This window comes from Sorex araneus, chromosome 1 (genome assembly GCF_027595985.1).
Source record: "Sorex araneus isolate mSorAra2 chromosome 1, mSorAra2.pri, whole genome shotgun sequence".
NCBI classification, from domain to species: Eukaryota; Metazoa; Chordata; class Mammalia; order Eulipotyphla; family Soricidae; genus Sorex; species Sorex araneus.
This window is the reverse complement of record NC_073302.1, coordinates 83,940,483-84,084,661: the sequence shown is the minus strand read 5'-3', so window position 1 is coordinate 84,084,661 and position 144,179 is coordinate 83,940,483. Positions and strand designations below refer to the sequence as shown.

Here is a 144,179-nt window from a genome sequence, read left to right as displayed (position 1 = left end):
TGCTGGGGCTAGGAAGACTAACCTGGCCTGAAAACTGTGGTTTGGAATATGTAATGAGATGTCCTCAGGAAGAACCAAACTTTAAGTTTGATATATCTCTTACTGTGCTCATACAGAATGACATTGTTAGAAATAATGGAAGTAAATTTACTATAACTATTTAAGTGTATTACTAGCTGAGGGAAGAAGAAAGAGACACACCCTGGATGGAATCCCACCCTTAAGCAGATGTTCTAATAATCTGGGGTAATCTCTTTAGATGAGATTTTATCCTTGAGTTAATTGCCTGGAGAAGTGGCTTTACCTCTCTTTGTTGACTTGTTAATGTTCAATCCCATCTTTGTATCACCACCCTATGTGATTGCTATATAGGGTGAGAGAGATCAGAGATTGGTAGAGAGATCAGAAGAGACCAGAGGATATACAACAGAGACCAAGAGAGGTCAGAAGAGACCAGAGGAGAGACTACAGAGACAGAGTCAGAGATAGAGAGACAGAGAGAGAAGAGAGCACGGCAGCACACACAGAAGTAGAACACAAAGGTAGGGAGAGAAGGAGAGCCAGCCAGAGGAAGCAGAAAAAGAGAGTTGTCAGAGCGAAAAACAGTCAGAATCAGAATCCAGGGGGTCAGAGTCAGGATCCAGGGAAGAGGAAGCAGAGAATGGAAGAAGAAGCAGAGAACAGGAAGAAGAAGAGTCAGAATCCAGAATCAGGATCCAGGAAGTCAGAGAGAGAGTCAGAGTCAGAATCCGAGGATCTGGAATCTAGAAATGAGGGGCTAGGAAGGAAGAGTATGTGTGATGGGAAAGACAAGAGATTGAATAAATGGCAATTAATCAGCAACCAGCTTGGCCCTCATTCTTCCTTCACCTGCCCACCTCCAACATCCATCCTAATCCGGTCCATACACAGCGATTTGAGAGCACCGAATGCGAGTGGTGAGAGAGAGAGAGAGAGAGAGAGAGAGAGAGAGAGCCGTCCCAAGAGCCTACGAACACACATCACCCTTCCGCGTGGTGCTTGCTTATATTTTTACAGATAGATGTACTTGAAAGGTAGAAGCAGCTATAAGAAAGAGTCCAGTAATGCGGTGAAACATCCTATACTGCACAGAAATGTTCCCACAACAAATAATTGCCAAGTCCAAATGTCAATAGCATATGTTTCTGCAAAGACACAGAAAGCTAACTATTGTCAATGTTTTTTATTGTACATATATGACAATGAATTCAATAAGAATTATTTTTTGCTTTTTGGGTCACACCCAGTGATGCACAGGGGTTACTCCTGACTTTACACTCAGGAGTTACTCCTGGTGGTGCTCAGGGGACCATATGGGATGCTGAGAATCAAACCCTGGTCGGCCGCGTGCAAGGCAAACACCCTACCTGCTGTACTATTGCTCTGGCCCCTAATTTTGAACCAACAAAATAATTTAATGTGAAGTTTTAGAGAACTTACAGGTGTAAAAGTCTTAACTTTATAGGCTGATGTACTTCAATTACATGAGGGAAAATTAACTTGGGGATGGAAAGATGGTTTAGGAGTTAGGAAACATGACTTTCATAGGTCTAACCAGAGTTTTGTCCCTATGCCACATTACTCCCTAAGTACTACTGGAGTGGCACCCATGATCCCTGACACACAGGACCTGAGCAATACTATGTCCTCAGACCCTTGGTGCTCAACCCAAAGGTCCAGCTGGCAGGTAATCACCAGGAATGGCCACCTGAAAATCGCCCTAGCACAGAAAGAAAGAAAGAAAGAAAGAAAGAAAGAAAGAAAGAAAGAAAGAAAGGAAGGAAGGAAGGAAGGAAGGAAGGAAGGAAGGAAGGAAGGAAGGAAGGAAGGAAGGAAGGAAGGAAGGAAGGAAGGAAGGAAGGAAGGAAGGAAGGAAGGAAGGAAGGAAGGAAGGAAGGAAGGCAAGTTGGGGGAAAATTCCTATTGGCTGAACAGTAGAGGTGCTGGTGTCACACATCTGTTTCATAAGGACCAGTGGAAAGTCCCACTCCTCCTCTAATCAATGCAGACTTTTTTCAATTGTGTTCAAAGCATTGCCACAAACTAGCTCGTTTTGCCACCTGCCTCTCACTTAGCCAACAGTATGTTGACTGGAACTCTGGTCCTGCTTTCCAAAACACATCCAGTTCTCTCCACTTTCACAGAAGAAAGCATCTCACTTGACCTTTATGTTTTCCCTGGTTGGGTTGTATCTATGGTTCCCACAGGCAAGCACAATTACTTGTGCTGCCTAGTGCCGAGGGAGAAATGCTAAGCGAGAGAGGAAATAAGTCAAAATGAATTGAAATTACCTGAAGAGAGCTGACGAAGATGATTCAAGCTGCAGCAAAAATCAATGAGTGAAAAAAATGGTCTGCTCAAGAAAAATCAATGAAACCAAAATGGTCTGACCATAGAGAAGAATTCTTTTTTACACAGGCCAGCTCTAAACTCCTCTGCGTTCAGCAGATGCAGCCTTTGTCCAGCTTGCTGGACGATGCATGAATTGTTTTGCATCTGCAGCAGCCCTTCTCAAACCTTCAAGTCTGTGTAAGTTCTCTGGGGATCTTGCTAGCAAGAAGATTGTGTTTCAGTAGATCTGGGATGGAACATGAGAGTCTTCACATCTAACATGTTTCCAGGAACTCCAGATGCCTCTGTTGTGTGAGGCACCTTTGAACAGCAGAAATTTAGAGGAGCATGACTTCTCAAAGTGTGCTCTGAGATACAATAACACCAGCAACACCTGAGAACCTGTTGCAAATTCAGATTGTCAAACTTACCCAGAACTAACTGGACTGAACTCTCTGTCTCTCTGTCTCTCCGTCTGTGTCTGTCTCTGTCTGTATCTGTCTCTGTCTCTCTCTCTCTCCCTCCTTCCCTTCCTCCCTCCTTGCCTCTCAGAATCCCGCAAAGCAGAGCTGTCAAGATCTCTCCAGCCTTGCACTTGCCATACTTCCAAACTACTAAACTATCCTCCTGAACCTCTATAAATTTGGGTATTAGCAAGCTATTTAGATTATGCTATTAATATTCTAGCTTGAGAGCACAAATATCCTAGGTCTAGAACCTGAACCTGTTTCCATAAAGCTTCATGACAAGCTCTACCATTAAAAGTTTTTCATGATAAGTAAAAAATGCAATCTCTTTTTCTCTTCCTCTATAATCCTACCCCCTTGTATTTCCATTGTGTTAACTCTTCATATGTTCTAACTTGTCTCCTAAATTGCAGCAAGAGCTATTATCTTTTCTTTCAAATTACATCAAGAATGCCTTGGCTGGGGCTGGAACTACAATATAGCGGGGAAGGTGTTTGCCTTGCTCACAGACAACATGGGTTTGATCCCAGCATCCCATCTGGTACCCCAAGCACCACCAGGAGTAACTGGTAAGTGCAGAGCAGCCAGAAATAACCCTTGGGCATCGTTGGGTGTTCCTACCCTTTCCCTCACCAAAAGAGAGAGAGAGAGAGAGAGAGAGAGAGAATGCCTTGAAAGTAAAACTCAGCTCTGTATCTTCAGCTTATTTGGCAGTGTTTTCCATATAGCATGTGATTCATAAATTTATCAATAGGCTAGCAATATAATATGACTTCACACTGAAGCCAAATACAGTTTCAGTTGTTAGTGTGAGCAACCTCTTCAAGTGAACAAAATATAGGCAATTGCATTAATTCTCTAACTGCACAAAACCACCAAAACACCTAATGGTCTAAAACAGCACCCATTTCATCACTATGGTTTCTGTGGATTCAAGTTTGGGTTCATTTAGCTGTGCTGTTCTGGTTTGACTGGGAGTTTCTGATGAAGTTGCATTCAGACATTGGCAGGTTGAAGTCAACTAACAGCTCAAACAGGCCTGAAGGGCCTGCCTCTAAGATGGCCTTTGCCCAGGTCTGGTGAACTGGTGCTGATTTTTACCAGAGGCCTCAGTTTCCCTTCTTTAAGACTACTTAAGAGACTTAATTATATTGACAGCATAGCAACTGGATTCCCTCAGAGAAAGAAACCAGGGACAACAAGGCAGATAACCCCATGAGCTCACCCTCATAGCATTGTGTTGGTCACACAGGTTAGACCTGTTTCTGTAGGAAAAGAACACAAAACGACCTGAATTAACAGGAAACAGAGGATAACTGATGGCCAAGTTGTAAGCAGCCAACAGCCACATACCCTCAGTTTGATGCCAATACTGAGTTTGCTCTCAAGGATTTCAGTCTTGAAGAAAAAGAAATATAGTACAGATTCACAGAGAAAATTTTAAGATAGCAATGCAGTTAGTGGAAAATGTAGCAATAGAAGGGGGACACCATGGGGTGATTACATAAAGAGGTCAGAGACTTGGAGTTAACGCTGGTTGGACATAGACAGAAGGAACCTTTGTGTGACAACCAGCAGAGAGAATGCCACAAGGGTGCTGCTGCAAAGACCTTAGACAAAATGGAAGAAGCATGGCGGACTTCACAGACAGGAAGAAGGCCGACGTGACTAGAGGATGGCAAAGAAAGAGTGAGGAGTGGCCAGCATCCAGAGAGGCAGGAAGCAAACTGGAAGCGTATAGGGTCTTTAAAGCCAAGAAATGAGTGTTTCTAGAAAAAGTAATCAACTGTTTGAAAAGATGCTGAGAGTTTGAACAAGAAAAACATAAAGAATTGGCCAGTGGATTTGGCACTGAGTCCTGGAAACCTTACCAAGAGCAGTTCCCATGGTGTGGTGGGGATTTCAAGCTGATAAGTGTGTTGAATTGTGGTAGAAGGAGAATTGCTCTAAAAAGAACTCATCAGAGAGGAAAAACGGCCAGTACCTTGAGGGCATAGAATCAAGACAACATTTTTGTTTCAATTTTGGCCTTTGGGTTTTGGGTCTAAGATAGGAGATCAGAAATCCTACATGGGCAGAAGTATGCTGAGGTAAGAAACAGAAATCTCTGGAACATAGCAATCACTCAATATATATATGCATTTCTCATCCTGACACTTTTTTTTAAATTTTATTAGTGAATCACCATGAGACAAAGTTACAGACTTACAGGTTTTCATGCTTACGTTTCAGTCATACAATAATCGAGTGCCCATCCCTCAACCAGTGCCCGTTTTCTAGCACCAATGGTCCCAGCATCCCTCTCACCACCCCCACCCTGTCCCCTTCACCCCACCCTGCCTCTGTGGCAGGGCATTCCCATTTGCTCACTCTCTCTTTTGGGGTGTTGTAGTTTGCTACAGAAATAATAAGTAGGCATCTTGTTTAGTCCATAGTCTATTTTCAGCCCATATCTCCCATCCCTAGTGGGCCCCCCTGGCACCCTTTGCTTGGTGATCCCTTCTTTATCAGAGCTGCTTCTTCACCTAGCCTGTGAGGTCAGCTTCCAAGCTGTGGAGTACTCCTCTTGATACTTATCTCTACTATTCCTGGGTATTAGTCTCCCATTCTGTTACTTTATAATCCACAAATGAGTGCAATCTTTGTCTGTTCTTCTCTTTCTGACTCATTTCACTTAACATGATACTTTCCATGTTGATCCATCTATATGCAAATTTCATGACTTCATCTTTTCTAACAGCTGCATAGTATTCCATTGTGTAGATGTACCAAAGTTTCTTTAGCCAGTCATCTGTTCTCGCGCACTCGGGTTTTTTCCAGATTCTGGCTATTGTAAACAGTGCTGCAATGAACGTACAGGTGCAGATGTTACTTTTACTATACTTTTTTGCATCTCTGGGTTATATTCCCAGAAGTGCTATTGCTGGGTAAAATGGGAGCTCAATTTCTAATTTTTTGAGAAGTGACCATACTGTTTTCCAAAAGGGCTGAACCAGTGGGCATTCCCACCATCAGTGAAGGAGAGTTCCTTTCTCCCCATATCCGCGCCAACACCGGTCACTTTAGTTCTTTTGGATGTGGGGCAGCTTCTGTGGTGTGAGATGGTATCTCATTGTTGTTTTGATCTGCATCTCTGATGATTAGTGATGAGGAGCATTTTTTCATGTGTCTTTTAGCCATTCGGATTTCTTCGTGAGAAAGTTTCTGTTCATTTCATTGCCTCATTTTCTGATGGGGTTGGATGTTTTCTTCTTGTGAAGTTTAACCAGTGTCTTGTAAATCCTTGGTATCGACCCCTTATCTGGTGGGTATTGGGTGAATATCCTTTCCCATTCTGTAGATTGTCTTTGTATTCTGGTTGCTGTATCTTTTGAGGTACAGAAGTTTCTCAGTTTAAGATAGTCCCATTTGTTTATCTCTGTTTCCACTTGCCTGGTCAGTGGCAAGTCCTCTTTGAAGATACCCATAGATTCAATGTCGTGGAGGGTTTTACCGACTTTGTTTTCAATGTACCTTATGGATTCTGGTCTAATGTTGGGGTCTTTAATCCATTTTGAACTGACTTTTGTGCATGGTGTTTGGTATAAGTCTGAACCCATTTTTTTGCATGTAGCTGTCCAGTGTTGCCAGGACCATTTGTTAAAGAGGTTTTCTTTGCTCCACTTTACATTTCTTGCTCCCTTATCAAAGATTAGATGATCATATATTTGAGGTTTTGTGTAAGGTTATTCTAACCTGTTCCATTGGTCTACTGCTCTGCCTTTGTTCCAGTACCATGCAGTTTTAATTATTACCACTTTGTAGTAGAGCTTGAGATTGGGGAAGGTGATGCCTCCCATCTTCTTTTTCCCCAAAATTGCTTTTGTTATTCGTGGGCGTTTGTTGTTCCATATGAATTTTAGGAGTGTTTGGTCCACTTCCTTGAAAATGTCATGGGTATCCTTATAGGGATCACACTGAATCTGTATAATGCTTTGGGAAGTATTGCCATTTTGACAATGTTAATTCTCTCAATCCATGAACAGGGGATGTGCTTCCATTTCCTCATGTCCTCTTTTATTTCGTGAAGTAACGTTTTGAAATTTTCTCTGTACAGGTCCTTCACCTCCTTAGTTGATTCCGAGGTACTTGATTTTCTGAGGCATGATTGTGAATGGGGTTGCTTTTTTCATATCAGTTTCTTCTCTCATTATTGCATATAGGAAAGCCATGGACTTTGGGGTATTGAGTTTATAGCTTGCAATTTTACTATACAAGTGTATTTTTTCTAGGAGTTTCTTGGTAGAGGCTTTGGGGTTCTCTAAATATAATATCATATAATCTGCTAATAGTGAGAGCTTGATTTCTTCCTTTCCTATATGGATGCCCTTAATGTCTTTTTCTTGCCTAATCGCTATTGCAAGTATCTATAGCTATATTGAACAGAAGTGGTGAGAGTGGTCATCCTTGCCTTCTCCCTGATCTTAGAGGGAAGGCTCTTAGTTTTTCCCCATTGAGGATAATGCTTGCTATAGGCTTGTGGTCGATGGCTTTGACTATATTGAGGAAGTTCCCTTCTATGCCCATTTTGGTGAGCGTTTTCATCATGAACGGGTGCTGGATCTTGTCAAATGCTTTCTTTGAATCTATTGATATGACCATATGGTTTTTATCTTTTCTTTTGTTGATATGGTGGATTATGTTGATTGACTTCCAAATGTTGAACCATCCTTGTATCCCCGGGACAAATCCCACTTGGTCGTGGTTTATGATATTTTTGATGAGTTGCTGGATTCCATTCGCTAATATTTTGTTGAGGATCTTCACATCCATGTTCATCAGAGATATCGGTCTGTAGTTTTCTTTTTTTGTTGTGTCTCTGTTTGGTTTTTGTATTAGGGTGATATGTGCCTCATAGAAACTGTCTGGGAGTGTTTCTGTTTCCTCGATTTCCTGGAAGAGCTTAAGAAGAATTGGCAATAGGTCCCCTTTAAATGTTTGGAAGAATACTAATTAGTGAATCCATCTGGACCTGGACTTTTGTTTCTGGAAAGACTTTCGATTAGTTTCGATTTCCTTGATAGTAATGGGTCTATTCAGGTATTCCAAATCATCTTGGTTCAGCCTTGGGAGGCTATAAGAATCCAGGAATTTATCCATTTCTTCTAGATTCTCTTGTTTCGTAGCGTACAGACTTTCGAAGTAGTCTCTGATGATCATTTAAATTTCTTTGGTTTCTGTTGTGATGTCCCCCTTTCATTTTTGATTCGGTTTATTAGAGTTCTCTCTCTCTTTCTTTGTGTGTCTTGCTAGTGGGTTATCAATCCTATTTATTTTCTCAAAGAACCAGCTCTTAGACTCATTGATCTTTTGGATTGTTTTTTTGGGTTTCCATATCATTGAATTCTGCTCTAAGTTTTATTATTTCTTTCCTTCTGCCTGGTTTGGGCTCTCTCTGTTGGTCCTTTTCTAAGGTCTTGAGCTGTGAGGTCAGGTTATTTAGGTGGGCTCTTTCTTCCTTCCTGAGGAATGCTTGCAGAGGTATAAATTTTCCACTTAACACAGCTTTAGCAGTGTCCCACAGGTTCTGGTAGCTCGTGTCTTCATTCTCATTTGTTTCCAGGTACCTTTTGATTTCTTCCTTGATTTCCTCTCTGACCCACTCATATTTCAACATAGAGTTGTTTAATTTCAAGGTGTATGGTTTGGTCCTCAGCGTCTGTGCATAATTAATTTCTATCTTCAGTGCATCATGGTCTGAGAATATAGTTGATACAATTTCTATCTTCCTGATTCTATGGAGGTATGCTTTGTGGCCCAATTCATGATCTATTTTGGAGAATGTTCTGTGTGCACTTGAAAAGAATGTGTATTCTTTTTTATGGGGATGCAAAGCCCTGTATAGATCTATTAGCTCTCTCTTCTATTTCTTCCTTCAAGGCCATTGTTTCCTTGATGAGTTTTGATTATGTTGATCTATCCCGAGGTGATAAGGCGGTGTTGAAGTCTCCAACTACTATTGTGTTATTAGCGATGTCCTCTCTAAAATCTGTTAGCCGTTGTTTTAAGTATTTCGTTGGTCCCTCATTAGGTGTATATACGTTTAGGAGTGTGAGTTCTTCCTGCTGTATGTATCCCTTGATTAATAAGAAATGGCCTTTGCTGTCCCTTCTAATCTTTTTTAACCTGAAATCTATATTGTCCAATACTAGTATGGCCACCCCGGCTTTTTTGAGGGAGTTGTTTGCTTGAAGGATTGTTTTCCATCCTTTGACTTTGAATCTGTGTTTGCTCTGACCATTCAGCTGTGTTTCTTGTAGGCAGCAGAATTCTGGGTTCAGTTTCTGAATCCATTTATTGTTGTGGAGTTTTGTGCCATCTTTCTGTAGGAGTTTGTTGTGCTTGTAGGGGTTTTTCTTTTCTTATAGGAGCCCCTTTAGTCCTTCTTTTAAGTTTGGTTTTGAGTCTATGAAGTTCCTTAGTTGTTATCCATGAAATTGTGTATGGTTCCTTCGAGTTTGAGTGAGAGCTTAGTCGGATAAAGTATTCGTGGTGAGGTATTCATTTCATTGAGTTTTTTCACTATATCCCATCATTGTCTTCTGGCTTGGAGGGTTTCCTCTGATAAGTCTGCTGTGAATCTAAGGGGTGCTCCTTTGTATGTGATTTTTTTTTGACCTTGCTGCTTGCTGTATTGTGTCCCTATCCGTGGCATCCATCATTCTGACTATGATATGTCTTGGGGTCTTTTTATTAGGGTCTCTTCTAGCTGGCAACCTTCGGGCTCCTAGGATCTGAACATCTGCATTATCCAGCTCTGGGAACTTTTCAGCAATGATTTCTTTAACTGTGGCTTTCTCATTAGGGTTGACTCCCTGTCCTTCTGGAACTCCAATGATTCTTATGTTATTCCTCTTGGCATCATCCCCTAGGTGTCTGATTTGCCCTAGAGCTATTTTAAGGTCTTTTCCAATTGTTTGTTGTAGCCTGTGGGCTTTCTGTTGCTCATCTTCAAGCTCACTAATTCTATCTTCAGTTGTAGCCATTCTACTATTGAGGGCTCCCACTGTGTTTTTTATTTCGTCTACAGTGTCTTTTATTCGTGACGTTTCTGAATGTAGCTTTCCTATTTCTGCTCTCATTTCTTCCTGTAATTTCTTCACTGACTGCTCCACCATTTCTTTAAGTTCGATGAAGATTCTCAGAATCTCTTCTCTGAATTCTTTATCAGAGAGATCACATTTGTGGGAAACCTCTGCCGAGGCTTCTGGACTCTTTTCTTCGTCCTCTCCTTGCTGTGCGTATTTGCGCTGTTTCTTCATGCTGTCATGGTTGTATGGAGGTGGGACCTTTCAGTTCACTAGAGCTAATCTCTCTTTTTGTGAGTTTTCGATATTTTGGTGCAATTGGAGTAGGCTAGTGGTTAATTTAGCCTTTTGTGTTTGAGGTAGGTGGGGAGATCCCCACAAAGTTAGTTAATGGGGATTGAGACGTCTGTCAAATACACTAGAACAGGGGAAAATAACTGTGGCCAGGGCCCCCAGAGACCATGCCCACTGCAACAGGGCCATGCCTACTGCCAAAGAGGTCACACCCCTTCTGGCCACTGACATTGGGTTGAGATTGGTCCAGGGGGCCATGAGCAGAGCGCGTGGGCACTGAGGGCTGGGATGCTCAGTGAGGGGATCAGGCGGACCTGGATGAGGAAGCAGGAAGCGCAGGGTCAGCAGCGGTGAGGGACGGGGGTCCCTGCCTGCTGGACGCTGGCTGGAGATTGGGTCTGGGGGCCGCATGCAGAGCGCATGGGCACTGAGGGCTGGGATCTCATCCTGACACTTTAAACTAAACTTTTAGATGCAACTAATTCCAGGCAGTTAATTTGGTGACTTGGAACACTTTTATTCATAATTTATTATTTTTATTTTTTTATAATTCTTTTATTGATTCACCATGTGGAAAGTTACAAAGCTTTCAGGTTTAAGTCTCAGTTATACAATGCTTTTATTCATAATTTAATTGAAAATTCTTAGCTCTTACCATTCATTTAACCCATGAGTGTATTTAGACTATTTAGACTTTACTGTCTAGTTTGTAGACATTACTGAGTAAAAGTGTGTGGGACCTGGACTGAGATCTCCTAGTCTGCTCAGATCAGGACTGGGACTCCTATAAAGCAAAGCTCCCCAGAAGCACGTGGCCGTATTTGCGGCTGTGCGACATCTTATAGCCTAGTTCTCCCTCTCAGAGAACCTGGCAAACTACTGAGAGCATCCTGCCCACACAGCGGAGCCTGGCAAGCTCTCTGTGGCGTATTTGATATGCCAAATATAGTATCAATGATGGGTCTCATTATTCCTCTTACCCTGAAAGAGCCTCCAATGCGGCACCACTGGGAAGAACGATTAAAGAGAGGCTGCTAAAATCTCAGGGCTAGGACGAATGGAGATGTTACTGGCACCCGCTCAAGAAAATCAATGATCAATGGGATGACACTGATACAGTGATTCAGTGATGGAGGAGTAAGGTGGACTTTTTGATCTACGCTGCAATTTAAAAATTCCCATTTAGACTTGTTCATCCTCCTACTCCATCTCCTCCTCCACTCCTCCTCCTCTTGTTTGCTTTGTTTTAGGGCAGTTACAGGCAGTGCTCAGAGGTTACTCTAAGTTCAGTGTTCCCATGTAGTGCCAGGGATCTAAACTGTGCCCCTGAATGCAAAGCGTGTACTCCATCTTGTTGAACTCTCTCTCTGATCCCTACATTATTCTCCTTTCTTCACAATCCTCCGCTTACTCTCAGTGCAACTTTTTAAGTATGGCTGAATTCCTAGAATCTGTATATCTTTCTGAAAGGTGATGTTCTTTTCTCACTGGATACCCCTGACAAACTTTGTAGGTTACTTGAATCTGTGAGAAACTCAGGAGCCTGGACTCATCATCTGAAGAAATGTCGTTTAGTTTTCTGAGGGTTAAGTACAGTTGTTGGTAGCTAGCATCAACAACCGGACATTTGATTGAAGACAGTCTCACCAACATCATCAGCTGACCGAACTTTTGAGCAGAACAATGATCTAGACTGCCAAGCAACGGATCCATGAAAATTAACAAATTAATGACTGGAGTCACTAACTTTGGGGGCATTTTGTTACAAGAAACAGGTAACTGAAACTGGTATTTGTGTATTCATAAAATGAATGAGAAGCCTGTGGCTCTCTCTCGCTGCCTGCAATTGGTGGTCTCAGGCCACTCCCCTCTCCCCAGGATGGCCGATGCCATGGGCAGATGAAGGAAGAAATGAGAACCAAGCCAGTTGGTGATCAGTTGCCGTTTATTCCGTTCTCCCCACACACCTGTTCCAGTCTCACTAAACTCCCCATTCCAGTCTCACACTGCCCCTCATTCCTGTCTCCTCCTGTCCTGAGGAGGAAATAGTCTCTCCAAGTCCGACTCGCCCTCCTCCTCTCTCTAGTCTCTCTCACCCTCCAAACCTTGGCGGCAGCAAGGTCCAGTAGCACACTCAACATATTAAAGCCTTTCCTGATTTCCTGCAGCAAGGAGATCCACTCAAGAGCAAAATACCACATAGGGTGCGTTTCTCCTTTCCTTAGTCCAAAAATCATTTAAACATTCATCTAAATTTTACTTCTCAATAATATTAATCATTTTGTATGGACACAGTAAGAGATACATTAAGCTTATAGGATGGCTCTCCTGGTGGCATCTCGCTATAGATCCCAGACTACAGTGCTCAGGCCAGATTAGTCTTTCCTAACCCTAGTAGGGTCCTAATCCAGTTGTTACTTTTTGGATCATGACAGACTTTGTACATGACCATGCTTTTAACTTATAGTTAAGTATTATGGAGCTTTGATCTGGCCCTTTTTGATGCCAAGGCAGCTCACACCTTGCCCTGGGTCCATCCAGTCCCTCATCAGGACCCTGATTTTGGGATTTTAGGAAGTAAGAGCAACTGAGGCTTACGTCAAGAAAACAGATTCCCAGGGGTGAATATTATTCAGAGTCATTTAACTTCCAAGTTATAAAAGCAAAGCATTAACTGTTGTCTTGTGCCCATACAAAAAGGACACTGCTCTAAATTAACTATGAAGAGGACTTAAGGAGCAGAGAAAAGCAATATTTACAAGTTAGCAGAGTCTGATTAGGAGACAAATGTGATTGCCCAGTGTGGAGGCAGAGCACAAGAAAGAGGTTACAGATACGAATGAAAATGAGAACACGAGTTACCAGAATTTATGGGACACGGCAAAAGCTGTGTTAAGAGGAAAGCTTATAGCTCTATAAGCATTCCTCAGGAAGGAAGAGCCCACATAAGTAACCTAATCTCACAGTTTAAGTGTTTGGAGAATGACCAGCAAAAGGAGCCCAATCCAGGCAGGAGGAAGGAAATAATGAAACTTAGAGCAGAAATTAATGGGATGGAAGCCTGTAGGATAACATTGGTTTGTCCTTTCTGCCTTGCCGCAGGGAATTTAGTTTTACTGAATTGCTCCCATCACAGTGCTCCCATTCCTCTGTGTTTATTTGTAATTTCTTTTTTTGTGCTCTTCTTACAAAATATTCTTACAAAATAATATTTGTAAATACTATTTTTCTCTTCTTCTTAAATTCTTTGCATAGTTAATTCAGAGCAAAGTCCTTTTTGTATGGACACAGGACGACAGTTAATGCTATGCTTTTGTAACTTGGGCGTTAATTGACTCTGAATGATATTTTCCTCCTGGACATCTGTTCTCTCAACTTAAGCCTCAGTTGCCCTTACTTCCTAGCACCCAAAAGCAGGGTCCTGACGAGGGACTGGTGGACCCAGGGCAAGTGGTGAGCTATGTACTGCCCTGGCATCAAAATGGGTCTGGCCAAAGTGCCATAATGCTTAACTATAAGTTAAGAGCATGGTCATGGACAAATTCTGTCATGATCCAAAAAGTAACAACTAGATTCAAACCCTGTTAGGACTAGGAAAGATTAATCTGGCCTAAGCACTGTAGTCTGAGTTTGTGGCAAGATGTTCCCAGGAGAGCAGCCCTACAAGTCTCAAAGTATCTCTTACTGTGTCCATACAAAAATAACTAATATTAAGAAGCAGAATTAAGATGTAAATTAAGATGTTAATTAAGTTATTGGACTAAGGAGAAGAGGAACACCACTAAGTGGTTTTTCTACCCTTGAGCCCAATGGGCAGTCAGGAAAAGCTTTCTTATGTTGACCTTGCTAACGGACTGGGGGTAGCATCAGCCCAGAGTGCTGGGGAAGAGAGAGAGAGCAGGGCAGCAAGATGGAGCACGGAGAGATGAGCAGGAGAGACAGGAGGAGATGGGAATGAGGAGCAGTGTGAGACTAGAATAGGGGGCTCAGAGAGACTGAACAGGCACGTGGGGAGAACGGAATAAATGGTACCTGATCAATCAACTGGTTTGGCCCTCATTTCCTCCTTCGTCTGCCTCATGGCACAGGCCTTCTGGTGGGGCGAGTGGCCTGAGACCATCCAACCCGGGCAGCAAGGGAGAGAGCTGCCGGGGCCTCCCCTGGCCATCGGGAGATTAAACAGAAGCCCAAAAAACAATATGAAAATATCAATGAAACCAAGAGCTGGTTCTTTGAGAAAATAAACAAGATAAACCTCTAGCAAGACTCACAAAGAAAGGGAAAGAGAAACCCTAATACACTGAATTAGAAACAAAAAGGTGGACATCAAAACAGAAACTAAAGAACTTCAACGGATCCTTAGAAATTACTTTGAGAATCTTTTTGGCACAAAACAAGAAAACCTCCAGGAAATGAATAAATTCCTGGAGTCCTATAGTCTCCGAAGGCTGAACCAAGAAAACCTGGAATACCTGAACAGACCTTCACCATCAAGAGCATTGAAACGGTAGTAAAAAGCCTCCCAAAACACAAAAGTTCTGGCCCGGATGGATTCACTAGTAAATTCTTCCAAGCCTTTAAAGAGGGTATACTCCCAATCCTCTTTAAGCTCTTCCAGGAAATTGAAGGATCAGAAACACTTCCAAGCAGTTTCTATGAAGCAAATATCACCTTGATACCAAAAGCAGACAGAGATACCACAAAGAAAGAGAATTATAGGCCAATATCCCTAATGAACTCAGATGCAAAGATCTTCAACAAAATCCTAGAAAACAGAATTCAAAACTCATCAAAAAGATCATACACCATGACCAAGTAGTATTATCCTGAGGATGCAAGGAATGTTTAACACTTGCAAGTCAATCAACATAATCCATCATATCAATAAAAGAAATGGTAAAAACCATAGGATCATAACAGTAGATGCAGAGGAAGCATTTGAAAAGATCCAGCATCCGTTTATGATGAAAACTCTCAGCAAAATGGGTGTCAGTCAAAGGAATTTTCCACAAATGCGGTTCATATCAGGATACCCATGACAGTTTTCAAAGAAATAGACAAAACACTCCGGAAATTCATATGGAACAATAAACCCCCACAAATGGCTAAAGTAATCCTTGGGAAAAAGAAGATGGGTGGCATCACCTTCCCCAATTTCAAACTGTATTACAAAGCAGTGGTAATTAAAACAGCATGGTATTGGGTTAGAAACAGACATGCAGACCAATGGAACAGAGTTGAATATTTTGTCATAGACTCTCAAATATATGATCACTTAATCTTAAATAAAGGAGCAAGAAATGTGAAGTGGAACAAGGAAAGCCTCTTCACAAGTGGTGCTGGGAAACTGGATAGCTACCTGCAAAAAAATGAACTCTGACCTCTGCCTAATGTCAGGCACAAAAGTCAAATCAAAGTGGATTAAAGACCTCAATATCAGACCAGGTACATGGAGGAAAATGTAGACAGACCCTCCATGATATTAAAGCTAAAAGCATCTTAAAGAATGAAACACCACTGACCAAGCAAGTGGAAACAAACATAAACAAATGGGTCTACATCAAACTAAGAAGCTTCTGCACCTCAAAAGAAACAGTGACCAAATACAGAGAGAGCACACAGAATGAGAAAAAAATATTTACCCAATACCTGTCTAATAAGGGATTAATATCCAGGATATATTAGACACTAGAATTGTGCAAGAAAAAACCCCCAACCCCATCAAAAAATGGGGAGAAGAAATGGACAAAAAGTCCTCAAAAAAAGAAATGCAAATAGCCAAAAGGCACATGGAAAAATGCTCCATGTCATTAATCATCAGGGAGATGTAAATCAAAACAACAATGAAATATCATCTCACACCACAGAGACTGGCACACATTCAAAAGAACAAAAGCAACCAGTGCTGGCATGGATGTGGGGAAAAAGCGATGCTCTTTCACTGTTGGTGGGAATGCCTGCTGGTCCAGTCTTTCTGGAAAACAATTTGGACATTCCTTCAAAAACTAGAAATTGAGCTTCCAGATGACCCAGCAATACCACTTCTAGGAATATATCCCGAGAATGCAATAAAGCACAGTAGAAATGACAACTGCACCTATATATTCATTGCAGCACTGTTCACAATAGCCAGAATCTGGAAACAACCCAAGTGCCTGAGAACAGACAAATGGTTAAAGAAACTTTAGTACATCTGTACAATGGAATACTATGCAGCTGTTAGGATAGATGATGTCATGAAATCTGCTTATTAGTGGATGGACACGGAGAGTATCATGCTAAGTGAAATGAGTCAGAACAAAAATAGACATAGAAGAACTGCATTCATTTATGGAATATAAAATAATATGAGATGAACACCCAAGGACAGTAGACACAGAACCAGGAATATTGCCCAATAGTTGGAAGCCTGCCTTGTGAGCTGGGGGAAAAGGCAGGTGGAATAGAGAAGAGATCACTAAGACAGTGATGGTTGGAGGGATCGTTCAGGATGGGAGATGTGTACTGAAAGTAGATAAAGGACCAAATGTGATAACCTCTCAGTATCTGTAGCACTGTCATCCATTGTTCATTGATTTACTCGAGTGGGCACCAGTAATGTCTCCATTGTGAGACTCGTTATTACTGTTTTTGGCATATCAAATATGCCACGGGTAGCTTTCCAGGCTCAGCTGTGAGGGCACTATCTGTATTGCAAACCATAATGCCCCAAAGTAGAGAGAGTCTGGGGGGAATTGTCTGCCATGGAGGCAGGGGGAGGGCTTGAAAGGGGGGTTATACTGGGGATACTGGTTGTGGACAATGTGCACTGGTGTAGGGGTGGGTGTTTTGTCATTGTATGATTGAAACTCAAACATGAAAACTTGTAACTGTATCTCATGGTGATTCAAATAAAAGAAAGGAAGAAGGAAAGAAAGGAAAGAAAGGAAGAAGGAAAGAAGGAAAGAAAGAAAGAAAGAAAGAAAGAAAGAAAGAAAGAAAGAAAGAAAGAAAGAAAGAAAAAGAAAGAGAAAAAGAAAGAAGGAAAGAAGGGAAAAGAGGTTACAGATAAATGTAGAGGAATGGGAGTGCCTCAGGAGCATTGTGATGGGTGTAACCCAATAAACCTAAGCTCCCTATGGCAAAGCAGAAAGGACAAACCAATGTTATCCTACGGGCATTGTCTTAAAAATTGGAAACTGCTCTCAGAATTTTTCTTTCGTAAGAAAACTGGTTCAGGGGCTGGAGCGATAAGACAGTGGGTAGGGCGTTTGCCTTGCACACGGCTGACCCGGATTCGATTTCCAGCATCCAATATGGTCCCCCGAGCACCGCCAGGAGTGATTCCTGACTGCAGAGCCAGGAGTCAGCCCTGAACATTGCCGGATGTGACCCCAAAAGCAAAAAAAAGAAAAGAAAAAAAGAAAACTGGTTCAGAAGCATCACACGCTTCGTGTCTTCTTGGGCATTCCAGTGGCAGCTGACGGGAAAGGAGTATCGAGACTTCTGGTTGGATCAGACAACAGGTCCATTTGGGCGCACATGGTGTTCTGCAACCAGAGAATGTGCTGAAAAACTTCCTGGGTGCTTATTTTTCCATTCTTGCAGGATCGTGGAACCTGTGTAATCATCTTCCCCAAACACACAGCTTTAAAACGAATTTTCCCAATGAACATTTAAGTCTCCTGCCTACTCTGTGTTCACTAAAGAACCTGGTGCCAATTTAGATCATACTTGAAGAATTTGCAGAATCTGGATTATAAACTCTTAGCTAAGTTTTTTCACTTCCTAATAAAGTGCCCCCAGTGTGGGGATTCCTGAGAGAGACGCTGGCTCACAGCCCTCGGAGCGCTGAACAGCCTACACACACACTTGGAACATGGCTTTGATGGAAGTCTCCTGCCTTGCCCCTGTCGCCAACAGTGACCTCAGATCCAAGCAGACATCTTCTTGATACAAGCCTGAGGAGTTGCAGGGGGACAGGCATTCTCCAGAGGAGAACAGGAGAACTGGCAATGGATGTTGGGAGGAAGCCCCAGGGCCTGTCTTAGAGGAGTCAGTGAAAAACATGGAAACCAAGTCTGACTTTTGACTCTTCATCCACTGTTTTAAATCAGCATTTCCCAGCCCTCTTCAGCTAATGGCACAGGCAGAAAAGGAGAATATTCATAAGAAAAAAAGGAGGAAATGTAGATGCTGCTGGTACTGAGTACCCCATCACCCCATCACTTGTGGTTCCCTCAGTGGCTAAGGGGCAACAATGGGTTATTGGTCTTTGTTTGGGGCCAGCCACACATCTGGCTGCTCAGGGATCAACTCCTGGCAATCCTCAGGGGGCCCTCTGTGGTACCAGAGTTTGAACTGGAGTCATCCATGTGCAAGGCAAGTGCCTTATCGCTGTGCCATCTCTCTAGCCCCAGTTTGGGCTTTTTTTTTTTTTCAAATGCCCTTCCTTGAGAAGGAGGTGAGTCAAGCCCTGGGGGAAGGGAGATGAGCACACTGGTGATGGGGGTGGTATCAGAATTATGTGCAGGGGAAACCATTATTAATAATAGTATAATACACAGAATCTCCAAAGAAAGTCCTTCCTTTATGGCATATATATGTTTATAGAAAGAAAATTATTATTCTAATCGTCTGTAGAAAACTTTCTCGTGAAACTGAGATTAATAAAAACACCCCAAGTCAGACAAATACTTCTTTAAGTCAAACGTAATTTAGAAAGGGGTACTTCTGGAAAGTTTTAATACAGAAATGCACTTCATCTGCTCACTGAGTCTGTTGCACATCACAATTTTCTACTAGGACATCAATGCCCACCTCCTTTGTTGCCCTCAGTGTCCTTTGAGAACTGAATGAAACTTGTTCAGAAAAAAGATGTTTCACTGGAGGTTCTAGAAGAAAACACACACGTTTATTCACTTTTTTTTTTGTTCGTTTGTTTTGTCACACCCAGTGATGCTCAGGGGTTACTCCTGGCTCTGCACTCAGGAATTACTCCTGGCGGTGCTCGGGGGACCATATGGGATGCTGGGAGTCAAACCTGGGTTGGCCGTGTGCAAGGCAAATGCCCTACCCGCTGTGCTATCTCTCTAGCCCCTGTTTATTTATTTTTAATCTAAGATAATAAGGTCTACTAATATTTAAAAGCAAGTTTAACAATATAATGGTGGGGCTAGAGTGATAGGGTAGAAGGTAGGGCTCTTGTGTTGCATGCAGCCAAACCAGGTTCAATCCTGGCACCCCAAATGGCTTTGTGAGCATCACAGGAAGCATTGCACACAAACAGGAGTAAGCCCTGAGCATTGGTGGATGTGACCCCCAAACCAAAATAGTGTTAAAAACAACACAGTGGAAATCATACAATAGGTAGTCCTTTGTGATTAACTTTTTTCACTTAGCAATATTGTGTTGTGCATATGCATGTGCATGTGCATGCGTGTGTGTGTGTGTGTGTGTATGTGTGCACACATGAGTGCATGTGTGTGTATATGTGTGGTCCTGGGACTGAACCAGAACATCACACATGCAAGGCACACTCTCTACTGCTTTCCATGATTTGACAGCTCATTCCTTATTAGTTCTGTGAAATATTCCTTTGTCTAAACATGTCACAGTTTACTTATCCAGTGTTGGGATTAGTGTGGATTCTCCAATAAAACAGAGCCAAGTTCTCTACCTAACTAGTTGGGGAATTTAATATAAAACTTGGCCCATGTAATTATGAAAGCAGAATAGTTCCAAGGTCTATAGTCAGAAACTGAAGGCTCAGGGAAGCCTTCAGTTCCAGTAGAAAGAAGTTCCAGTACAATCTGAGTTCAAAGGCCGACAAGCAGTCCCATTTGAAAGCAGGCACAAAGAGTTAGTTTGTGCCTACTTGGTCTTTATGTTATAGTCCATCCTTTGATGACTGAAAGAAGCTCACCACATTGACAAGGGCAATCTGTTTTACAAAGGCTAAGTACTCAAATATTAATCTCATCCAGAAAATTCCTCAAAGACACATCAAAATTAACCAAGTATCTGGGCATCCTGAATGAGGTCCACTCAAGATGGTTACAAAATTAACCATCACAGTTAATCACCTACTAAAGAATATCTTGGCTGTTTCAACTTCAGTGATGAATAAAGTTGCTATAAGCACTCATGTGTAGGTTTTGATGTCAATGAAACCTTTTGGGTAAACCTAAAAACTATTCCTTGACAGTTTGATGAATATGTTTGACTTTAAAAGAACTTCCCAGGCCAGAACGGTAGTACAGTGTGTAGGGTGTTTGTATTACATATAGCCAACATAGATTTGATCGCTAAAACCCCAAAGGGTCCCCTGAGCCCTGCCAGGAGTGTTCCCTGAGTGCAAAGCAGGAGTAAGCCCTGAACACTGTTATGTGTGGCCCAAGAAAAAAAAAAAAGAATTTGCCAACTTGTCTTCCAATGTTCTTATACTATTCTCCATTCCCACCAGCAATGAATTAGTCCTCCCTTTCCACATCATGACAGCTACTTATATTAATTTTGATATTTTAAATATTGCAGTAAAACATGTATCTTAATCACTGATACTTTTTTAAAAATCACCTTAAACTTTAGTACCTTCCTCACCTTATCCATATCCTGTCTTTGGACTCAGATTCTTAGGGCAAAAACTAGATGTTATTATTTTAAATGTGTTTTGATTAGAAGTACACTTAGTAGGGCTGTTATAAGCCTAATATATACTAAGTGCTCTCTAAATATTAACTATAGTAATTATATTCAGTTTTCTCAAATAGCACCTACAAGTTATCTGCACATAGTAAATATTTATTGAATGAAGTAATAGCTTTTAATACAACAGAAGTACCCTCTGACCTTTCACCTATTTTGAAAGCATATTTATTGCCTGCTTTGTTCTACTGAGTACATTTGCTATTTGGACCTATCCATTTCTTTATATTCACCTCAAATATTTTTAAATTTGTATTTTAAAAGTCAAATCTATGTTTTCAGGTAGCAGATGCTTCTACATTGAGTCTTGAGTGGAGAAAAAAAAAGTTATTCAGGCTAAAAAAAAATGCTTTCCTTTACCTTTTGTGTTATGAGTCAAAGTATGCATTTGCTCTTTGATTCTACGTGTGATTAAGATAACTTTATAATTCCATAAAAAGCACAACAGGGAGTGTTGCTTACATATGACTATATTTTACCATGGTTGTTTTTCGTTTATGGGTTGTTTTTTTAAAAGCATAATTCAGCACTGACTTTAGAGTTTTATCAAAGGTTTTTGTCAACTCTAGTTTTAAGTGATCATTATTTATTTCTGCTATGAATTTCTTTACATCCTGAGTTCCTGGAAAATGTTAATCAAATGACTTAAAAGATTTCAATTGCTGGCAAATTACAGAATTGTAATTCCTAAAATGGAAATGATTATAAACCAGAGTATTGCAGAATATAGACAAAGATGACAAGAGAATATTGTGCAATAACTTAAGGAAATGCCAGCCAGAAGACAGAAAAAAAAAAAAACCCAATCAACAGGATAGTCATTGATATTTTTGTGATCATGCCAAAAAGCTATTCCAAAAGTGTTCACAATTAAGCAAGACAAGTCACTTAATACCCTGCTTTTAAATGGCTGTCAATTGCCAACATAAGGTACCACACACAACATACAATGAAGTTTCTGTTCAATCAATGACTTATTTATAGACATTTCTGTATTCCCCAACCCAACTCCCCAATGAAGTTTCTGTTCAATCAATGACTTATTTATAGACATTTCTGTATTCCCCAACCCCAACCCAGTGGACTGGAAAGATAGGAGGATAAAGTGCCTGCCTTGCAAGCAGTCTACCACAGTTCAATCCAAGCACCATATACAGTGGCCCAAGCACCCCTAGGAGCTATCCCTGTGCACCACCGCCCTAACAACCCTTCTCCAAAAAAAGGGTAAAAAATAAGACATGCAATAAGGTCAAGTCCAGTTCAGGATGTTGCCTCACTTATTCCACAAACTGAGGGAAAATAGAGAAGAGAAAGTGATAGGTTTCGGGGCTGGAGCAATAGCACAGCGGGTAGGGCATTTGCCTTGCACGCGGCCGACCCGGGTTCGATTCCCAGCATCCCATATGGTCCCCTGAGCACCGCCAGGGGTGATTCCTGAGTGCAGAGCCAGGAGTCACCCCTGTGTATCGCCGGGTGTGACCCAAAAAGCAAAAAAAAAAAAAAAAAAGAAAGGGGTAGGTTTAGAGATATTTAGTTTGTGATAATATTAGTTAACTTGTCATTTATCTTAATGTCTCTCTGACAGAAGAGAGAAAATCCAGCACCAAAATCCATTTCAGCACTTTGCTTGTGTGAGTCATTCGACTAACTCACTCTTCATCACCTTGCCCCCAGAAAATGTGTTGAGTGTGACTAATAGGGAAGCTTCCCTCAGCTGCAGATGCCCAGAGGAAAGAAGCTGACCAGGGCAGCGTAGCCTAAGTGTTGAGCTTGTCAAACTTGCTTATTGTTCTGGATGTGTGTTTGACCACACAGGAAGATTTCTAGTAAACAACTGAAGGGTTGGTATATTCCTTATTATCATTAAAGAGAGCACTGAAATTCAATACACATAATCCATGGAAAAACATGTACAGTTTTTCCTCTAGTCTTTGTAATGTAAAGTATGGAAGACTACTGTTAGAATAGCGCAGGGTGAATTGTATTTTTATCAGAAGACACCTGGTGAGCTGGAGAATGGACAGGGGTTAGTGAGCTCTTCCTGCCTGTGGTTGACTCAGTTTCTGTCACAACATGAACAGTCCCTCAAGTGTCCCCAGGGGTCACTCCTAAGCACAGAGTCTGGATTGCCCATGAGTGCTACCAAGGGTAGCCCCAAAACAGAATCAAAAAAGTCAACTAGAAAGGGGGAAAACTCACAACTCCATTGCTCCAGCACCAGGAGCTGGCAACTTCAGGAACACTGGTGCATTTTTAGATTGTGTCTGTCACCAAATGTCCCGCATTCAGACTTCCCTGAAATAAATTTTCAGTTGAATTGTGACCATAACAAAGCCTATTTTAATAGAATCTTACTTACCTGTGGAAGATTCTGCTCCATGGGAGGTTTTTCTGGAAACCCTAGCTCTAATATTCAATGATTCTCATGTAAATGTTATTATCATTTCCAATTATTTAGGGCCCAGAAGCTCAGTTTGTAGGAGTCGAGAGACTACTTTGCAAGCATGAGGTCTTGCTTGGTGCCTCTCCTTCTGCCAAGTGACACTGTTGCTTTTTAATTTGGGGAGGAGGGGTGGGGGTCGGGGGGTGGAGGTATGCCCAGTGATGCTATTCCTGGCAGTACTTAGGGGATGCCAGGGATCAAACCCAGATCAGTCACAAGCCAGGGGAGTGCCCTACCCACTGTGCTATCTCTCCAGTCTCTGGCACGACTGTTTAGGATGCCTCACACCCCAGCAAAGTGTTTCATCTCTGGTGTACCCCAACCGGATCTGTGGAGGCACCATAACTAAAGTGTGTAACCCCCCCGTCAGCACCAGGTGAGGACTGAGACCAAAATGTGTGAGCACCACAATCGAGTGTGTGACCCTAGAGCATAGCAACAACCAAGGAAAGGGCAGGCAGGAAAGATCTGAAACCACTTCATCCTGAGAGCGTAGGTCCTCTGAAGACAAATGAAGAACCAAAGGAAGAATACAGCAGGTCAGCAAGGTCCTGGCCCTGCATGCAGCAGACCAGAGTTTGCTCCCTGAGTCCCTGCCAGGAGTCATCCCTCAGCACCCCTGGAAGCAGCCCCAAAACAAACAAAAAGAAGCAGGTAGAAGGCAAAAATCCCTAAAATAATATGAATTAGATGATGATATGACCACACAATTGGGCACTACTGCAAAAATTTAAGAGCACAAACACAGGCTGAGATAGTACAGTGGTTAGGGTACAAGCCTAGCATGCATCTGAGCTGGGTTCAATCCCCACACTACGTAGTTCCCCAGGACTGTTGGTGAAGCCCTGGAGCATTTCAGGGCTCAAACAGCACCTACATCCAGCAATGGAGTTCCAGAGGACTCCTGAGCACTGCTGGGGAAGGCCAAACACACACACATTTATGCTCTATTTATTAAAGGTACAGAAAGTTTGCATGTATCTGAGTGCCAAAATATCAGATCTAATAAACGACAGCCCAGAGGGAGCTTGTCACCATGCGAAGTTTTCATCTAGAAATCAGAAAGACAAACACGGTAGACAAGGCACCCTGTGCCTGGATCAAGTGGACACAGTTGAAAGCAGGAATAATGATCTCGGCTGTATTCCTGAATTATTATTTGTTTGGCAAGACATTAGGACAGGCATCTTGGCCGGGTGGGTTCTACTTTATTCACTCTTCAAATAAAAGAGTCTTTACAGCCCAATGACATGTCATGGGATTGTACAAATTGGCATTTGTGGTTATCAAAAGAATGCCTGTCACCTAGAGACGCCTCCGTTTACTGTCAGTTGCGGGCTGTCAGCGGCCCTTCTGATCCTGTTTCCATGGAAATTTCCTTTAGATAGTGGGGGAAGGGGAAGTTATGGGTTGCGTTCTTATTTCATTATTTCAAATAAGATGTTTGAACCTTTTACCTTCTTTGTACCCATCTGAAACTCGTTTCCCTGGTAACGGAATCAGGGATGCCAGCCCTTGAGAGCTGAGAGCAGAAACTCTACTTTGCTGATCTCTGAAGGCAGCCCTGGAGGGAGAGTTTCTCAGTGAGGCCGTGGAATTCCTGGGATCAGCTGAAGCAGTGTAAGGAAGAAAAGAACTGGAAGTGACCTGAAACTTCAAAGGAAGATTAAAACAGCAACAACCACACAGTTCTTTAACATTTTTAAATCCAGTCATTCAAGGAAAATAAATATGTGCATATATATGTGCTGATAGATTTTTAAAAGCACAGATGTTAAAAACTGACATTACTTGAAGTGCCAAATATTCCCATCCGTCTACACAGCACCTCACCTGCCTGCTCATACATTTTCTTGTATATCAGACTCAATTTTCTACAGTGAACAAAAAAGGAAAAGGAAAATTCCAGACAAGGACTCATTAGATTATTTTCTCCCCTTAAGATCAATATTTCCTCATACTGAGTGATCTGCTTTCCAAGGGAACTCTAGATATTTTAAAAAGGGTTTTTGCTGCAGAGGGTATGTTAAATGGGCGATGCAGTGGCACGAAAATGGCTGTCTGCTTAAAAAATAATAATAATAATAACAGACAAGGAACCAGAGGGGAAAGAAAAGAATAGCCATTAAACTAAACTATTAAGAATGGTTGCACTTTACATTTCAAATGTGAAGTTATGTATCGGGGCTATTACCATTGCAGAGTGCTGTGCGGTGGATTCAGTAGAATGGCCATGTAAATTGAAAAGCAAACTAATGTCTCTTCAAGCTCTGGAAACCACAGAAAGAATTTGCTCCCAAGTGGAAAACTCTAGGCAATCAACCAATGAATCACTCACCCAAAGAACAAGAGCTTTGTCTTTCTCATCAACTGCCTTTTGTGCAGAAGTAGGCTATGGGTCACTTCATACAATATCAGAAACAAAACCAGAAGGGCATAAGCTTCAGCACATAGATCTCACTTGAGTGCTGATGGTTTGTATTATGGGAAGGAAAACAGCCTGTTCCTTTCTTTAATTATGCCAGATAAAACATTCCCATAAAATATTATACCCAAAGCACTTGATAAAAATAAAACTCATGGCTGAGAAGCTGCTGTTGGGGGGAGGTAACAGATTTTACTTTTATACAAACAAAAAGTCAAAAAATGAAAAATAGACATAATATATTCATACCCTATGTTCCAGCAAGTGCATTCTTGAGGTTACTCAAGGAAATGATCCGAAGGAAAAAAGGCTTTTTATGTGAAGATGCTTAATGCAGTATTAATGATTAGAGTCAATATGCGGTTAAAGTAATATTGCAGAGGTAGTTTAATAAATACCGCTATCATTTTATGGTGCCAATTAAGAACATAATACTATGCATTACAGTGGGGGTAAAGGAAGGGCTTGTGATTGCTCATTGAGATGAAATGAGTGCCATGCACACATATGAATGAACGGATTTGAAGTCAATTAAAAATTAAAATATTAGAAGGATGTGGGGGCTGGAGCAATAGCACAGCGGGTAGGGTGTTTGCCTTGCAGGCGGCCAACCCGGGTTTGATTCCCAGCATCCCATATGGTCCCCTGAGCACCACCAGGGGTGATTCCTGAGTGCAGAGCCAGGAGAAACCCCTGTGCATCGCTGGATGTGACCCAAAAAGAAAAAAAAAAGGATGTGTGTGTGTTTTCTCTATTTTGTGGCTCGTTTTTTGAATGACACGTGCAGTAAGGTGATAACTCAGGAACTGCCTATTTTGCAAGCAGCTTTGCATGGTGATTGCTGCTTACTTCATCAGCTTCATCGCCTACAGCAAAGCTGGGCCATTTTACCAGGTAGTTCTACAACTTGGTCTACAGAGAGGGAAGTAAGAGAGAAAGAGTAGTAAGCCCTCACCATGGCAAGGATGATGACCTCGTGCATCAAAAAATTGATACCCTATAATTAAGGGAAAGGGTATTCTAAACAATGAGGAGTACCTTCCCAAGCTAACTTAAGTTCAAATGCATTTACTGACAGGGCCTTTATTCCAGAGCTGAGAGATGCTGTGTAGCTCTGACAACGTGGGTTGGCAGCTGACAGTACCAGGACTCAAGCAAGTCTGTGGCATCCTGACAATCTGGGCAGGCTGCAAAGTAGTTGCTTTCAAAACTGCTTGTTCACAAGATATTTAAATTGAGTGATTTCTAGGGAAAGATGCACTTAAAGGTTATGCTAGTGTCTCTGAGAGTTCCTGAGCTGAAAGCGTTTCTTAGTATTCAAGGTATTCCTAGGCAAAAAGCAACCACAGGCTGGCATATTCCGTGGTCACCAGCCTAAATTTAGTGGCAACTTCTCAAAATGTAATACATTCTCTACATTGTTAAGATGTAAAGACATTAATAGAGGCTCTACATATTGATTTAGATGTCTCAAATTTTCATCCAAGTGCAGCCGCCTGGAGACTAGAGTGATAATATGGCAGGTAAGGACTTGCACACAGTCAATCGGGATTCCGTCTCTGGCACTACATATGGTCCCCGGGGGTCATGCTGGGAGATTCCTGAGCAGAGCCAGGAATAAACCATGGTCCCAAACCAAACCAAAACAACGAAAGACTACTATCTGATTAATCCCTTCAACAATCCTGTAAGGAAAGCATTTTAGTTTTAATTTTGCAATGCAACAAAGATCCTGAGAGGAGCAAGGGAAAACTGCCCAAGGGGACACACACACACACACACACACACACACACACACACACACACACACACACACACAAAGAATGCTTCATGTGTGGGATCTGTACTACCTGTGGGGAAGCTGATACCAAGCAGAGTTCTGGCACACCCCAGTGCCCAGTGGACTAGTTCTGTTCTCATTACAAGTTGGATTTTACTCATGCATCTGCAGAAGTGCACTGGGTGGTATTACTGCAATTAGCTTTAATTCCTCATTTATAGAGGATTGGTTCAGAGGTCCTTTCTTGGAGTGGATGTGGCACCAGGTAGCTTGCACCAGACAGGGCAGAAAGCCAAAGAGCAGCATCTGAATTCTTACATTTCTGTGCACCAGATAGAGACAAGGTGCTGAACTGAGACCCCATAATATATTCACATACCTGCACATACCTGATTGGAAGTTACCAAAGTGGCTGCTGCAGCACCACGTGCAAGGGCTCTGCGGCTGTCTCACTCTTGGCTGGGGCATCTCCTACCTCACTGTCTTGTGTCTGACTTGAAGAAAATCAACCAGCTTTTCAAGAGCCCTAGTCCCACTCTGGAATAACAGTACCTTTATTTTAACCAACAAAAATAATCTGAAGGGATCAGAGTGACACTACAGCTAGTAGGATGCGTGCATGCAGCTGACCAGGTTCAATCCCCAGCACATGTGGTCCTCCAAGCCTTGCCAGGAATGATCCCTGAGTGCAGAACGCGGAGCAAAGGCCTGAGCACCATTGTGTAGCCCCCAACCCCCATCCCCCCAAAAAAACAGTAGTAAAAGTAGAAGTTGGTATGTGGCTCAGTGGTAGAGTTTGCGCATCCTATGAAAGAGGCCTGGTCCTGGGTTTGATCATTGCCAAGGAGAAAAAGGGGATGATCTTCATTTGGTTTAAGGCAGTGCTTTGTTTGCTGGTTCTTCCTAGCTTTTCTCCTTGGCTAAAAAGGCACGTCTAGGAGCAGATCCTAGTTAAGGGCCACCCGTCCCTTCTTCCTCAGACACTTGGCTCTACAGAGGACATGGAAGGAGTAAGACGTGAGGTTAGCTTTGGCAAATATCTCAGTGGTGGTCTTTTTCTGCGATTTTCTCTTTTTTTCCCTCTTACTACTCTAGCTCCTAAGAACTCTCATTCTGTGGTAACTGAACCAACACTGCTTGGCCCAAAAACAAAAACAAAAAGAAAAAGGGGGCGGGGGGAGAGGTAGGTTCTAATTCCCTGTGTTAGTAACTAAGGTTACTCGTCACTGGGGAACTTAAATTACCTCTGAGCCAAATGAAGAACAGTGGTAAAAAATAATAAACCCACTTAATCCTCAAAAACTATCGATTTTCAATATAGGAAAATAGAGCACATGAGTTCCTATAACAGAAACCTACCTTGAGAAAACCGGACAGCCAGTAAGTGCCTAAAAGAGGCACTAAAGGGTTTATGAAAGCTTTTCTGGGAACTGTAAACAGAGCTTTGGAAATATGGGAGGTCAATGAGCGACAGCTTTAGGAGTCTTTCCAATAATCAATCTTGGACTGGGATGAGTTGTGTCTCACGTTTTTCTGACTGTGGCGCCTTCTGACCGCCTTCTCCCCTACCCCCATTTACACCATTTTTACACGGGGCATCCTTGGGAGGCCATAGTAGAGCACGTGTGAGGCCCTAGGCTTGATCCCCAGATCAGCAAGAAAAAAACAAAGCTCTTAAGATCTGGACCAGATTTCAAAAATGGGAAAATGATGTGCCATTTACTACCTGCCATCAACATGTATTTTTCATGCTAAGTAACAATGTGGTTGCTCTAAAATGGGCCTTGCATTGTCATACTTCTGGGGTGGTAAGAATAAATGGGCACATATCTGTGAAAGCCAACAGGGCGATGCACTACCAGAGATCTGAAATATTCCATTTTTTTATTCATTTTGTTTGGGGGCCGCACCCTTCGATGCTCAGGGATTACTCCTGGCTCGGTGCTCACAAATTACTCCTGGTAGTGCTTGGTGGACCATATGGGATGCCAGGGATCAAAATTGGGTATTTGAGACGCCAGGGATCAAAACTGAGTAGTCTGTGTGTCAGGCAAGTCTCCTTACCCAGGGTACTATGGCTCTGACCCCCATTATTCCATTTTTTTGATGACTGATTTCCTTTCTTCACAAATTCTCAAGGAGTAGAATGGAAGTAACAATCCAATGCATGTCATTTTCATGAATGAGAATCATCACAAGTGGAACAGCATCTGGAAAGTCCTGCATGTGCTTGGCACCTATAGTTCTTCCAAAACCTCCTTGTAAGGGCATCATGGGTTGTTCTAGCCAGGTGAATGCAGTCAATCCCTGAGGTCTGTTGGTACCTGCTCCTGGTGTCAGTGCTCACTCCCCACGACCTTCCTTACCAGCCGCAGATTTGTCCCATTTCCCCCTCACTCGAATATTCCTTTTTACTTTCCAGCCCAGGGTTTACCTTGCCACCAGCTGAAGTCACATCCCTAGTAAATGCTGTCTCTTAAATGACCAACGCAATAATGTGGGGAATAAAAACATCCCATCAAGTCTGTGGTCTATCCTTTTGTACCACGATAAATATTCTGATTTTACTCTTGAAAAATGACGCATAAAATGACATCATAGCCATGCCATCGGACCTGTTTCATTCAGGGCACCCAGAGGTGGGGGCAGGTGAGGCCTCTCCCCACTCCATGTGGCCAGCCCGGGCAGCAGAAAACCTCCAGGACTCAACCACCACCATGCTCACAGCCGCTCTTCACACACTTGGGCCAAGTCTCTCCCAAGAGTAAGCTGATTTCTGGATTGCGCTGCCGCATTTGCGGCTGTACAACATCTCATCAACATCTCATACCTCACACCACTCATATTCCAAGAGCAGCGCACCACATTTGATGGGGTTTAAAGTAGAAGGCAACCAATCTTAGAAGGAAACATATTTGTTGAGCAAATAAGGCTCAGCCTTTTAACAACATGTTAGTAATCCCTTATAGAAATGCTTAATGGCCCCTAGGTGAAATACAACAATCTTCACACACTTCCCTCTAAGAAAACTTTTTGGGATCATTTTCAGAGGTTTATTCATGACAAACAATACACAATAAATTTTGGTTCTGCTTTGGCACAGGGTTTGAGATGGAAACATCTAAAATGTGAAAAAAAATATGGTTGTGGGAAGATGTAATGGCGAGGGCATTGGAGTTCGAATATTAAATGTAATCAAATATTGTGAACTACTTTATAAAAATTAAGTTAAATTTAAAAATATAGGGGCTGGAGTGATAGCACAGCGGGTAGGGTGTTTGCCTTGTACGCGGCCGATGCGGGCTCGAATCCCAGCATCCCATATGGTCCCCTGAGCACCACCAGGAGTCATTCCTGAGTGCAGAGCCAGAAGTAACCCCTGTGCATTGCCAGGTGTGACCCCAAAAGCAAAATAAAATAAAATAAAATAAAAATACATTCAGATTTTAAAGAATTTCTAACTTTTTGTGGCGCAGCCCCTCCCAATTACACTGTCTACACCCTTGAATCTCCTTTGTATGATGTCCTGGGGTAGGTTTTCTAAGTCTTAGTACAACTTTGCTATGATGAAAAAAATGATTTGAAGAACTCAATTTCCATTTAAATCTATTAAAATATTTGCTTTCAAATTTATATTGAGCAACAGTACAATGGGTGTACAGTGGTTGGATACTTGCTTTGTGTGTGGCCAACCTGGGTTCAATCCCCAGCATCCCTTATGGCTCCCCAAAATAATTACACCAGAACCAGGAATAACCTCTGAGCACCACTGGGTGTGCCTTCTCCCACACGGGCCCCCCTCACGCCCCCCCTACCCCCCCGCCAAAAACACAAGATTTTGTATTGGAAATGAGAGTAATACAGTAATACAGCACTGCATTTCTTATGTTTTGTGATTAGCTTTTAATCCTCAGACCAAAACCAAAATTATGGTAGGGATCTTTCTATAGAAGAGTGCAACTGTCTGAAAAAATTTTTTAAAACATACATTAACAGTCTCATTATAAAGAATATTGCTTTACAGGGCTAGAAATAACACGGACCGTGGTGGAGGGTCTCTGGTTAAGGTGCAGTTAACAGTACATCAAGACCACAGCATAAACAGCTAACAGAAGACTTAATTATCAGTCCTTCCCTTTTCAGTCTTTAGTCTTGCTATATCACCTGAGTCAGATGCTCTGAGACTTGATATAGAAATTTGGATCTTTTATTAGTCTTCTTGTTGATTCTGAGGCAGATTGGTCTGGGAAAACTTTGCCAAAAGCTCATTTAAGACCAAATCATTGCAAAGCTCAAGTCTAGAACTAAATATGCAATGTAGCTGAAACAGCTTTGGAAGTAGAGTAGGTTCCTGAGGCCAGAAAAAGACACAGAGCTTTATCTCACTCAAGAAGCTTTGGAACTGTGGTGATCTGATCATTTTGTTGCCCAGTGAAGAGGAAGAAAAACCACCCATGAGTCTATTGAAGGGATGATGATGGAATTGAATACCATGCTGAAATTAGGAATTTGTTCCTCTTACCAGAAAACTTTTGAAAAATTCATAATCTGAGCATGCCATCAGCAAAGTACAATTTTTAAAATCCCCCTAAGATCAATTCTATGGGCTCAGAGTTAGCTGATACCCTAAGAGAGCTTCATATTAAAAAAAACAAAAACAAAAACTACTCTGCATCACTTAGAGAGATGTAAATCAAAACCATGAGATAGCACTACGCCAGTGGGACTAGTGTTAGCATGGGTGTGAGGAAAAAGGGGTCCTTATTCACTGCTGGAGGGAAGATGGACTGGCCCAGCCTTTTGAAAAACTGTAAGGGCACTTCTCAAAAACTACTGTGCTTCCATATGGTTCAGAAATACCAATTCTTGGCATCTCCCCAAGGACCGAAAGGCTCTCAGGAAAGACATTTGTATTCCTACGGAAACAACTCATATCCAAGAACAGATGACTGGATAAACAAACTATGGCACATATACACAATGGAATAGGACTCAGCTTTAAGGACATTTGTTTCTAGTTTTCTTATTTCTGCTCTCTTATTCCCTCCTGTGTTTTACTGGCTGTCTGTTCCAACATTTCTCTCATATCTTTCTGTATTTTGTTGGATGTCTGTTCAACTAGATCTTTGAGCTCATTAAACATCCTCAGCATTTCATCTCTGAATTCTTAGTTAGAGAGATTAAGTACTTGGCTATTCCTCGCTGGGGCTTCAGGGCTTCTATGGTCCTTCATTCACTGCTCCTGGTGGGGGTCTGCACTGTTTCCCCATGGTGCCTGCTGTGTTCTGGAGGTGGCTCCTTCCAACTCACAATCAACGACCCTCTCACCACCAGGAGGACTCTTGGGGTGCTCTGTAGGTGGTGATCTCTTTTGCCATCAAGGATATTCCCTTCCTCTTTGGTGTTCCTGTGTAATTGTGTGGAGCCTCTGGTGCCGATTCAGGGAACGTATTATTTGGCCTGAAGTTACAGATTGGGATTGTATTGTTTCTTGCGATCATCATTATGTTTTGTGGTAGATTTAGGGGCACACTGACTGGAGTAGGGACAAGTGGGCCACTGGACTAATGTGGCTGGGGTACCCAGGCTGTTCTGGTGAGTGTTGCTTTTAAGAGGCAACGGTGTGGATCTAATGGAACATGAAAGGAGACACAAGTGGCTGCTGATCAGAAAACTGCGCTCACAGATGGTCCCAGCTGTGGGAGAGGGGCCAGGTTTTGGGGGAGTTTCTGCAGTCACAGGTCAGTCCCCATGGCTCGTCTCAGCACTTCCAGGGAGGCACGACTTCAGAGGTGTGCTGCTGGGCACAGCCTCCAGGAAAGATTGTTCCTGAGCTAGTCACCCCTCTTGCCCTCGGCCTTATCAGGGTGGATCTGGAGAGTTCCACGCTGAGTGAAGCCTAGTAGGGAGGGGGACAGACACAGATGATCTCCCTCATATGAAGATGGAAAGAAACCAACTAGGGGAATAACAACCGAAGCCAACAGAACCAGGAACTGGTCTAGGGTAGAAAACACATCACGGGAGAGGGAAACACATCAACAGTGGTGGATGGAATGTGCACGCTGGTGGAGGATGTGGTGATGGGATGTGTAGTAACAGTATTGTAAGCCACAGCACCTAAAATCAAACTGGAAAAGTCGAGAGCTTAAACATTATTAGTCCATCAAAATTACATCTGAGGAAGAACTTAGGTCAAGCACTTTTCAATCACCTGATAAAAAACAGAAACCAAATGTTAATTATTATAATGACAAAATAGTTTGTCCTGACTATAAATATAGAAACAGCTATTTATGAAGGCATCAATCTCAGTAGCATTTCAATTTTTACCTGATAAATATCAATTCTATGGAAGAGTTACACGGCAGAAATTTGTATTTAAGGTATAAAGATCAGTGATTTTTAAAAAGTAGATCTAAGACAAAGTTATTAAAGAGAAAATTATTGATATAGTTACATTAGTGAAAACAAGCCATATATCTATAAATTTGCACCACAATGAAACTTAAGGTAATTATGCAAATTAATATTTTCAAAGAGAAAATTTGGGTAGTTAGGAAGAATCTCGGGTTTAAAAGGACAGACAGAACATATGGCAAAATCTGAATTTGGGTCTGCCTCCCAAGAGGCAGTAATGACCCAGCTTCTGACACTTAGTGTTTAAAAAAGGGGTGACAAGCACTTCTTGATATTTCTATGTTTGAAAACATATTTAAAAAAAGACATTACCAGTGATTATTATCAGTTGAATCTGAATTACTGCACACAAATTTATAACACATATTCAAGTCAAAAACACAAACATCTGGCTTACCTGGATCTCCACAGTGACATGATTCCAACTTCCACTCACAGCTTAGGCAGAACTCACTCTTACGCCTTCAGTGTGTGAGAATCAATCCTGCCACCAAAACCTGTGGCTGGGTCTTCAAGACCCAAGAAGCAGTTTCGATGTGATTTATCTCTTTTCAAGGTGAGGGAACAATCCGTTGTCTGGGAAATCCCCCAGCACAGGAACCAGCCGAGAATGCTACTCTAATCTCTTCAACAGACCAGTGCGTTTCGGCCAACGGAAATGGAAGTGACCTCATCAGACTCAAGAGTCAAACTGACCTTCAGAAGGTCCCATCAGAGTACCAGACGCCTGGGAAACTATAAAGCACGTGAATCGAAAGTAGGGCTATTCTTGGAGGCAAGAATCCCTTCCAGCGTGTGCCCCCTCATCCCCAGGAACACAGGTTACAATCAAGGCCCTGAAGCACCAATCTCTCACCAACAGGCCAGTACTAAAGCCAAGAGTCAATTCCTAGTCTCCTGCTGGCAAGCGTACCCTTTCGCCAGCCTTGTCCTGTCCCCCGCCAGCAGAAAGGGGGTAAAACCAGGGGATGCTGGGAACCAGAGTGCTGAAAGGACTGAAAGGTGGAAGAGAAACCAAGCCCTGCTGATCTCCATTGGAACAACTTCCTCTCCGCACCGCTGTTAGAAAACGGGGAATCGAGGCAAGGAGGAGAGAGAAGGAAAGTGGCACGTTAGTAAGCCGAAGAGCTAGCAGCACAGAAGCCCACTTCATTAACAAGGAAGGAAGAAGAGAAATCAGCGTTAGTAATTAGGGTTTTGTCATCCACTTAATGAGAAAATATTTATGAGCTCTCAATATAAATATTATTTTGGCAAAAAGTAAACAAAATAATGTTGCTAAATGTACCAAAACAAAAAGGTCTGGGTAACAAAAAAATATTAAGACAAACTGCCAACAACTCACTGGATCCTAAGAAAACAAGAGCATTAAACATTCCTTAGGTGCTATTTTTAAACTGGGAGTCTGGTGTAAAATTAATAACTCTTATTTTCTAAAATATACAAGTAAATAATAGGTAATGAATGAGCCATGTGGCCTTTTCAGGAAGAGACATGCATGGTGACTTACTAAAAGCCTGGGTTACTTACAGGTTTCACCTAATTAAATGAGTAAAAGCTAAAGAAGATTAGAAACCAGACAACTGACAGACAGCAAATGTGTGGCTGCTGGGTAAGCCTTAGCAAGAAGGTGGGGCGCAGTGCTGGCGGCTAAGTAAATTAATACAGGAGATCAAGGCACACTGATGAGACAAAAGAGGCAGACAGCCCAGCTTTCCTTTACAGGGTAATAAAGTCTACGGCTTTGTGACACTAAACTAAGGTCACCCACATTTCCTGAAATGAGCAGCTTGTGAGGGAGAGAACAGAGAATTCAAGACTGGGTCTTCCTAGAGAAAAGAATGAATCACCACCAGAAGTCAGAGTTATAATTTGTGACCATGAATCACAGGATTATCCTTGGGAAAGAGTGCATCTTGACAGTTACTTGCGATTACTCTAATAAAACTGCCGTGAATAACACCCCCACTAGTCAGGACCCCACATCTTCAGTTTCCAGTCACTCACAAGTGCGGACTACAACCCAATGCACAGAGCTACACAATCAAACAGATCAAATCAGTGCAGGTCGAGGACGTAGTACAAGTACCAGGGATGTTGAGTTGCATCCCTGGCATGGTGTCCCCAAAACAAAACAAAGCAGTAGAAAGCAAGCATCCTGTCCCCTCCCCCCCATAAATGTTGGGCTCTGCCCAGGAGACCCACCCACGACTGATACAAAGGAAGCAGGAAAAACACTTATTGGTACTAAAGCCTTTACTGTAATAAACCAAATATATTTACAATTTATACAAATGTTTCACCTTCAACAAAAATACAAAAGAACATTTCACAAGATGCAAACCAGGAAACAAGTTCATTGGAGACAGCACTGCTCTACCGAGGGCGGGGCGTCAGGGAAGCGCAAAGACAGAAAGGTAACTCGGGCGGGACCCTGGGGTGGCGTCAGTGGGCTCCACTCCTCAGCCTCCCTGGCCCGTGTGTCACCAACGGCCGGCTCCGAGGTCCAGGCAGACGGGGGCCTTCTGCTGCCAGCAGACTCCAAGCAGTTCTGTGTCCTCGAAGCTTAGAAACAGGCTCTCCTGTTGCTTTACTTCTTTAAAAGTTATAATGTTTCTATTTCTACAAATTCAAAACATTTTGGCCCAATTCAACTATAAACGTTAAATCCAACAATGTTCTCAGTAGATGACTTCATAGACAGTGGCCTTCTTGTCCCCTGAGCCCGTGACTATGTACTTATCATCCACAGAGATGTCACAGCTAAGCACGGACGAAGACTCTTTGGACTGGAAGAGAAAACAATGGTGCGTGTTAATTTCGGAAGAGACACCCAGGCCTTGTTCCCTGGAGAGAACGCTGACTTCCGGTGGCCCGGGACTCACTGGGCCCAGCGCCTACCCCAGGCTGGCCACCAGCTTACCTGGAATATGCTAGCGCCGTAAGGGGTCCGCCAAGCATTGAGGAGGTTGTCTTTTCCAGTACTCACAAACCATTTTCCTAGAAATTACAGTACAGAAACAAGGTCGTTTGCCAAGGGGACGGAGGGAGCGGAAGGTGGCACGGGTGGAGGTCAAGCGCCTGCCTTTCCCTTCCGTCCCAGGAACAACATCGGGTTCCCGAGCTCCTCTGCAAGTGAGCCCTGAGCACCACCAAGGGTGGCCCCAGCCCGCTGGCCCCAAATTAAATATATTTTTTTTAAGAGGAGCTTAAACAAGGTAGTCAACAAGAAAATTTAATTCCTAGTTATACTGTTTGTACCACAATATTAACAACTCGGACTTAGCGTTTTCCAGAACCATCATGCCCAAAGAGCTCCTTGGCACACGCCGGAGGGAGCAGAGGGGCTAAGGTGCTCGCCGTGCACGGTTTATCCCTCACACGGCACCTGGTCCTGAGTACCACGAAGGGTCACTCCTGAGCAGAGCCCAGGAACAGCCCCTGGGCACCCCAGGCATGGCACAAACATCCAAACCCAGGCCCCATACCCTGCCAAAAAGGGGGAAGACGGGATTAGGAAAAAATTGGGCATTGGTAAAATAGTTTAGGGACCGAACTTGGGCACTCTTACACACAAGGCTTGCATTTCACCACTGAACTGTAATCTGGTCCCTGAAAGAACAATTTTAAATTCTGGGCTCCACGCCCCGCCTTGTGTGGCCTTGGGTTTTAGTTCAAGTGTTGGTGTAGAGACAGGGCTGGTCTCCATAGCCAGTGAAGACAGAGTACCCCATGCAGGGCAGCTTCTAGCATGTTCCGTTGGCACAGCTCTCCTCCTTCAGTCACCTTCTCACAACCAGGACTGAATGACCATGAGTACATCCAGTCACAATGCAAGCAACACAAACCAAGTGGCGGCTGCTCATCTGTGTGCGCGTCCACCCATCTGTCCAGAAACACTTGACCCCAGCTGAATCCTGCCCTTTGGTCCTCCGCAGTCTGACAGTGTGGGTGCAGCTAAATACCCCCCACCTTCACTGGTATTCTGCTCTCCTGCCCCGGTCATCTTCTAATTCTCACCCCCACTGAAGGACTCCCCACGACAAGAGTCTGGACCAAATGCTGCCCCAGGCAATGTGACGGCTCGCTGACTGCTCAGTCGGAAAACAGCGAAACAGACATCACTGGACTGAGAGCCCGGAGCCAAGAGAGCTCTCGCCGCCGGCAGCCGAGGAGCACTGTGCCCAGGCATGATCATCAGCACACTGAGGCAGCCCGTGTCGCCCACTCCCCTCCCGGGTCACTCACCACAGTAGGCGAACTTGAGGGACAGCACGCAGCTCTCGTGCAGGTGCAGCTGGTACTTGTCGGGCTTGCTGACGTGCAGCACCTCCACGTTGCTGCTCTCCATGCCCACGGCCAGCCACTCCCCCGTGGGGCAGTAGCCTAGGGAGAAGATCTGTGGGACAGGAAGACTCAGGGTGCCGCAGTGAAGGGCCAACCCAACAGGGGCAGGGAGAAACAGTAGGACCGGGAGGTGGCGGTCAATGGCCCGGGGCAGGATGAGCAGCCAGCCCAGACGGGACGAGGACGCAGCAATTGAGAAGGAAGAAAGAGGGAGACAAGCACACGCATGGGGGGCAAGGGCGGGGGGCGGTGGCTGCGTGTCAGAGCCATAGATGTCATCCTCCCGTAACCACAACACAAGCCTTTGCACAACGCAAATGGGAAAACTGGAACTTAGTACCACATATGACGAAATTCAGAAAATATTCTTAGTAATTAGGGCACTGGGGGCTGAGGGTAGCTAATACAGTGGGCAAGGCATTTGCCCTGCACACTGACAACCCAAGATCAATCTCCGGCATCTCATTCTGAGCACCACCAGAATAATTCCTGAGTGCAGGGTTGGAATAAGCCCTGTGCCCAGGGGTGACCCCCAAACAAAAATAATTGTGATGTCCATGTATATTGGTTTAAAGGGCCCTGATTTATTAACAGATGTTAACTGGAGCAACAGCACAGCGGGTAGGGTGTTTGCGTTGCACGCGGCCAACCCAGGTTCGATTCCTTCGTCCCTCTCGGAGAGCCTGGCAAGCTACCGAGAGTATCTCGCCCACACAGCAGAGCCTGGCAAGCTATCCATGGCATATTCGATATGCCAAAAACAGTAACAAGTCTCACAATGGAGACGTTACTGGTGCCCGCTCGAGCAAATTGATGAGCAACGGGATGACAGTGCTACAGAACTGAAACAGATATACATGAAATGACATGGGCTCAGAGGTTTACTCTGAAAAAGCCAGTATCAGGGGCTGGGAGGACAGAGCAGTCACAGGCAGGTCACTGCTGCAGGGCGGCAGAGCCATGAGGTCTTCCTGCTGCCCCTGTCCCGGGGGCATGGGATATACCACACTCCCAGGGACACCTGAATAGTCTCTAAATCACTTAGAAACGTAGACACTGCAAACAACTTTTCAAAAAAAAACGAAACTTAAAACAGTATCTACTAATACAAGTGGGAAAATTTAGAAGAGAGGACTGAAATCCAATATGATGTTAGAAGGGACGTAAACTGAGCATCTATATTATTTTTCATTTCTTTTGAAACACTTTTGTGGCTGCGCACAGTTCACAGGCCTTCTCCCCACGACACAGCCCACGGTGTGCTGAAGAGACACAGAGCAGGGGGCAAGCAGCGGTGCTCAGGTCCAGCTCTGGACGCAAACCAGCCACCCTGGTCATTGCGCCAGCCCCGTGGCCCTTGTTTGTTCTGGGGTCACGCAGGCCGTGCTCAGGGCTTACTCCCGAGGCTCAGGGGATATGTGACACTGGGGACCGAACCGAGGTCAGTCTCTCGTGTGTAAGGCCAATGCCCTGCCCACTGTACTATCCCTGTGGCCCCCATCCCTGCTCACTAGTGGAATGACTGCCATGACCATCTACGCATAGAAAGATCGATTCTGTGGTCACAGAACATTTCAAATGACAAGGCTGCTGCTCCCCAGACAAGTCATGACTCAAAATCCCCATGTCAAGAATCTTCCCCATCTGGGATCACAGTATCCATTTTTTTCTACCATTTCAATACTGCACATACTGAGCTGCTTCCAAGTCCACTGTCCAGGGGCGAAAACCAGATGGGCCTCTACTGAGACACACGCTGAGTGACGCTTCCTGATGCCAAAGGAATAAATCACCCCTCGGGGCCAGTGGGGCAAGGCTCTGACTCTCCTGACATGTGACTCCTGACAAGGGTCATCTCCTGGCTGCACACTGAAGGTGACACTACGGGCCACAGAGAGGCACTGCCACGCTCCTTCAAGGAACCCACAAGCCAGGGCCCAGAGGCTGGCCCCTGCCCTGGAGCTGTGGCTGTGTCATTCCTGCCCCGGTCTTGGGTGGGAGGGGAGCCGACTGGGAGATGAGGGTGGGGAGGGCCCTGGTGGGGCGGGCGGGGAAGCCACCTGGGAGGTGAAGTCGTGCTGCTGCAGCTGCCGCCCTTCCCGCAGGTCCCAGGAGCGGACGGTGTTGTCCAGGCCACCCGTCCAGAGCTTGGTGCCATCGTTGGAGATGTCGATGCAGCTGGCCCCATCGGTGTGGCCCTGGAACTGCCTGATAAAACAAACCAGATGGAATAATGATTTCCTGCCCGGGCCCAAGGTAAACAATGCTGTGTTGGTTTTGGAGCCGGCCGTGCATGTCATGCCCACTGACGTGCACCAGCCAAAGGCCTGCCCCTGGCCGGGAGCAAGGGCACCTGCGACTCTCTGGCTCCTGCTCTTCTCGCAATCCCAGGGTGCGAGGGGTGCAATTCCATTTTAGGTCACTGCGCCAGCGAAGCCAAGTCCCCCTTGCTGACTGTTCTTCCAACCTTCCTGTTCCCTCTTGGCCAACCCTGCCATGGCACGGTGCGTCTTGCTCTCGGGAAGCACACGGTGGACTCCGCGAGACCCATGCCCAAACAGCCTGTCTGGAAGGGAAAACTCCTCTCGGCCTGGCAGTGCGTGCTGAAAGGCAGGCAGGCGGGGGGAGATGAGGGCCAGGTCCTGGGCGTGCTTCACCCAGGAGAAACAAGCCCTGCCCGTTCATCTGAGGGCCTGAACTACACCACAAGCAGGGCCCCCGTGCTGACTCGGCCTGGCGCTCTATTAGAAAGAGCCCTGCAGGACGCAACCTGGACTCCCCATGGCCAGCGGGTCCGGCCAGACTCTGGGCTCCAGGGCACTCGGGAGAAACAATGCTCACGGAGGCCACCAGGCCTCCCTGGAGATCAGGCTCTCCAACACGGGCTTGGCGGTTCCGTCCCCACATTCCCCGGTGGCTGAGGGGATGCGCCGAGCTGCAGCACCTTGTGAGCCCGGGGGAGAGCGGGCTGAGCTGCAGGCGCACAGGACTTGGTGGGGGCCCTGGGCCTGGCTGGACGTGAGGGCAGGGAGCCAGCTGAGGGGAGGAACGGGTGGAGCTGCTGAAGGCCCTGTCAGCAGTGCGAGCCTGGCATTCGGAAAGAACCCCCATGCCAGTGCGCAGTGCCTGAGCGTCTGCATCCCTGGGCCCCGCCAATCATTCTCAGAGGCCCCGGCCCCGAGTGGGGCTGAATCTGGAGCTTTCAAAGCGTGGAAGAGAAGGAAAAGTATCTCGGATTCTGCGCCATCAACCGCCCACTCAAAAATCTTCCCGCTGCAAGAGGAGCTGATCTTGTCCTGACCACCCGCACGCGCCCCAACCTCCTCCCCTGCTGGCCGCAGGTGCGGAGAAGCCCTGCCCTGAAGACCTGCCCCAGGCTGCAGCAGCCCCCTGCAGCCCTGCAAACAGGCCCACAGGCCCACACTGTCTTGGGCGGGCCGCTCCCGCCAGCCCTCTGGGCCTCTCACCTGCAGAACTAAAGGGACACTCCCGTCTCAGCCGCGTCTCAGCGCTGCAGAAACCCTGAGGAAACACCCGGCCGCATGCAGCAGAGACCGGTGCTCCTGCCCGGCCACGGCGCCAGGCAGAGGGGAGACACAGGCCCCACGGCTCAGTCCCCCAGGGCCCGGCGCCAAGCAGAGGAGGGCACTGGGCCCAATTCGGCTCCAGCCCTCCCCACGGTGTGACCTGCAGCAGGAAAGCTGCACCGCCCCGCCTCAGGTCGCTCACCGGGAGAGCGGGACAGCGGCAGCACAGAGTGCTCGGGGGTTGAATGAACCAAATATTTACAAGGCCTGAGAAATCTGATTTTGAAGGGGTTATTAATCTGTGAGGAAAGAACACTGAACACGGGCTGGCTACAGCCGGGAGCCCCAGGGCACTACCCCGCGGCTGGCTGAGCTGCCCAGCGAGGGACCAGAAGAGCAGTGGCCACGCTGCCGTCCTTGTGCAGGGCCAGAGCCGGGCGCTCAGTGGGGGAGGGAGGCGCACTCTGCGTTTGCACAGGGAGGTCAGCACGGGCGTCTGTCCCTCCCGCCTGCGGCTCAGGCCTCTGGCGTCAGGAGACCTGCTCAGTATTTCATAAGCCTAGAGCTGCACCACAACAAAGATACATGATTGCTTTTGGGGGGCACACCTCACAGTGCTCAGAACTGACCCCTGGCTTTGAGCTCCGGGACCACACATGGCGCTGGGGATCAAACCCGGGAGGGCCACATGCACAGCAAGTGCCCAGTCCTACAGGCGCCCCCTCTGGCGTCGCACCCTAGAACAAAGATGTCCTGGAGTAATGAAGCACTGTGAAGCAGGTCAGTGCTTAGTGGCCACTACACCGTCTCTGAAACTTGCAGGGGCCTCTGCAGATGGAAAGAGCCAGCAGGAGCCAGGCAGAGTCTCAGGGAGGTCAAACTACCACCAGACTATCACCAGACCACCACCAGACTACCATCAGACTACCATCAGGTGCCAGGAATCAAGCCAGCTCCTGGGCAGAAAGAACCCTGCCAATGGCAAAACCCTTTTACATGCAAAATCCATGGGGTCTCCTCTCCCAGTGCCCCCTGCTGATAATCTGCTGTCCTTTATCAGCTGGCTCCCGTTTGCCTAATTATGCAAAGCCAAAAACATCCAAATGGTTGGTCCATAACGCCAGGAGAACCCTCTCAGTTTAGAGTCTGGCTGGTGCTCTGGGCGGGACACTTGGGTGCGGGCAGACGCCGTGAGCCAGCACTTCTGTGGGCTGTGAATTCTGAAGAACGTGGTTCTCTTCCTTTCCCAACAACATTCAGAAAATCACGAGGGTGTTTCAGACTCATCAAACTGTCAAATGATTCTGCTACACTGCAGCCAACGCAAATGCCCTGAGCCCATAACCTGGAGGCCAGACCAAGCAATGAAGACACACACCAGGTGTGTTCAATGGCTTCTGTCAGTGAAGTGTCACGGCGATGGTGGGTTGGTCAGAATGCAAGCCCATGGGGCGTCAACAAGACCTACAGGCCCTTCACACTGCCACGTAGTTAGTACAAGCTCAGCTGCCAGTTGGGAAAAGCCATGATCCACGTTTCTTTATAGGGGAACCGGTGGGGCAGGGCACATCATGTGGTGCCAGGGAGGGAACTTGAGGACCTGCACATGCCCAGCCTGGCCTTCCCCACGGAGGGAGCTGGCTCCAGCCAGGGCACATGCCCAATAGGCTGAAGAAGGGGAATGTTAGGGAGGTCTTGGCAATGGGAACCCTGAACCCCAAGCCTGGCAGCGGGGATGTGAGCCCCGAGAGCCCGCCCCAGGAACGGCCACACCCACCTCACGAGTGTCTGGTTGTGCAGGTCCCACACAGCGATGTTGCCGTCACTGCAGCACGAGAAGCACACCTTGGAGTCCGGGCTGATGGCCAGGGCGTAGCAGGCGGGTGCGGAGGATGTCAGCTCCGCCTTGATGCGCGGGGTGGGGGCGGCCAGGTCCCAGATGGACAGGGTGCTGGCCTCCCCGCCCACGATCAGGGTGCAGCCATCGGGCAGCAATTTGCAGGAGCGGATGTAGTTATCCCTGTTCTACGGATGAAACGCAATCCGATTCAGTCACGACACAGCCTGGCCTGCCTGCGCACGCATTGCTCTGCGACCCTGTCCCCTGTCGTGTTCTCTGACTCGGAAAGGGGCGTTTCATGGAGCCCAGCACAGCGAGAGACACGACACAGGGACTAGACGGCGACTGTGACGGTCTCCAGCCAAACAAATGCACAGGGCAAAGCCATGGGCTGGCCTGGGCACGGGCGAGCACTCAGGGGACTGTCCTTGATGTTCAGTTTCCAAAGAGCCAGTCAGAATGATCAGGAGGGCTCAGGTAGGCAAGTGTGTGCTTCCTGAGGAAGAAACCCCCCTTTCAAAGTCAGCGTTTAAAGGCCCTGTTCTCATCGCCTGTCACGGTTTGCCTGGAAGCTGCAGTCTGTGCCTCTCCTGCATTTCTGTTTCCATGACTCACACCTCCTGACTAAGGCGATCTGCACTGCATCCTCACTGCCCAGAAAGATCGTTGTCTAAGGAGGTAAAAGCAACGCTTTCCAGGATGCAGTCTGGCTGCCGTTATATGTAGCACTTTTCTTTTTTGGGGGGGTGTCTTTTTGGCCTTTTGGGTCACACCTGGCGATGCTCAGGGGTTACTCCTGGCTCTGCACTCAGGAATTACTCCTGGTGGTGCTCAGGGGACCATATGGGGATGCAACCCGTGTGCAAGGCAACCACCCTTCTGGCTATATTGTAGCTCCAGCCCTATATGTGGCATCTTAACCTGAAGGCCAAAGGCGTCTCTCCATCTGACACATATTTACAAAGGAGGCAGAGCCAAAGAAGACAAGCAACTGCTATGTTTCAGCCCAAACACAGCTGAGTGTTCACCTACAGACTGGCAAAATTTGGAGAAAAAACACTTCGGGACAGAGCGACAGCATAGTGGGCCAAGTGCTCGCTTTGTCTGCAGTCGGCTCAGCTTGACCCCGAGACTCCAGACGGTGCCCGAGAGGCCTGCTAGGAACGAACCCCAAGCAGAGCCTGGAGGAGGCCTGGAACACTGCGGGTTTGGCCCCCAACCAACGCCAAACCAAAGAGCCAGCAAGGCATCACTAGACTCCTGCAGGAGCCCGGCTAGGGTTAAGAACATTTCAGTTGCATTAACGAACATACTTTTAAAGGAGAATTTTAATGACTGAATTTAAGAGAGAAACAGCAACCTACTCCAAGAAGCCCTGAGTCTCCAGAGCCCCAGCTGCTTCTCTTCGTGAGCACTGTTCTCAGAGTCTGCATGCCGGTAGAGAGTGCAGGCAGACCCTGGAACAGGGCAGAGGGCCCAGGACATGTCTGTGTACTCTCTGTGCCCGAGCGAGGCCAGTAGAGTCCCAGGGCCCGGGCAACGAGGGCCAGGAGTCTTGAGAAAGCACCCCGGGTGCCGTGTGCCACCAGCCCTCTCCTGACACGGGGCCCAAACAGCACCCCCAGATCTCCCCTGAAAATACAGCGCTGCTGGGAATGGGCTCGGTGCCACATGATCCCAGTCAATATTCATCCAGAACTGGGAGGGAAACTAAAAGTGGAGCCGGCCACAGGGGTCAAGGTCCAGGCCCAGCTGAACTTTCCTCCACGGGGTGGGAAAACCCTCCTCGAATACATACTGGGAGCTACTCCAAGCTATGACAGAAGAATTTTTGTAGAAGGAACCCATCTGAAGCAGGAGGGGCGTGTGTGTGTGTGTGTGTGTATGTGTGTGTGTGTGCGCGCATGTTAGGGGTAGCTGGACAGCTAACAGAGAAAACACAGGAAGCACAACAGGCTGCCATTTCCTCATTACCCGAATGAAGCCCAGGCCTGGCCGGCGATTTCCTCTGGAGCCCCCGGGGGGAAATTACCCTTGTAGTGGCTCCTGCCACTCACTCACCAGGCAGTCGAGCTGGGACACGGGGCTCTTGTTGCCCGGGTGGCTGATGTCCCAGACCTTGACGCAGCCCTTGCCCCCCGTGTACACGTGTCTGGTGGGGTTGCTGATGGTCACTGCGCACACCACCTCCCCGTGGTTCAGGGTGTTGATCTGCCGAGCGTGCCGGGGGATGCCGGGTCCAATGAGAGCGTCGGGGGGGAAGGGGACAGGCTGCATCTGACCGTCGGCTGTGACGTGGAAGGAGTAGGCCCTGCAGGCGGGGACGACAGGAGGGTAAGGAAAAGGAGGCGAGTGGGGAACGAACCCAGCCCTTACCGTCAAGGCACCTGCCAGAAGGAGACTGAGACCAGGACCCCCAGGGCTGTCTCCCTCCACAACACTAGCCCAGGGGGTCCATCTCAAACCAACAGCAGAATGAGAGTCCCACCTGGGACACACGCGGACTATCTCTGTGAACCTTGAAAAGATGTAAGACGACACTTATTCATTGGATAAAGCATTCCTTCCAACCCCATTGTAAAATAGGGAACGGGCTTCCAAGGCACATGGGCACATCGCCTTCCTCTCACCTTGGCATAAGATTCAAAACGATCATTTGTGATGTTAAGGTCAAACCCTCACGGCCTCGATGACACACAGCAAGCAGCATGTTTCTACACTAACAAACACAGCACTCAGAACCTGAGCTTGCACTACCCTTGCATAAACAAGAGAATGCAACGAGAGATGCTCTTTCACCAAACGGGTTGGTGAGAGACCCCAAGCCCCCCATCCCCTCTGGCAGCCCCTCGGACACCCTCAGCACAGGCAGCCATGCTCCCATCTCAGACAGAAGTTGAGGTTGAGTTCAACAGAAGTTGACTGAGCACTTCCTAAAAGAAAAGGGGCTTGGGGGCGTCTGGGTACTCTGCACCTCCCATGCGATTTTGCTAGGAATTGAAAACTGCTCTAAAGAGTAACAACGGGGCTGGAGCCAGGGCCTGCGAGCCCAGGAACCATGCAGGGTGTGGCCCTAGTGTGCGCTGCACCCCAGCACAAAGCAGCCATCCTGCATGGCCAAACTGACACCATGGCTGGTCTCGGCACACCCAAGAGAACTATCAGGACCCCCCCACCCCCATCTGCCCACGTCTGCAGGAAGAACCTTTAAGGCACGGACAAGTGTGTGTATCCACCTGCCCACCCTTCTGCTGTCTGAACAATGACAAGGGGACAGAGACCAGAAGTCCTGGAGCACGGCAAGGAGATATAAACGCACAAGGCAACAGCCCGGGGTGGCAGCAGGATGAGACAGGCCAGGAGACGGTCGACCCCAAGGACACTATGAGGTATGCCCTGATTTGCAGAGTGCCAGCATCTTCCTCGGGGGAGAAATCAACCTCTCTGTGAGCTAAACTATGGCTTTCTTCCCCTGGCAGAGAAGCCTACTCTTATTGGACACTTGTTTCCACATCAAAGTCTAAGCGCAGTCATTTTTCCTCTAATGGTCTCATTCTTGAAACGCGAAGCACTAATGTGAGATAGTATAAAACACCAACAAGAGACACCTAATGATAGATTTGAAGTGCTGATGTTTTTGACCCACAACCAAACAGTGGATTTTGCACTCCACGCTTTTATTTTCTTCTCATCTAAGAAATTGCTCAAAGACCTAGAAGGTCACTAGCAAGTGTCTTCAGAGAAACAGTCAAGCCTTTTGAGTTTTTGCCTTCCCATAACCTCTGGGGTGGCATGGGCACTCTCTGGAACCTGTGACTGGTACCTTGCCATGCCTTTAAAGATATAAAAACCATAGATACTGATATAAAACTTTGATACTTTTTAACTCCAGCTTAAATTTTTGAAACAGCAATTACAATAAAACTGAAGACATACAGAGAGAGGTCTCTTCTCGCCTGCATATAAAACCCACAGATTCCCTTTGCTTGAAAAGGAAACGTATGATTTTCCCTGTGTAACAGCAAAATATCAAACGCATGAAGATTTTTAGAAGCCAAAAGCTTATGATGGAGCAAAGAAAGACTCTTCAATCCATGGTTGCGGAAAATAGTCGCATGCACAGGAACAAAACTGAATCACATCCTAACACCTGTTAATTCAAAATGGATTAAAGACTTGAATGTAAAAAAAAAACACGAAAGAAAATATAGGCGATATCCTCCTTGGTGTCGAACACTAAGGTGAATTTAGGGACAAAGTCCAATTACAAATAAAGTGAAAGCAGATATAAATAATTGGGACCACATCAAATCAAAACCTTTGGCAACAACCAAAGAAAAGGTTTGTCAAAATGGAAAGATCCACTGAGACGGTATTTACATATCACAAATCTGATGGAGTTGATATCCAAAATAGACAATTAACTTTTAAAACTCAACAACACGTGTGGAGGGAATCCAAAGAACATGATTTTTAAAATGGCCCTTAAAGTCCTTTCCAAAAAGGACACAAAAATGGCCCCAAATGGCTAAAAGATGATGGTCATCATTTCAGGGACATGCAAATCAAACAAAGAACAACTGTACCTGCACCTGGAGAGAGGCTATTATCCCAAAGACCAGAAACACTGAGTATTGGGGCGGGGTTGGAGTGATAGTACAGCAGGCAGTGTGTTGGCCTTGCCCAGGGGAGACCCAGGTTTGACCACTGGCATCCCATATGGCCCCTTGAACTTCACCACTAGTGACTCCTGAGCACTGTCAGAAGCCGTGAACATTGCCTGAGATGGTCCCAAAAACCAAACCAAGACAGAAACATGTGCTGGTGGGGGGCGTGGGGCCTTCTACACTGCTACTGAAAGCACAAACTAGTACAGCCATTATGGATGATGATAAAATAGAAATTTCTTAAAATCCAATTATTTATCTTCTGGACATTCAGGAAAATGGGAGCACACTAATTCAGAGAGTTACGTGCACTGTGCTCAGTGCAGCACCATGCACACATCCAAGAATTGGAAACAACCCAAGTGCCAGTGGCCAAAGAATGGGTCAAGACGCAGTGTATGTACACAACAGAATACTACCCGGCTACAGGAAAGAAATCCACCTAAGACAACACGGACGAACATGTAAGCCATGGACTTAATGAAGCAAGGCAGGTGGATAAAGAAGGCCATTACAGAATTCCCCACACACAGAGACACTCTATAGCCCTGTCGTCCCGTTGCTCATCGATTTGCTGGAGCGGGCACCAGTAACGTCTCCACTGTGAGACTTGTTGTTACTGTTTTTGGCATAGCGAATATGCCACGGGTAGCTTGCCAGGCTCTGCCATGTGGGTGGGATACTCTCGGTAGCTTGCCGGGATCTCTGAGAGGGACGGAAGAATCGAACCCAGGTCGACCAAATGCAAGGCAAACGCCCTACTTGCTGTGCTATCACTTCAGTCCACAGAGGCACCGAAGGAAAAAAGATTATAAAATATTGAATGCATGTTTGAGGTCCTGGGTTTGATCCTCTTACTAAAACCAGAGAAGCAGAGAAGCGGCAGGGAGAGGGGAAAGGGCTGAGTGCAGCCTGCGCATGCACAGGGCCCAGAGTCCAGCCCCAGCTCCTAAGGCCCCTTCGGCACTGCTGGTGGGGACCAGCCCCACTAGCCCTGAGCATTGCCGGGCTTAGCCCCCAAGTACCCCCACCAGGCACTGAGCCCCTCTGCACCCCCAGAACGATGAGAGAACATTCAGACACAGAGCCAGAAAGGAGAAGCCGGGGAAAACCTGGGCGAAAATATATAGTGAAGGAAAGAACGGGTCATTCAAGGGCAAACTTCATGTTCACATTTTGGTTTTGAGGCCAGACCTGGCAATGCTCAGAGCCTGGCAGTGCTCAGAGGAATCACAGAGTGCCAAGAATGGAACCAGGGTTAGTCTCGGCGAGACAAACACCTTAACTCCTCTACTCTCTCTCCAGCCTATGTAACGCAGCTTACAAATGGAAGGATTTTCAAGATATACACCTGGAATTCCCATCATGTTTTTAAGTGCAATATTACCAATAAAAAAGTCATGCACGTGTTTTTATGGAAACACACAAGGATGACTTCTGAAGACGTTTTCCTTCTTCCAACCAAAGGATACAACATTAAGTACGTAAAGTTCTCTGGCAAGTTCCAATAATTAGTATTAAGTGGTTATTTGCCCTAAATTCTGTCTTGTTTTTGGCCGACACATGGCAGGGCTCAGGGCTTACTTCTGGCAAATACAGCTCAAAGTCCTTAGACCACTAGGCCCTAACCCTACTTTTTATCCAAAAATATCCGTCCTTCAATGTCCTTGTAACATGTCAGGCCTACTTATCTTAACTCATGCACATCACAGTTCATTAGCCTCCTGCCGATTACTACTGGATATTTGGAGTCCAAGTCAAATGGCCTTTCACTGCCCTTAAAGATGCTGCCATGAGAATTTGAAGCCCATTCACATTAGCCAAATATTCACAGTTCAGTAGCCAATTTCTGCGACCCAGACATGTGTCATGGTGAGCAGTTCTGAAATTCACAAATGAATAATCAGGTACCTTAAAGCAATGCCCCATGATGCTCAAGACACTGTGACCCTCTTCTGTAAGAGGTGGGTAGATGCGGAAGTTCCGCCCGCGCCTCTCTGGGACACCACCGCTGCCCGGGGAGTCCTTTACACCACGCGGGAAGCTGGGATCTGCAGAGCCATCTAAAATGGACTCACAAAGAGTGGTCAGCAGCCGTGGGCCCCAGGGAGGCCCGAGAAAGTGGCGGTACTCGCTGTGCTGCAGAGTCTGATCAAAGCATCGAGTCAGGATGGACGCGGGCCGGTGGCTTTGGAAGAGCAGCAAAAGGCAGAATGTCCAGAGCCCAGCCTGGACTCCGCAGGCATAGGAAGAACAGGTGTCTACAGAGCCGGGGGTTGGCTGGAAAAGAAGCCGGCAGTGGCAAAACCCAGTAAACAGTGGGAGACCCACAACCCCTGGCCTGTGGCCGGGTCCCAGGGACACTTCTGGCTACATCATAACATGAGTCAAAAACATGCCAAAAACCTCCATGTGGGGGGGGTTGGAGCAATAGCACAGCAGGCAGGGCGTTGCCCTTACACTCGGCTGACCCAGGTTCAATTCCCAGCATGCCATATGGTCCCCTGAGCACCGTCAGGAGTTAATTCCTGAGTGCATGAGCCAGGAGTAACCCCTGTGCATCGCCAGATGTGACCCAAAAAGCCAAAAAAAAAAAAAAACCAACAACCCAAAACCCAAAAAAACCACAAAACCAAAAAACCTTCATGCATTCTTCCAGTTCCTATGAGGGTTCACCAAGGCCTTCACCACTGACGTGTCTATTCCTGTGTCCTAAATCCCAGCCCCTTGGAGCAACAGGCCGGACGTGGACAGGGCACATGCTGTCCCATCTCCAGGCTGTGCACACAGCTCCCTGCTGTCTAGAACCATCCGCCACAGTGTCCAGCGAAGGGCCCTATTTTGCATTCCATCTTGCCCCAAGACTCTGGGAGGGCATGCACCACGCTGCACAGAACTGCGCACACTTACGCACCTTGTCTTTCTCATGGCAGTGTTTCTTAGTGCCAGGTGGGCAGATTCACCGACTTGCACACACTGAAGAACTCAATGAACGCATTCAAATACCAAAAGTCCTTTATTGCTACGTGGTCCCGGCATGTGTGGCTCTGGCAAGGAAGTGGCCTGGGGACCGGGTTACACCTGACAACTGTTCCCAAGGACCTTATGGGATGTGTTTCAGAGGCCGCCAGCGGTGGGCAACAACTTTCCCAGCAGGGGAAAATAACTGCCCCTGAGTGTCTATCTGGATCAAACCTAAAAAAGGGAAGGAAAGGCAGAGAGGAAGAGAGCAAGTCCCAGGGTACCTCACCGAGTCAGCAGCCCCCGCAGATAGAGTCAGTCCATGGTTGAGGGGTCAGGGTTCCACCCCAGCCACTAACGGGCCGTGGGGCCACAGGGCACTTGTTTGGGCCTCATTTTCCTACTTTTATACTGTGCCCCGATTAAAAAAATTCCCCTCCACAGTCGAGGTGTGGAGTCAATAAAATGACAAGCACAGTAAAGTGCTTCCAGAAAAGTCTGAAGCACAATCCTGGCATGGTCCTGGGGCTCAGGAGTGGTCAGTGTCCAGCCTAGCTAAGAAGCAGCCAACCTCGGGAAGGGTGGCCCCAGAATCGGGTTTCTTAAGGTCCGGCGGGGGTAGAAAGGAAACAGGGTGCTGGAGCCACCAGGGTGTGCACAGGGGCCGGGTCCGCCGGGCTCGAGTGAGGATGCGCAGGAGAACCTGAGCAGACGCTCAGCAGGGACCACGCAGGGACCCTGAAGTGCTGTACCCGGCACACGGCATACAGTCGGCGGCCCAGGCAGTGGGGGTCTAAGAAAAACCAGTCAGGGCAGGGAAGATGCTCGACGGGCTGGAGCAGGAAGAGGCCTGGGACTGATCCCAATAGGGCATGTCCCCCAACATACCCCAGTAAGCACCATGAGGAGTGACTCCAGAGCACTGAGCTAAAAGTACCTCTCCTGGGCACTGCTGGTGTGGTCCAAAATCAAACAGAAATAGAAAGCCAGAGGTCCTGTGGTTTGAGATTAGATAATACAGTTCATGGAAAACCTTCTTGACCAATACACAAGGACCTGGATACCTACTCTTAGTATTTTATCTTTCAGGAGGGTGAGGGGACACTCAGGTGGTGCTTAGGGGCTACCCCTGGCGGTGATGGGGGGTGAATCCAGGCCCCCCCCACCCAAAGTATGCTACCGAGAGTGAGGAACTCGCTCTAGCCCCCAAATCCCTGTGTCTCGACATGATTTTCCAGCTCGGCATCCTGGTTCCTTCCCAAAGAGCAGACATGCAAACCTGGCTCAATTCTTAACCCTTTTAGAAAACAACCTTTCAACTTCAATGGTGGGCATCAGTGGAAACAAAATCACAAGCTGAAGACTTCCAAGTGCTAAGGCAGGGGGTCTCTGCTTGCTTCCTTATTTAGAAGTAAATACAACATTATTTTCATTTTTTTAAGAAGCAGATGCAGAACTTCTTTCAATGCATATGGAAGTCTCATAAAACAAACAGGAGGAAACAAGAAGAGACGGCCTTGCCGATGAACGTGGAGTTTCTCTCCAAAATTGGCATTTACAACTCTGAGTTCTAGGCTCTAGTTCCTTTAGCAATGAGGTATTTCCAAACCTCCGAATGTTCTGGGCAGCAGCAGCAAAGCTCCTGTGTTGGACAGATATAAAACCCAAGAGACTCTCGGACCACGACAGAGCAGTTCAAAATACCCAGTGTTTTATTACATAACTCTCACAGAGCTTATGCCAAATTATTTTTTATAGGAACATGGAAAATATCCATTATGTGAAACTTGCAAGAAAATAGTATTACTTAAAAACCACTGATTACTAACCTGCCTTTGGCACAACATTCAAATGTGTGGAATACTCATGAATATAGGTAAAAACATGGTAATGATAACACAGTGAAATATGGCTTCTGCATCTCAATGCTCAACTTCAAAGTCCGAGTGAAGGCATCAACCATGACATGAAAATGGCATTAACAGGATAGGTTACAGGCCAACTCCATATTCTTAAATAGACACAGCATATGTGATTGTAAGCATACATCATTCATATCTGAACAGGTGACAAGGGACAAGAAGATGGCAGGGGAAGGACAACTGGCCACCCAGCAGGAATCTCATGCAGAAAGACACGAGCTCATAGCTCAAGGTCACGTCAAGCAATATGCTCGTTTCCCAATCGCCAAAGGGAACAGACCCAGAAGATGACGGAAACAGCGCAAAGTAGGTATGCTATGCCAAGCACCAAATACCGCAGCCAGCAAAAAGTGGGCTGGGTTGTCAAACCCACCAAATAGGTCAGTTATGGGATGTGGACAACCTAGGTCAAGAGAGGACCCAGAAAGCAAAATCAAGAGCCGATGAAAGTCAGGGGGTTGCGGGCCTCGGAAATGTCTCCCAGACTGAAAGCGGGGGCGTGGGGGATGGTCTCCACTCGCTGCTCAAAACATGTTTTTCCAGGAGGCGATCTCCTTTCAAATGTCATTAAGATTTTCTTTTCCCTTTAGGTTACAACTCCAAAAGGTACTTTGAAGATTTATTTAAACACTAAACAAGTGGGTGGAAGATTCTCAATTACACGTCTGGCACGAAAACACAGGGTGAAGGAACTTGGAACCAACCTGGAATCTTAAACCAGACTATTATTAGTCCGGGGCGGGGAGAACGCTCAAAGGACTGGTACGGATGCTTGCGTGTTGGAGGCCCCAGTTCTACCCCTGGCACTGCGTGGTTCCCCCATGCACCACCGGAGCAAACCCCACACACAGAGCCAGGAGGAACCCCATGTACTGCCAGGTGGGGCGCAATGTCCCCGAGCAGACTATTGTTAGTCTGGGCTATTGCTGAGTGCTCTGTGCTAGCATGCATGGCAGGCAGAGCAGAACCCCGCAATATTTACGGGGACAACATGTTCAGGGGAAAAAAAAGTCTGGGGCAGGGGGTTGGGTATAGGGGGAGGTGTGACTGCAAAGCGGAAGCGCGCAGCCAAGTGATGCCACCTCTCTAACAGGGCTGGGGACAATCCCTTTCCTCAAACCAGAAACCAGCTGCGGGTAAGCCAACCAGCGAAAACCGGCCTAAGGGCCTCAAAGCACACTTGGGTCAGCTCACACCAGAAAAGAGCAGTGGCGGCCGGACGGAGGCGTGAGATGTGAAGCGTGGGTCTCTCGGAAAGGCGGACTCCGCCTCCTCTGGAGCCGCTGCTGGGGCAGACAGGAGCAGACAGCAGGAGAGCAACAGTGTGGGCGGCTGCTGGAGAGACCTCCGGGGTCAGCTGCAGGGGCCGCAGGAAGGGGACAGCGCGGGGTGGGCTCAGGAGGAGAGGGGCCCGCGGAAGGGAAGCTGCTCCTCCAGGAAGACCTTCAAGGGACCAAGAGGGCCTGTGAATGACCCTCAACTGGCCACATTCCAATCACCACCACCAGGTGAAAAGGAACCACCGAGTCTGACTAGAGCAGGGGCCTGGAGCCTGTGGCGCAGGTGAGTTAAGGGACCCGCGTGGGGAGGAGCAGATCTGAGGGGAGCTGGAAGGAGCATCTGGCACACCGCCCTCCCGCCCAGGAGGGCCCCTGCAAATGCTGCTGTCTGCCTGAGGTTCGGGCACTGCCCCTCCAGGCTCTCTCCAGGCTGGGCTCTGCTCCTCTCGGAATGAGGGAGGGAGGCCCTCCCCAGCCCCCACCACCCCTCCCACACCGGCGTCTTGCACCCAGACCACGGGCCCAGAACGGCATCTCCAAGAGAACATGACAGGGCGGAACCTTCCCACGTGGGCTGGTCCACGCGGAGAACTCGGGGCCTTCTGGGAGTGAGGGCGGCAGGCCCCCCTTTCAGCCCGAAGGCCCAGCAGCCCCAGCCGCACCTGACACAACAGAGAACAACCCAGCCCCACACCTGAACCTCACCCAACTGTCCTGGGCCACGGGACACCTCCACCACATTTTAGTCCCGTCAGCCCAATAGGATCACAAGCAACCCCACGGGAATGTCACCCCCAAACTCAGTGAGCCTGAAGAGAGACACAGAAGGCTCACCTAGTACCAACCTACAGTAGATCCTCACAAGTAACTTAAACAACATCACTGTGAGACGTAGCAATTGCCACAAATTGCGTCTCAGTGATCTAAATTTTGATAATCCCAATTGCCTTGTGTTGTAACAAACGATATGAAGTAAGTTTATTAGTGCCTGCGAGGGGGCAGGCTGAGGTGGGTGGAAAACTGGGGACACTGCCAGAAAAGGTATACGTGGGGTGGGATTAGTGTTGGGACACTACATGCCTGAGACACTGCATTATCACACTGTACGTCACACAGTCATAATGAAAAATTTTTAGAAATGTAAAAGTGCTACAGTGAGCAGTAAAACATTGCTCTCACAATCACAGGTGTTATCTTAAAGCATGATAGATTAGGGGCTCAGAGGTGTGGTGGGGGCTTCAGGGAGACAGGGCAGACAGTTTCCGGGGTGAAGGGGGAAGGGCAAGAGGAACTGCTCAGGGTCAGCCAGGATGCCCCTCTCATCTGACGCACAGGACCGGGGGCTCTGGCCCTGGGGAAGCCGTCCTGGAGACTGGGGGTGCTGTGAAGGTTTTCCACCTGCGACTTCGGGCCCCCGCCGTCCCTGAACGGATCTCTCCGGGACCGGCAGTGCCCCGACCTCCCCCCCCCAGCCCGAGGCTGACCTTGCCTTCACTACTGCTGCCCTCACGGGGCACCACGCAGTCCTCGCCACTCACAACCCCGCTCGTCTCTCGTTCTCAGTGTGTGCACCCCGTCCACACCATCCCGCCTCCCACCCCCACCCCGTGAGGGAGGGAACATCTGTTTGGGCGTGTGTCCCAGTCTCGGGCCCCCGGAACCTTGCGGGAACAGTCCCAGCTACCCCCGCCATTAGTCACCGCAGTGTCCGCCTCGCCTGGACAGTCCTGCCTCTACTCCTCATGCGTGCTGGTGTCGCCGGCAAACACCTGCTACGGTCTGCTGAGCCGGCCCAGCAACAGCCAGTCCGAGTACAATGATCCGGGACTTGCACTGTGCACCCTTCCCCTGTGCGTCAGATTACACAGGGGAAGAATCCTGGACAGCCCCTTGGCCCAGAGAGTTGAGTGGCTCGGCGTCTGAGTGATGCCTCTCCACACACGCACACTCCGTCAGTACGGGGGGATCCAGATCGAGTGGCCAGGTGCAGCAGCTCTGCGGAAGGCCACCTGTCCCTCTAGCCTTCACTCACTTGGTTTCACACAATGCGGTGGACCTCGAACTTGACTTGAAAGTTATCTGGGGAAAAGTCAATTTTAACTGTCTGGGGTAGACACTGGTCCAGCCCACAGACCGAGGGAAGGCAAGCACCCTTAGGGGTGGACGTCACACATGTCCCTGGACTGGCCAACACTGGGGCAGTGTCAAACACTAAAACATCCCTGAGTTCATGGGCCGAGGACACAAATAAGTTGATTTTAGTAACTACTGCCTTGTCTTTAACACTTAAACCACCTTGTCCCAAGTAGGTGACAAGCCCCCTGAAGAGCAGGGGACCCGGGGCAGGGAGGACACAGGATTCCAGAGGGCTGATAGCAGACTCGGGTGCAACCAGGGTGGAACAATGGGGGTTAGGCTGGGGGGTGGGCAACCCGTCTGTCTGTCTAAGAAGCTGGACTTTTAGCAGGGCGCCAAGGGATGTTTTTCTGAAACAGGGACAGGCCACGGAAACTTGGAAACCACAGTAAGAAAAAGCATCTGGGTCCAGAGACAGGACAGTGTGCAGGGCGCTGGCCCTCCACAGACAACCCAGCTTCGGGCTCCAGCACCCCATATGGTCCCCCAGGTGCGACTCTTGAGCACAAAGCCACAAATAAGCCTTGCGCACTGTCAGGTGTGGCCTCCAAACAAAACACCAATCACCTCCTCCAAACAAACCGAGCCGCACATTAGCTACTTGGTGTCTGGTCACTGATGCTGTAAAGGACCAGCATGGTAGCCACTGCCCTGCGCCCCACCCCCACGAGTATCACGGACCCCAGTGGGGGCGTACATTTGCGTGCTGAAGGTGGCTCCGTACCTGACTCTGGGAACTGGCGTGAGCAAGTTGGATCATTTCAAGAAATGACCTTTCCTCATCCATCCTGGGACACACGGTGACTATGCGGAGGCAACCAGCAGCACGCACAGGGCCAAGAGAACACCCAGGGGAATTCAGCGGGTGGAGCCGGCTGCAGGGAAGCAGAGCTACCCACTCCCTGTCCTCTCTTCCCTCGCCCGGCTGTCACCCGGATTTTTGCCATCACTATTTTCTCACAGACAACAGCCTTGGCGTATCATGAATCAAATTCCTGAGCAATACCCTAACACATGAAAAACCCTGGGAATCTGTTCTCCTAAGAGCAAATGAGGGCATGAGATGAGGAACTTCATTTTTCTTCAGGCTACAGGTTTAACTGAAACTCAGATCCCATCACATCATACCAGAAATGACCAAGCTCCCGCAAGAACCACTCAACATAGCGGAACCAAATTATAAAAGTGCAGCCACGAGACAGTAGAGGGTTTTAACAAAAACAAACAGAACTCCTATGACATGGGTCTCCAGAAGAACCATCAGAACTGGAACAGGCTTTATACCATTGCCCACCTAGGAAAAGGCAAAGGGGTATATGCCAGGAAGGAAGAATGCCTGCCTATTTCAATTTTACTTTGTACAAAAACTGAGACCTTATGAAATTCTTAAAATCTTGCTTGCAATTACAAACACTACTGAAGGCCCCTGATTTCTAAGTAGACTACAGAGGAATCGTAGCATTTTTAAAATGCCAACAGCATTTTTCAAATTCTGGATACTTCGCGTGTCTTAATTCTGACATCAGAACCCTGTGTGACAGTTAACCACGGAGGTGGCACCTGCGTGACAAACTTCCACCTCACATGCCACTTGCCTCTACCAGATAGGTGGCAGGACAAAAGGGTGGCACTGAGGGAGGCCAAGAACAACTGCCCTGAACACCTTGACTTCAAGAGTTCCGGCCAGCTCACCGCCCACGACACGGCACTGCGGGAAATCTCCACGGCGCCAAGCAGAGAAGCTTCCTCCAGGAGAGGCAGAGCACGGAGGGCTCAGCCACCTGCGGTCCCTGCTGCCCGCCCTGTCCCCGTCTCCAGAAATAACCACGTACACGCGCTCACCCACAGTGAGAAGAAGACAGAGGCATGACACTTACAAGGTGTCTATTTCTAGAAAGTGTTAACACTCAAGGAGAGGCACTAGAAATCTCCTTGGAAACGCCAAAGCGTCGGTTAATAGCAATGGTTACATAACTGTGTCATGTCAGCAAGAAGAGTGATGGGGGTTGGAGGTACTTACGGTTTCCCCCCCGGGATGCCTGCCAGGTTTGGAGGGATCGTAGGGACTCTCATGTGAGGTGGGGGGTCAAAGCCGACCTGGAAACAAAAGTAATCATCCACACTCAGTGAGTAGCTGCAGCCCTTTCACTAGAACTCAGACTCCCTGACGGCACAGCGACAGAAAGGACATGTGGAAACCTTAATATATATATACATATATACATATGTTTGTATGTATGTATATATATGTTATGTATATATATGTATATATAAAATATGTAAAAGTTGGAAAGTTGGTGGGGGGTTCAGCTGGAAGTTGGACAACACTAGATGTTGCTTCAGGCCAACCCGGAGCCCTGCAGTGCCAAGTTTGACTGAGGGTAGCTGAATGCAAGGCCATGTATAAAAAGCACATCTTAATAACACAGAGCATCTCACTGGGAGGGGAGGAGAGCTCAAGTATGGTCCGTGGCCTCGAGAACCAGCTTCCCAGGGTGACTGTTCCTATGGACTTGGAGTGGTCAGTTGTCTGCAGGTTTCTCATCCTGGGCTCTACTGACACCTGAGGCCAGCAAGTTCTCCAGTTCTCCTGGGCAGGCAATATGCAAAGTAGTGTTCTTGGCTTGTACCCTCTAAATGCCAATGATCGTGCCCAACGTAGGCAGGAGCACCCGCTCCAATCTCACGAGGGGGCAAAATCATCCGGTCTTAAATAATGCCTTGCATGCAGCTGATCGGGGTTTGATCCCCAGCATCCCAGATGGTCCCTGGGCACCACCCTGAGCATCGCCGGATGTGCCCCCAAACACAAAACAAAAAACCCAAAGCATGGCACACAAGCCCAAGAACTGAGAGAAAACCTCTTGGCGCTTGTGTTCACTACAGGTTCTATTTTACACAGATTTGTGCCTTTCGCATGCAGTTTAGTTTCTTTCCGGTGCAAAATGAGGCCTTGCCAGTGGCAGCAGCCGGGCCGGGGAGCACTGACTCCCACGTGTCACAGCCTCTGTGTTCCTGCCTGTCCGCTAAGAGCACCTCTCACACCTAAGGATTAGGTCTGCAGGGTGGAGGCATGGAAAGAGAAAGTTCCAATTTGTCAAAATAGCTTTTTCCCCCCTAAGAATTAAAGAAAAAATAAAGCCCTCAAGAAAACGAATGAAAAGGCTTCTGTGCACTCCTTGAGTTATTTCATCGCCTTTCTAAAAAAACGGAAACAAAAACAAAAACAAAACCCCTCTCCTTTGGTGGGAGAAACCAGACGTCCTCTCCCCACTGGCTCTCTCACCTGCACCGTCCAGCGAGCGCCCGAGGGCTTCATGGAGCAGCTGACGAAGGGCATGAAGCGAGAACACTGGGTCTTTGTTTCATCCCTGCCTGCCCACTGCACCCCCCACCACCCCAGCCCACCAGGGCCCTGACACCCCACTCACCATCGGGGAGCGCCCGTAGGCCACCACGGCGGCGGCCGCGGCCGCGGCACTCATCTGCGGGGACATGTTGTGCAGGCTGGCGTAGGCAGCGCCGGGGCTGGTCAGCTCCCCGTTCATGCCCGCGTGGGGCACCATCCCAAAGGGGGCAGGGTAGGGGCCTGGCACAGCCAGGGGTGTCCTCAGGCCAGCCGCTGCAAGGAAGCACAGGGGCCCTCATGACACAGCTGGCCACCCGGCAGCAGCAGTGTGGGGGCTGCAGGTGTGGGGGGGAGGGAGGGAGGGCAGAGCCATCACCCCCACCAAGCTCTTCTCCCCCAGCTCCATTCACCTGCAGAGAAGAGCCCCTGGGGAAATGCGGCCCACCCTTTTCCTTGGCGCCTCTGGTGGGGCTGGGGGCGGGAAGGGGATGAAGGGAATTAGGCAGCATTACTGCATCCGATTCACAGAGGGCCAACCGAGGCACAGACGTGGAGCCGGAGATCTGACTTAATCTCAGAGGACGGCTTTCCCAGATAAAAGCTGGGCTTTCTCCTCGGGCACTAGTCTACATTCCCGATGGGAAACCCAATCCTGGATTTCCATGAACCCAAGCCAGGCTTTAGGACTGCGTGTGTGCTATTCTGGGATGTGGACGTTTTCCCTCTCCCAGCAAGGGAGGTGAAGTGGGGAGTGGGGAGTCTGATCTGTGGGCTGGCATCTCAGTCAAGCCCGCCCGGTGTCTGTGAAGGAGCGACGCCGGGTTCAAGGGAGGGGGAAGACACTCGCAGCCCTGGGAGCCCGCCACTGCGGTCACAATTAGCCAGCGCAGACTCAGTGGCGGCTTGGTAAGGAGCCTGCATGGAGTGTAAGTACCGGAACCTTCCTGAGGGTCCCAGCGTTTGCCATTTGGAAAGAAAAGCAAAGCCCAGCGTCAGCAGCCGGAGACTGAACAGGGCGCAGCTGCGAAAGCCGAACGCACAACATACAAACATCTGTTTCTTATCGCAGCCTTTCAGAGATAAGGAGGAGGCGGGAGAGCGCATTTCCGAATCCAGGGGAAATCACTTGCAAAGAGGACAGAGGAGAAGTGAGTGGGCCCCGGGGAAGGCAGAGTCACAGCAGGGGCGGCTGCGCTACCCGCTTGGTTGACGAGGGGGTCCATGGCTGGCGGCTTGCCGAGGCCTGGACGGAGGCCGGGGGTGGCGCTGGTGCCCGGCGCTGGCACGTCGCTCCGTGGCGTCGGTGTGCTGGATTTCAGAACAGGCGTGCTGGCTTTCTCATGCTGGTGTCATTAAACAAATTAAATGAGTATTATTTTTAATCCAAGCCATATTACACAATTTATCACAACAGCAGCTGGGGCGCGGGGCACCTTCTAGCTACTCCCTCAGCCAATTTTCATAAATCCACACAATGTTGACAGCATTAACTTGCGAGCGAGAAATGTTGACCTTTCCTCCTCTGCCAGAATGAGAACTCGAGCTGGAGACACACACCAGGATCGCATGTCTCCCCGCAGACTTGATTTTCAAAAGTATTTTTTCCACCCTCCCCGTGGTAGGTCTCTGGATGTGGGCCACAGTACAAAGGTGCCCAGCCATAGAGAAGGCTCCGCCCAAGATCTGTCCAAGGGGCCTTGCACAGGGCGCTGACAACAGGGGCACAGAACAGAGGCTGGGCTCTGCCGCTTAGAGTCCAAAGCCCCAGAGCCAGCCCTATCCCTTGGAGACAGCACCCAAAAATGAATGGTGTCGGGCCGGAGTGAGAGCACAGCCTTGGAGGTGGGATGGGGTGGGGTGGGAAGGTGGCACTTTTCTTGCATTTAGCTGACCCAGGCTCGATCCCCAGTCCCCACCCCTGAGCATCACCAGGAGTGATCCTGACGCACAGAGCCAGGAGCAGACCCCGAGCAACTTCAGGTGTGGCCCCAAAGCAACAAGATTATTTTTAAAAACACAAAGTTCAAAAAGAACAGCACTTGGCAGTTAAGTGTCACCACCTGTGGGGCTTCCTGACCAGAGGGACTCTCAGGTCACGAGACAGGTTTACAGAAAGAACTGTCTCCTGCCCCTTAAGCGTCCAAACCCTTTGACACAGCCTGGGGGCTTGGGAGAGAACCCAGCGGGCACGGTGGACGCTTGCGCTGCTGACCGGAGTCTGGTTACAGGCACTGCATATGGTTCCCCAAGCAGCACCAGGAGTAATCCCTGGGCACAGAGCCAGGAATAAGTCCTCAGCACTACCGGGTGTGGCCCCAACCCCAAAAGCAAATGAATAAGTAAGAAAGCGCAGGCTGGGAAGCATGATGCAAGGCCTGGGGAGACCCCCAGGGTCTCCGTTCTTAGATTTGCCGGGCTGACCAAAGCTGGCCGGTTCACCTGAACCACGCCTAAGTGGACGGTCCAGGGATTGGTGTCAGGAGCTGAGGGTCCTGACAGCATGGGTAGCAGACTCACAAGGTGCCACCTTCCTTGATGACAGTGGCGGGATTGCAAGCAGAGGCAGGGCTGCCCCCCACTGCCTCTCCCAGGCTGCCCCAATAGCATCTACGCAACACGTAAGCCCCCATCCCAGCCAGGCCCAGCCCGTGTACACCCAGCAAAGGGAACACTTAAGAGTAAGGCCTTCTCAGGCACGCAGGCCTGGCTCCCTCTGAGAGGGCCCAGGAGGCTGGGACAAGCGTGCTCTCTTATCAGGGTCCACGAAATGGGCTGTGGGGTGGGTAAAGCAAAGCCTGCCTGCAACAGGGGGCAGAGAGTTTGAGGGTTCTGTTCCTCAAACATGTAAATTGTGGATGCCCATTTTCCGGATTATGTGCGGGCCGGGCAGGGGGGGTGGGGGGGAGAGAGCCAAGGTGGCTCTCCAGTGCCCAACGGCTACTGGTACATCTACGGCCCAGGAGACGCCATGCATATTACCCACCAAGCTCATTTCTTTGGATTTCAGAGATGCAGAACTTCCCGAGGAGGCCGTAGACGCCGGGCTGCTCGAAGCATCCTTCTTTATCAAGCGATTTTTTTCGATTCCATTTTCCCGGGGGGAATGGGCGGGGCTTGCTCGCGGAGAAGAGGGGTCCTCAACAAACAGAGGTACAGCGTTCACAACTTTGCTTAGAAAAGTCGGAGACCTGCCCTCTACGCCCTCCATTTCCCCCCAAAAAGGAGAACACTGGAAGCCCTTCAGATTTGGGGTACGCATCTAACACCCTCATTATAATGAACAGATGGGGCACACCATACACTCATGAAGACACCATGAAACAAGAGGGGGGTAACCTAGGGACAGTCATACTCTTCCTGATACTCAGGTGCTTTGTCACAGTGACGAACACCCCAGGCACCCAAATCAGGAGTCCAAAATGGTTAGGAAAAGTTAAAAACAAAAACAAATGAGAAGCTATGTCAGATGATTACTGGTCTGTCCATGAGCAAACACAAAGCTCTTAACACAGAAAGTCACGAGAGACCAGTGACAGCGGTGGAGGGCAGCTTCCCAACGGAAATGAAACCTAAAAACTGATTACCTCATTGGACACATCCACAACTAAGTTGTCATCACTTTTGTCACCATCACTATCCTGAAAAAAAAAAAAAAAGGAGGGGGAAATTATAAAATAAAGGCATTTATTAAAGGGCTTGAGGTCCCGGTTCAATTTTTAAATTTGGGAGCCAGAGAGATAGTATAGTGGGTAGGGTGCCTGCCTATAGCCAGCCCAGGTTAAAAAGATCCTCAGCATCCCATATGGCCCCATGAGGACACCAGGAGTGATTCCTAAGTGCAGAACCAGGAGTTACCCCTGGGCACTGCAAAGTGTGGCCTCAAAACTAGTTTTTATAGTTTCAGTAGTTTCAGCCTAGGAAGGAATACTATTCCAACCTTCCCGTCAGACCCAGGGATCCCTAAACAAAAACACCGGACAAGAACTCGTGTCAACAGCACAAGATCAGCCCAAACTCAATTTCCATCCCAGTGCTGGGAGCGACAGACACCTGGTGCCAATGAGGCTCAGACAAACATCTCTGCTAGCTCCTCTCTCTTGTAACGGGGCCATGTGTTAATCTGAACAGGTCAGATATTCCCCCGAGCTTCAAATTAAAGGACAATTTCCCATCACTGCTTCTAATACACCATCCTGACGACAGCCAACCAACCAAACGTTCATGAATAATTCATGACTTGAGACAACAAACCATATTCCCAACAAGTCCATGGCGAAGTACAAACACAAAAGACACGGGCGCTGGAAAGAGAACACAGGGCTGACGGCATCTGTGGCCGACTCCGGCTCCATCCCCAGCACTGCAGAGCATGGCCCCAGAAACCAAATAAATAAATGGAACAAAGTGAATCGAAACAACAGAGCGAGCTGCTAGCCAGAACGTGGTACCAAGGTCTAATTTCATGTGGAGAACAAACCTCGCACAGTGAGCTTGTATCTTTATAGATGGAAGACAGGATCTGAAAGCCCCGATATCCCATAGAAGGGCTTTGGGACCTGCTGCTTCAAACCTCAGAATCTGAGGTCGCAGACACAGTATGGTAGGCGGGCACTCTGCCAGCACAGAGGAGCACTGCCAGGAGTGATCCCTGAGCAAAGAATCAGGAGTACGCCCTGAGAACTGCTGGGTATGGTCACCAAACAAACAACAAGACACAACTGGCTCAGAAGAAGCAAAGGTTCCACTGAATTTGAGAAAATTATCATCGAAATTAACACCAGTAGAGTATTTTCCCCACACAGGCTTAAATCCATCAGTAATGTGTACTTAACCCCACAGTCGCACTTTATGAAATGTTATAATGGCGCTGGGTACCTCTCTAGCCACAACATGAAATTATAACAAGCGAGGAAGCAAGGATAATTCAGAGTCTATTAAAAGAAATATCTTCATGTAATAAAAGGCAGTAAGGGAAATCTGCTTTCTCTTAGTAAACCTATATTAAGTACAAATGTTTCCAGATGTTAAGAATTCAAGGGTCGTGGAAAAAATATTTTTTTAAAGATTTGATTAAAAAAAAAAATGGTCGATTGTGGACAGGAAGCAGCAGAGAATCAGCTCAGGATAACAAAACTGTGGAATGTATCGTGAGGCCATTTGTAATTGTAACAATCCTGGGCCAGTACAGACCCACGGCGGTACAACTGAGGCTGGGGGGCAGGTTCTCCAGCACCTGTCAACACCCTGCCCTCAGTCACTCATCCAAGCAAACATCCCAGTACAGGCAAATTGACCAGATGGTCAGTGCAGAGATCCTGATTCTGGACCACCTTAGGAACGGTTTAAAAGCCAGGGGTGTGACTAGGGAGAGTGCTCCTGGGGTCTCTGTGTTTGTCTGCACGGAGCTCGGGCAGGTGCCCAGCACTACATACCCCAGGTCTCCCTACCTCGAGACCAGATGCGCCGGGCTCTGACACTGATTTTTTTTCCTGGCTAAATATCAAAGGGGGGCAGTGGCAGGCTCGGGATGCAGTAGAGAAAACGAAGAATCCAAATTGGAGTTTCGAGCATGCAAAAAAGTGAGGATGGATTCAAGGACACCTACGAACACCCAATTCTGGGATGAGACAGTCTCTGATCTAAATCAGTTGCAGTCAGTGCCTCAGTGTATTTATCTTTAATATGGTGATGACGTTTTTATCTTTTGTGGGAGGAGGTGTTGGGGGGAGCTGGGGGTGCAGGGCAATGCTGAGGGGTTGCAATGATAAGGGTTACTCCTGGCTCTATACTCAGAAGTTACTCCTGGTGGTGCGTGGGGGACCAAGTGGGATGCTGGGGATTGAACCTGGGTTAGCAGTGTGCAAGGCAAGCCCCTTCCTGCTGTACTTCTGCTCCAGCATCGGGTTCTTATCTTTAAATCTCACAGCGTGGTTAAATGAAACCATCACAGAGAAGCACAGTTTCCGACGCTGAGTTCTTGCTCAAGGTCTACTACAGGTGCTGAAGTGATAGCACAGCGGGTAGGGCATTTGCCTTGCACACGGCCAACCCGGGTTCAATTCCCAGCATCCGGTATGGTCCCCTGAGCACCGCCAGGAGTAATTCCAGAGTGCAGAGCCAGGAGTGACCCCTGTGCATCGCCAGCTATGACCCAAAAGGAAAAAAAAAAAAAAAGGTCTATTACAAACTGTCAGCTGCAGGCTTGGGCCAGGCAGCAGGGGGCAAGGCGGGGATGTTGGCCACCCCAGAGCCTGCCAAAAGTCAGCTGTGGGAAGATTTTCTCCCAGGATGAGTGGGGAATGGCCCCAGTGTTGTTTTCATACTGCTCCTGAGACGCTGTGTCTACAGAAAGAGACAAGCAAGACACACACAGACAGCTCCGAATCAGCTCCACATGTTTACGGGCCTGAGAGAGACCAGAGTCATTTAACCAAGTCTCCTCTTGAATGTGGATTTAGCTCAGTTTGAGTCAGGAGTCGTTATGCCACTCGCCAGTCATGTGACCTCCCCTACAGCTTCTGGTAGACGCCTATAACATTTGTTCCATTTTTAACACAAACCTGAATCACTGAACTGTTTGCCACAGGGTAAGTAAGAGGCGCTCTGCCCTGAAGCCCAATGCAATTCTAAATGGACCAGCAGAACCGCATCCAGCAGTCTTCTGAGGCACCCAGAGTCATGCCCTGGGTATTTTAGGCAGGGCAGGTTATCAAATTTGAGGGCCCAGGACAAAATGAAAAGGCAGGTTCTGTACAAATACCACCTCTGAATGATCATGAGTAACTAAGGCAAAAAGCTTATGATGTAATGCCTAGTCAGGTAGAAGCATGATTTATGGCCCAAAAAGAAAATGAGAGTATACATTTTCTATTGTCTTACAATATTATTTCAAGAGAGGTGGGAATTATCACTTTGATTTTAGAGTACACTTGTATATTCACTTACAAGGTGAGCAAGGGAACTATTTCAAACTCTTCCTGTACTTACATAGTGGCTGGAATCCTTATCATCCACCTTTCTTTTCTTGATGTCATTGGAAAATTCGGGCCCATTTCTGCGCTTATCTGTGCCTCTGAGACTGTCTGGAACCAAGAGGGAATTACTCTGTAAGACAAAAGAAAAAAGAAAAAAAAGAGAGACAAACACAGATTTCTTCCAAGGTCTCTTTGTAGCATGAAAACCCCTGAATGTGAGCTGGTCTAGAAAGGCGACCCCCACACAGCCTTCCATCCCCTCTCATTCACTTCCTCCAAGGACTTGCAGGTACACAGTTATAAAGGTTCAGGGGCTGAGAGAAGAACCCGAGCACAGCCAAATCATCCAAAGCCTGGCAGCCCCTCAGGGCCTTACCACTTGTTTCCTGGGCTCTGTACTCTGAGGGAAGAGCTAGCTGACTACATGCAGGGACAGTTTTCGTTGCTTTGTTTTCCTTTTCTTCTTCTTCCCCACCATCTGATCAAGACTAATAAAGCTGTATGAGCAAAACCTGTGATCACTCTACTAGCCACAGGCCATGCCTGCAGAAGCGGATGCTTCTTCTTGTAGAAGTCTCTCCACAAAAAGACTCCAAGAAAGCCGGTGGGGTTAACAGCATGGTTTCCTAAAAGGCAAACCACATTTGCCACAGCAACAATGAAGGAACACTTTTGAGTTCTTTTTATTTAGTGTTGAAAAGAAGGTTTGGTGTTCCTCCTGACCGGCACTGCAAATTAAGATCTGAAGCAAGACTTCCAGAGGTGACCCAATGGGGAGGCTGGGCGCACAGGAGAAGGAAGCAGGAACAGGGCCTGATCTTTTGCACAAACCACACAAGATACTTTTCCTCTGCAGGCTTCTGGGCTAAGAGAGCTCCCAGAACTGCTGACCCAAGGAGAACGGGCATTTGAGACATTTGGGGGTCTGGTGACAGGACCTGACATCCCTTCAATTCCCATCTCCCCAGCAGGCCGCCAGCATCAGGATTTACTACAAAGTGTTCTTTTAAGTGCAAGATTAGCATATGCAAGGGGGCAATTTGTTCAGTGATGTGTTACCGCAGTCAACAATGCAGAGCAACCCCTCCTCCTCCCGGGAGCCCAGACAGCCCCAAATTCTAAAGGCTATTTGGAGAACCTGGAGGGGCTTGCAGGGCAGAAGAATGAGTTACCTTTTCCTGCCATCGATAGAGGGGAACCTGTCAGACAGACAGCACCCTCTAATGCTGCATTCTGTAGCAGAGCTCTGAACACACTGTTGTCAAAGCCCAGGTCTTTGCTCCCAAGCAGTCAGAGGGATGGAGGCAGCCAGGTGTCTACCTCTCAAAGACAGCCGCCCCCTCCCCCAACCAAACCACGAACACTACAGGCTTCCCAGCTCAACCACAAGGAGGATGGCAGAAGGGGAGGTGAGGGGGAGGGCAGAAAGCAATCTGAAGCCTCTTTGATGGCTACAGGGACAAACTCAAGTGAATGGGGCTTCAAGTTGTGCAAGTGCCAGTACACTTACTTAAAAGCACAGAAGCAGCTTGGAACAATGTTTTTAAACACAATGTGGGGGCTGATTGTGAGCTGGCTGGGTCCCTGCACTAATTACCTTTGTAGAGTCGCTTTCGATCTAAACCCTCTGACCCAGACCTGGCACTTAGCAAACCTGCAAAATGCTAAGATGCACTCAGGAAAGCTGAGCCAGGAAAGGGGGCAGCGGCTGGCGCATAAACACACCACAGGTGCTCAAATACACACACATCTCTAGGTGAGAGCAGGCCCCGTATCTCCTCCTCAGACTCTGGACAGAAGCATGAGTGCGAGCTGCAGCCTGGCCGTCCTGCTGTGTGCCTGTTTTAGCGGCGTACAGGGCTGGCTGAGAAGCAGGCCAGGGGCACCCACGCACTCAGCGTGTTAACCAGCCAGGCCCTCCGTCATGTCCAGCAGCAGTCCAACATAAAAGCGACGGGCACCTCTGTGAGCAACAGCGGTACTTCTACAGCTGGCTTTGGACCCCAGCCTTGCCCCTGCAGCCTCGGAAGTCCCTCCTCTCTCGTGCTGGAGCAAAGCTAGAGGTCTGCAAGCAAGCAACCCTGCAAGTTCCTGCAGCTCTGGACGGCACCTCTGCGAAAGGTCCCAGAAAATGGGGAAAACCCGGGGAGAAGTGCTTCCAACTGGCACACTTTAACAACTTGCAAAACATTAGGTCTGGGCCCAGAGCGATAGTACAGTGGGTAAGGCGTTCGCTTTGCCAACCCAGGTTCAATCTTGAGCAGCCCATATGGTCCCCCTAGCACCACCAGAAGTGACTCCTTGGTGTAGAACCAGGAGTAACCACTGAGCATAGTCGGGTGTAGCCACACTCCCCCAAGTAGGCTCTGTTACGCATCTTCAATGCTCTAAAAAGACTCAAAACAAGGAGGCAGGGTAAAGGAGCAAAGATCTTCAAGAGCTACATTGAAGCCAGGAAGGGCACAAGGGCACCAACTACCCATCACTGACCACTTCCTCCAACACTACTTTCCACGGTCCTGGTCTTCTGTTTAACTGCCCTGCTAGCTTCTCCCACCTTGGCACAGCTTTCACTGCTGTTTTGGGGTTCAGCAAGTCACTTCAATATAATGAACTCACTCTGGCCAAAAACTCAGAAATCCGAGTGACTTCAGGAATATCATCATCAAGGGCTGGAGATTTAGTAACACAGGGAGGGCGTTTTGCCTTGCACGTGGCCAACCCCAGTTTGATCCCCAGCATCCGATTTAGTGTCTCTCCACCCCCAGGAGTAATTCCTGGGTACACAGCCAGAAGTAAACACCTGTGCATCACTGGATGTGACTCAAAAAATAAAAAATACATAAATAAACTCAATTTTTTTTCTTTTGGGGTAACACCCGGCAATGCACAGGGGTTACTCCTGGCTCTGCACTCAGGAATCACTCCTGGAGGTGCTCAGGGGACCATATGGGATGCTGGAAATTGAACCTGGGCCAGCCCTCCCTGCTGTGCTATCGCTCCAGCCCCGATGAATATTATTTTTTTAAAAAAATTTATCATTATTACCATCAGATGAAGATGGTCTTTCCCTTATGCTGTTATTAAGCTCTTTATGGTTTGGGATGGAATAAGGTCATTGTAATGGTGCTTATGAACCATTTTATAAATAATCATGAAGAAGGGCCAAACAGTTCAGCGAAGTGGGTGGGTGCTGGCTTTGCCCCACCAAGAGCTCAGAGCCCTAAGCACCGCCAGGGCCAGGGTTGGGAGTGGGGTCCCCAAACAAAACAAAAAACTCCCCCAAAAGAAGACAGTATATCTGGGTACTGATTCAAACCCCTCTCTTTGGAAGCTCCAAATTTAAGGTTCTATTTCTTACGATTTGACGAGGAGGCAGACCTACACTTAATAAACACTAACATTCCATCTACAGTTAAGAAGAGGCTGTTTCCGAAGGGCTGAGAACACGCTATTTTTCCTTCCATATCTGAGGGGAACGGGCGTGCCTCTCTGCTCATTCTCCTGTGCCCCTTCCAGGGAGGAAATGAAGGATGTCCAGAAGGGAAGTAATTTGTCTAAAGCCAAGAAGCTCTAAATGAGTGTCTCCCCGCTAAGAAGAATGATTTTTAAGCTCCACTTATGTTCACAGAATACTTGCACCCTAACATCTGGCCCAGACACTTATCATTTGAAAGGCACTCTGGTTCTTTAATCTACAGAGTCTGACATTTTAACATGACATAGTAATTCCTAATGCATGTGACATGTTTTCTCTGACCCCTTCCCCTAAGCTGTCCTTCAGAGACAGAGATTTACTCGGCTATAGGCCTGCCAAATCAAAATGTAAACACTGCTTTTTTTTTTTTTAATGTGCTATCAGTCACTAGTCATAGAAGTCCCACAGACCCACAGATCTATTTGCCATACACTTCTCTTCCCAGAGCCTCTATTTTGGAATGTTTTAAACTACCAAACAACATTCATCAAGTAAATTCATTTTTAAAATACTTATTTGCCAAATAAATAAATATTTAACCATGAACCGTTATTTTTTTTGATCAGCCTGATGAGTGTTATCATGCTGACTGAAGGACTAATTCTAGCCAAGAAACTCATGCTTTATTTCACCTTACAGCTGGTAAATTTTAAGTAACTGCCAGAATTTCTCAAGCACTAGAATTATTGGGCAGATTCTTTAACAGATCTCTGAGGACTGGGATTTCCAGGCTGTATGTTTTCCTTTGTTTTGAAATTTTATGGAGAACAAAACAAAAATAGTCACATTTTACCTTATCTATTCTACAAGAACTCCAATTAGGAGTCAGACAGTCCCATTACAAATCTGGGCAAGTTAAAGTCTGATTTTATGATTTCCAAACAAGCTAGAATTCTCATCAAGCCGTGAGGTCTTGGGAGAAGGATGATGCTCTAGGGAAAAACCAAACCAACCCTCCAATACAGCATCACTGCCTGAGAGAAAAGGGAGTCCCTGAAAGAAAGGAGGCTGCCAGGGACACGGGGGCTTGGGTGTGATCTGTCCTTGCGGCACGTTCCCTACGTGAGGGTCTGGAGTCACTCGGAGGGTGAAGGGCACCACACCTACGAAGTCGCTAAGGGAAAAAGACCCTCCTGAAACGCTCAGGCCCACAGACAGGAAGAGGCTTCCAAAGCCCCACCAGTCCAGCGGCGCGGCTCCCCTCCTTTCCCACACACGTGACTAGAGGAGGTCAGGGGGCAGGAAATGGGCTTCTCCCGGCAGGGACCGCTCCCTCAAAAAAAAAAAAAAAATCCCAGTCTTTTTGTTCTCAACGCATTTCTGGGGAATAGTTCCGGTGGACAGCTTCACTGACAGGCGGCAGCTGGCCATAGGAAGTAATGCTTTGCGAGCACTGCCCCACTCGCACCAACGGCGATGTGATGGTTCTAACACCCATGAGAGCAAAACTCAAGAGCTGTCAGTAGAGAAACAGAGAAGCAGCTCGTTTCCATCCATCACAACCCCTGAGCACAACCTAGAGCAGATTCGGAGAGCCGTCTCCAACAGAAAACCAAGTCTCATAGAAACACGTGGCAAGACCGATCCCTGCTGAAACTGGGGTATAAGTTAACTAGAGAACCTTGCCTGCCTGTCTGAACCTAGTAGGTACATGGAGACAATTGTCTCTTAAAGTAGACCAAAAGTAAATACTCAGATGCAACTGAAAATATGCCTTAGAGATGGGAACGTAAAATGGAGGAGCCAGAGACGTACTTTGGTGGCTAAGGCACTTCCCTCGTGTGCAGCCAACCCGGTGTCATTCCCAGTGACCCATACGGTCCCTTGAACACTGCCAGGAGTGATCCCTGAGCACGGCTTCGAGTAAAGCCCAAGTGCCAGGTGTAGCTCAAACATCAAAACAAGAACTTACAATGGGACAGAGCAGTCTACTGGACCTCAGTGAGTATTCAGGCAAATTTAAAAAAATGAGGCTGTGGAGATTTGCAAAGGCCCTAAGGCTTTGCATGGTAGAACCCTGGGATGGTTCCTTGGTATCCTCTTGTCCCTCAAGCACTGCTATAGGTACACTTCCCACCGCCCCCCCAAACCCTGAGCCAGGAGAAGATCCCGAGCACCACTGGATAGCTTTAAAGAATTTCTTGAACTTATAAAAAAAAAATTATCAAGAATTGGAATTGGGTGAGCTTCAACCTACTCATTCTGAACAATGACATTTCTAGTTCCATCTCAAGACTCAAGCGGTAAGAGTTCCTGCTGCTGATATGGACAAAAACCAGTCTGTAGAGTCGTGTTTCAAATACCTTTCCTTTGGCCATCTCCCTAATGACTGTTCGTGTACAGATACCTAGGGAAGCAAACTCCAGAAAACAGGAAAGATCCAACTCAGTAAGCTAGCATGCTGCCCAGTGACCAGGAGCTCTGCGGCTCATCCCTGCAAGTGCCCCCTGCGAGACCTCAGGGCCACCCTGCAGCCCACAGAGGCAACTCAGAGGAAAAGCCTCTCCGAACCCAGCCAAAGCCAGGCAGCTCTCCCTAATGCAAAAATAATGCACACTATTCAAATGGATTTCTCTAGCTGCAGTGCCAACTCCCCTGGGGACTTTCTGCTCCCTGCAGGAAGAGTGTGTGTGTCAAAGGTACAGATTGGAAACTCACGACACCTCATTTATCCTCAGTTACACTCAGGCAGTGGGAACCTAATTTGCTAGCACACTCTACACTGACAATTAACTTCTCGGTGAACATTAAAACAATTAGGTAACCACGCACCCCATCACATCTGTGTGCCGGCTCCATCCACACCTGGCACCAATTAAGCCATCACCCTCAGCTGTACTTTTTGCTGCGGTCCAACTGGTCATTCGCTGATCCTGCCTGACATTCTGACAAGCACATTTTTAACCCATTAAATGAACAGAAGCCCCGCTTGTAAATGGGGAAAAGTGGAAAGCGGAGCGGTGTGGCACCTCCCATCTCAGGGCCCGGCAGGTCTGAAGCCCTTAATATATCCAATGCTGTCTTGAAGCAAAACAGGACGAGAAACTTGTCTTCTTCCTCACCTGCCGGCCTAGGAACTCAGCACTGGCGGGTCAGGACAATGCCAGGAAATGAATGTGGCGAGGCTGGAAGAGGTATTAAAGCAGGGGCTCCTGTTGCTGAGCCAGCGTGCCCTCCTGCCAGCCTTCCCCGGGTACCCTAAAACAAGAGAAAAACGTGGGGCATGCCACAGGTATGAAGCCCTGCATTTCATCTCCAGCAACGTCACCAACTGTTCTTTATTTAAAAAAAAAAAAGTTGATGCTAACAATGAATAGATTTTATAATCCTTTTAAACTACCTCCTGATAATCTGTGAGCCTAATTTGGTTCTGCAAATCTTCTCTTTTGAGGAAGCAGGACAAAGAATGGGCCACGCCTGGACGTGTGCAGGAGGATCCTGCATGAAGTGCATGTACTTTGGGCCTCCTTTGCTTCCAGCCCAATTTCCCTAAGTAAAACCTCCTGAGTTTCAAACTGTCTCTGGAGAGTGACGTCAGCTGTTCCTGCAGCCCTAGCAGAGACCCTCGGATGGACCTGCAAGCACGGGGTATAAGATCTTGACTGAGTTATCTAGGATCTACCTACCACCTTTGTTCCTCCAAGAGACAGAAGACAACAGTTTCAACAACGAAGGATTCCACAGAAAGAATTATGGCAGAACATGCCCCCGATAGCAGACAGCACATTTCCTAACGACTGAACACAAACTGAAGAAGGTGCGAGTTCTGGGACGGCTGGAACATGTGGGGATGTCGGAGTCTAGGAAATATCCCACCTGCTTTCGAGGGAGAGGGGGTGGCGTACCCTGCGACCACAAGGGATCAGGCCTGCAAAACACGCTCAATACACACAGACCCCAGGGTCCCTGTGGCATGTGAAGAGCCACACACGCTACAGTCTCGAAGACCCTCTCCACCAGAGACCCCACAGCCCTGGCAGCCCCCCTAACCCAAGGGCTTGCTCTCTTCTCGAGGCAGGGACACCCGTTTGGGGGGTTTGGTTTTGGTTTTTTCCCCTGAGCATCGTTATTCATCCGAAGCAGTTTTCAAGTCTGCCAAAGGGGAAATCCCGCAAAGGTTGGGGCGAAAGAAAACTCGGGGTTTTCCACAGCACCTAAATATTGAAATACGATGTGACTCTTCCCCATTTTACCATTTGTTTCCAAGCCACTCCTTAACATGGGTCAGCTGAAGAGACTCATACTGAGGGAGAACAACGCCTCCTCCTAGTCTGCCCTACCTTTGGGCAAATCAAAGAGCCTGTCCGACCAGGCTCTGGACATGAAAAACCTCAATAGCGGCCACGGACGCAGACTGATTCTCCACCTCACGCACGCGCCCGGGAAAGGACAGCACGGGGCAGGGCCACGGCTTGGAGACCGAGCAACACCCTGCCCGCCTGAGTGCTGGGCCACAGAAGGGGGGGGGGGGTCAACAGGAGAGTGTGCCCCTAAAGTCATAAAACCCAAGGAAAGGCAGGCTGACGGGGCTGCACCAGTGCACCTGCTGCTGAAGGAGGGCTGGCTCAGCCACAGCGAGAGGCTGGACCTCAGGCTGCTGTGCTGTGTCTGTGACGTGCCCAGTGTCCTGTGCTCCCTTAACTCTATGTGGCAGTCACCGTGGGTATTTACAGATGACTCTCAGGGCAAGTTCCAAAGCAGTCACAACTCACTGTTTAGACAAAAGCAGTGTGGTTTCAGCTGCCACAGAACTGGAGTTCTTAGGGGCTAAAGAGAGGGGGGAAAGTGGGGGAAAAAAATCACAGGCAGAAAACAACAGTCTGGTATTTGCCAAAGCAACAAATCTCGTGTCTTTTTGAAAAAAAGTGACGGGTGGCCCTTAACTAGCATCTGTTCCCAGACCAGCTTCTCCAGCCAAGCAGAAAAGCTGAGGGGACACCAGCAAACCAACCGAAACACTGCCTTAAGGCACGTCTGACTGTTGTCGCTGATGGCAAGATCAAAGCCAGCGCTGGAGGCCCGTCCACAGATAGCATGGACTCCACCACTGAGGCACATCTTTGCTCCTCTGATTTGGGCTCCTGGCCCTGAACTCAGGGTTCATTATGGGGGGCGCTCAGTGAACCACATGGAATGTCTAAGAGCAAGTCGTGCGTGACCACGTGCAAGGCCATGTACTATGTATCTAGCCCACTACCTTTACTACTATTATTTATTTTTGTTTGGGGGCCACAGTAGGCATTGCCCAGCAGATCATACGAGATACCAGGGCTTGAACCCTGGTCAGCCGCATGCCAGGCAAGTCCCGTACCTGCTGTACTACCTCTCCTGCCCCCTCGCTACTTTTAGAAGAGTGTCAAGAACTTTCTCCCTTCGTGGGAATCCCAGGCTGGGGACACTCTGGAGCACCAGCGGTTGCTGCATTAATTAAGCTCGGTCTCACACTTGCACCCAATGAGCCATCTCTGGGCCCCAAATTCTAGATGCTCACTGGTGAATCTGGGGGGTCATCACAGAAGAACAATGTAACAAAAATCCTCACCTCGTTGAACACTATGACCCGTGCCATCAAATCCTATTGAATGTGGCCTGGTGGTACTGTTAAGTCATGGGTGTTGCACCACAATGACCTCTTAAAGAAGATTTTTTAGGTCTAGAACCCCACAAGAGAATCTGGATGGAAGTCAGGAACCTGCCCCAGAACCATGACCCTCGGGGTGCAGTCAGAGCACAGGAGTCTGCCCAAGTCCCGACTTGGCCCAGCATTTTCTCCTTAGCCACCTCCTAGGCTCTCTCCTCCCGATGTTTGAATCATGATTACAGGGCACACTTCAGTGTTTCGTATTCAGGAGGGAAACTTGAGGTCCAATAATATCACTGCAGTAGACAGGACAGCATAGAGAACAGTTGAACAGCCAACTCGGGTTCGATCCCTGGCACCCCACAGGGTTCCCAACACCTGCCGAGTGATCCCTGAGTGCAGAGCCTAGAGGAAGCCCTGAGCTTTGCCGGGTGTGGCCCAAACACAACACCCCAAAAAAGTTATCATGCAAATGGTATTGAGTACATTCAGTAACTGGGAATGCTTGCCACCTAAGTATTCAATCAAATTTGTTAAGTGAATGAGTTTAAACACATATTCTACCATGTTCTGAAGGCACAGTAGGGATCAGGGCAAAAAGGGCCAAAAAGAAAGAAGGGAAATCACACTATTTGTCAATTCTCTAATTCCGGATCTTTTAAGCACACTATTTTGTGACATTCCCTTCAGCCAAAATTTAGTGGATTGTCTTTAACTAAATCTCTAAAATATTTATTAAAAGCTTTGTAGTTTGATTTTGCTTAACAGTAGTACTCTGATAACTAAGCTTACAATTTTCTTAAAAGATTCTGCACATTAATGGGAGAAAACTGGGAACAGTGGTGCTGAGAAATGTGCACAAGTGGAGGGATGGGTGTTGGAACACTGCCTGACTGAAACCCAATCATGAACAGCTTTGTAAGGGTCTACCTCACAGTGATTAAAAAAAAAAAATTAAATATATTAAGACAAAGATTTTGTACACTAGTAAGATAGTCTAATTTAAAAAGCAGATTAAAGCTCTTAAAACAGGCTTTATCATTCATTCCTTTTAGAAACAAGAAACCTAAAAACACTAAGTTTTATTCGGATTCCTAGTTCCTGGGTTTTCGATTTAAACAGGTCACGGGCAGATCACATCCTTGCAGATCTAAAACTAACAAAGAGAACAGTTTTGCCACCAAAAATACATAAACATCAAAAACATACAAACCTGTCTTCAAGTTACAGTGAAAAATCTACACAGACATTCTCTGTGGTTCTACCAAAGTTCCTAATTTTTGCAGGGACTTCTAAAATTTTTTTCAATAAAAAGCAGCAACAAACACGAAACACTACATAGTAAGCCAGAATATTTCAGAATTCCCTGGTCTTATTTATGGCAGAAATTTTCAGTTTGGTCCCCAAACCCCCTGAATTCCCAAATCCTTTCAAATCTCTAAAATGGTAGATGATCTGGTAGCCTGAGGACAGTACAGCGGGGAGGGCACTTGATCCCCAGGCAACATATGGTCGCCCAAGTACTATCAGGCATGATCCCTGAGTACAGAGCTGGTGTGGTGCAAAAACTAGAATGAATTAAAAACAAAAGGATGTTCTTCCTACACTTCAAGGTAAACAATGTACAAGGTAAACAAGGTAAAGAATACATAAGCTACTGCCAATTCAGCCAGCCTTTGCTAAATCCAGAATAATAATCTGGATGGCAAAACAAAGCCAAACTTTTCAAATACAAATGTTTGTTCTGAAGTCATTTTCCGAAGTAGCTCCTTATCTGTGTGATATAAAATGTGTTTCCCAAGCCAAAACATTTCAAAACATTATCACCAAGAGAAACAAAATTCTTTTGAGGTCACCAATGATTTTCGTTCAAGAGTTAAAGATGCTGAAATATAAGACCTGAAAACCAGAAAACTACTCTTTTAAAGATGCACGGCTCTCAAACACCCAGGAGAAAGAAGAAAGCCGTCAGCAGCTGAGAATGTTCAATTAACGCTCTCTGCCAAGTACAATTTGACTTCTTACTTCAAACCACGGTATCAGAAGAGAATTATACTTTTAGGCACGAATAATATACACATCATCACATCACCCACTGTTTCTCAAACTCAATTTCAAAGTTTGAAGAAACACTTCACTTTGTAAGTCAAGTCTGCAGAAAATTCCACTTATATGGACAATGAATAGCTTAACTCCTCTCAACAAATGGAATTAAGTGTTTTGGCTAAATCTAGTGAGTTTTCCACTTTCATACTGATAATACCATGAGTCTTCTGAATAATTAGGCAGGAAACAGCAAATTATCACTGAAATCAAAATTATGCAAATGATCACTGAAATAAAAATGATGCAAAAAAGCTGACTGGCAGATAATACACGCATTACTTTATATTATTAAGAAATTTGATTTTAATCATTTGTTTTCCCTTCTTTTACAGATGGGCAATTGCAACCTCCCTTGGAAAGTTCACTGGCCACAAACTACAACACTTGGACTTTGAACAATGCAAAGCACTTCGGGGCTATTCTTCATCACTAGAAGAGGCACTAATCACCCTTCTTGCGCCCTACCCTCACACGTCAGCAGACCTTGCAGTTTCCAACCAAAATATGCGTAACAACCACGACAACAGAAATAGTGGGGGTAGAAAAACGACCACTGGGAGCTTCAGCATACAAACCTCGACTCACTCCTGCCACTGAACTGCAGAGGTGCGCAGGCCACCCAGTGTCCCCTGGGCTGTTCAACACTCCCACAGAAACGCTGGAGTTTTCTGTCTTCCAGCATTCCAAGGGTCTGTGCCACCTGTGTCCAGGTATCCTGCACTTGCTATGGTACCTGACTGAGAGTTTAGCACTCAACACTCAGGGTTTCAGATGAAAAAGCAGTTCTGAGAACAAAATTAAATCGCAGGGGCTGAGGAGTGAGCTGGATGGACCTCAGGCCTGCTTCTGCACGCAGGTGGCCGAGTTCCATCCCCACACACAGCTGGGCATGGCCCGCACTGAAACCACGCAAAAATAAAATAAATGAAAGCGGAAAGCCTAGAGTGAGTCCAGTCAATTCAGAATCTGCAGCAATAAATAAATAAAAAGAATCTGCAGCCGGGGGCACGAGCAATAGCACAGCGGGTAGGGCATTTGCCTTGCATGTGGCCGAGCCAGGTTTGATTCCCAGCATCCCATATGGTCCCCTGAGCACCGCCGGGGTAATTCCTGAGTGCAGAGCCAGGAGGAACTCCTGTGCATCACCAGGTGTGACCCAAGAAGAAAAAAAAAAAGAATCTGCAGCCAACTGAAGGCCATGCACCCTCTCCACGCTCTCTTGCTGGCTCTTCTCTGGCCCAGGACTCCAGGTAGGTAGGGAGAGCAGAGAGGAATGGGACATGGGATGTGCAGATGGCAGAAAAGGGGACCATCCACAGGGATACCCACACAGCAAAACAAAGGTCATCTCAGAAACCAAAATTAGCTTCCCTTTGGGAGCAGAGCTTCCCCAACAGTGACTTTATTGCGCCCCCCCCCCCCCACTCCTCTTCCCTTCCAGGAGTTTCCAAAGAAAACTTACAGTACAAGGATTTAAAACTAAAACCCACTTCTTCACAGGTACCCATTCAACACAATGCATCCTGGTCCCTACAGCTTACAACTGGGACGGAGAGATCTTACACCGGCCAAGGAGTCTGACACGCAAGAGTCGACCCAGGCTGCATCCTGGGCACCATACATGGAGCCCTGAGCCCCACCAGGAGTGATCCTGGAGTGCAGGGCCAAGAGGAAGCCCTCAGCAAGCCCAGGTGTATGGTCACAAACCAAAGCAACCAGCCAACCAACAAATCATAAAGCAAATCACGATGAATCGAAAACAGAATTTTACAACCAGCTACTCATCTACACAGAAAACTCTTCAAACAGGATTCACACCTCTTACCCTCAAACTCACAAGAAGAAAAGGCTCCGAATGACTGGGTTAAGTTACTCTGAAGTGTTAGACACTTACAAGGGTCACCAGTTCTCTTTTTTAAACTCATAATTTGATATGAGACTGTCAAGCCTGCCATGTTCAGAGAGAAAGAAAGCAGGTAGGGACTGAGGTCTGTCGTGGCTGGAAAGAGACTGGGGACCCCTTTTCCCTCCCCTGTCTGCCCCAACACTGGAGAGCTGCCACTTCCAATACAGACGTTCCCAAAGAGAACTGGTGGGTAACACAGGTAGATCAGCCGTGCATGCCAAATGGGGAACAGCCTGGCTGGCAACACAAGATTCTCTATGCATGGCGCCCCTGACCCATCCCCTGCCCCCCCAACCCCCATCTCCATATTTCCAGGAGCTTCCTCTGAAGCTGGTTCAAGTCCACACTCCAAGGATAATTATGAGCAGAAGTGGGTATGGAAACCTAGCAACAAAAATGCCTTCTCAGAAGCTAATGAAATGGCCGAGGGAGAAATAACACACCATTTCACATTAGGATTGTGACCTCTTGCTTCTGAAATGAATTTAAGATCCTAATGAATACTCTTCAACTACAGGCAACCTGGACTGGGAACGCAATGATGAACAGGCTTCTTAAGTGATCCGGGGCACAAACAGACCAACAGATACACCCAAGTGAGGGAGAACAGCAGCAACAACAAAAAGTTTTGTCTCCACATAAGGCTCCCCTCATCCACTGAAAGTTTTAAAACAAGGGAGGGGTCGTACTGCTTTTCAAAAATCAAAAGAACCCGGAGGAGGCAAGGCGCGCATATGTGTTGTGTATATGTGTGTGCGTGTGTGTGTGTGTGCGCGCGCGTGCTTCAGGAGAGGCGGGCTGGGGGCACTGCAGGCAGGAAGGAGTTCCCGTGCGGTGACGTTTGAGTACTTACCGTGCCTGGCTCTCTGTCTGCTCCCGCGGTTACCAAGAAACGCACAGACATGCCCGTTCAGACACAGAGGCAAGGACAGAAATAAAAAAAAGGGGGGAATAATTAGAACACAAGCCCCAAACAGTTTGAAAAATGGCTTTTATTTATATAAGTCATTGCACATTCCTAATACAGTGATTTCCTGAAAATTACAGTATTTTGTAAACATAAGATTTACAGTTTAACCATACACAAAGCCTATTTTTTAAATTTCTTGACAGAATAAATTACTTTTCTTCAAAAAAATTAGTCAAGTGCAATTTTGCCCAATATTTAATGCATACTAGAATTAAAGCCTATGAAACTAAGTAGTAACAGATGCAATTATCAAACCTTTCATTTGAACACAATTCACTTTCAAATTTAACTTCTTATTTCGCCCCATTTAACAACATTACTTTCTTTGAAAATTACCCAATTAAGCAGTTAACAGTTTTCCATAATACGGTACAGGCCACTGGCATTAGCTAGGCAGTTGCCGAGATGTCAAGATGCCTGCCATCTAAAGCGACCGAGACATCTCCCGTGGCCCACGCCAAGCCCTGCCAGCACAGGGTGAGGTGGGCTTCAGGGCCACGCTCTGCGACAGTTCCTCTTAGCTCTGCTCTGCTCTGCCTGGGCTGGGGCTTGCTTAGCGGCGCGCACGCGCGGCGGCACCGTCTGAGCATTAGCACCGGGTCCTAGTCTGGCTTGCCAGGCCGCTCACCTCTGTGGTGCTCTGCATCGTGGTGCTTCTTGTCATCTTTTACTGTCAAGTGAGACTGCCCGCTCAGAGCACTGGACAGTGCCAGGAGGCCGGCACTGCCCCCGAGGGGCGGGAGTCCAGGAGGCTGGAGTCCTGAAGGGTGAGGTGTGAGGGGGACGGGGGGTCCATGGCCATGAGAGAGATGCTGGGCTTGCAACTGCTGCTGCTGTTGGTGGTGAGAGAGGAAGAGGGGGAGGAAGAAGGGGGGTGGAGGTGGCAGCAGCATGGGGGGAGGGGAGAGGTGACATGAGAGGATGGCGGGGACAGAACACGGGGTTTCACAGACACACAGAGGAACCACAAGGGGGAAGACAGAGAGGAAAGGGGGAAAACGTGATTAGCACTTCCGGTTCACCAAAAGTTCGCTCTCCCCACTGCTACATCTCCCACCTCCAGCTGCACGCCCACCCAGGGGAGCCGTCACTCGCAAGGCTAGCGGGAGTGGCCTAAGAGCTGTGGTGTCAGCCCCTCTGCTTAGCTTCTCGAGGGGTGACACCGAGAATGTGTGTCACTGAATCTGAGATATCACAGATTCAGAACGCCGTCTCACTCGACAGGATGTTAACTGTGAGGCCCATAACCACACCCTCAGCCGAGCACTGCCGGGCAGCTCAGCTTCACCAGCACGGCTGGAGACAGAACTCAGGAAGGAAGAACGGGCACCTTGTTTATGCATCCCACCCTGGCCTATGCACTCCTAACCTCAGCCGGCTCTGTGGGGCCTCCGCCACAACAACACAAGGCCCAGTCCCAAATTCTAACCCATTCTGAGTTATGAATCTATGCATAAAAGAGCACCCAAAGAATTATGGTCTTATAAATAAGGCCATGTTGTATGAAAAAGTACCCAAGAAATGGTCCCTGCACCATTGTATTCTGGCTGCATCTCTGCTATACAGCACAGAAAACCTTTTTGACGAGACAGCTAAAAACTATACAGCAGGTTGGGGGGAGGTATACTGTGATTCTTGGTGGTGGAATACGTGCACTGGTGAAGGGATGGGTGTTCAAGCATTGTATAACTGGGACTTAAACCTGAAAGCTTTGTAACTTTCCACATGGTGATTCAATAAAAGAATAAATTTAAAAAAAAAAACTATACAGCAGGAGCTGGAGCGATAGCACAGCGAGTAGGGCGTTTGCTTTGCATGCGGCTGCCGTGGGTTCAATTCCCAGCATCCCATATGGTCCCCCGAGCACTACCAGGAGTGATTCCTGAGTGCATGAGCCAGGAGTAAACCCTGGGTGTGACCCCAAAAGAAAAACAAAACAAAACAAACAAACAAAAACTATACAGCTCAATTCCTAAAGTGTAATGTTTAAACTTCAGATTTGTGCCCATTTCCCTAGGACTTCACTTTATTATGCCCTTGCATGTCCTCAATATATTAACTCTTCACACCAGGTCCTAGTGTAATTTCCACCCAGTACACTCCTCTCACACAGAATCCTAAACAAGCTTCTCTCCCTGTAGAGATGAGTGAACAGGAGCTAGAACCCAGGGCCTAGGGCGATAGGGATCAGAGGGTAGTGCGCTCAGAGCGACCCTGAGTACAGAGCCAGGAATAAGCCCTAAGCACTTCTACGTATGCGCCCATTCCCCGAATCGGGCAAATTTTAGGTCACTTCTAGCATCTTCAAGTAGGAAAAGTTACTTTTTCTGAAATTTCCATTCCTACCCTCAAGAACAGGTTCTAACTGGAGGGTAATGCAAAGGGGGGAGGGCTGACGTGGCAACATTCAAAAGAATGCTCAGAAGGTATAAGCGAATCACCCGCCATCTGAGACCATGATAATTTCTTTACACATGAAATCACCTTCCTGTCGTCCCGAAGACTAATTCTTGCTCTGTCACCTTTTAAGAGCCCAATGATGGCAAGACATAAAACTGAAGAAGCTGGCAGCGGCACCACGGTCCACTAAGCATGCTCATTAGCACTTAATTAGGAACTAGACACCTGCCATAAGAAATGTGCTCGGAGAAGGCGGAGGGACTAGTCTGCCCTACAGCAATTACTATCATTACTCGGCGAGTAAGAGCTATGTCCGGTTTTGGGGGGAAACGCAGTGATGCATACACAAGCAAGTGCAGTGGGGTGATTAGGCACAGTGCTGATTAAAGAAGACAAGAGGCTAAGCAGAGGGGAAGGACCGGAACTACAGGGTACAAAACCCTGCTTCCAGCCCTCCCAGGAACCCCTCCCCACTCCCAGCCCTCCCAGCAAACCCCCCCCACCCCACCCCACCCCACCCCACCCAATTTAGAATGGAGTCGTCAAAAGACAACTTCCTAGGCAAGGTGACTTATGCCACACGAAAGGCATATTCACTCAGGTCATCACTGAACAGGAAAAAGAAAAAGATTTTCTAATGAAGCCAAGATGGGCTTTTGAAAGAGGAAGTAGACTGTGTTTTCTAATCCATTACTGAATAGACTGGCTTGGAGGAGGGGGGAGGGCTGCCACATCTGTGTACAAATCTCTGTGGCGTGAACCTAAGGCTTAAGCTACAGAGAGAGTATCAGCAGGACTACCCAGGGCACTTCCCCTCGGCCCTGCTCCACTCTCTGGCCAAAGGGAAAACTGTTCCTCATTTATTAGAGACAATGGGCTTCTCTCATTCTTAGCTTGGCTTTTTTGTTTGCTTTTGGGGTGGGGAGCCTTACCCACTCCCAAGGCCCTCAGGGCCACAGCAGGAGAGCTGGGGGGCTTGAGGAGGGGAGGATGGGGTGCAGAGGACACCCCTGAAGCCACACTCCCAGACATGACTTTTTAAAGAAGTTAATGCAAAGGCTGCAGCTGCTAGAGACATGGAGAGCATCTGCACGGCCTACAATGCTCCCACAGAATACCTCCAAGCCCAGGGTCCCGCCTGAGCTCAGCACACACCTCAGGCAGGGGTGGCAAGCAAGACCTGCCATGGGTGCCCAGGGTAAGGAATTCCAGACCCAGAGCAACCATGTGTGCAAAAGGAAGGAGGCGCACTGTGAAGGCCTCCAGGCTCTCTCCAGCGGGCCACAAGGCCCAGACCCAGCACTACTCCACCCTGCTCATCAAATCTGGGCCCACATTTCAGGCCTGTGAGAACACTCGCCCTCCTCCACTTCCTGGCTCCTGCTCCCGTTCCCCATTTCAGACAAAGAAGGACTTCACTGGCTCTAGCACGGAGGCTCCGGAAGGCGGCAGAGCAAGCCCATGACGACGGTACTGGGTTCCTTCAGTGGACGGTCAGCAAATAAGAAGTGTTGTTTCAAAAATACTTTGTGAAATAAAGAGTGGTCCCATATCTGGGCCAGTGAAAAAAATCTACTGCAATAGGAGAGCCGCCTGCCACTGTATCCCAAGAACATTTTCTCTGACCCAATCCTGGACCTGTCACCGTCATCAAAATGGAAACACGTGAATGCTATTAAAAATGTGTTTTATGGGGACAGAGCGATAATACAGTGGGAAGGGCGCTTGTCTTGCACGCAGTCAACCTGGGTTCAATCCCTGGCACCCCACATGGTCACCCGAGCACTGGCAGGAGCTAATCTCCTTACTGCAGAGCCAGAAGTAACCCCTGAGGACTGTCAAGTGTGGCTCAAAAACCAAACAAACAAAAACATTATTTTAAAATAAAAGCAGGGCAGATCATGTTATGAAATCAACAAAGTCCAAAAACCACCACAAAACCCAGAGGCCCTCGCTAGAGGAATTGGAAGGTATCGATCCTGTGCACCCCAAACTGCAGCTCACACCAGGGAGGCCGTTTCTCAGCTAGCATGGTTTTCCAGGGCCAAAGGGAGACGGTGTATTCAGGATTAATTCCTATTAGTCAACTCTGGGTTAATACTGAGGAGGCTTCTCGGTATCTGTATTATAAACCATGATGCCCCAAAGTTAGAGAGACAGAAAGAAGGAAACTGCACCCCATTAAGGCGGGGAGGGTTTGGATGGGGGGAGGTGGCGGCGGGAGGGGTACCGAGTACACTGGTGGCAGGAAAGCTACATTGGCAGAGGGATGGGTGTTCGAGCATTGTATGACTGAAACTCAATCATTCAAGTTTTGTAACTATCTCACGGTGATTCAATTAAAATATTTTTTAAATAAGAAAAATAGAAAAATAAAATACTTAAGAGGCTTATACAGCAGAAAAGGTACAAGTAAAAGCTGCTATAAAGTTATCAGAAGAAGCATTCTTGATCAGCCACAGGAGTTTTCGGCAACAGAGTTGACTACTGAGAAACAATTCTGCCAGGATGAAGGTGGGCGAAGGAAGGCCAAGGCCAGCGTTCCAGACACTACAGGACTACAGGACGGGGCACTGTGTCCCTAAAGGTGGTTCCCACCACAGCTATCGGGCCTAAAGCCAAGAAAGTTTAGTCTAGACCTCGGCTGGAATTCTGTCCCACTGTATCATAATTCATGTTTGCAAACACCAAGGGACTTGAAAAATTTGCCTAAAATATAGTCTTTTCAGCATTCAATTGTTCACTTGTTCCTTCATCAGCATCATGTATCTTGTCACTCGAAAGAACAGGCAGTGGGCAGGAACCACAGAACAGCGGTTAGGGCCCTTGCCTTGCACGTAGCTGACCAACCCTCAACATCCCATAGGGTCCTGAGCCAGGAGTAAACCCTGATCATCACTGAGTGAGGTCCCAAAACAAACCAAAAAATCATCTGCTTTTTCAGCTGACTTGATTGTGTTTTAAAATCAAACACAAACATCATGGGGATATGCTGCTGCCAGCCGGTCATCCTGTACCTGTGGGGCAAGTACATCAGCAGCCTGATGGTGCCTTCAGGCTTCCTGACACCCCAAAATTACCGCTATGCCTTTGGTCAGACCCCAGCAACTTGGGGCCAAGTTTACGAAGAAATTAAACAGCCAAAAATTAGGTATGTGGGAGCCATGCCCACAAACCACCTCCGGCTCCGATTCACCCCGGTCTGTTGAGCCATGCATGGGTCCAAGAGTAACTGTAGCTTTTGATTTCTTTTGAGATTTATTTATCCAAGCTCATTTATCAGCCTTATTTCAGAGACCCATAAATAAATTTAGAAAGAGATCAGAAGTCGCAATGAATCTCAGACCTGTGCATGGCTAAACCGACGGGGTTAATCCGAGGGAGGCAGGTCAGCCTGGAGCCCACCCAAGCGGAGCCGCTGGCAGCCACTTGCTTCTACAATCCACAATCGCCACCGTAACCTCGGCCTGACTCCACCCTCTCAGGACAGACCTCACTGACATATAATCTGCTGAAAATTCAGGTGTGGGGGTTTTGTGACTGAAATCTACAGGCTTTCTCAGAGTTGGGAGGGGCTAGGAGGAAGCACTGGCGGTCACCCCCATGAACCAACCCCAGCACCACTGTGTAAGCTCTGCTACCAGCCTTGCTCAGAGACCCATACATAAATCTCAAGAGATCAAAAGCCGCAGTTAATCTTGGACCCTGCACGGCTGAGCAGACTGGGGTAAACTGGAGGGGGCGGGTCCGTCTGGGGACCGCCCAAGCAGAACCCTGGCAGCTGTCTGCTCCCACAGTCCAGAACCGTGGCCAATCTCAGCCTGACTCCACCCTCTCAGGACAGACCTCACTGAGACAAAATATCCTGAATATTTGGGTATGGGGGGTTTTGTGACTGAAATCTCCAGGCTTTCTTGGCATCAGGATGGGCTACCTCCCCCACCTCCCTGTACTTCTGGAAACCTCAGCAGTCACACCCACACCCCAAAGTGGCCATCCAGTGAAAAAGCTACTCCAGCCTTGCCAGCCTGGTAAAAATACTGAATGCCCTAAACAAACACCATGACCTCTCAGTACCTGTATTACAAACCATAATGCACAAAAGGAAAGGAGAGAGAGCAAGAAGGAAAGTGGAGTCGGGGGTAGGAAACAGGGAACATTGGTGGTAGGAAATGTACAGTGGTGGAGGGATGGGTGCTGAACCATTGTATGACTGAAACCCAATCATGAACAGCTTTATAATGGTCTATCTCAGGGATATTCAATTAAAAAAATTTTTTTAAAGTATGTGGAGTTCATGACCACTTAATCAGCTTAATCAATATCTGAATAAATAGCAGTACTCCTACATTAGAAACACACACATAAACATGCTTTAGAAAACTGTTCTGGCAGGGGATGGGTGTGGATGGAGAGATACTACAGCAGGTAGGGATTTGCCTCGAACGCTGCTGACCAAGCTTTGATCCTCAAGCACTGCAAGGAGTGATTCCCTAGTGATTCCTTAGTGCAGAGCCAGAAATAACCCATGAGCATTGCCAGGAAGCATAGCAAAGGAAGGGAAGGAGGGATGGAGGGAAGGAGGGAATTTGGGGACCAGAGAGACAAGACAGTGAGCAGTCAAGGCACTTTGCTTTGCAAGTGACTGACCCAGGCAAGTCCTAGCACACCAGACATGATCTCTGAGCAGTCAGATAAAGTCCTGGGCAACACCAGAAATGCAGCTGGGTGCTGCAGAAAACAGCTGGGGGCAGAGATGCCGAGGAAGAATTAGAGAAAGGCAAACAAACAAACTTGCTCTAACACAACCAATAGAAGCAAGGTAAGAAGCAGGAAGGGACAAGTAAAACAAGCCTCAAATAATGGGTTAATGATACTGAAACACAAGAAATAAAGTAGCTTCATCCATGTCAAATAATAGGCATGCATTTAGAATTTTAATTCGCCTATTACCTAGCGCAGCTTGGGTCAACTGTTACTACAATAAAATTACTTTGCTATTTACATTTGGAGCTTTGGTGTAATGCTGTAATTGACTCTAAATTCCCCTCCTTTTCCCCCGTGAAACAGGTACAGCACATGGTTTTATCACCATTAGACCTGCCTAGACCACATACACTCAACCTTTCACACAGCTCACCCACAGGGCCCCAAACTGAAAACCACTGGCCTCTGCACAACTGAAAGACACCTGTGATCCAAGAGAAGACTGCCCCCCACCCTTCCCGGGCCTGCTGCACGCTAATCTAAGTGCTACTTAGGGATGAACACTGAGTCCACTTCAGCTCCAGAAATGTAACCCACTGGACGGCCTTGGGGAAAATGAGGCCAACGGATCAGAGCCAAACCCAACCAGAACAGACACTGAGTCCTAAAGCAGCATTTCCACCAATGCCAGATGGGTGCCAGGGAGCGGCGTTCAGCACTTCAAACACTTTGAGAGGAGAAATGGGGACTGGTACACGTGGTGACAGTTCTCTACAAATCATTCCTCCTCGATTTCTGCCATTTTCTCAGTTCTTTAAAACACTTGATTCTTAGGAGCATGGAGGAAAAAAAGAGAAGCCGAAAGCGGGGACGTGCTAGCTGGCTTGCTAGGACACTTCTGCTGGCATATCATCAAAGACACAACTCTTGGCACTCTCTGAAAACCTCCCCTTATGTGGACGGCCTCTCGCCTGGAGAGGGGCAAGGGTGATCAACAGGCAAAAACGCTGACTGAGGCCAAGAATTCTCAAGCCACTTGAAGACAACAATACAAAATAATAACAACATTCCACCGAATGACTCAATACAGAATACAAAGACAATGACAAACAGAGGTGAAACAGATGGCTGATGAAAGAAGCTAAAGTCTTCTTCATTTTTTCTTTATTCTAAGGCTTCCCCACCGGCCAACTCATCCTACATCATTCTTCTGCCTAGCTGGTCTCACCTGCCCAGGATACTTTCAGGGTTTGTGACAATGATGACTGGTGAGAGCCAGGGATTTAAGGCCCGGGTTAGAACAAGTCCTCAAAAATCAAGTTTATTTAGGTACATCCACTTCCAAAACCACCCAAGCTTTTGGCGCCGGGCAGCTCACCATTAGTCATCATGGAACTGCAAATCAAAAAGCACAATAAGGAAGAACTACTTCCCACTGAGATGGGGGCTAGAGTCTCACTGACAACAGAACACGTGCTGGAGACGGTTTAGAAAAACCAGCATTCTCACCCACTAATTAGAGAAACAACCTGGCAGTTGCTCAGAGAATTAGCATTCTTCTATGATCCAGTGATTTCGTTCATAGTGTGGAGAGAAAAGACATGTACACACACACACACACACACACACACACACACACACACACACACACACACACACACCCCCCAAGTCTTCACAGCACCATTACTCATAAAAGCCCGGAATGGAAACACACTTAGACACTCATCAACTGATGAGAAGATACACAAATGTCGTCAACACTACCATGGAATGTTACTTGTCTGAGAGGGTTTGAAGTACATGCTCTAACATGAGTAAACCTTGCAAACCAGACACAAAAGGGGCCAGATCATCAGCCTACTTACATGGAAAATTAAAGTCAGCTTTCTGACTGCAGAGAATGGGGGAAGAAGGGCTGCTAGCGGGCATCTGAGGTTTCTTTACTGTCCTTTTGAGAATGTTCTAGGGGCAGGGCCAGAAGGACAGCACGGCAGACCGGGTGCTTGCCTTGCACGTGGCTGACCCAGGTTTGATTCCCGTCACACCACACAATCCCTCATGCCCCCAAAGTGATCCCTGAGTAGAGCCAGGTATAAGCCCTGAGCACTGCCGGAAGTGACTCAAAATCCTTTACTATGTTCTAGATAGTGGTGGTGGTGGTGCTGTGTGTGTGTGTGTGTGTGTGCGTGCGCGCGCGCGAGCCCAAGGGGTGGGGGTGGGGGGGTGATTAAGGCTCGTGCCTGGCATGCAGCTGACCCTCAGCCCAGGAGGCCCAAACACACGTGCATGCACAAGCCAAGCTGCCAAGTGGTCAAGCATGGCTGGGAGGGGTCCCTGGAGCGCCATAAAACACCCCATATCTTACAACACCAAGACCAAGATGGTAGTAAGGGAAGTTCCCTGCTTTTCACACAAGAGAAACAGCTGATTAACTAGCAGGAATGGAGACCATCAAGTCCTGCAACTCAGGGCTAAGTCAGACATTCCTATTCTGTTGAGTGTCAATTTTCTCGAGTGGTCTCAGTAAAGTCTCCATTCGTCCTAACCCTGAGATTTTAGAAGCCTCCTTTTACTCATCCTTCCCAGCGGTGCTGCATTGGAGGTTCTTTCAGGGTCAGGGGAACGAGACCATCATTGTTACTGGTTTTGGCATATGAATACACCACAGGGAGCTTGCCAGGCTCTCCCATTAAGACAGCAAAAAAAGGAGCATGCAGAAAAGAACCAAGCTTCACTGCACTGTCAGTGAACAGTACTTATAACAAGAAGGAAAATGAAATGAACTATGTTAGACAGGAAAATACCTGAAATTAAATAATGGTCAAGGCTATACAAATTCATGAATATAGTAAAACCACTGAGCTGTATCTAGTGGATGGGGTAATTTTTGTGGAATCTAAATTCTATCTTCAAGAAAATCAGAGTCCACTCTAAAATGGCATGCTCTCACGTCAATACTGAAGCTCCTTCGCTCTCTGAAAAGAATACTAGGAAGCCTTCTTGGAAGAAATCAAGAATGGAATCGTATGAAAATATGTAGGGGAGTTTAAAAAGCAAACAACACCCAAAGAAGTTTCTTAACAACTAGTGACTGTGACGTGATTCTGACGAAGCCGCACCCAGACAGACGGCACACCCAAGTCCTCACCCCTCAGGGACGGTCCACTCTGCACGCTTCGAAACCAACCAAGCACGGTATGACACACGGAAGTGCCCGAGTGCCTTCCCTTTGGAAAAGGGGCCACAGACCAGGCTGCTGGAATTTTAGTGGCGGGCTGTCACTAAATGCCAAGTCAGAGGGCTTGGAGAGGCACACTCAGGAGGCCATCTCATTTTGTCTCTCAAGTAGCTAGCTATTTCGCAGTCTTCTCTGAGGATAAGCATGTTTCCTAAAGGAATTTACAGCTGGACTACTGACAGGCTTTCCTGGGGTTGACTGCAAACTCCTAACGATCACAGGCTCCCCTAAGCCTCCTCCGCTTCCCCGAGTGCAGCGACAGGCAGCTGACAGGCAGAGGAGAAAATAACCCAGTTTTTAAAAAATTTTTTGCTAACCCTTACGCCAATCACCTCATGCAACCAAAGTGGGGTGGGGTGGGGCAGAAGCTCCTGGGTGGATGTATCCGTAGGGCGTCTGCCTTGCATGCAACACTACCCAGGTTGATCCCAGGCATCCCTCCCATTGGATCCCTCAAGCACTGCCAGGGATAATTTGAGTGCAGAGCTAGGAGTAACCCCTGAGTATCACCAGTTGTGACCCCCAAAATTAAATAATTATATTAAAAAAAAAATAAAAAGAACCCAGTCTCCTTTCCACACTGGGCTGTTTTATAGTGAAGCAAGGACTACACACATTTGTGCAAAAGCCAAGCCCTCGGGACAGGGCAGAAGGCCTGCTTGTGAAAAGGAAGTCAGACTGGTGCTGAGGGGATAGCACAGCAGGAAGGGTGCTTGCCTTGCACACATCCCACTAGGTTCGACACCCTGCATCCCATAGGGTGCCCCGAGCTCACCAGGCGTGATCCCTGAGGGCAGAGCCAGGAGTAAGCCCTGAGCACTCCTGAGTATGGTCCAGAAACAAACCAACCCTCCCACCTTACCCCCCCCCCCAAAAAATAAAGAAAACATAGTCAGACTAAAGGCAAAGGCATGAAAAGGAAAGTGGAGGTTGCTGGAGCCACCATACTCAGTGGGCCCACCACAGGAAACTACTCTGGGTACTTGATTCCAGCACTACAGGACCCCCGGCATGCCGTGCAAGGGAGAGACAATGGACAGTGGCCATGACCCACCTCTCCTCTTACTGAGCACTCCGTCCACTTCTCTGCCTCCCAGTGACCCCCGAAGGCTCAGTGGCAGGGAAGGCCTGTCCCCCTCACACAGGGAGGAGGCTGACCACAGCGCCTTCCTCACGTCCTTGCATCTCCACTTGTACCATCGGGTCCCCAGACAACTTCCCTCCTGTGCTTTGCTCCTCCCCCATCCTCCAGCAGGGTCCTTAAGAAGCACTCACACAGCCAGTGTCCGGCCATGTCTGACTCTCCAACCCTCAGGCAGGGGAGAAGGGACCAGCGGCCAGTCCACTGGGTACTCAGAGGAACACACAGATCAGGAGTGCATGCAGGGTAAAGGCGACAGGCTCTGCTCTCATCTCAGCCAAACCCACTGTCCACTTACACACAGGACCCTGATCAGGACAAGCCGATGCATGTAGTCACAGAGCTTCCAGTGTCCCCCAAGTCCATGTGCTCCTATGCCCAGTACACATGTTGTCCAAGATACCCAAACAGAAGCTCAAGCACAGGGCCTGCTTCAGCCGCACTCAACTGCCAAGAACCGGACTGATTCCGAGCAGACCAAGCTGATCCATGCACACACCTGGGAAGCCTTCCACAGGGACTAAGGAAGTGTTTGAAAAGATAAGCACAAATAGTGTCACACTGTGACAGTGGGCACCAGGGCATTAGGTAGAAACCATACACAACTTACGCAAACATCCTCTGTAAAAAAGGAAAATTAGGGGCCGGAGGACCAGTACCGGAGGGAGGGTACTTGCCTAGTGCATGCAGCCAGCCTGAGTTCAACCCCTGGCACCACATATGGTCCGCTGAGCCTGCTAAGTGTGACCCCTGAGCACCACTGGGTGCGGCCCCAACACCCCACACCTCCCTAGCTCAGTCATAATAATTGCTGCTCAGGTCTTGCTTTCTCATCCACAGTAACCATCTGTCTTGGCGCACGGGAAAAACTGACCAAAAAGGACAAAGAGACCTTCCAAAGGTGACTGATGGGAAATAATCTATAGCTAAGACAGGGATGTGAAAGGCTTATGGACTTGTGCACGTGTCAGAGTGACTGAACTGTATCTATCTAAAGATTGTGGCATTTTACCACATGTAACTCGCACCTCAAATGAAAACAATAACAACAAAAACCCAAATCTGGGGCTGGAGTGATAGTACAGCAGGGAGGGCGTTTGCCTTGCACGCGGCCAACCCGGGTTCGATTCCCAGCATCCCATATGGTCCCCTGAGCACAGCCAGGGGTAATTCCTGAGTGCAGAGCCAGGAGTAACCCCTGTGCATCGCCGGGTGTGACCAAAAAAGCAAAAAAAAAAAAAAAAAAAAAAAAAAAAAAAAAAAAAAAAAAAAAAAACCCAAATCTATGTCTATTAGCTCTGTGATCTAGACGTGTTGATGAAGACACTATGTAATATAAACGCAACTGACATCACAAATTTGGAATCCTGATCTCAAACCCTAAGGAAGAATCACTTCAAAATGAAGGAGAGAGGAGAGCTCCAAGCTGCAAGTTCTAAGTCACAGGGGGAAGCAAGAGTCTGCAGTTGGTCACTCCCGCCTTCCCTTCCTGCCCCTAACCACAACCAAAGTGCTATACATCACTAAATAGACTGATTTGTTTTGAGCGATTTTAATAGAATTATTATTTTTTAAGAAGTAAAAAAAGCTGCTTAAAATATTAACTATTTTAGGTAAGATATCTTAAGTTTCTAAAAAGCTCTCTTCTCACAGTGCACTTGTTTTCTACAGCACAAATGAGCGGTGTGCAAGCCAAAGCCTGCACCCAGTTTAAGATCTCTGCATTGGTAAATATCCCCTATTGAAACAAGAACATAACGCACCTCATTGCAGAGCTAATAAAAGCAAGTTTCTAGCAGTGAGGTTGCAGTAATTATCCTGCCGATTATCAAATCTGCTACCACTTAAAATATCAAAAAAGACAAAAATAGAAAAACTCTTCCAAAAGTTTCTCTAAGCATCCAATATCAAAGAAGTTAATCTTTCTTACAAGCCACTATCTATTTAAACAGGTTCTATGCTTTAAAAAAAAATAGACCAGTATCCTCCATCAGATGTGACAGCTATCTTTTCTATACTGGCAAGAAATGGGCAGCAGGAACTCCCACAGGCCGGGAAGAGGATAACCGCTCTCCCTGGAAAGAACATTCAGAGATCAGGGCACAAACTCCGCTTCCCCGCGAGGTGGGTGCCCTTGAGAAGAGTGAACTTTCTGCACTTTTCTAGAGGGAAACTTTTCCTGTCAAGAAAGCAGGAGTAAGCTCCTTGATTGTACCTTAAAGGGAATGAGACTGTTTCGGCTCATTTGCATTTTAAAGGGTATTCTCAGGATCTTTCCCACTTGTAATAGATGTCTAAACCGTTAAATTACTATTTCTTTTCTTAGCCTTTAAGTTGAGGCAGAAGAGCTGTGCAGAGGAGCAAGGCCGCGCCCATTGTTCTCCACCCTAAGTTGGTGCCCGAACAATACTGACAGCTGCTATCAAACCAGTCCGCCTTTACTCTGAGAGCAGCTGCTGCCTGTAGGAACTGCCAGCCTCCCGGTGCCTCCTCCCTCTGGGGAGACAGGTTGACATACTGCATGCTCAATGAAGGGGTGCAAAGGTCCACTGAATTGTCAACCCAATTTTATGCTACTTCGATTTTCCAGGACGCACACAATTCCTTTCGAGCAAAAAGCAAGCATATGCCAAGCGCATGAATCTTGTGGTGTGGGGTAATTGTCGATCACTACAAACTTTGGAAGACCCTCCTGAGGTGAATTAATACGCTGATGCAAAATTTACAATTATAAAAATCACACATGCTATTCTCTTGCAGACATGTGACTGGGGGTGAGTCTTATCCTGAACCCCAATCCCCTCCTTCAGGTCACTGTTGCCAGCTACTGGGCGGACCTGCCTAGATCACGACACATTTCCTAGACTAAAGCTATTCACAAACCAGGAATTTCGTCTGACCTTCTAAAACGACCTGCGAGTTTTGATTTTCTGACTCAGCTCAAACTGAGTTATTACCCATAAATGCCTGGTTCATACAAATTCCTCCTCTGTAAAGCATACAACAGAGCAGAGCGGTGCGCTTTTGAGCACCCAAGTATCCAAGTTTTACCACCAAGAATGATATGTAAAAATGCAGAGCCTCTCAGAAAACAAACATGTTCCACAAAGTTTAACTGGGTACTTGAGACCTGCTTTGCATGTCTTCCTTTAATCAAAACAGGCTTTTTTTGTCCTCATTCATCTGGGTTTAAAAATTCTGTGCTCCAGCTACAAGTACAATTTGCTATTAGTCTTTGCTAATCAAACACGGAACATGCAAAAGTACCAGTGAATATTTGATTTGATCTCTGAAATAAAGAGATTCATTACACAAGAAAAGGGGACAGAAGGCAGGAGACAAATGCAGATGTAATTGTGGTTTTTGTTGGATGTGATTAGAGCGCCCACTAAGTAACAGTCAAAAATGTGATACCAAGGGGGTGAAACACGGCACCAGGGCCGGGGGAGAGAGAGGAGGAGGGGAGAATTGTTTATGCAGAGCTAAGCTGTCAAGTGTAATAAAGCAGCTTGAATAAAATTTAAGCTGAAAATCCACTGAAGTTCCCCATTTCAGGGAGGAAAAAGCTATTAAAAGGAAATGAAGGTCACCCTCCCAGTTTATTTCACCTAATTGACTGCCAATAGCTTACCACAGGCAACCCAACTGCCGATCTGCAATTGAGAAACTGATGAAAGGAGAGTTTTCAAGCTGAGGCTCATTCTTTAATCCTCCTTGGCTCTTATGTTTTTTCTCCATCTCCAGTTGGGATGTAATTTTAAACCCTGATGGATTAACTGGTTCCATTGTCTGTGGCCATCGCTGGACTGTGCCACTCCTGATCCGTGCAGCAGCATGTCTAATTATCATTACAAAGTGTCTGAGCGGGCTCTAAAGACCAGCGGGGCATCTTCTCACAGCAATTAACATAAATTGATAAATGAGTGATTTGAATCCGCTTGAGGCACTCACATATGAATAAAATCAGAAAGGACCATCCCTTGTTTCTGCTACTTCTTTTGCTTAAGCTTTGGAAAGGCAGAAAACAGGAGAAGCGCCCCGGATGCTGGGGGGAGCGGGGGTTGGTGCGGGGAAATATGAACTCAAGACGGGGCTAGACCACACGGTTCACCAGGCTCATTAATGCAGAGCAAAGGATGCTGTGATTGACAGCCGGTGCGAGCAAGAAGCTGAACTCAGCACCAGAAATGGGCACGAAGGACAGGGGAGCGCTAGGGCAGACAATTATCACTTCTCCCTCCACGTCTTTCCAAGGGGATGGATGCCACCGAACCATTCAGGAAGAGGTGAAAGACAAGGTGCAAACGACTGTGTACGTTCTCATACCCCAGAGAGCACAGGGAGTAGTTTTCAGAAGTGTTCTGACCTCACTGTGATCTCCAATGATGAAAGAGAGAAAGAGAAAATATTTCAAACGCCATCCTAAAATGTCGTTCTGACCAAACGAAGCTAAGGGGAGGGGAGTGTCTAAAGGCTTGGTTTGGGGACCACTTTCGGCTCACTGCAGGAGACTGTGAGGTAGGTGGCAGGAGAGTAAGCCTGGGTCTCCTGCCTCCAAAACAAGCACTCCGGCCCTGGAAGTCATCTCCACAAACCAGCAAAGGAGATTTTAAGTGTAGCTGGATCAATGCCATTTATTTCCCCTTCCAAAGCTCCAGGATGGACTGGAGAGGCTGATAAAGGGCTGGGGCACGTGCTCTGCATGCAGGAACCCCCAGTTCAATACCTAGTCAGGCACCACCAGGTATGGCCCACAAACCCAAAACACATTTTTCTTCCCTCCTTTAAAAATTCCCCCTAAGATCTTATTACGCTAATCTCTCTTCCCCCGAAATATCACAGGATATTAAGAAACCCTCCCCCCACCCCCACCCCACCACCCTATTATCACAGAGCAATATTAAGCAGCAATCAAATGAATAAGAAATGAAAGCTGGTTATACACACTGTAGGAGGCAGACCCGGGAGGCCACGTACCCCGATGATGGCATTCAGCTCTGCCATGGTCACCTGCTTGGCGCGCTCCACTGCTTGAGCCACCTGTTGCTGGTGCTTTGAAAACAAAGAGTTGGAGGAAAAGAGTTATTAGCGAGAGGTCCAAGAGTGTCATCATAACTTCCAGCAACAGAGAGACAAATACACACGCAATGCAGAGAGGATTTTAAAGATAACAATGCCATATTATTTCATGGCATCCATGTACATGAGGCCAAGGGAGACAGTGAATAGGATTTCTCTTTTTTTCCAATCAGCGTCAGTCATGGCTTCCAACCTCTGACAGGGAAGGTTAGGTCAAAATGTCAAAAAGGACGTCAGGAATGGCCACCAGAGACCTTAGAAATAACTCCAGGGCCTGGAGCAATAGCACAGCAGGTAGGGTGCTTGCCTTGCATGCAGCCAACATGGGTTCGATTCCCAGCATCCCATATGGTGCCCTGAGCACCGCCAGGAATAAACCCTGAGCATCACCGGGCGTGACCAAAAAAGCAAAAAAAAAAAAAAAGAGAGAGAGAGAAAACTCCAACGAAATGGGAAAGAGAGCACTTTTCCCAGAAGGGGACTGCTACAGGTAAGTCTGAGCAGGTCAGGGCTTGCACAGTCACCTGCAGAAACTCTGCTACGAGGATATTATGTATCCCAACTTTCAACCTGCAATCACTCCTCTGAATCCCAGCCCATGACTCCAAAGCTTTTAGGAAAACTCTGGGACTTTCTCCCCTACTTAAATTCCTACAATTTTCACCCTTTCCAGGGTACAGTACCACCACCCATGCCCTGCCCCCTTCGTTACATGTAGGCTGAAAACTCCTTCTGCACACCTCCTGCTCTGCCCACAAATCATAACAAAGCCACGTATTTGCTTGGCGAAGTCTAAGACTAACAACTAGATTTCAAGGGGGCTGGAGCAATAGCACAGCGGGTAGGGCGTCTGCCTTGCACGCGGTCGACCCGGGTTCGATTCCCAGCATCCCATATGGTCCCCTGAGCACTGCCAGGGATAATTCCTGAGTGCAGAGCCAGGAGTAACCCCTGTGCATCGCCGGGTGTGACCCAAAAAAAGCAAAAAAAAAAAAAAAAACTAGATTTCAAAAGCCAACACATCTAACTTGTGATGCTAGACAAATGCTCAGTTGGAAGAAGCTGCTTGGGCAGTGACAAAGATGGTGCCCTGCAAAGGCAGCTAACACAGGATGAAGGCTGCGACAGATCAGAACACGGGGCTGACTGGCCTCGCCCCTGCACTGCCCCCATCTCAGACCGGAAGCATCCAGTACTTATTTTTACAAGTGGAGTATTTGCTAGCCTGTATCCAAAAGGAAGGCAAACTTAAAAACACCCCACTCCACCCCCACCCCCACCACTGGTTTTAAGTCAATTTCACAACTTAGTCTCACAAAAAGCTTTGCCCTCTCCAAATGCTTCTTCTTGGGGGCCACACCCGTGAGTGCTGGGTGGAGGGACCATGTGACGTCCCTGGGCCAGAATGTGGATTCCCCGCAAGCAAAGCACACACGGTTCTCTGGGACATCTTCCCCTCCCTCTCAAATACTAAAGATAAAATAACACCAACTTATTCTTCAAGAGAGTATTAGCATCCACTCCACCCATGGGCAGCCACTCCATCAATCTGACTTAACAGACAAGGAAAAATGTCCGGGGACACCAAGTCTGTTACTGCCTCAACTCCAAAGAACAATACTTTAAATGTGACAGGGGGGAAAACTCTCTCCAGAAAGGACTCTCGATTTGTCACCAGTATCTAACCAAACTTACACTACAGCTCAATGAAAACAAAATCTTTTGGTCTGATAGTCATTTTGCAGTTTTCCAAAGGAAAAAAAAAAAAACAAACTAATTTGATGTTGAGCTATTGTCACCACTTCTCCAGCATGCCCCTAGCTCTGTTAGAAGGAATAGCAGGGGGGGTTGCACACTTTGGCTCTAACAGATGTTCTTCACACTTGTTTCCTTGTGATAAAATTAACATCTTAAAACTACCTAATTTGCAAACAGAGAAGCAACATAATTGCACTTTAACAGCTGAACAGTTTTACTTACTTCCTGAGACAGAAATGGGATGACTTGTGCACAGATTGTATTCAATCTCTTGGCGATCTCAGTCTATAAAGACAAAGTCATATAAATATTTAGTACACGTCAGAATCAGTTCAGAAATAGAAAACTCCAGACCCAACACTTCAGTCCTCCACTGCCTCATTCTGAGGCCATGAAAACGCTTTCCCAGATGGTTACTAATATTTATCTTGAGATAAACAGTAGATATTAATCCCACTTGCAAAGTAAGACATAATCACACGCTTTACTGGTCAGTTAAATAAGAGATAATGACTGGTTTAATTGAGTCAGAAAATCTACATAGTTTAACCTGATGATTGCAAACCCCTCCGTGTACTTATTCAATCATGCCGCACCATAGCAACTTATGCCGTTCTTTCAGGTTCATTCAAACTGGTATCAAAAAGCAGTGGCACAAGAGCACAGCCAGAGCGGTCCCGTTTTCCAGGGTCTGAAATGAGACCAGAGTCTGGAACGAGAGGGCAGAATAAGCCCAAACTTCCTTCTGCACAGGTCCAGATGTAGAAAGATAAAGAAATTATGTATTTTCCTGGTAGCCACCTTCATGAAGTTTCAAAATTGCCAACACCCCAGCAAATAGTACTGAAGCGGGACTTAAGGGGCCGGAGAGGTAGCACAGTGGGTAGGGCCTTGCACACAGCTGTCCTGGTTTCGATCCAGAATCCCATATGGGCCCCGAAGCATGCCAGGAGTAATTCCTGAATGCAGTCGGGAGTAGGCCCCGAGTATTGCTGGGTGTGGCCCCAAAACAAAAACAAAAAGCAAAAGCAGCAGCAACAACTTAGGTGACAGCCAAAGCAGGTGATCTAGGTATCAGTTCAGCACCAAATGCAAAGACCTAACAAATATGCTATCTGGGCCACTCTCAAGAAAGGAGAAGAAAGGAGGAAAAGTCTCTGCTCAGCTCCCAGTCCACAGCCAACCAACTGCTCAGCTTCAAGGGACAAGGGGACACACACTAGCTTCCAAGCTACAGGAGACAGCTGGCCGGCTAACAGAGGAGCCACCTGAAAAAACGGCCCACCGCCAAACCCCTCCCCAGCCATGCAAAGCAGCCCCTCTGCATCTAAAGAAGCCAGGCCCTGCTGTGAAGGCAAGCAAGGGGAGCCAGAGGGGTAGGACAGCGCATGCCTTACACCTGCGAGGGGAAGGGCTCAATCATCCACAATGCAAAACGTCACACACACACACACACACACACACACACACACACACACCCCAAAAGAGCTCCAACATTGACCTTATTCATTTCATTGTCTGTCAATGCTTACTAAAGCTGCCTCTATATTTATTCAATTAAGCAATGAAAAGGATCACAAGAGGAAATTATGAGAAGCAAATAACAAAGTGAGATGAAGTAGAAACCCCAAGGATTAAGTAAACAGCTACATTAATAGCAACAAGCAGCTGCCTCTTTGTTCTCTATGAAGAAGACTCCAGTAACTGAGCACCAAGCCCTGTGGCTGTGAGGGGCCTAGTATAGGTCGGGCCAACGCAATTCTCCCTGACCAACAACAAGGCTGCAGACTTCGCCATGGAAGGATGGATTGCGAAAGAACATGCTCTCAAGAGCGAACTCCATGACCTTGCTGTAACTGGAGAACAAAGAGATCTATGCAAAAAAGAAGCAGCTGTCTCAGGTGCAAAAACAAAACTGGGTAAGTCCCGCACGGTTCATTTGACCACAGCCACCACTCAAGATCACAGCTCTCCTAGAAAGCATGGGATCTCCTTTTTCTTAAGCCTTTCCTTGCAACAGGTTCCACAAAGGGTAGGAATGCTCTTTAGAGACCCCCTCGACAGGGCCCTGTGGCTCACTCCTAATTTACAAACATTCCAGGGAGCATTATGTACTGTCCCTTCTGCAAACAAAAGTTTTCCTTTAGGTTTTTCCAGTTTTTAAACGGTATTTGAAAATATATATAGCTTTGAGCAGACAGATGTACAGAAATATGAAAATAAAGAGAAGGTGAGCATGACAAGTATTTTGCTGGTTCTGGGAGCAATGCCTCAGGTTCTCACTCTGCATGCAGGAGACAGGAGTGGAGAGACACACTTTAACCTCAGGGGTGGTGGCATTTTACAAAACACTTTTCTATTTCTATTCAAAAAATGCACCCCAGGGCCTGTGGGAGGGTGTCACACCTCAAAGGCCCCTACCCTGTAATCACAAGGCCTAGCGGCTGATCCTCAGAGACACCCACATGTCCTGGCTGGTGTGTGATCTTCAGCAGTCAGCCAGGACTGCACAAGCACCACCACTCAGGTTGGGAGCACCAGCAGGTGCCACACGATCCCTGGATATCACAGGGCAGCAGTGAAAGGGGCCGGGGGAGAACCATGGGCCATCCCCACCCTCGCAAAACACAGATGCAATAAGCACATCATCACTCACCCTGCTACAAGAGGGCCCAGCTGTCACTAAAGCATTCCTGCTATCAGAGCTGTCACCTCATTTCCCAACTACTGGGGGCCAGAGCAAGACCTCAGAGGGCTGGAGCACATTCTCAGCACACACGGTCCTCAATGCACCACCAGGACTAGCACCAGAGAGCTGCCCGGTGCCCGCCCCCAACTTTTTGCTTTGATAAACACTCCACAAAGTCCGGAAGGAAGGACAAGCAGAGCATCGTGGTCAACTGCCCAGCAGCGAAGGGCAGATGCTCACGCCCACCAGTCTGCAAGGGGCTTCCACTCTTAGCTGGGGTCCATACTGGGTTGTGCTGGGCTGTTTTTGGACCACACACAGCACTGTCCAGGAGCTATTCCCATCTAGGGGCTTGGGAGTGACTGTGGACCAAGGTTGGGGATCAAGTCTGGACCCCGACACACTAGAGGCAGGTCTGGCCTTGGGAACCCTCTCCCGAGCACTGTGAAGACCTTATCCAGGATACATTCTTTAAGTGAATATTCTTATTTTCACACTTAGATTCTTCTGGAGATTAAGTATCTTCTCACATATTTACCAAGCCACTGTATTTCTTTTTTTTTTTTGTCCTTCAATTTGATTTTTTAGTAACATTCACTTTACCAAAGTAACTAATGCATATAAACACATACAAGAATGGAAAATTTCATTTTAAAACCAGGGAGAGTACTCTAACAATTCTAACAATAATGAGCAAAAGTCTTCCTAGAGTGGGGGCTGGAGTGATAGCATGCAGTTTGATTCCTAGCATCCCATATGGTCCCCTGAGCACCACCAGGAGTAATTCCTGAGGGCAGAGCCAGGAGTAACCCCTGTGCATTGCCAGGTGTGATCACCCCCCCCAAAAAAAAAGGTCTTCCTGGAGCATGCACACAACTGGGATAGGTATTTCTTTCAATTGTGGGTTCTTCATACAGTGACTTAGTAACCTTCCAATAAAAGAATGCATTCTGCTTACATATACTGACATACATCAGCATAGTCTCGTCATCCCATTGATTGTTGATTTTCGAGTGGTCTTAGTAATGTCTCCATTCATCCTAGCCCTGACATTTTTTTCTTTTTTTTAAATTTATTTACTTTTTAATTAGTGAGTCACAGTGAGGGTACAGTTACAGATTCACACATTTCGTGCTTGTTTTTCCCTCATGCAATGTTTGAGAGCCCAACCCTCCACCAGTGTCCATTTTCCACCACCCATGAACCCAGTATCCCTCCCACCTCCCCAGTCCCATCCCCCCCACTCCACCCTGCCTCTGTGTCGGGGCATTCCAATTTGATATCTCTCTTTCCTTTTGGGTGTTGTGGTTTGAAATAGGGGTATTGAGTGGTCATCCTGTTCAGTCTCTAGTCTACTTTCAGCACGCATCTCCCTTCCCCCGCAGGATCTCCAATCACCTATTACTTGGTGTTCCCCCTCTCTATCTGGGATGACTTTCCCCCAGCGTGTGAGGCCAGCTTCCAAGCTATGGAGCCAACCTCCTGGTATTATATACTACTATTCTTGGGTATTAGTCTCCTACTCTGTTGTTCTATATTCCACAAATGAGTGCAATCTTTCTATGTCTGCCCCTCTCTTTCTCAGGCCACTGTATTTCTTTCCTTGCTACATTGGCATTCACCTGTCCTTTTTTATACTTCAAAGGAATCATTAAAAAGCTTCACGAACACATAATTTATTTTGATTATCTCTTGCTTCAAAATCAGGGTATTCTGGCAAATTTAGCTGCACCTCTATTTTGTTTTTTGTTTGGGGGCCCATCTGGTGGTGTTCACGGGTTACTCCTGGCTCCTGCACTCAGGAATCACTCCTGACAGTACTCAGGACCATATGGGTGCTGGGGATTAAATCTGGGCCGGCTGCATGCAAGGCATGTGTCCTACCCACTGTAAATCTCGCTAGCTGCAGCTGTTTCTACTCTTAACCAGAACTTGCAAGCAGGTTAAACTGGATACTTGACCCTGCTTAATAAGCAGCTACTACAAAAGTTCCGTAACTCTTCAGATAGCCTGCTGTTCCTCCCGAAGGCTACAAATGAGAACCACACTGTCCCAAGAAATCATTTTCCTGTTTTAAGATACAGATAGATTCGCTTCCTACTAATAAGCGTTATTTCAACTTTTCCCTCTACCTGTATGTCTGGCACAATACAAGGCAGCCAAGAGTACAGCAACATTCAAGAGCAAACCCAAAATCAGGTGTGCCTCAAACCAGAACGAAACAGCCCAAGTCAAGCCCCTAGGAGATGCTGAACTTCACAGAGAATCAGCTCCTCAGGAGGCCCGAGGGAGCCCCACAAACGGTGAGGAAGGCGCTTTCCCTCGTGCCCATGCTTCCCAGAAGACACACAACAGACTTCACAAAGCTCAAAGACCCGGAGTGTCCTCAGTGAAGCCACTTCCAGCCCTGGGTCTCTCGTAACCCTCCTTCTTAGCAGCCTATCACAATCACTAGGCGAACATGTCAACTCCAGCCACACTGCCACCGAATTCCCTCTTACCAAACCCTTCAAGGCCAACTTCAAATCCGCCGTGAAGCAATCATTCCCCATCAAAAGTGAATTCTGCTCTAGGGCCTTCCAGCTCTCCCATAGTGTGCCCCATCGTTCTGTAAACCAAGCCTCTGCCCTTCAAATCCCTTATTACTTAGAGCTTCCACACAGCTTCCATCCACACAGGAGATAAAAGCCAGACTCCCAGTAAACACTGCCCTAGCACATCTGTCTCCTCCCTGCCTGAAAGCCAGCACAGGGTAACTCTCACACGAGTGATTCACCGCATCAAACACAAGTCCCAAGTTCCCTAGATGCAACGACCAGGAGAGAACTCAACCAGAAGAGCCACCGCAAAGCCGTGTTAGAGTAAGGTTCTTGTTTGTAGTAGGAAAACTTTTTTTAGAAGGTCAAAGATCATGTATACTTAAAATATAATAAGTGAGTCAAATACAGTCAATTGTTTCTAGTATTGCAGTCAAAGCCCTGGTGGACTTTGTAGGACTTTTATTTATTTATTTTTATTTTTTTTTCCAGTTTTTTTGGTCACACCCGGCGATGCACAGGGGTTACTCCTGGCTCTGCACTCAGGAAATTACTCCTGGCAGTGCTCAAGGGAGCATATGGGATGCTGGGAATCGAACCCGGATTGGCTGAGTGCAAGGCAAACACCCTACCCGCTCTGCTATTGCTCCCGCCCCTATTAGGACTTTTTAACTGAAGACTTGTTCTTCCAAGTCAGCATCCAAGCTCCTGCCACCACAGCCGCAGGTGCAGAAAGGCTGAAGCCACAACAGGCAACCACATCTGAACTAAAGAAGCAGGATTTTATGAACCCATATTTCTCGTGTGTACCCTCTTTACCCCTTGTCTAGTAATAGGCCCTACGAGTCCCTCCGCAATGGTCCACACTGTGCCATTTAACGAATGCTGTCTGAAGAACAGAACAGGGAGAGATGGGTCTCGAGCAATCCCCAGGCGCTGGCCCAAAGTCAGCTGAGGAAGAGCAAAGTCCACCTAACTGCAAATTGATGGATCGTGAAAGCTACTAGGCTGAGGACTCGCACACAGGAAGTAAGTAGATCACCTCTAAACCCTCGGACAGAAGTTTCTGAGTATGTGAAACGATAAGCACGGAGTCCACCTTTAGCAGGAGCAGCAAAGCGCAAACGCTGCCAGCAAGGCAGGTCACTCTGCACGGGTCAGGTCAGCGTAGCAAGAAAAATTAATAAAAACCCAATGATGGGGAGTCCTCAAGGGAACTGGAAAGAGAGCACATTAAACTGAGAGCAGAATCAAGTGGTAGAGTCATCTCGGAAAGCAACTGGCCAATATGCTTCAAGAGCATGAAATTATTCAAGCCCTTTGGTAAGGCTTCCCACAGCTAAGAATTTATCCTAAGGAAATAGTTCAAATGAAAAGCATTCCATGCATGAAGGTACTTGCTGCCGCACGAGTTTCAAAGCAAAAGAAAAGAGCCAGGTAAAGATGTAAAAGCAGTTTCAACACATCACAACCATCTGCGGAGGTTTTTTTTGACCCACAAAGCATTGGCCCTCCCGATAAGAGGCTGTTATTTAACAGGAAGAGCAATTAAACACAGGACACCACCTTGGAGAGCAGGGTCAGTACCCATCAAAGCTCTGCGTGGAAGGTGCTTAAACGCCAACCACACAGTCACTCCCAAAGCAGAGGGGGAGGAACAAAGAGGAGCGAGTGTGGCCGTGCCTCTGCCCGCTGTGCCAGGCCTCGCCCCAAGACCTGCCCTCTCGCCGCAGAGCCAGACATATATCCCTTGCCAGTGTGGCTGTTTTGAGAAATGTGAGTGTGGCCACACACTGTAAATTAATACCCAAAATAAAAACAGCGACTGTGTGGTGTAGGGTTATGGGGAATCCGTGCTTCCCGCAGGTGACCTTGTGAATGCTGTGTCACTGCACCGCGAAGGGGACTGTGGTGGGCGCATGAGGCCTGTGACCAACAGGGGCCTGAGTCACAGCCCAGCCCAGGGCCTCGGGGCTTGTCACACACCCTTAGAAACCACATCACTCCCGATCCTCTCTCCAAGGAGGAAAGCGGGCCTACAGAGACCGGAAACAAAGCTGTTCTCCACACAGTCTTGCTGGCAAAGCAAGGACACCTGAACAGAAGAGCCAGGCACGCCATGCCACCCCTCCATCAGCCTTGGCTGCAGGGACGCCGCCCCAGCGTGCCCACGGCGGCGCTGTCTGCTCAGTCAGGAGCGCGTGGTGGAGTGACAGTTCTCTTCTCCACACGCCGGGGAGCAGGGCCTCGACCCACACCGGCGCCCTGCCAGCCCCAGGTTGAGCAAAATACACAGCACTTCATCTCCAGTTCCTGACGATCCTATCCTGTCCTGTCCTGTGCCAGCCTAGCCTAGTCTACCATCCTACCCTAGCCTAGCCTCGCCTATCCTACTACCCTATCCTATCCTACTCTCCTAGACTAGCCTAGCCTCCTATCCTATCCTATCCTATCCTATCCTATCCTATCCTATCCTATCCTATCCTATCCTATCCTATCCTATCCTATCCTATCTGGCCTCACACACACAGTGCGTGGCTGGGCTGGAGCACCAATACAGTGGGAAGGCTTTAATCCCAGTGTACCTGGCCCACCTGGGTTCTATCTGATACCCAGCACCCATATGCTGCCCCACAACCTACCAGGCATGATCCCCAAGAGCAGAGTCAAGAGCAAGTCCTGAGCAACGCAAACGTGGCCCAAATATATAAAGCAAAAGCACACACAAGCACACCCTGAAATGATGCAGTGCATACACGGCAAAGAATTCTCTACTACCCCCTCCCTCTGCAAGGACGGGCAGTGCCCTGGGCCCCGAGGCCACTAGTGCAGACTTCTTGCTGACACACACCTGCACTCACCACTACGCTCAGAAACCCTGGCTTAAATTTGAACACATCAGTTGCTTTAAGTTACAACTGTGTCAATGAAAGCACCTGACACTGAGGAAACTCAAATGAGAAGCTCTGGGTGTATCAAAGTTGAGGTTATGGGGCTGAAGAGAAAGTACAGCCGGGAGGACACTTGCCTTGCACGTGGCTGGCCCAGATTCGATCCCCAACAGCCCAGAGAGTCCGCTACCCCACCAAGAGTGAAGCCTAAGCACAGAGCCGAGAGAAAGGCCTGAGCACCACGGAGTGTGCCACCCCCCCAAACCTAAGCAACTTTAAAATTTTAAAACACCACCAAAGTTGAAGATAGAATGGTTAGATCATTCAGTGGTTGCCAAAGACACGGTCCCCAAACCTGGGGGAGCACTGCAGCCTGGGGGATGGCTCAGAGCTGGGCACAGGCTCCGCCTGCCGGCGCCACATGGTCCCCCGAGCAGCCCTGCACAGAAGTCGCCCTACACCACCGGACAGCAGGCCCGCACCCCCAATTCAGAGGGTCTGTGGCTAGTTGGTTGCCGCGTGAGCTGCAGAACAGGACGGGGGAACCAGACTGACACCTGCCAGCCCTGGTCAAGCACAAGAGCAGCTGCCAGACCCTCTCAGGCCCACTCTCCCAGCACACGGGGCCGGCAGACCGCCCGTGAGAATGGGCCAAGGGGGAAAAGAACCCGCCGAGGGTCAGCACCCAGCACAGGGAGCGGCAGCAGTCTCTCCCGTGAGTGAGAGCAGAGCAAGCAGGGGCATGGCTGCCCGCTGCGGGACTCCGCGAGGCACTTCGCTCCTGGCAATGTGACCAGGCCCCTGCTAAGCCGGTGACTGAAACAGAACAGAGCGCCAGGTGACAGACCCACTCGTGGCACCATCAGAAGTCACCCACTGGGGGCAGATCATCACTTTTACCATCCTGTGGCCCCCTCCTTCAGCAACCCCCCCCAGGCTCCACCTGAGTCCCTCCAACTCGGCCTTCTCGGTTCATCGTTACCCACTTCTGCAGCTTCTCTGGAAACATGGAGGGGTTAAAGGAAGAAAGAAAGAACATGCTGAAGGCTGCAGGGGCGGAGATAGCAACACTAATTGCTGCCATTCTCTGGCTCCTTGGAAGGCAGATTGCAGGGCCTGCATCCCAGAGAAAGCTCTCCTATCTTCCAGGCAGCTCTCAGCTGAGCAACTCAAGTGCCCTTAATTGTTTATGTTCTTAATGCAGAGCCTCTTGAATGCATTCATTTTTAATAGCAGGCTTGAGTGTGGGGCCCATCAAAGAATGACAAAGCAACTCTATTCAGTGGTTCTCCTTGCTGCAATGATGGTCTTTTGATTTATTTGCAAATGACAAGCTTGGCAGGCCCCACTCAGGGCTGCCCTCATTTTTCCTTTTTTCCTTAAGAATTCAGTTGCATTTTCCAAGATGAACTTGAGTCTGCAATGCTGCGTAATTGTGCAAAATTTTCTCCCTTCAGTTCCTTCTAATTAATGACTTAAATGTTTTGACCCAACTGTTGCCAAGCAGAGCATTTGGGCTTTAATTTGTCATTTTGGTAAAGATGCATCCTTGACAAAAGCATCGCAGCTGTTTCAGAGCCTAAATAGCACATTGCCATTATTCAGAAAACCTTGTTATGGAGTTCAAAAAGTGCTGTTCCCATGAAATCGTATTGACTTGTCCTAGGACAGGAAGAAAAAAAAGGCTGCATTCGGTGGCCTTAAAGGAAAAGGCACCCTGATAAGCCACCTCAGGTCTGAGACGAAAGGCTGCCAGATGCATCACAGAGCACCACTGCGGAAACCATCAGCCATTGTTCTCAGGATGAAGAGAAAGCAAGCAGCAAGGATCACTGGCACACAGCCCCAAAGCCCGCACCTCTCACCCTATTCCCAGGTCTTAGTCATTAGGTGGCTCCTGAGAAATTACTTAGCATCACACAATAGCAGGATCAGTGGGAAGAACAGACTGGTCACGGCTGGGGTTCAACTAAGCATGAGGAAAATAAGCCCACAAGAGGCAAAGGCTGCAGAGGAAGACAGGACAGATGAGCTTCTGCCTCTGAAAACCAGGTCTGTGGGAACCTCTCTGCTCGAGGTTCACAGCTGGGACCAGAGCCCTCGTACAGTGGGGAGGGTGCATGCCTTGCATGAGGCCGACCCAGGTTTTATCCTTAGCATCCCTGAGCACCACCAAGAGTGATTCTGGAGTGCAGAGCCAGGAGCACCCCTGAGCACTGCCAGGTGTGATCCAAAAGTTAAAAAAGAAAGGATTCCCAACATTTTTCTTTTTTGAACAAAATTAGAAGCTCTAAGTCTTTCTTAGACCTGGTGCCCACTGGTCTGGGGATGGTACTGACGCACATCGGTCTCCATCCACTAACTAGCTCCACACCCACCTCAGAATGGAGCAAACCACCAGCATCCATCAGCTCTGGCCCTGCCCTCGGGCCCCTCGCACACAGCCTGGTGAATACTGGGGAAGCAATGTGGTGCCCAGGTCATCACAAGTAGCAGGAGTCCTTGGCCAAGCCAGGGAGTGGAAAGCAGCTACCCACCTAAGGTGACATGGCCCAGTGGTTCAACTGCTGACAGACAGTAGGAGGGGACAGGGAGCCCCACCCCAGAGTGAGCCACTGGTCACTGGTGGTCCTGTGGGAGGGAAGACAGAGGGCCTGGCCTGGTCTTCCCTGTTGGGCCCTCAAATTCCCCTTCCAAGTCAGCTGTGTGTCCCTAAAATGGGCCAGGCTCCAAAGTTCAATGTACTCAGAGTACCACTGGAATACAGAGTTCAAAGGCACCCGCTTCAGCCTCTGCCACAGGAACTGACCATGGCTGAGGGGCCAAGAGGGCGCAAACGGCTGAGCAAATGCTCTGTATTGTGGGGGCTCAGACAGATCCCCAGGGCCACCTGCTCCCTAGGGCACCATGGGTGTGGACCCCTGAACTCCCTGCAGTGTGGGCCACTCACCTCCCCTCCAAAAAATAAATCAACAACAGAGAATTTAGGGCCCCAGAGAAAGTAGGGCACATGCTCTGTGTTCGGGGGACATACGTTTCAGTGGGCCCTGAGCACCGCCAGGTGTGACCCCAAGCAAACAAACACCAGACACCGCCAGATCCGGCAGCAACAAGGGGCAAAGGCAGGAAGTTCGCTCAAGAGGGAAAAAGGTCTTGAGCACAACCAAGTCATAAAGGTAAAGAGAACTTCTTCAGAATATTTAAGATCCCAATTAACGTGGAATTGGGGATGCTGACCAAAATTTTCCAAGCGTGTCCTTTGGGATAAGTCTGAAGTATCCAGAAGATGACCATAAGACAAGAGTCTGAGACAAGACTTCATTTGTGTATTTCAGAGACAAATTTATTTATGCAGCTGGATGCCAACAGGAAAAGAAATTATTTCTAAATACATACTTAAAGTAGTTCTTTAGGGGGCCAGAGCCATAGTAGGTACGTAGTACCCACAGCTGGTAGGTAGGGCGTTTGCCTTGCACATGGCCGACCTGGGTTCTATCCCCGGTGTCCCATATGGTCCCACAAGCACCACCAGGAGTAATTCCTGAGTGCAGAGCCAGGAGTAACCTCTGAGCATCGCTGGGTGTGACCCAAAAAGCAAAAAAGAAAAAAAAAGAAAGAAAAAGAAAACAACCTCATCAGTCATTTTATCATAATAGAATCCATGTAGAACCTAAGAGACAAATAATCACCATATTCTCAAGTACACAGGTGACATTCAAGTCCCACAGTAAAGACAATTTATTCAGGGTTACAGAAAGTGACCAGAAATATGTATTAATGAAAAGTATGTAAGAAAGCTATGGTACATATCCACAGTGGAATACTACTCAGCTCTAATCAAAAAAGGAAGCCTGTGACTTGCCACTGAAGGGATGGATGTGGAAAGAACAGTATTGAGTGGCGTCGGCAGAGTGACAGACAGAATGATCTCCCTCCCAGAGGGGACACAAAGAGGCCAAGTAAGGGAAAGGCAGATAGATGGTAATAACAGAACCTGAGAACTGGTCTATAGAACTAAGTTAGTCAAGGGCCGGGACATCAGGCGGGGACAAAGGTGGAGGGAAACGGACCCCCGTGGGCTGGCATGTGTGGATGAAACCCCCGGTGATTAGGACTGTAACTCAAGGTGCTTCAACTAGAAAACAGACTAACACAAAATAAGGAAGGACACCAGAGACAAGTCCCCAAGGTCACCTTACTTCTGTCACTGTCAACTAACAGATTTCAAATGACGTTATGTTTTCGTGTTCTCTCTTAGACAGAGGTTCCCAGACTAATCTGGCATATCCCCACCTTCCAGGAAAAACACAAAAAAACCACTTAGCAACGCTCCTGGAAGTCTACCTTCTTTAAGCAGAAAAACAAAAAGTGTTTTCCTCTTATACAGGGAAACCAGACCAGGGTTCTGCAAATGAGAACAGTTTCTAAACCAGGAACTACCACCAACTAACCCCTCCTAGAACTCACGAGGGAGTTTACAAGTGAATAAATCAATGTGTGTGCTGTACATGTGAGTGTAAAAGGTATAGGGGATATTCTTCCATAAATTACGCGGACTCAGGACATGCCAAATCCCCCTTCCCAGACCATCATAAACCAAACTTAAGCCCTGCATTCAGTTCCGCTGGGCTGCGCGCACGCATGCTTCCCGCAGGGCTGGCCTGGCTCGGGAATGCTCAGCTCCTTCTGGAAGAACAGAACAGACTTCCTGCCATTTGGACTGTGAAACATAGTAATCCACCGGGGAATAAAGGTCAATGTTGCACTTTTGGTCATTACGGCATCATTTGAGATGATCTGTGGTGAGGATGAGAGGAAAATCGAAGGCTGTGAGGACGCTGCAAATGGCTTGACCTCAGACCAATTTTCATCTCCATCTGTCTAATAGACGTGCGGCTAGAGAGCCCTCCCTTCTCCGAGCCACATGGCTATTTTCAAATCCGCAGCACAAGCCAGGAACCAGTTAAACAATACATTAATAAGGAAAGAGAACCTCCTCAACCTCGGGCTGGGGCTTCCTCGGGCCTTAGGTCCTCATCCAAAGTCTGAAATACAATTTCCCAGTCTGCACGCCGGACTGCAGAGCAGAGATTCTAGCAAACAGAGAATCCTCCGCAGAGCAGGCGCATGTGCCAAAACCTCCTTATTTGTACATGCAAATATATGCTCACTTACACCTCCACCCCCACCAAAAGACAGCCACACGCTTTATTTCGCATCTGCTCACACACACACAAAGGGGGCCGCAGCTCCAAACACCGCATGCTGCTCAAACCACTTTTTCCTCCAAGTATTCACTCAATGCCACTTAATCATTAAGGCATTTCAATCCTTACGTACAAATTACTCCTAGGAACCCTGAGCCTGATCGTCAATCGAAGCCAGGAAACAGACATGAACATCTCCCGACTTTCCACAAACTCCCCGCGACCAGCCTGACCACGCTCCTTTCCTTTTCCACAGCAATGTTGTGCCATATATAAGTTTAGACTCCCACAGTACATCAATGTCAAACAACATCGTGTCAAGCTAAGATTCAATTCAGGTAAGTGCCACTGCCAAATTTTCTTGTTCCCAGACGGGCTTTAAGATTATTTTATTGCTCAAAATTTAATTTGTTCCAACTCGGGTCTCCATGACAACGTTGGCTAACCCTGCAAATCATTTGGGTAATTGGATATCTTATCTTTCTATTGCTCTCAAATCGAATGATTCTGCTAGAATTGTAACAGCCAATCAAATTTACAGTCCTCCTGAGTAATAGACTTGGAAAAGTAGCCACATTCATCTCCTCTTACAGCCATATTACCAGTATGCAACTAACAGTAGGCGCTGGTTTCCAACGATATTCTGAATTAGAAATGGTGTCAATACCAATATTCTCGCCCTGCAAAGTCCACCGGAGAACCCCCTTCCCTTTTATCCTGCTCTAATTTGGGAAGCAACAATTAGTACCCAGTCCACTCAAAGCTCCAGCAATTTCAACACTCTGAAAGAAACTGACAAGACTCATTCCAAAAGTTAATCGGTAAAACAAAAACAAAGTAAGATGCAAGGCCCAGCTCTCTTGGGGAGTATCAGACCTGGTGACAAAAATCATGCGGGGAAGGTGGCGAGCAGGGCACTGCCCTAACGCAGATCTGCTCAATGCACTCTGGGTGGGCAACCTGTACTTAACCTGCAGGGCCAGCTGAAGGAAGGAATACATATGCTTTGTTACACTAACAAGCAGTTCAAGAAAATCTCTGTATCCCACTAAGAAAAATGCAATGTCAGATCCAACGCTCTCTTATACTTCATTTAATTCCAGTATCACAGCACCCGGAGTACTCAATTATGGAATACAGATTTCCTGTAAGATTCTAGTCAGCAGTTGCCTTCTTTAGTCCATGGTATGATTCTGGCCCTGGGTCAGCTAAAAAGTACAGAAGTTGGATGCATTTCAGGGGTCCAATTCCAATCTTCTCAGGAGCTGTGCAAGGAGATTGGCTCGGCGGGAGCTCACAGCCCAGGCCCTGTCAGAGCGCCAGCGGGCTTACAAATGGAACCGGCCCCGGAACCCAGGCCAACTGGCAGGCGGAGGGGGCTGTCAAGAACCTCGTGCTCTCCTTAGAGACATCAGGGCTGCTTCTCAAGCTAAACACAAAGAGACAGTAATGGGGAGCTCTGCAGCCCAGCCGCGGCAGCAGGAGGCCAGGCTTTTAATAAGCAAGTGTAAACGCAGGCACTGGGACGATAGCCTGCGCCTGCCATGATCTCCAGCACTCACAGACACACCAGTCAGCGGCCTGGACCTCTCCTGTCCAATTCCCTGGGGCCGCCTGTGTGTCTGCGCCCCAAGAACTACTTTCCTGCCTCCTTAATGTCTGCACCCAGGCGGTCAGCTAGCTCCACATGGTACGACCTGCGAAAAGAGGACGTCCACGGAGTCTAAAGAGAACGCCAACACGACACTTACACACTATTGAAAGCTGGCGTGGCACTTTCGAGGTCTGCACGGCCAAAACGTGTGAGGGTGAGGCGAGGACTAGGGAGAGGCCGGCCAGCAGGGCTACTCCTGGCTCTGAGCTCAGGAGCAACTTCTGAAGGTGCTCCAGGGACCAACCAAGGGATGAAATTGGCATCAGCCAAATGCAAGACAAGTACTTTAAGCCCTGGACTGTCTCTCCAGCCCCTAGAGAGCCCAATTTGGAGGACCTTTCACAAAACCTTACCAAGGCAACAGACTTTTCTTCCTCCAATCAAGCTGTAATTCCAGTTACCCTTTATTTTTCAGAGGGACCAATCCTCTCTTCAAATAAAGTGCCTTATTTTTCACGTTACAGAAGAGAAGAAAAATATCTAAAACAAGATTCGCCCCTCTGTAGTCTGCCAGGCCTCCTATCATTCAATGGAACAAAACCTCTTGATTATTCAGTCACCCCCTCCAATGCACGTGCTTTGATGACTTAAGGCTCTTGCCTTCCAAGGACACATTTTGCTACTTGGTCTAAATAAGATATTTATTTTCATTCCTCTAGCTTCTTTAGACAAGATTCTGAAGGCGGTCTCTGTTAAAAAAAAAAAAAAGAAAAAAAAAAAAAAGAAGGGGGGAGCTTCTACCAGAGCCCAAAGATAAATGGTTCTGATCCTAGAAGATGAGAAACATTAAAAAAAAAAAAAAGAAAAAGTAATTGAGGGGAAATACTCAGACATAATGAGGAAGGAAGTAGGCTAAGGAAAACAAGACAAGAGCTTGGTTTAGAAAATGCAATCCTAAGAGCTCGGGGAGGAAGTCACCAAGCGCGAACCTGCAGGAGGTCCCGCTCCCACGCACAGAGGCCCCCCCCAAACCCACACCGGGGCAGGGAGGCACTCCACTCCCTCCCCAGCCCAACAAGCCTGTTTCCTCTGTGGGAAGGAGGAATACTGAACACCAGGCCGGCCGATGGGTGCGACAGAGAGGCCTGGGGCTACTCACCCTAAAGTGCCCACTGAATTACCTGACTCCACACGGAAAGACCCCAACCTTCCCCACAATCCAGGCACAGCCCAAGCACCACCCATAGGCTTGGCCCCCCCAGCAAACGGTAAGACCAAAGTGGTGATGAACCCCAGAAACTACCGAAACCCAGAGAGGTCCAACAAGACCACAGCCAGGAGACTGCCAGGCCTCCCCTCCCCCCAACCCTGCTAGCAGCCCATCCTCGGGTCCCTCCGTGTCAGACCACATCTCAGACCACGTCGAGGGGCAGGCCACTTTCCCCAAAATGAAGCAATCTTTTTATTTTCACTCCTTAATCCACAGAAGCCTTTCAAATGGCACAAATAAAGGCAGCTGCATTCTGTTCTCTAAATCAATTTTCTCCCTGGCCATCAACTGGATGTTCCCTCACAGAGAAAGAACAGCCCTTCCCTTCTAATTCAAAAATCCATACTGCCATTGCCCTTGCAAACTGCTAAACAAGCAGTATCGGCAAGTCACTTGTGTTCTGTAATATATTTACTGCAAATCCCGACGGATCGCCTCCTAATGCAGTTTTCTATTGTGTCTCCACGTGTCAATACACTGGCCAGTCACCTATTTGTAAGAGGCTCCGACTGGCTGTTTGCTCAAGGCATCAAGAGGGAGCCCAAAGGGACAAAGGCCACACTCCTGGAGGCCTGGCCAAGAGCCCCCTCCGCGGGTGGGGCCCTCAGGCGGCGTTTCTGCTCTTCAGGACTTCATAGCCTCGCACCTCCCCGGACCTGAGCGAACTGAAACTGTCCAATGGGTCACTGCCCATCCAGACTTCAAAATCAGAGTTCTGCCACAAAACCATCTCCCAGTCTCCAAAGAATCAATGGTAAAGCAGTGAATCAGAGTTCCTCCCTAAAGCCATTCCCCAGTCTCCAAAGAATCAATGGTAAAGCCCCAGTGCACAGGGACCCAGTGAATATGGGTTTCGCTAAGGGTTAAGTAACTCTGTCCCTGGTGATACCAAATTCAACCCAGCCAACCAGCCAATGGGTGACCCTAGGAGCAAAGTGTCACAAAGGAGGCTGCAGTCTCATCAGGAGAGCATGTGTAATTAAGCAATCCAAGAGTGAAGGGTGAGATAAAAACTTGGGATAAATCTAAAATCCCTGTAGGCAGAAAACCTTCTCTTTTAAAGGTCAGCCACTGCCCAGAGGAATCTGGAGGGGAGGAGGCAGGAGCCCAGGGCCAGGAAGAGCTCCAAAGGTCAGCAGGAATGCTGGCAAGGAAAGTCAGGTCCACCTCTCGCAGCCCAAACATACACAAGGTCCCCCAAGGACCCACTAGGATAACCGCTGTGCCCCTTTCTGGAACAGCCCTTGACAACTACTGGATGTAGCTGTCACCTAGACTCTCAAGTATCAATGTATCACTGTCATCCCGCTGCTCATCAATTTGCTCGAGCGGGTGCCATAACATCTCCATTCGTCCCAGCCCTGAGATTTTAGCAGCCTTTCCTTACTCATCCTTCCCAAGGGTGCTGTATTGGAGGCACTTTCAGGATCAGCGGAATGAGACCCATTATTGTTACTGTATTTGGTATATCAAATATGCCATGGGAGAGCCTGCCAGGCTCTGCCTTATGGGCAGGATACTCTCGGTAGTTTGCCGGGCTCTCCGAGAGGGACGAAGGCTCCAGGAGATTCTGCCAGATTTTAAAGGTAACTATTTAAAAGATTACAGAGCTATGCTATGTCTCAACCTGTGGTGTTTAGAAATAAAGCAAGAAGGGATCACATCCCTACTTTGGAACAGCAATCTAAATTTCCCCTCATGATGTGAAAGGGAAGAATTTTCCCGTTAGTATAGTTCAGAACCCTAAGGAGAGGACAGATTCACAGACTTGGGCAAGACATCCCTCTCCCAGTCAAAAAAAAGGCAAGCATTTGGAACAATAAAATCTCTAAAATCACTTGGAGGAAATTCACTTAGTCCTAAAAGGCCAGATGGGGTCGACAGCATTAAAATAAAATTAAAAAAAAAAAGACCTTTAGAAGATAAAAGTTCCTAGTTCTCCAAATCTCCAGATTCATCTACACCTACCAACAGCAGAGGAAAGTGAGAAGGGCGAGAGCTCCAGAAAGAGCGAGACGGGCAGACGTTATATACAGAGCAGTCATTCAGACTCCTGGTCTACCATCTCTCAGATCAGGAAGGCCACCCTGATGCATCTTTCTCCTTCTCTGCCTCACTAAAAGTCTTCAGAGTGAATGTTTGGTGCGGAGGCCATATCCCCAGCACTGCTTGGTTGAAGGGAGGACTGCTACACCCGGGGTCACCCAGTGATACTGAGTATCAAGCCCACAATGAAAGAGCAAACGGGATCATATAAATCTATCAGCAAATGGACCAAAGGGCATCATCATTCTTATTATGAAACCTGGCAAATAAGACTTGATCAAAGCGTTGGAGGACGTTTCCCGGGCATCTCTGACCGCGACTCTACTTGTGCCTGTGCTCGCTCTGAGGAAGGGCTCAGCAGTGGTCCCAGGGCAGTGCGCAGAATCAGCACTGATCACCACTCCATCTTTCTCTTCAGTGCAACCCAACTAAACTGCTATCCTGCTCGCTTGGGCCGCACATATACCAACTACACTATCATTAAACTTCTTGATAAGTCTCAGAGAGACCGTCGAAAAGCAAATGAGGGCACTTGCCTTGCATGCCGCTCACCCACGTTGAAGTCCATCATCCAACATGGTGCTCCACACCCCACCAGGATTGATCCCTGAGCACCACCACGTGTGCCTCACCATGCCCCCCACCCCCCACCAAAACAAGTCTCAGTAGCTATTCTGAATATGAATCATTTTTCCAGAAGAAAAACTGAGGCAAAGTAGTCAAATGAGTTTACAGAGTTGAATGCCGATAAGCAACTGAGTCTGTAAAATGTCTAGTGAAATAAAACATTTCATTTTCAGTCCTAGCTTAAGGGCTCATACTTGTACTCTGAGATTTTTTTTACCAAGGTTCTAATGTTTGGACCTGTAAAGGATCCAAACATGCCTGTAAATGAATGAACTGCAGGGGAAAACCATTCTATGTGTATATGTGGTACAAAGATTTCTTTTTGTCAAAGTACTTTTATCTGATTTTCAAATGGGTTCAGAACCCTAAGCCGTTACAACTTCCACCTTACTTAGGATCATGGCAGACCAGGGACACGGCTACAGGGCTGAAATGCACACATGCCCATGCCGGAGGCCCAAGTTCCCTTTCCTATTGGTCCCCAGGAACCACTAAGGACTATCCCTGAGTACCGTACAGGGTGAGCCCCAAACAGAATAAGCACATCAGACACATTACCCATCAAGTGCCTACTCTGTAAAATTCACTTGAAGCATAAACTTCAGACTTGTTTGCTTCTAAGTCTAAAACTTCTTTACTTTGCTTTTTCAGCCTTTTAAATTTTTTAATGAACTCCAGACATTTAGGTGATAAAGTATGCATGACTATAAGAAAGCAAAATTAAAAGGAAGTGATCACAGCAGAAATTTTAAACCAACTTTTTATTGATAAGATCCAAGTATGGTTATAAAATTCAATACTCCTTTTGAACACTGATTTAAGGGGAAAATTATCTCTAACAGCATTAAATGCAAATTCCCTCCTGAGGTAGGGCGAGGGTCAGGGTGAGGGTCAGGGCCCGAGGAGTTAGAGGCACTTGGGGCAGAGTCCAGAGCCCCAGCACCTTGTACGTAGCCCACCAGGTTCTATCCTGGGCACGCCGTTTGGCCCAAGTCCCATCAGTTATCATATCTGACTGTAGAGCCAGGAGTAAGCCCTGAGCACCACCCAGTGTGGCCCCAAAACAAAAATAAAAAAGAGGAGAAAGCAAAAGTGGGTGGGGGCTGGAGAGATCCCGAGCACTGCATGTGGTCCCCTATCAAAACATACCAAAAAGTTGCATGACAGCTAGCACCGAAGCAAACAGAGAGGACAGGCACTTGTGCTGAACTCAAGGACAGTGAGGAAGGCCCTGCCAACCCCTGCACCTGTGCATGACAGACAGACAGCTATTCCAGCTCTCTAAGCCCTGTTGCAGCACTCCCAAGGACCCTTTCCCAGGACAACAGACAGGTCTGACACTAGGCCTGCCGTCTCTGAACATAAGGAGGTTTAACAGGGGCCTCAGGGGCAAGCCAATGGGTTCTGAAAACCTGAAGCCTTTGTTTTTCACATCTGGAGGAGGAAGGAGTGCTTAGGGGTACTCCTGGGGCTGTACTCCAGCCCCAAGTTCTTCTCTTTCCACCCCTCTATTTTAAAGGTCTACAGAGGGGCCCGAGAGAGTCCAAGGTTAAAGCACGTGTGCTGCACAGTTCCATCCCCAAGGCTACGTACAGTCCCCCAAGCACTGCAACAGTGACTCCTGCGTAGTGCCCCTGAGCACTGCTGGGAAAGCAACCACAATCCACTCCCCCCCACTCCAGTATAACATAATGAAGCATTCTCTTAAAAATCAGACAAGAGAATAACTATGTCATTCTATAATGCAACTTTAATAGGTTGCACAAAATCCCAGATAATCTATCATTTCAGTGATGTTGCAAGCACTGGACTTATTCCAATACTATATTTATTTCCACAGCTTAACAAAGTACATAGGATCCTAAGTTCAAATGCACCTACATTATCAAAAACAACTGATCCTGGGCTATATGGAGGGAGACCTCAAAGGGCTGGAGCACATGCTTTGCACGCAAAACCCCCAAATTCTAGCCCTGCCGCCGCCCGATCCCTGGGTCCCTGCTGGAATGAACTCCAAGCACCAAGCTGGGAGCAACCCCCAGAGAAGCCCTCATCAGGTGTGGTCAAAAACCGAAAGAACTGCACCCAAGTTATCAAATGAATAACGCATGTCCACTGAGCATCAGCTCTACCTAGAAAGAGCTACAGACACAACCCTATCACTTCCTGTCTGCACAATGGAATATGCTTCCAGGCTTAACAGCATTTCTCCTATTTTGGGCAGAAAAAAAAATTAATTTGCCTAACAGAATTTCATAATCTTTCCAGGGCTGTGTTTAATTTGGATCCCAAATGGCCTTTACCCAATCCCCTTTCTGCTAATGTAAATGGCCAAGACTAAGCTACAAATACTTCAAGAAAAACTCTTGAAATGTAATTTTTTAACGTATCTGTTATATCCAGATATGTGAGTGGGGGTGAGTAAACTGTTTATAGTTAGGACTTTATGTTGCTATGTTGCATCAAGGAGATAAATAGAGCTACAGTTGGCAATTCAAGTATTTTTCCAGTTTCCCTCCCGTCCCACAGTGGGAACTGGGGACATTGGTGGTAGGAAATGTACACTGGGTAAGGACAAGGCTGGAACATCATGGAAAACTTTGTAACTGTGTATCTCACTGTAATTCAATTAAAAAAATGAATTTTTTTTTAAAAAGTATTTCCCCCAAAACCATAGTCGTGGAACTACTCAGCACATTCCTTACCATAGAATTCACTAATCCTATCAACAAGGAATATTTTCAATATATGAACGCCTAACTGGTCAAATAAGTCAATTCCAAAAAAGCTAGCGAAAATTTCATTATACCAAACATCCCCATGTTAAAAGATATGATGAGAATTTTAATCAATAAAGATCAGAAGCAGGGGCCAGAGAGAGTGTAGAGCCAGCAGAGAACTTGCCTCGCCCTGCCTGATGTGGGTTCAATGCCCAGTGCTGAATTCCGGTCTCCTGAGCACCACCAGGAGTAATCCCTGACAGAGCCAGGAGTAAGCCCTTAGCACTGATGGGTGTGCCCCCCCCCCAAACAAACGAAAACTCAGAGGCAGCAATCAATACAGACCGGAAGAGGGGTGGTAATAAAAAGTTTCAGAGTATAGTTTCTTAGTTTCCTCCAATTTAATCCACTTCTGGACAGCAGGAAAGTTTAATAATAGAGGAGCCCAGAGGGAAGACAGCACTGCCTGGGGGTGGGGTCTGGCTCTGACCCCCCAAACACATCAAACGTGGAGGGGGGTGTCATGGGTGCATTACGTGCGGCATGGAGCCCCTCAGTACCACGGGGAGCCCCACCCCCAAGTTCAACAACTGAAGAGCAAAGATTGCTCTCTATTTTTATTTGAATGTGAGCTAAAGGGGCAGGCTTTCTCTGTTTCGTCATCATCATTATGTGTCATATAAACTGGCCTAAGAAAAATTCAAGGGACAGTCCAAGGCATGATGTCTGTCCCCGTGAGTCCAGAACCTGCCTTGCCTAAAGCCTCTCCTTTGTTTTTAGTGTTTTGGTTTGAGGGGGTTAGTGGGCTCACACCCAGGGTGCCCAGAAAACCACAACTGGCGCCAGGGGCCAACCTCGGCCCAGCTCCACTGAGCTCCTTTCTGAAAGGTGTAAGGGATCAAACCCAAGGCCCCATGCAGAAGCAAGCACCTGACAGTCATCCCATTCTCAGCATCCAAACATCTGGAGAAAGAGTAGACGAAAGGAGAGAATCTGTGCTTCCCAACAGTCCTGCCAGATCCCATCTTTAAAAGGGATGCTGTGGCACTCATGAAGTTTGTGGCATTCATTCTGAATTTTAAACCGCTTATCTTGAGGGGACCAGAGCAATAGTACAGTGGGTAGAGCACTTGTCTTGCACGCAGACAGCTGGGGTTTGAACCCTGGCACCCCATCTGGTGCCCCCAGCCCCGCCAGCTGTGATCGCTGTGTGCACAGGTAGAAGTAAGCCGAGAGCCGGGGGCCGGAGCGATAGCACAGCGGGTAGGGCGTTTGCCTTGCACGCGGCCGACCCGGGTTCGATCCCCGGCATCCCATATGGTCCCCCAAGCACTGCCAGGAGCAATTCCTGAGTGCAAAGCCAGGAGTAACCCCTGAGCATCGCTGGGTGTGACCAAAAAAGAAAAAAAAAAAAAGTAAGCCGAGAGCCATCAGGTATGCCCCCTCAAAAAATGTTCTTGTTTTCATGTTTTCTGACACCCCTTTAGTGTCTGTGTCCAAGACAAAGTACCCTGGTCTCACCCCCCCCCCCCCATTCTAGGACCTGGAAAAAACAGGCCACTGGTGCCACTGCTAGAATGGGCAGGGGAGGGGCTGTTCCGGAGCCAGCACTCAGCCAGCAGGGCTGACCTCGCACTCCAAAAGGAGACTCCAGATACACAAGGAGTTTTATCTCTCTCCACTTCTGATTGCGAAGGATGGGCCTGACTGACTTCAAAGACGTCAGGGTCCACTCGGCGCTTGATGACAGCCACCCTCTTTGTGGTACAAGGTGACCAACACCTCATGAGGTTTATCACTAAGTGCCTGGGCACTCCAGTCAGCCATTTCCCATTATGAGATTTGGACTTCAAGAAAAAAAATAAATCTCTCAAAGTGAAAACCTGGTGATGGAAAACAACACAGCTAAAAATAGGGGGTAGGGAGAACATTTAAAACATGTATTAATCAAGTACATTTAAGGAATTAACATAAGAGATATTACATAACCTAACCATTTTACATAAACACCTAGAAAACACTACTAAGGAAACTCATTTTTATTTTTGTTATGTTTTATTTTTGTTATAGAGAGGTAGCATGGCAGGTAGGGCGTTTGCCTTGCACGTGACTGACCCAGGTTCGATTCCTCCACCCCTCTCGGAGAGCCCAGCAAGCTACCGAGAGTATCCTGCCCACACGGCAGAGCCTGGCAAGCTCTCCGTGGCATATTCGCTATGCCAAAACCAGTAACAAGTCTTACAATAGAGACGTTACTGGTGGCCGCTCGAGCAAATTCATGAACAACAGGACAACAGTGCTACAGTGCTATGTTTTATTTGGGGGCCATACCTGGCAGTGCTCAGGGCTTACTCCTGGCTCTGCACTCAAAGAATCACTGCTGGTGAGGTTCAGGGGATCATACGAGGGCTGGGAACCAAATCCTGGTCGGCCACGTGCAAGACAAGTACCCTGCTGCTGTACTATCTTCCCTGGCCCCAGAAAGTTATTTTCAAGGTGAAACAAATGCACACAATGAAACTGAAAGTCACTGCAGCCCCAAACCGTGTTTGATCTGAGATTCTGCTCGTGGTGGGGGAAGTACCACAGGGAGCTTGGAAATGCTTAATCTCCCATGTCCCGCATCTCTCTGGCCTCTCCTGGAACCCAAGATCACAGGTTTATGATCTTCCTGTTCATTTGCAGATGCCCAGGCACTGGAATACAGGCAGAGAGCAGTTGCCTGAGGGAGCTGAGCAGGAGTGCCCACAACAACTCTCCAATTCCATTCTGCTCTGTGATGCTTCTGCACAAGCAATGTGTGGCCCCGGATAACCATTCTCCACTGCCAGCAGCAGGCCTCCCTCCGCTGACCAGCCGGCACGGAGACTTCTGTCCTTCTCGGGTCACACCCCCAGTCCAACAACGCTGAGACTGCAGAGTGTCCTGCCCCATCGTGAAGATCTGCACTTGAGACCACCACCAACAATGGAGGTCAGCCAATGGCCACCTCTGTCCAGTGGCAGCCGGATGGCTACCGGATATTAGTCAGGAGTAAGCCAAGAGTCAGGCAACCAGATAACCCAAACGAGTTTCCACAGATGCTCTCCACAACAAGCCCCAGACTTGGAACACGTGCTCCCACAGCTGCAAAGCCAAGCACCTACCCCGTCTACTTCAGAATGAGTCGGATCACTCTAAGTGCTATACAAATTCAAGCCACTAATGACAACTTGGAGCCTGTCTTCATCAGCATGCTGAAAAGATACACAAACGCGTAAATAAGGCTCATGCCTACATATTTACAGTCCCTCTTGTTCCAAGAATATCAGCTGATGTAATGTCAGGTCTCATGACAGGAAATAAAGTTTATCCTCATCATATCCTCATCATAGTGCCGGATATACCAAAGCACACAGCCCCTTCACACAGAAGATTCACGGCGAGCTATTTCTTCATGCACCTTAACACTGGTGACTTGCCTTGATTTTTCCACGCCTCCACATCTCTTTATATAAAGATAGCTCAAGTTTTCCATCTATAAACAGACAGGTCGACGGAAATCCAGGAACAGCTCAAAAAATAAATAAGTATTTGCTTTGCTGCTCCTAAGCAGTCGGTGCTACTCTCTTTTCCATTGCGTTCTCAGCCACAGCCTCCAATGGGGAGAGAGAGAGTCCGGGGAAGGCCTCTCAGGAAGTGTTGACACAACATGAACAGGGGCTGCGGGCAGCAGACCAAGCCAGGAAACCACAATTATACCAGCCTTCGCTCGGACACTGCCACGTTCCAGCTTCCAGAGCGAGAAGCAGGTGGTGAGATCCGCCTGGAATCTCTGCAGGCCATTCCTCCCATGAAAGACGAGCCCGCGGAAAGGTGGGGCGGGCGGGAGGTCAGCACGGGAGGCAGCTCGGCACTCGGGCTCTCCCTCCCGGCGAAGTTTCCTCCCATTCCACCTTTCTCCCCCCTCAGTAACAAAGATGTTGTCAGAAATGACAATTTTTTGTGTCCCCTGATGCCGCCTTGCTAGCATTTGGTTATAAGCCATAAAGCAGGACTAATTTCAGCCTGTCAGGAGTCTTGCTAATGCCCAGTTTCCCCCTAGAGAGAATTTCTGTCAAATCTAATGAGAGCTCCAAAGGCCTCTCTACAATATAATGAGCACTTAGGCCATGCTGGTGATCAGGCGGCAAAAAGCATCAATTTGAGCCTGGCTACACCCTGGGGGCCAGACGTCACCAGTTTTAATAAGAATTATGATTACTAGCTGCACCGAATGCCTCCTCAGAACTTATTATTAATGTGTGACATTCAGAAGGATGTTTTTCAAACGTAAGGCCACTTTCCACTGAATTACACCATGGCTTTGCACATCACTCTAGTTAAGAGGTCTGTCAGCATTTACAATATAAACTAAATTTCAGGGGGCTTAATGCTCGACTATGAAAGACACTGTGTCTCTCAGCTTTTCATCTTTTTCAAATTACCGAGCCAATTATACACAGCATATTATTAATGCATACCGGCTCACAGACGGACAAGATATACTCACAACTGCCCTTTAGAGCCCAGATATTCATTAGAAAACCATTTTCACACCATGGGGGTTCCTGACCCTCCTTGTCCCTTCTTCCTCCTTCCTCCTCGATAAAGAGGTCACTTCCACCTTCTAGCCTATAGGAGCCCAGAAGATTTACCCTTCCTGCAGCTCCAATAAATCCCACACCAACATATCACAGAGATGAGATCTTCCCCTATCAAAGTTCAGAAGTTCTGTGAGTTCAAGAGTCAAAGAAAAAATGCAGGTCTCCTCCAACCTGTCCAGTGGACAGTTAGCCCAAAAGTGTGCCTGTGGGGCACTGAGGCAGGTCAGGTTAACGGAGGAGGAGGTTAATCTGCATAATTCATTTAAGTGACCCTGTACCTTCCTGTCCAATTACTAACAAGTTACAACTGCCTCAATCAGACAGTAGCCTTTTCAACCTGTAAAAAAACAAAGGTGCAAACCCAATCTAAACTGGGCTACCAACTTTGCAATAGGAAAGATGAAAAGAGAAAGAAAATCAGCATTCTTACAAGTTCAGCTGGCTTATTAGCAAAAGGCCCTGAACTTAACCATCTCTTTTCAAATACATATCTGAGAACAGATCTAACGTACATGATATAACAGCTGCTATGAAAGCTATAATGCATTAAAAATCAAAAAGTGCATAGTTACAAAAGCAGAAAACAACTCTAAAACACACTTGTTTATTGAAAGCCTTTGAATATAAGGAAGATCTAAAGGCTGAACTAATCAATTTCTCCACTGTGCCCCCGCAGGTCAGCCATGCTCTTTAATTTAATGAAACAAGGGTTTGGGATGAAATAGCACATATACATCAAGGAAGAACTGTATTGTTGCACTTTGAAATGTGTCCAACTGTGCAACTTCATCTGATGATAATTTTTTAAGAGGCAATCGATTTCCAAAAGACTTATTGTACCAGCATCTTGATGAAAAACTGAGTGTCAGCATATCTCCAGAATACTTACACTCTGCCATTAATGCTTTTTTTGGCAGACAATGACTACTCAATTGAGGGTCCTCTGGGCCGGGCAATCATTTAGCTTTTCTTCCCTTATGAGGTCCTTAGTGCCTTGTTCCAGTTCAATACTCTTTTTATACCCCATTATAGTAGCCATAAGTGTGAATTTTATGGGAACTTGCAAACTCATAGTCATAGCTAGAGCTTTCCAGTCACTAATCTCTTCATGCTTTTAAAATCACTAGAACCGAAGCAACTCCCAACATATGTTGGGGCCATAAAAGAGGATGCTTTTTCCACCTCCCAGCCAGCATCAACTGAGAAAATCTTTGAGAAGCTGTTTGCTAATAAGCCAGAAAGCCTGAGAGTTGCTTGATGCAGCCTCAAAGCATAAAGAGAACCCCACAGTTCATCACAGATCCACCTTTCCTGAAGTTTGTTTCAAGAAATGCCAAAAGATCTCCTTTCCTCAAGAGGCCAGTCCACATTTCTTTCCAAACCAGCACAAAGTATTAGCTATTCTGAGGGGCTGAGTATGTAGCTCAGTGGCAGAGCACTTGCCTTACACGTATAAGTGCTCTGAGGCACCACCACAAATAAACAAAATCAGCTGTTCTCAACTTCAGAAACTCTCTGGAGAAGTCCTCAGATGTCTCCTGAGGAGACTCGACCAAGCAGGGAAAGTCAACGAGGGGTCTCAAATTCTATCTGCCACATCGAAGGCTAGTTTATACGTCCAAAATGCTTCTCATTCAGTCATTTAAACATTTCACAATGTTCAAGAAGCAACGCTAGGTAACAGAAAACTTGAATTCACAGCGGAAAAAAAGAAACAGAAAAACAGCATACAAATCCCAACAGAAGACAAAGTCAGCATTCTCAATCACAATTACTTATTTTTCATATCAACATGAACTAAGGCTTACCTGTTTATGCATTTCTATGTTTAATCCATATGACATTTCATAATACTGTAAAAAGAAAAACAGAAGGAAGCACCTCAGTAACTCAGGTTGTGCAAGATTAAGAACACATATTTACCAATTATTAAAAGGAAAACTTCCCATCTTTGATACCTACCATCACATAGTGCCTCTGCATTTCTGTCTTTTCACTTGCCAGTTTCTCACATTCCAATTTAAGGCTACAAAAACAAAACAGGCAACTTAATGTAAACATTATGTCACTTGTTTTAACATCTGCCTCGCATATTTGCACTTCAAGGAAAAACACAGACCGATTTGGAAAAGCCATAAACTATCTAGGTAAAGCCCCCAAAGCATTGTCCGTGTATTTTATTTTAAATAGGAAAAAAAGAATAGAGTGAACAGAGAGAGCAAGGTATCCATCCTACCATACTTTTTGTTCTTGCCAGACACCAAGAAGGAAAACTTTGTCACAAACTTGCTCCTAGGGCTCAGGGCTCATCCCCAGCACTGCACCTAACACGGCAGGGTTCTCTGCTGGACTTAAGCCCCCATATCCACACCCAACAACACAGTTCACACACACAAAAAATCTACCCAAAAGTCCATTCCTCTGGACCCTATTTACTCCCAGATCCCTGTAAGCAGGTTTGCTTCTCTGAATGCCACCAAAATCTGACCTTTGTACCATCTCCAGTCCCAGGAATTGCCATACCTCTACGCCAACACACCTCTGGCAACACAGTGCCCAGGTTTCACAACTGTACCAGTCAAGTTACTTCTACGGTTGTTGGTCCCTTTTTAAAACTCTCATTTTTAACACCCTGTCGAAGCATGACAAGCAGCTAAAACAACCAGGCGGCCAAGTCAAGTCCTTCTGGGCCAACAGGTGTGGAAAGGAATCCTCCAGCCCCAGAAATCATCCCCAGCAGACAAAAGGCCAGTCACCGGCAGAGCCTGGAGAAACTAAGATTCACACCCAAACACACGCGCTCTTTCTCCACGTTAAGAAATACGTGACTTCTGAGCTCCAATCGGCTAAAATCTCAGTGGCAAGAGGGAAGGAGCTAACCGGTCCAGAAAGTTCGCTGGACAGGTGCTTCACAGTTTCACCAATCCACGAGAATAGGCATCAGAGGAAGCCACCAAGGTGGCCACCAAGGAGCCTCAGGAGCACGGCGGGAAGCCCGAGAAGGCCTCAGCCTGGCCACCAAGCTGCGCCAGAGTGGACAGAGTGGACTTTGCCTCCGACAACCCAACTCATTTCGACACAGGCCTGGCCCCCAGAACCGCACTCCTAGCTGGGGCATCAGTCTGCTGCAGAGCAAATACACGAAGCACAAATATTGACGGTTCTCATGCAAACCCCGAAGGGCGAGATTCCCGGCCGGAGCCGCCGAGGGCCCGGAGCGACGGGGGCGGCTGCGGGCCAGGAGGAGCCCGAGAGGGGTGCGGGGGACAGGCCCGCACCGCGACTCCACGCGCCACCGCCTGGACGCGAGCGCTCAGTACAGCCGCGGCCACCGGGCCGGGCCGGGCCGGGCCACCGCGCCCAGGGGTGCCGGCGGCCGGCCAGGACACGCACCTGTGATACTGCGCCTGCAGGAACTGGAACTCCTCCTTGATGCGGTCCAGGGACTCCGGGATGGTGAACTTGAAGGGCTGGCCAGCAGCCTGGTGCGGCGTCTGGGGGCGGCCAGGGCGGGCCACGAGGGGTGGGAGGGAGCGAAGGGTCGAGCCAAAACCGAACCGCGGGGCCGGGGGAGCGGGTGGGGCACAAACAAAACACAAAAGTTTGAAGTGGCGCAAAAGCCATCCCCGAACCAGACTGCACCTTCCTGGGGGGCGGGGGGCCGGGGCTCCGGGACCACCCCGGCCAGAAGCGTCCCCCACTCCCCACCCCCAGTCCCCAGGCCGGGTGCGGAGAAGCGTCCCCGGGTCCGCTGGCCAGGGACTCCCAGGCCGACACGGGTCTCGGTCGGCGCCGCCGCCGCCACCGCCGCCGCCCTCTCCCTCTACCCCCCGGGGCCGAGGGGCGGCAATGACCCGGGGGACGCGGGAAGGAAAACAACTCCCCCGCGCCCCCCGTTCCAAGAGTCGCCGGGGCCACCTCCAGCCGCGCCCGAACGGGGGCCGCATAGACATGTAAATAGGCGAGACGGGGAACAAAGAGGGGGGGCGCCCGGCGCGCCTCGGGGCCGCGGGTGGCGGCGGCCTCTTGGGCGAAAGCCCCGCGCCCCGGGCGCCCCCGCGGGGGTGGGCAGGCCCCGGGACACCCCGCGACGCGCGGCCGCGCCCCACCCGGGCGGGGACTCCCTCCCCGCGCCCCCCGACGGCTCCTCACCGGGTGCCGGCTCTGCGGGAACATCGCTCCGGCGGCGGCCGAGGCTCGGTTCCCGGGAAATTCAATTCTCCGCTCAATTTCCAACTTGAGCCACGCCGGGGCGAGGCCGCGCGGGCGCGGGGGGCGCCCCGGCCACTCGGCGCCCGGCGGGGGGCTGCTCCCGTCGCCGCGGGCTCCGGCGCTCAGGGCCACATCGCGGGGCGCCCGGGCCCGGCTCGACACCCACCACCTGCGCGCCGGCGCCGGCCGAGGGGGCGCGCGGTGCCGCCGCCGCTGCGCTCCGGGGCCCCGGCCTCGGCGGCCCGACGCGGCGCCGGGGGCGCGGCCGCTGCCGCCGCGCAGCCCTCGGCGATCGGCGGGTCCCGGCGGGGGCTGGTCTCCGGCACGCCGCCGCTCCCCGTCGGTCTCCTCGCCGAGCGGCGCCCGCGGCGGCCCGCGAGAGACAGGTGGCGCGACGCCCCCGGCTCAGCCCGAAGCCGCCCGGCGACGTCGCGAGTCCCGGGCCGCGGCGCAGGCTCCGCACCCGGCGCGCGGCGGCGGGGCGCGGGGTGGCGACGAGGCGGGGGCGAGTGCGGAGGGCGCGTCCGGACGCGGCTCGGCCCGCCCCGCGCTCGCCGATTGCACAAACCCTCCGGGCCGGACGGCGCTACAGCACCGCGGGCAGTCCCGCAGCCGCGCGCGGCTCCACGCGCCCTGGGCGCATCCGGGCGCCGGGCCCCGAGCGCGCCCGCCCCGCACCGGCCTCCTCCTCCTCGCTCCTCCGGGGTTCCCTCTCCGGCTTCTCTCGGCAAAGTTGTCTCACGACCCGGGGCACGACATCCGCGCGGCGGTGCGAGCAGAGTGCGCCCCGCCGCGCGCTCCCGGCCTCGGCCGGCAAACTCCGCGGGCGAGTCTCGAGTGGTCGCGGCGGCGGCGGCGGCGGCTCGGCGGAGCTCCGGGCTCACGGCGCGGGGCCAGCCCGGCCGGGCGGCGAGGCGGGCGGCGCGGTCGGCGGCCTCGGGGACGCGGGGCGCACGGGGCCCGCCGCTGCCGCTCCTCGCGCCGGTTACATTAACACGCGGTTTCACACTCCCGAGCTAACCAGCGCCGGCCCCGCCCAGCCCTGCGCGGGCGGAGGGGCCGGGAGCGCCGAGCCGGCGGGGGACGCGGCCGGGCCAGCGGGGCGGCACCGCGCGGGGGCCGCCGCGGCCAATCGGCGGCGCGGCGCCCAACGTGGGGGACTGACGTCACTCAGCCCGCAGCCAATGGCAGCGCAGCACGGGCCGAGCCGGCCCGCCCTACCCCCGCCCCCGCCCCAGCCCACTCGCTTCCATCTCCGCCGTCTCCCCCGTCTCCCCGCCCCGCCCCCCCCGCCCGGCCTCCGCCAGCCGCGTCCTCCCTCGCTGGAGGGGAAACCGTTCCTGGAGGAGCCGGGGGACGCCGAAACCAGCCAATGGGAAGCGGCCAGACGTGGAGATTGGCACTGGGGAGGGGAAGGTCGGTGGGAAGGAGAGCGGCGGGACCCGGCCCGTCAATCAAAGTAACGTGGGGCGGACGCGGGACGGCGCGGGCGCGCGCGCGCGCTGCGAGCACCCGGGACCGTGCGGCGGCGGAAGCGGGGGGCTGGAGTTCGCAAAAATCTTTGCCACTTGTTCGCTTTTCCCTGGAATGAAAATCCTCCACTGTCCCCTAAAAGTCCTCCCGACGGACCGCGTGAGGTCTCCTGGGGGAGGGGACTCTGGTCGTTACAGTTAGGCGCACAGGTGGTCGCAGCGTTTGGGTGCCGACCCCGTGGGCGGGTGTTATTCTTGAGAAATGATTCAAATACAGCAGTTCCCTCCGGGTTATTTTTTTTTTCCTTGAGGTTTCTTTTCGCGGATGCTCGGAAAGGAGGGGACTGTGCGCTCGGTGGAAAACACGTCCGTGGGCCAGGCATAGGCTGGGATACGTCGAGCGAGAGCTCACACGCCTCGTGTACCCGGGGCGGTGGGCTTTGGGTTTCCGTGGTGCGTTTCCAGCCTGCCTTGGTTTGGTGAGCAGGATCCCCGGGGTGCTGCCGTGCCCAGGCGCGCGCGTGCCTGGCGCGGGGATGCTCCGCCTGCGGCGCGGTACCCTGGGTCCTGCCTTGGAAGCCTGACTCGGTGAGGGGGGCCGCGGACACTTCACCCTCCTCTGGATCAGTGACCACTAATTGGGCTCCAGCTCCTGGAAACAAAGGGTGACGATGACTCGTACGGACCTGAAAAACCCGTCCTGCCCACCTTGTACTCCTCCTTAGGGGGGTTCAGGGCTGAGCCTGGGGGAAGCGTCGGGGAAAGGGTTAAGTGGCGCGGCTGAAATTCTCCGGAGGTGGAACTTGACTTGGAAGGAATCTGGGTACTGACCATATACGGGGTTTATTGTGTCACTCCAGTTTTTGTTTTCTTTCGTTTTTCTCCAGATACACCATCTAAAAGGAAAACCTTCCATATTGATGCATTTGGGGGTGCGTGGTGGTGTTTGTTTGAAATAGTGCAGAGGAACTATTTCCAACATGGTTAGTGGGTGAATAAGCAAGAGGGTCGTGGATTTTTCCTTGAGAAAGACATGTTTGGCTAAACACTGTGTGTCTAAACCAAGTCAACGATTTTTTTGCTATTAGTCACTGCCACCTTCTCATTATTTTACTCTCAAGAGACTTATGGAGAGGCATTTTTATTCAAAGATTGACTTTTTCAGAGATCTTGAACTATGAAAATAATTATTTTACATGCTACGTTTCACTGTTAGGAGTCTTTCAAAATATGTAGGATAATTCATTAGCGTAAATGCAAATTTAAAGAAACTCTTTTAGCCAACTTGTACATGGTCATGTAGTAAATTCTTAAGTTGGCCTTATAGCTTTGCAGTGTTCTCAATGAATGGTGGTGAGGAGACAAGATTCATTTTGCTGATATGGAGAATGAACATTATCTCTTTTACATATGGTGATGTTCAGAGCCGGCTTGCTACATACACACTTTTTAAATTTATAGGACTCAGGCACAACTAAATTTGGTCCTTTGGCAGTTTATATTCCTCGTACACGTGGTGTGGTTGTATACCTGCCCATGGTCGATTCATCCTATAATCAGTTCCAGGCCTATACTACAGTAAGTGTCCTGGACACACCACAGATAATGTTTGTACTTGCTGGAACATCCAGGGCTGTTGGGACACCACCCTGGCTTGCATGGGCTTCCCTTCAGGGCCTCACTCCATAACCAAGTTTAGTTCTAGTTGATGCATTTTAAGACTGTTGCTACCTCCCCTCCTCAAAGTCTCCCTAGAAAATCACATCTAATATCTGATCAAATCAGGATCTTTATCTTATTTTAAAATTTGCATGAAAGTAGCTTTGGTTTCTGACTTCACATATTTCAGGTGTACCGAATTGTGACTTGACAACACTTTGCCTTCAGATGTCTCTGAGGTGTCTCTGCTCACTACCGGCCTGTCTAGTTTGAATTTCCCCAGTTTGCCAGGGCTAAAAAGTGGGAACTCTTCTAAATAGTGCTTCCTAAGGAACAGAGTTAGAAACAGTGCCAAAGTGTGTTATCTTACAGGGCTTATTGGAGAAAAGAATTACAATTTTTAAGTTGGAAGGCCTCTAATTGAGTGCAGAAAAGTGGTTGGTTTTCGAAGTTTCTTTCTCCTCCAGCACATCCTCCTTGAGAAAGGGGAGAGAGACAGGGCCCTTATTCAAGGTCAGATTTTCTCTGTGATTGTCATGCTGTAATAATTATACTACAAAACTCTCATCAAACTGCATTACAAATGACGGTGTTTAAACAATCAAGTAGCTTTAATCTTATGTTTTAAATAAATAATATATGTGCAGATTGCCTACAGCTTGTTTAAAATAGTCCTACTCATGAAATCTGTAATTTTGGTATTCTATTTAAAGTCTGTAAACCATAATCTTCTTTACCTTTAACATATTCATATGTTGATGATATCTTCACATATTAAGTACTGTTTCCATAGGCAGTTGTCTCTGAAAAGCAGGGTTCCCCCCTTTTTATCTTCTGCACAAGAAAATAGAAGGATTGCTGGATTGCTTATTTTATCATTGATGCATCTGTGGTTATATTTACTTTCATTTACTGCTCTTTATCAAATGTTCATCTCACCAACAACATAAGTCGTTATAAAAATAACTGATATATATGTATATAGTATAAGTACTAGGCACAATAAAGTAAAGATACTGGTCATAGAAATATGTGTCTTCTTTAAAATCACTCTTACTGGAAATAAGTAATCGCCAAGTTTTGAAAGATCACTCCTGTCACTTTCTCTTCCTTTTAGCTAAGCATGATTGTTTATTCATTTCCTCATTTGTCTTTGTTTTTCAAACTGAGAGTTTACTTAAACCTAAGAATATCAAATCCAGAGAAATTTTCCCAGACTGCTTTATAGCCCTTTTTTCCCCACCCCTTTACCCAAGAAAGGGACCGAATGGGTGAGGGGGCGGGAAAGCAGAGAAGAGGGGGAAATCAGTAGCATATCCATGCAGCAGTAAAACCTCAAATAAATTCACATCCAAAGAATCTCTTGTGGTTTCACACAATATGGTAAAATTAGAGATTGCAGGAAACCATCTAAATTAAACTGGGAGCATTTGAAGAGAAACGAGCAGACTTTATGAAAATGACACATTGACTGACCAGTCTGGGTTTTTTTTTTATCAACAATTTCTTTGTTAAGACACAGATCAAAGGAACCTGCATATGTTTCCATTTTGTTGTAACTAGAAAATTACATCCAGATGTTTAATAGGCATTTGGTTGGTTTTTTCAGCATTGATTAGATATGTTGGTTCTGTTTGCTTACAAGTGTAGCCGGATCATTAGCTAATGCAAAGAAATGTTTGCTGTGAGTTGCTAATTAGTGCTTTTGGAAGCCCTCCATGCTCAAGAACAATTTGTACAGTGGCCAGCAGAACTTGTGGGACTTGGGGAAGTTGTTTTCTCCTTTCTGTGTTGGTGTGGTGGGGAGAAGCAGACAGCTCCTGTTCCCTAATCGCCCTTGCCTGGGGGGATTGCCGTCCCTGAGGGCTGGATTGCAGATACTTTAGGAAGAGACCACACAGGCTCTCCCAAGCGCAGATAAATGCACTTTCTGGAACCACCACCATGTTGGGGAGTTTTGGTTCTTTTTTCTTTAAAGTTGGGGGAGGGGGGAGGAGCTGCAAACATCTAAAACACTAAACATTAACATGTGGAAGATGCTTGGTGCTAATGTTATCAAATACACAGCCTTTTAAAGTATACTTTAGAGACAGATGGGAAAGCCCTTTATGATAAATGAGTGTACTTGAATTCATTACTGTAGTACTTATAATTAAAAATGTCTTCTTTGCCATTTCAGTACTTTTACAGGGTGCAAAAAATCAGGCTGTGAGAAGGACAAGACTGGGGATAGGTAAGGGAGCGAGGAACCGGAATTTTGGAGTCCTAGTTGCGCCTGGGAAGATAAGTTGTTTACTTTGATAGCCCACCCACTTATTTACCTTGTTAAAAGGGAAAGCTTGTAGATTAGCAATTCCTGTAGCATTCAAATAACCCTTTCGAGAATTAGAAGCGCCAGGGGGCTAAACTTCTGAGCTGGCCAATCACACTCTGAAAACACTTCACAGTCCTGTGCTCTGTGGAAAGGCATCACCTCAGCCACGCCTGAACTTTTGTTTAAGACTAGAGATTCCGTTCAAGCTGGGCTACAAAGGCGGACCCACGGCCTCCACGTCACTTTGCAGAGCATATCCCCCCGCCTAGGTCTGTTTGTGTGTTGTACACACGTGTGCTACTCCCGTGTGTAAATGTAAGCTGATTCACTTGGGGTTTTCCACACCAGCCAGTCAGTTCAAGCTGAAGACCCCCGTACGGGCTTTGCGGATGCTCCAGGGAGGTGCCCTTGGGAAGCAAGGACAGCATTTGGGGACAAGATCGGGAAACTGCCAGGAGCTCAGAGGTAGCAGTGAGTCACAGTGAAGCTAGTGTGCCCCTCCCCCAGCCCCTTCTGAAAGCTCAGGAGAGTTACGGGCGATAGACTTGTAGCATTTAGCTGAACGGTAGCTGAGGGCATCGGAGACAAAAGAAAGGGGTACTTGAAACAAGCCCCACCTTGATGCGCCTTCTGTATTTTTACATAACAAAAGCCCCTTTAATTTTTGCTAATTCATACCTTGTTACAGGTCCTGGATTTACCACTTTATTCATTTGTTTATTTATAGGTGCCTCAGCGGGGCAGGTGTGCCGGGGTTAGGGGTAGCCTCAGGGCCAGACTACACCCTGCAAGTTTCACTCCCGAATTCACCTTCAATTGAGCTACCTGTCCTTTTCACTTGGAAAGGTTTTGCTTTGGCTGTGTCATTAAATAAGTTTAATTTTGAGGTAATCCTTTCCTAGAATGGTTAAAGCTCGTTTAAGCTTTCTTTCTTTTCATTCTCTCTTTCCTTCCTTCATTTCTTTCTTCCTTTTTCTTCCATTCCTCTCCCTCCCTCCCTTGCTTCCTTCCTTCCCCTTATTTCTTACTTTCTTTTCCTTCCTTTCTTCCTTCCTTCCTTCCTTCCTTCCTTCCTTCCTTCCTTTCTTTCTTTCTTTCTTTCTTTCCCTTTCTTTTTTTCCTTCTTTCTTTCCTTCTTTCTTTCGCTCTTTCTTTCATTCTTTCTTTCTTCCTTCCATTCCTTCATTCATATTAATTATAAGGTTATTCATGATTGAGTTTCAGGCATCCAAAGTTCCAACACTAATCCCTTCACCAGTGTCCATTTCCTTCCATGATCCGCAGTTTTCCTCCCATCCATCAGTCTGCCTCTGTGACAGGCACATTTTTTAAAAAATGAATTTTGGACACTGTGTTTTACAGCACTGTTACTGGGTTTCATGCATGATACCGCACCACCTTCCAGCATCTCCTTCCCCCACTCCACCCCACCACACTGACCATTTCTACCATTGCTGTGGCCGCTCTTCCCTGTCCTATTTCCCACACCCCAGTAGCAAGCTTCCTACTGATGTCTTCAATTCTATTTCCTTTGAACATGTATTACTTCCCTATTACATATGTTTCTGTATATTCCACATAGGAGAAAGATCATTCTGTGGCCATCTCTCTCGCGCTCCGATTAACTCCATTCAACATGATCCTCTCACATCCATGTAGCAGTAAGTTGCATGATTTCACCCTGTTCCAGTGTATAGGTGTGCCATAGTTTCTTTATCCACTGGGGTATGTGCAGATTCTGGTTATTGTGCTGCAGAGAATTTAGGAGTGCAGATGGATTTTCTGCTGTTTGATTTTGGGGCCCTTGAATTCTTGGGGCCTCAAGAATTCTGATTACTGGGTCATAGAGAAGCTCAATTTCTTTAAATCTGAATTGTCCAGATGTCCTTCAGTTGAAGACCAGCTCTGGGCAGCAGGAAGGAGGGTTGGAAGGCAAGAACACCACTGACTTTTCAATTTAACTCGGCCCAGGTGAACAAATCAGTTCAGACCTGAATCCTAAATTTGGGGGTTATCCCAAGAGACAACTGGTTTGAGCTGTTCAAAAAGGCAATGTCATAAGGCAGTGAGGGAATTGAGGGAATCGTAGAAGATTCTGCTGAAAACAAAGACTTATAAAGAAAATGTGTGGCTCTTCCTTTATTCCTGTTTCAAACAAGCAACAGTAAAAAAGACAACTAAGAAAGATGTCCTTGGATAGGTGTTGGCGGGGGCAGGGGGGATAGGCCACATCTGGCAGTGCTCAAGAACTTTTCTTCACTCAGTGCTCAGGATTGCGAATGCTGTTTGCAGTGCTGGGATCCAACCAAGATTGGCCACATGCAAAGTAAGCACTCAACCCCTGCATATGTCCCTAATTTTAATGAGGAATGGCTATGTGTGGGAGTATGGTTAATTTTTTTAAGCACTATAGCACTGTTGTCCCATTGTTCATCGATTTCCTCAAGCGGGCACCAGTAATGTCTCCACTGTGAGACTTGTTGTGACTGTTTTTGATATATTAAATACACCACAGGTAGCTTGCGAGGCTCTGCCATGCGGGCGGGATACTCTTGATAGCTTGCTGGGCTCTACAAGAGGGATGGAGGAATCAAACCCGGGTCGGCTGTGTGCAAGGCAAACACCCTACCCGCTGTGCTATCGCTTTAGTCCAATTTTTTTTAATATGAGAAAAATTTTTGGATGCATTAGGATATAATGCTATATGTAAGTTCAAATAATTCTGCAGCTGCAAGTAAAGAGAACATGGAGAATGAAGAAGCAAATTGGCAAAAAGTGTGGTAGAAATGCGAGGACACAGTCAATGCTCATTTAACTGTCCTTTCACTTCAATATATGTTTGAAATACTCAAAAGTTTTCATGACAAAAAGTCCTGAAAGATGATTCATTGGTGAAACATCTGTTTTGCGAGCATGAAACCAGGAAACCAATCCCTGGTGCCACCAAAAAGACCATCTTTTTGTGGTTACAAAAAAAAAAAAAACTTCATAAGACATAACAGACATACAAAAGGTGCTCAGGGCTGACAGCTGCCTCTGCACCCAGGGATCACTGCTGTGGGGCTCGGGGACCACATGCAGTCCTGGGATCTAAGCGTGCCGGGCAAGTGCCTGAAAGGTTTGTACTATCTCTCTGGCTCCCAAATGTGCGTCTTGACAGGTCTGCCCCCTCACTCCTGACAGCTCTGCCGCCTGTGATCCCTGATGCCACTAGCCGTCTCCAGCCCCATATCAGTCAAGCGTGTGTGCGCATAGCAACGGGTGAGACACCTGGTCAGTATCACAGCTGCAAACACGTTTAACCAGAAAGCGACCACCAGAGAGCACTCCAGCCTGAGGCACAAGCTCCACACATGTGTGCGTAGCCCAGGGCGGCACAGTGCATCAACAATGGGAAGAGAGGAAAGGTCTGCCAATGCCAAAATACATATAATACATATGTATATGTATAATCACTAATTGCCTATATCTTTTTATTCATATGCAAAGTAGACATTCCTTTCTTACTAGAAAGCTTGGTTTACCATTTCTGGGAATATATCCCGAGGATGCAAAAAAGCACGGTAAAAATGACATCTATACTTATATGTTCACTACAGCACTGTTCACAATAGTCAAAATCTGGAAACAACCCAGATGCCCTAAAAGAGATGACTGGTTAAAGAAACTTTGGTACATCTATACAGTGGAATACTATGCAGCTGTTAGGAGAGATGAAGTCATGAAATTTGCTTATAAATGGATAGACATGGAGAGTATCATGCTAAGTGAAATGAGTCAGGAAGAGAGGGACAGACATGTACTCATTTGTGGAGTATAGAAGAACATCACATGAGGCTGACACCCAAGAACAGTAGACACAAGGGCCAGGAGGATTGCCCCAGAGTGGGAAGGCTGTGTCATGAGCAGAGGTGAGAAGGCAGATGGAATAGAGAAGGGATCACTAAGAAAATAATGGCTGGAGGAATCAGTTGGGATGGGAGATGTGTGCCGAAAGAAGATAATGGACCAAACATGATGACCTCTCAGTGTCTGTGTTGCAAGCCATAATGCCCAAAAGTAGAGAGAGAGTATGGGGAATATTGTCAGCCATGGAGGCAGGGGGAGGCTGGGAAAGAGGGGTTATAGTCGGGGCATTGGTGGTGGGGAATGTGCACTGGTGGAGGGATGGGTGTTTGATCATTGTGTGGTTGTAACCCAAACATGAATGCTTGTAACTATCTCACACTGAGTCAATAAAATTTAAAAAAAAAAAAAGAAAGCTTGGTTTACATTGTTGGGGATATGACCAAGCACATGCTTGAATGTGTGGGCCCTAGGTTCAGTCTCTGACACCACCAAAAAAAATTGCATATCATCTTTCTAACTTTAAAAGTAATGAAATATCCTTAGGAAAGACATACAAATAGCCAGTAGACATATGAAAAAAAATACTCTGCATTACTGATCATCAGGGAAATGCAAGTCAAAGCAGCACTGAGTTATCACCTCACACCAATGAGACTGTCCTACATCACAAAGAACAAGAACAGCCAGTGTTGGCATGGATGTGAGGGAAAGACCCTCGGTCACTCTGGCAAGAATGTCAACTGGTTTAGCCTTTTTTGGAAAATATTTTGGGCACTCCTCAAAAAAACTAAGAATTGAGCTTTCCTATAACCCATTAATCCCACTTAGCTGGTATCTACGCTGTGGGCCCATAATCTCTGTTCATCACAGCACTATTCACAATAGCCAGAATCTGGAAACAACCTAAGTGTCCAGGAACAGATGACTAGATAAATTTACTATGGTATATGTCTAAAATGGAATACTACTTGGCTATAAGAAAAGACGAGATCATGTAATATGCTATTACATTGATGGATCTGGAGAGTATCATGCTGAGTGAAGTCAGTCAGAAGAAGAGGTCAGATACTGAATGACCTTTCTCATATGTGGGATATAAAGAAGCGTCGTAAGGGAAGGCCCAAAGGTCACAAAACCTATGAACTGGTTCTACAGAATGGAGCTCACTGTGGTGGAGAGACTTGGGTGGTAGAGGAGGGAGTTGAAGCTGGCGAGGAGAGGGGGAGGGAGATTGGGGTCAATTGGGATGGTGGACGATGTGGATGGGGACATAACCCTGATAGGGGGTGTGGTGTTGGAATATTCTATGCATAAAACCTTACGAAGAGTACGGTGAAACTGTAAAGCACAGTAACTAAAATAAAACTATTCTTGTTTTAATAGGAAGGAAATAATGGAGATGTAGAGATAGTACACAGGAAGGGCACTTGTCTCACATGCTGTCACTCCTGGTTCCAGTCCCTGGCACCATATATGGTCCCCTTCCCTCCACCAGGGGTCACTCCAGGAATAGACTCTTGAGTGTGGCCAGCCCCCAAGAATTCTTTAAGAAATAATCTTATTTTCTCTTCAGAACTATCATAAGGTCTTGAGTTGGATCTTTTGCAGTTTTATTATTTGTGCTGTCACTGTCACTGTCACTGTCACTGTCATCCCGTTGCTCATCGATTTGCTCAAGTGGGCACCAGTAACGTCTCTCATTGTGAGACTTGTTGTTACTGTTTTTAGCATATCCAACACGCCACGGGTAGCTTGCCAGGCTCTGCCATGCGGGCGGGATACTCTTGGTAGTTTGCCAGGCTCTCCGAGAGGGGCGGAGGAATCAAACACAAGTCGGCTGCATCTAAGGACCTAACACTGTGCTATCGCTCCAGCCCTATTTGTGCTATTTTGTCTTTTTTTTTTACATACAGTTTCAAATGCCTATCACTTCCTAATATCAAATGGAAATCTATAAGTAAATTCAAGCATAATATTAGTTATCATTTAAGCAGTGATTTTAGCCCTTTTCATCCTGTGGCCCACTTCTAGCCTTTTCCATTCCTATTGCCCCCTGTCTCTCCAGTTGGCACCCTAGTTACACAGTTTTAACCCTTGGCCCCCTTGAAATACCCTGGGGACTCACAGGAGGCCATACATCCCTGAGTGAGAAACTTGGGTTGAGTGCATCATTGTGTGTGTATGAGTGTGTGTGTTTTAATTTAGGGGGGCTTCCAAAGTAATTCTCAAGGAGTCTGGGAGCTACTCCCAGTGATACTTAGCCAGCCAGGCCTGATGGCTCAGTGCAAAAGCCCTATCATTGTGGGGGACCACCAGGCACTGTTTCAGAGGGGCCATGTGGTGCCCAAGATCAAGCCAGGTCAGCACAACCTTGTGATATATCCCTGGCACAAGCTGTGTGTGTTGTGAGCTATTAAACAATCATCAGGAAACGTGTTAATTTTAACACATTTATTATTTTATTAATTTTATTATTAATATTTTTAACTCCGTGAACAATTGTTTTGACATTTTTTGTCACTTGAACCTACTTACCATAAAATTTATAAAGTCCTATTTTTTAAATTTTGTGATTTTGTTTGAGATTTTATTTATTTGGGTTGGGGGTGAGGGTTTGCTCAGGGCTTATTTCTGTGCTCAGGAATTACTTCTTGGGAGACTGCATATGATGCCAGGGATCAAAACTGGGTCAGCTTCAAGCAAGGCAAGTGTCCAGCTCTCTGTACTATCTCTCCAGCCCCTGATACATTAAACTTTATATTTTGAAATATGTGACAACTGATTATTGCTCTGTGTACTAAGCTTTATTGAGGAGCCTGAGAGTTATTACAGGGATTAAGGCACTGGTCTAGCTCAGCGGACCCAGGTTTTATATCCCCAGGTGCTATAGCACCAGTAGGATGATACCTGAGCAGAAAACTAGGAGTAAGCCCTGAGTAGTGCTGGATCTGCCTTGAAATAAACAAATAAAATTTTGCAAGGAAATAAAAATAGCATCAAATCTTGGACATTGATGTTGTGTTCATCTAGAATCACAAAGGATATCTGTATGATGTTCTAATAAATAGAAAAGCTGTGACAAGTGAGAAGGCAGCATCTAATGAGAGATCCCTTCTATCAACTTCTATTTCTGTTAACTAGTTATTTAGCACATTTGATTTCTTTCTGTTGCCAAAGGAAATCTCTGTGAGAGTGGAAAACAGATCCGAGTCCGTGTGCGACATATTAAATCCACAACTTCCATTGAAACCCCCCGAGGGCTTCAAAGGGAGACCAAGGCAAAAAGACAATAAAACCAGGACTTTGCACACACTCTGGCTCAACAGTTCATCCAAGATTTCCAGTCAACAGCCACATAAGTGATGATTACATAGAAATGAAAACAATCAACATAACTGTTTCTCTGTGACAGGAAAAGCCCCAAGGGGACCTAGTTACATTCTGGTTCCCCCCGCTCCTCTGCTCTTGAGAACTGGCAAGCTACCGTTGGCACTTGAAAAAGTGTTATAAAACACTGACAAGTATTAGAGAAATATTGATGAATGTGAACAGCCTGCCTCAAGGAGTAATACCTTACTTAAGAAAACTGGTTTCCAATTAGCAGTTCTGTGGAGACAGGTAACTTTAGAGAATGCTTCAAGAAGTTACTTGTCTTTGCTGGAAAGAGAGGGTGCGTGTCAGTTCTGTGGAGAGGAAATGGTATTAAAAAGTCAGTTGTTCTTAAAGGAAGAAAATTCTGACATGGGCTGCAACATGGGCAAATTTGAGGAACCTTAAGGTGAATAAGCCAGATGCAAAAAGACACACTATGATTTCACTATGTGAGGTCTCACAAGTAGCCAAAGAATAGATGTCAGGGGCTGGAGCAATAGCACGTGGCCAATCCGGGTTCGATTCCCAGCATCCCATATAGTCCCTGAGCACCGCCAAGAGTAATTCCTGAGTGTACAGCCAGGAATATCCCTGGTGCATCGCCAGGTGTGACCCAAAAAGCAAAAAAAAAAAAAGATGCCAGGGGCTCGGCATAGTGGAATGGGCTAAGAGTTTTGCACAGTGATAGTGAGGACATCATATACTACAATAATTAGTGACATTGAACTGTACTTAAAAAATAGTCATGAGCATAAATTTTGTTATGAGAATATTACCATTTTTAAAAGCCAATAGAATTCCTTTGTTGTTGTATACTGGTTTTTATTCTGCTAATTTCTGAAAATTGTGCATGCTATTATTTATTTTGTTTTTATTTTATTCTATTTTATTTTTTTGTTTGTTTATTTTGTTGAAGGTAACTTGGAGTTACCTTCAACTCCTAGTTCTGTTGAATGTAACTAGGTCCCCTTGGGGCTTTTCCTGTCACAGAGAAGCAGTTATGTTAATTGTTTTCATTTTTACGTAATCATCCCTTATGTGGCTGTTGACCGGAAATCTTGGAGGAACTGTTTAGCCAGAGTGTGTGCAAAGTCCTGGTTTTATTGTCTTTTGGTAGGGGGGTTGGCAGAGGGGGGCATTGGGCTACACCTAGCAGTGCGTGGGTCTTACTACTGCCTATGTGCTCAGGGATCATGCCTGGTGCGGGTGGGGTGCCAGTGACTAAATCTGGGTCAGCCATCTGCAGGGCAAAAGCCCTGTTTGCTGTCCTGTCCCTTCAGACCCTATTTGCTGAGATCTTGCCGAATAAGTCACAGTTCTAAGTACTTGTTTGTGTTAACTTGTTTGACCCGCACCTCATTTCTGTTGTGCAAGTGGTGTTATTATTCCTATCTTAGTGACAAGAAACAAGGCCCAGTCCTTTCCCAAAACTATGCCTGGGAGCACTGGGCTTCTCTGGGCACTTTGGAGCTCTGGCAGTCATTAGCCAATAGCAATTGCCCGCACTCTCTGAGACCATATCCCTCATTGATTTACTGATAGGAAAACATTCATGTGAAGTTAGCCCTTAAGCCTAGTAGGATTTGTTTTGGTATGTTTTCATGGTAGGGCATTTGTCTTGCAGGTAAGGTGTTTGCCTTGCACACGGCAGACCCGCGTTCGAGTTCTCTGCCCCTCTCGGAGAGCCTGGCAAGCTACCGAGTGTATCCCGCCCGCATGCTGGAGCCTGGCAAGCTACCCGTGGCGTAGTCAGTATGCTAAATACAGTAACAAGTCTCACAATTGAGACATTAC

The 144,179-nt window shown here is 47.7% G+C and overlaps 1 protein-coding gene across 4 annotated transcripts; it reads right to left on the bottom strand.

Moving 5' to 3' along the window:
- Positions 1-36,172: 36,172 nt before the first annotated feature.
- On the bottom strand, positions 36,173-129,795 carry LOC101542330 (TLE family member 1, transcriptional corepressor). 4 transcript variants are annotated; one of them, XM_055136658.1, is made up of 20 exons: positions 129,660-129,795; positions 128,901-129,001; positions 127,470-127,533; positions 127,316-127,360; positions 99,524-99,586; positions 97,412-97,516; positions 81,607-81,811; positions 80,862-80,878; positions 66,951-67,067; positions 63,548-63,601; positions 62,947-63,099; positions 61,162-61,306; positions 60,046-60,236; positions 58,635-58,711; positions 45,710-45,959; positions 43,586-43,833; positions 40,342-40,489; positions 38,183-38,333; positions 36,858-36,934; positions 36,173-36,723 (listed from the first exon to the last, which is right to left on the bottom strand). In XM_055136658.1, the coding sequence occupies exons 1-20, from the start codon at positions 129,681-129,683 to the stop codon at positions 36,616-36,618; spliced, it is 2,343 nt and encodes a 780-aa protein (XP_054992633.1). In that variant the 5' UTR covers positions 129,684-129,795; the 3' UTR covers positions 36,173-36,615. The 4 variants fall into 4 exon arrangements, with proteins under 4 accessions (XP_054992633.1, XP_054992641.1, XP_054992644.1 ...); XM_055136666.1 differs by having other exon boundaries at positions 81,607-81,808; XM_055136669.1 differs by having other exon boundaries at positions 97,442-97,516.
- Between the last annotated feature and the right edge of the window lie 14,384 nt (positions 129,796-144,179).

What these genes read in the sequence shown, in the direction of transcription:
- LOC101542330 (XM_055136658.1), bottom strand. Translation starts at nt 129,683, where the DNA reads ATGTTCCCGCAGAGCCGGCACCCG. An exon ending in CCTACGGGCGCTCCCCGATG is followed by an intron (nt 58,712 to 60,045) that starts GTGAGTGGGGTG and finishes TTTTGTTTCCAG; the next exon opens with GTCGGCTTTGACCCCCCACC. An exon ending in CACAACCAGACACTCGTGAG is followed by an intron (nt 40,490 to 43,585) that starts GTGGGTGTGGCC and finishes TTGTTTTATCAG; the next exon opens with GCAGTTCCAGGGCCACACCG.